Raw genomic sequence first — 112,660 nt, 5'->3', positions numbered from 1 at the left:
GCATTTTAGGGCCACTCTTGTCCCTCCTCTTCTATCAGCTTAGCCACGCAGATTTAATCAGACATCCCTGTTTGTGTCGTCCTGTGAATGTGTTTGTCTCAGAGTGCTGGAGTCCCCCCGCCCCCCAAACCTCCTCTTTGTCTCGACATGGCAGTGTCACCCAGAGATGTTTATTATTAGGAAGGGGGAGGGAGAGGTGGCCACAGCTGAGTAGATTAGCGTCTGTAGTGTGTGTGTGTATTGGTGTCGTTGAAAAGGGAGGGGGTCATGGTATGTGAGGGTATCATTTGTAAAGGTTTTTCAGCTGTTGCTCCAGTGTTTTCCCCCTTTCTTTTTTTTGCCCATTATTGAGTTGTCTCATGGGAAATGTGCATCACATGTTAGACAAATGGAACAATGTGTTGGGAAAGAAATATGGCTCCTTCCATAGCAGAGAAGCAAGGCCTCATTAACTTCTCCTAAAAGAAGGAAAAGAAATCACAAACTTACAGGGTCTTGCTTGATTTTTTTATACAACAATCTCCAACATCTTGGCCTATTCACAAAATGCTGTGACGCATGGTGGTGGCAGTATCATACTGTTGCCTTTTTAGTCCTTAAGGCAAACCTCCAATAAAATACTGAAGTAAATGTAATGTGACAGAATGTGAAAAAGTTCACTAAGTTTGAATACTTTTGCGTGCAGTGAGTAATTTGTGATCCAATTCTCAAAGCTGTTGAACTGTGTTACGTAAATATACATTTCTTTTCTTTTGGTTTTGAATTGAAAGAATGTAATTTACATAACTTCAGGCCAGACGTTATTACCTCAGACACACCACACAGTTCAGTGGTGGAATTCAAAAGACCAGACAGACACGAAGCGTTCAGTATAGATATTTAAAATACTTTATACAGCATAGAAATCTCTTGACACTCAAACCAATCCATTAAAAAAATCTTACAAAAGACCCCCCCGCATGTCTGTATCAATCTCAATTTCAAAAAGAAAAAGCAGTTACAAAGACATAAATTCAAATGGTGACATTACAGTTCAATTCATGCAACTTTTCAGTATTTAATAGCGAGGCAAAAAATTCCCTTGTGCCTGTGGAAGCCTTATCTTTTTTTTTTTTTTGTAAAAAGGTTATTTCCATAAACATTTTTTTTAAATTCTTCCTATACTGAACTATTAACGTGAAGGGGACAGGGGCACTTAAGACAGCTATTTACAAAGAACAACGTTCACATCATGCTCAAAGAGCTCTTGGCAAAAACTCATCATTGCAGTTAAACACTTAAGACTATTGCACAAACTACAGCATTAAGACAAAGGGAGGTGAGTTACTTCTTCTATGGTTGTTAGGTGTCATGAGTAGCACTTGTTCCCACTTTAAATCCCTCAGTGTTTCAGTGAGGTGGTTAAGTTTAATAAGGCTTCTGATGCTCTATTTTATTTTACTGACTGCAAACTGGCATGTTCAGCTGTGAAATGATCCATAAAGTATGAGTTTCTCTGTTGATGAGTTAATACTTGTGTATAAAAAGTTATGAAGTGTAATTTATCACTGATGGGTAACGGGTTTATAAAAAAGTGAGCTTATGATTCTACCGTTGGTCCCTATGTAGTTTTATTGTGTTAAATCTAAAGCCAGCACTTAGACACATCCTACACAGACAGGTGTGTCAGACCTGACTGTCACTACAGTATGCAAAAATGCACGATTAATGCAGTGAGGTAAAAGATAGTCAGCACATTTATTTCCTATAGGTTTTGGTATTCAGTAATAGTGCAGTGAGCTTTTTTTCCCTCCCAGCAGTCAGGCTACAGTGTGAGCTGGCTGGAAGTCGGTAGCTATATTACAGAGTTTCTACAAAGACAACAACATTTACACATGGAAAGTCAGGGTTAGGGTTAAGAGTCGGGTCCTGTTAGCTGGTGTGAATCAGTCTGCTTGCTCTCAAACCAGATGAAGCAATATTACAAAACAAAGTACTTCAAACTTTGTCTATATTACAGGGCTTTGTTTCTGTGTGTGTGTGTGTATGCGTGAGTGTGTGCATTAGTCATCAAGGCCAGTATTACAAGACGTCCCAAGTTCACTGTGTGTCTTGGACACAGAGAGGATCCATTTCAAATCTCATCTTGACATTCTCAAGATGAGGTTTGTGTAATAACACAAGAATATCGTGCTGTGTAATAACACAATACTCAAGAGGTAAAATGGTAAGTTTTCACCCTTTTCTTCCATGTTTTTTTTTTCAGATTTTAATTAGGCATGGGCCGGTCACTAGATTCAATAACTAACAAGGTTTGAATTTTTTCCATCATATTTTTTCCTATTGCTCGAAGTCCTTTTAATTAGATGTTGGAGAAAGTGCCAGAGTGACTGAAATTTTCTGGTCTTTCCCTCCTCCTCAACCTGTTGCTGAACAATGATGGTCAGCTGAGTACAAGAAGGCCTCTACAGATGTCATTACTTACAAGAAGATACAAATTCTGTAGTTTGGAAGAATTTGCTGTTACAATAAAAACCCTCACAGAGTTACATAAAAAATAAAAAGGGTGTGCTACCTGTTATTAGCTCCACAACTGCTGTTTGACAACTGCAGTTGACAAGCACCTGTCAGCCTGTATAATTAACACCTTGACTAGAATGCTGTGTCTCTACTGAAGGTTATTGTACAATGAGAATCTCATACCGGCCCATGTCTAGTTTTCATATTGAAGTGAAAAGTGGCTCAGTTGGAATAAAAGGGCAGTTCACAGTTCAAAAGGCCGCTCTGGAAGACCTCTCCAACTTTTACAAACTGTTGAGAGGGGCCCAAATGTTCCTTTCATTTTTTTTCGAATCCCTCAGCAAAGGGTCTTCAGTGCACCTGAAGCACACATCAAAGTTTTCATCGGATAAGGAGGTGGAGAAACAACTTCCTCAATGAATTGTTCCGGTCGGAATGTAAAAGGTTGCAGTGGGACTTTCTTTTTGGGTCCTTTGGCCACAGAGGGATGCTTGCTGCGATGTGTTGGGCTCTCAGGATCGCTACTTGCACTGTTGGACGGAGGACTGAATGCCGAGTTGGGGTTAATTAGACTAAAGGCAGACTTTAGTGGCATAAATGCTGAGCCTCCTGGCGGACTTCCAACACTGCTAGAGGGGCTTCCACTTGTGTCAGAGGAACCACACCCATCCGATGACAAATTCTTCTTGGGCTGTGGGTTGGAAATCAGGACTGGGGGACTGGGGATGGTGGCCTTTTTCAAGTAAGAGGAGTCGGGCTGGAAGGCAGAGACGTGGCGTGGAGGTGACAGAGTCCCATTGGTCAGCTTGTACCAGGGTGTGGAAGGTGTGTCCTCAATTTGTTCGGCCTTCGAAAGGGAACCAAAAGAGTGCATGCCGATTGGTGATGGCGCTGGTGGAGCAGGGATGTTATGCTCTGGACTTGTGTTGACCGGTGGGAGGGTGGCCAAGCGCCTCCTCTGCTGTGGAGTGTTGGGGAAGAGGGGATGAATCTCGAGGTACTCCATGGATGATGATGCAACTGTGCCCGGAGGTGCCAGAGGTGACTTACGATGTCCTACTGCTAACGCTCTTAGAATACCTGAAGAAAGAAAAGGTGTACCTTTAGTTTCCATTGCTGGAACTTCCTAATCTTTTTTTTTCTGTAGGTACTGTAGAGACAGGTGAACAATAAAAATAATACACCTGGAGCAACACATAATGTTAGATTTATGACATGCGTGTCTAGGTAGTATGTCATCTCATTTATGTCACAGCATGCACTGAGCCAACGTAAAGAACAACCTGACTCAGTTTTAACCTCGTCAGTACTAGCCTAACCTGATTTCCGGGATCAAGAACACTGCTTGCAAACTGTCGCGCTTCCCAAAGTTAAACAAGTTGTAAAAAGGAGCTCAAATTTTAGTTTCCCCAGATGCTCACATGCCTCTTCACTTGTCACACTTTTGTTCCAAATATAATTCCAATGCAGTTTTATACAAATTTACGTACCTCAGTGCTAAGCTGTTTCTCTTTCATATTATGTCAGACATCAGAACAGTGTTAAGAGTAAAATAAAGTGCTTGTGCATTTGCAACACAAATGGCTGTAAGTTTGTCCAAGATGTTACTTTCAGGTGGATAGATGGATGGATGGATGGACGGGTGAGTGGATGGAGGAAGGGATGAAGGGTGGGTTGCATGGAGAGGTAAATGTGGTTGTGTGAAACAGGCTGTTGTACATGAAGATGCATGCTCAGTCAACCTACCCTATGTAAAAAATAGAAATAAAATCATGCAATAAATATCTTTTTCCTTTTTATGTGAATACAGTTTATTCATATACATGTTTTGCATTAAATAGTGCAAATCCTTACCTGTTTTGTGTTTCTTTTCTTTGTTCTGTCCTTTGCTAACAGCCAGATAGACGGGCGTCTGTTTAGGAGGGATGGTTAGTTTATCGACGTGCTTTCTCCACTGTGTTTGATAGTATTCCGTTTGTTGCTTCTCTAGCTTCTTTTTCTCCTGCATCTGCTTCTCCTATACACAGAAATGATGCAAAAGATTCTCAGAACTGGTCATGCAGGTTTTTCAACTGTCTCAAAATTTTTAAAAACACTGCAACGAGCAGAAGAGTTTAGATTGCTTCTCTGTGTTTCAGGCGTTAGCTACGACACACTCACCCGATACTCTTTGGAGAGCCTCTTCATTTTCTTGTTGAGAAGAAAGTAGACAGCCAGAGTGTGACAGGCACGGTTGGTGAGGACAGCGCTCAGCACTTCGCTGTGCTTGTACCCCATCTTCTCCGTCATATGAAGCAAAACTGCTTGATTTATTTCTTCAATGTGGATTCTTGAAACAAAGAGAAGCCAGATTAGTGTTATCCTGTAACACTATATTTACTAAGTGTCTGCACAGTTACTATCTGAATGTGTAAACATTTTAAATGTGTAAGGAATTGCAAGTTCATGAAAACCCCACTCAGTTTTTGCATTTAGTTTTATGGACTACATTTTGCTTTATTGGGATTTTTTGTGATTGGCCAAAAAAAAGTAGATTATCTGAAAACTTGTTGAAAAAAGATTCTCAAATAAGCACTGTTCAAGTAGCGCATTCATCAGAGAAACAGCCAAAATGCCCATGCTAACTCTGGTAGAACTGCACAGATCCACAGCTCATGTGGGAGAATGTGTAAACAGAAAATCTATTAATTGTGCATTCCATAAATCTAGCCTTTAGGAAAGTGAAAGAACTTCCTGCTTTAGTTTACCATCAGGCAGGTGACATAGCAAACATGTGGAGCAGCATGTTTTGCTCATAGAGTAAGCAAAAGGTAATGTTTGGGATTACATGCAAATCACTTCATAGCAGAAAACACAGTGAACACAATGTGCTCACTGAAAATTTATAGTGACAGGCTCCTGCTGCAGGGAGGCTTTTCTTTATGAGGACAGGAAAGTTTGTCAGGGTTTGAAGAGGTGTGGTGCTAAATTCAGAGCACTTCTACTGAAGAAGAATAACGCAGGACACACAATTACAGTGTATATAAAAAGAGGAAAATAAAAATGAGTGCCCAGTTCTAAAGAACTGTAAAAAATGTGAATTGCCAGCACTCCCAAAGTATATAAAGGTTTTAATGGTTTTAAAGGTTGCAGTTCTACAAAAGAACCTGTGAGAGATTGCAGAAGACTGGGGAAGGAAGTAAACGTTTCAGTAAGGCCATCACATACAGCCAGAGCTGAAAATAATTTCTAACATTCTTCATGTGTAAGAATGACCTCTACTTAAATCTACTGTAAATGAGAATTCTTGGAAAGACTTGAAATTTTGTGAGATACTTTTCTTTCTGTCCGACTGAGCTTGAACTATGTCGCACAAAGGAAAGGGCAAAAATGTCAGTCTCAACTTGCAGTTCTAGTTGCATGGAAAGTTAGTCTTACAAACTATTTAATCTACAAACCATTAAATACATAAGTGTTTATTCACAATATGGACTGATTTGTGTCGGCTTATCACAACACATTTCTCCCCCTAAGAAGCACACTACAGTGGTTATGTGAATATGTGCATGTGTGTACCTGCTGCGATAAGGTGCCCCTGTGTTCCTATTGGCCAGCTGCAACCAGGAATCAGTCATCACTTGATGTATATTTGGACGCCTGTGAGGGTCTGGCTCAAGAAGCTTCTTCAGTAGACAGATGGCAGCTGAGAGGAGAAAAAAAAAAATCATACTGTGCTGTCAAGAGCTGCCTGTCCTAATCTGTGAAGATTCCTGAAAGTTAAACATGTCATTACATGTATAACTGTAATGACAACAGCAGTTTGTCTTTACATGGAAGTCAAAACCAAAACCTTTCCTATTTATTTTACACTCTCCTTATATGCAAATACAATGTCAGCCCTAAATCTCCTCCTTCTTTTCACCTTGTTGTATTTCTCAAATTGAATCATCACAATAGGTAGTTGGTTGAGCCAATCCTTCATTTGAATATTACCAGGCATCACTGCGTGACACGAAGAGGATGAGAAGCGTCATTGCTTCCAGTGGTTTTGTTTTGATACTCGTTCCTCCAGTATTATCTGTACCCCCACCCACTTCTACCTTTGAGAAATTGTTTTGAAATGCAACCTGTTGCTGCACCAGGAAATTCTTCGGAAATATTATATAAAATAATATATTCTTTCTGCTGGCAACAGTGGGAGTGTGCAACTCCACCTAGCCAATAATAATTATGAGAGTTGTTTTTTTGTTTTTTTTCTTTTTCCAAAGAAAGCACAGAGGGCCAATAAAAACAAGTTCAAGAAACCTAATTAACAAAAACAAAGGTTTGTTTGACTAGCAGGTGCCTACAATTGGCATTTATGATGCATTCAGTCTTTAGAAAATGTCAGTTACCAGTAGATAGGGTAGGAGGTAGAGGGTTCATTTCTTTGTCCACCATCTTCTGGTGCAGAGCTCGAAGGCTAAAGGGCTCCACGGTGAAAGGGAGTGATCCGGTCAGCATTGCATACATATTGACTCCACTGTAAAGCAAAACGTGCATATTTAAAACTTCAGGTTGCAGTAAACAACAATAGGTGAAATCATATTCTAAGGAATGAATGTGAACTTACATGGACCAAACATCCACCTTTGGGCCGTATTTCTTTCTGGACAGCAGCTCGGGAGCAGCGTAGGCTGGACTGCCGCACTGGGTACTGAAAGGGTCAGAGTATCCCAATATGCCAGCGCAGTTACTGAGGCCAAAATCTAAGAAGGAGAGGGTGGGAGAGTGTGGTAAGTGTCATTCTTAGGCTTTTTTGTTGTTTATATATCTTTGCTATGCAAACAGACAGAACCAGATTAACGCCTCAGCGAAAGCTTATAAGCCTTTTAACAGGAGATTTAGCTGTTCTTAACCCTTTACCTCGGTAAGGCTCTGATTACACTCAGGGTGAGAACATTTACAGTGACCATCCAGGCATCAATAATAAATAGTTACATGATTACTATTAATTATTCAGTTGTTACTTTTATCCATTATAGAGTACAGACTGTGTTTTTGGAAGAAAGGAAAATTTGATAGTGCCTTACCTATGAGTTTTATGTTGTCCTGCTCATCCAACAGGAGATTTTCTATCTTCAAATCTCTGCAAGACAAAAAGGGAGAGAAGAGATGTCACTGACTGCAGTTTTTTTTCTTTTTCCTCTTTTAAGGATTTGTTGCCCTTTTTCTCAGGTAAGGTATATTGACAGGTAAGAAGGGTATGACAGAGGGGAGAAAACATGCGGCAAAGGCCACCATGCTGGGACTCAAACCTCTAACAGTCACGTCGAGGACAAAGGCCTCTGTACTTGGGTTGTGAACTCTACCCACTGCGTCACTGCCGCACCCCATACAGTCAGTTTTTATGAAAGATGACAGAAGTTATTATCTTACAAGCCACTGGAAATATCAACATAATGCAATCTCTTGCGCAACTGGGAATTTATGACTTTGTACATCTTTTAAACGTAATATACTGCTCAAAAAAATAAAGGGAACACTCAAATAACACATCCTAGATCTGAATGAAAGAAATATTCTCATTGAATACTTTGTTCTGTACAAAGTTCCATTTGCACAACAGCAGGTGAAATTGATTGTCAATCAGTGTTGCTTCCTAAGTGGACAGTTTGATTTCACAGAAGTTTGATGTACTTGGAGTTATATTGTGTTGTTTAAGTGTTCCCTTTATTTTTTTGAGCAGTGTATATTAATAACGATAAACACTGTTTGGATTATTGCATGATGTCTGAATATCCTGTGCTTTTAGTTTATTTAAAGAAGTTCTTAGATACCCTTGAATGACAACTCAACAAGTACAATAGATCTGGATGTTCTTGTGTATTCATGTGCACCGGATAGACCTAAGCCACATGTTGAAAGCAATCTTTAGTACAAAAAAAAACAACACAACAAACTTTCAGACTTGGGAGAGCAGGCAGTTTCAGTGTCCTTTGTCATACCTGTGCACCACGCCAGCCCTGTGAAGGTGCTCGACGGCCAGCACCAGCTGCCGGATGTATTTCTGAGTTTCCCTCTCATCAAGGTGCTTCTTCTCATAAATGTGGTTCATGAGGTTCCCTCCAGGACACAGTTCCATCACCAGGTAGTAGCTGTTCTCCGTCTCCAGAATGTCCAACAGCTGTGCAATGTTTGGATGCCGAATCATTTCCTGGATGAGGCCTTCCCTCCGCAGGTTCTTTGTGACGTATGAGTCCTTCTTGGCCTTTCGCTTGTCAATTACCTTAACCGCCACCTGGAAAAAAACAAGAGAAGAGGAAAGGGTAAGAGGATGAGGAGAGATTCTTCTTGAAGCCTTGGCAGCTGCGGGTTGACTCTTAAACCCTGTGCCATATGTTGTAGTTAGCAAAAGCACACTCCTATATTAGTGTGTCTCTTAGGGTTAGATTTCAAGGAGGGTAACAGGTGATGATGCAACTTGATCTTTACTGCTGGGTACATAACTTGCCGCTGACCTCTCCCAACCAGCTGCTCTTAGGGTGTAGAGTAATGCAAGGCCCTAAAGAGGGGAGGCATGTGAGTGTGAGAGGCAACAGAATTGTAATAAAGTAAAGGGAAAGCAAACGTTATCCTATGTGCTGAGAAAGTGCCAAAACCATATGGGCAGTTAAAGTTACCCCTATTTGCTTTCCTGCTACGTTAAAGTTAATCTCATTTGATAGGTTATGATGTAAGCGACACCAGTACTAAAAGGTGTTACTCTTTGCCTTTTATTTGTCCTCTTAGAATGTTTTAAGGGACGATTGCTTGAGTTACTGTTAAGAAATCCTTGAAGATGTCCTCATAAATGGCAAACGGTGCGTCCTCTGTTCAATGGCAGATCCTTGTGGATAATTCAATAAAAATATTTCATTCTCTGCCCTTGCTTCTCCTTGTGTCCTGTCTAGACTGAGTTCAAGAACATGGTTACCATACATTACAAATCATCTCAAGGAGAGTCCACAGATGTGGACCAGCATGGCAAGTGGAACAAATCACCATATCCATTAGTGACACTGTGCAACAGTGTCCCCTCTTTTCTCCTGCCCTTTGGCTTATTTTTACAACCATCCTTCAGCTCATTTTTACGCTCTGATAATTGATTCCCCTCTGAAGAACCTTTTTACAGTTGCTAATTAAACCTGGCTTGCAGAAGAAACTTTTTGCGCATACCATGTGCCATCACTTGACAGTTAAAGATGGCCCATGTTTACACTTGCGGAAAATGTATGTGGCGGGTTAGGATCGGGGCTGTGTATTTACAGTAGTGCATATGAGAAGGGCGGGGTGGGATATCAAGGGGGAAGGGAGCATGCTGCCGGGGGGCTTTTCGGGGATTCAGTTGTTTATCAGGCACCCCTCAGACAGAAAGGAGGGGTCTTGCAGGGGTAATGTAGAGGGGAAAGTGGGTTACATATATCAAAAACACACCCATGTGACCTCTCCTACCTCCCTGACCATGATGACCCCATCGTTTTCCTCTCTTCACTTTTACATTCTCATGCCTACATCTATATCATCTTTCAAGCGATGCTAAAAAAGGGAATCTGGAGGACCTGATGCATTTGTTTTGCCCCGGCATACCCTCTTGGTTGAACAAACTTGCTGCCCTGCCCTTCCACCCTCCCTAACAGCTCCTGTTGGATGCCTTTATTCAAATGAAGAGCTGTGCTTGGTTGTGAGATTACCACTGTTTGCATCATCCTAAACAAAGAGAGAGGGGGAAAAAGGGGAGAGGAGAGGCGCCTTTTCTCTTCTGAGCAACAGAGCGAGCACCAACGGCCAAACGGGCTCAAGATAATTACATACATTTTCAACAATTTAATATCATGTTAGGGTACAGTCGCACAAACAGGTTTTACAGGTTGAAACATGCAGGAAAGAGAGGAGGAGCTTGTTTATCTTAGATGCATTTTTTTTCTGGCAGTTTTCCCCCCCAAAAATAAAAACATTTGAAGAGATCGAGACAAAGGCAACAACTGGCCAATGGATGCCCATCTCAAACCCCTGCGTTTGCAGAATCCCAATGAGCCCTGCAGCCCATTTATCAACGAGGTCATTTCATATGCAAGTAGCAGCTTTGCTTCCTCATAGGCCAGACAGTTTTGTTCTCCATCCCTATCACAGCCATGCGCGCCTGCAGAAGGTGAGATCACCAGCAGCAGCAGACAAAGCAGCGCACAAGTTGCCATCCAACGCCCCAGGAAAGCAGATGCTTTCCATTCCCCTGTTTGAGCCTTTCTCTCACACACAAACACGTAAGGTAAATATTGTCGGTGGAGCTTCGGTACTGTGCATGCACTGCACCTCGACAGCTGGCGATGCAACATGAGCTCATTAACAAAGGGCGCTCATTGCAAGCAGAGCTGGCCACTTTCTCTGAGGTACAACTGGTTAACTGAGCTGAGCAGTGGTACCACTGGGTTAACCCCTCTGACTACATAGTCTTCTGTAATTATTTATCTGCTAAATTTATTTCTTATTATTTGACCCTTTTAAATGCCCATATACCACCAACATACAACAGCACAAGAAAGCACTTAAGACTTCCAATTTGCCCAAAATGATATGAGACAGTGGTATCACTGTCCCATATGCTCCTGGTCACCCCTTATATATATATATATATATATATATATATATATATATATATATATATATATGCATTGACAAGCCAAGAGGAACTGAAAACAAGCAAATGCTTTGAAATGCATTATATCTGACACCCAGATGCATGCATGCCATGTTACCCTTGAGGTACACAGTTTAGAAACTGCACATCTAATGTAGGAGATGTCATTTTTATCCACTACCATGCCTTACCTTTTCTCCAGTAAGAGTGTGGAGACCTTCTCTAACTTTTGCGAAAGACCCTTCTCCCAGCTTCCTCCCGATCAGGTAGGTCCCGACGCGCTTGGTGTGGTAAAAGTTCTTGAGGACGTCCGGGGCAGGACTGCCGAGGGAGCCCGAAAAGGTACTCTCATCGTCGGCGCTGTCTGAGGTCTCGCCGTCGTGCGTCCTGTTGTCTGTTCCCATGTCGTGGTCCAAAACGGGCATCTTTGTTGCCTTGTCTGAGAAGGGAGAAAAAACTTCGCACTCGACTCTCACGCACCTAAAAGCAGGTATCCTATTAAACGCTTAACGTCCGGCAAATTAGGAGTGCTGGATCTTGCGCCACCTGTTCACCCAAACGCATCCAGCAAGTGCGCTCAGCAGTTTCCGAGATAACTGAATCCGCTTAGATTATTATGACACAAGGAGCATTTTAAAAAGCCAATATCTGTCATGGAAAACTGACGCCACGTGTCTTATTAGCTACGTGAGAGTGTCTTCAGGTCGAGGATCAGAACCAGGCTTAGGCTGTGTGCGCATCTCCTCTCACACGAGCGTCTCCTGTATGGTCTGTGTGCAGTGCAGCGTGTTTTTCAGTTTGAAGTGACTTTCCCGGTCCTGTAGATGGGCGTTCCCCTACCAAGTGTGCGGGTGAAAAAAGAAACACAGTGATGGAAGCGGGGGTACTTTTCTATCCAATCAGCGCAGGGTGGGGGGAGCGAGTGTACGGACAACGGGGAACAACAAGTCTACCGGTACCACCGCCCCGCCTCTCCGCTGTGTGGGCTCACATTGTACATGTGCAGGAACAAAGAATGGATTTGTAACCCTGATGAGTAACTTGTTAGAGAATCAACATTTGAGCTCATAGGGTTTGTAAAAAAAATATGCTAACATGTATTTGGCATTTTAGTTATTGTATGCATCTCTCTGTGCGTTAAGAATCTGCCTTTTTCATAATAATAAAAATCTAAGATTTTTGTTTTTCAAGGTAGTTATAATCAATATTAAGCTTGAATTAAATTTAGCCTATCTATTTTGGATGTTTTCTTGAGTTCAGCAGACCATGAAGCGACAAAAGAGAGAAAAATTTCACCTTGTTTACTTATGAGGTTCACTGGCCTAATTAACATTTTTAATCACCCAAAGGAGAACAGGGAGGGGCCACTCATCATAAAATATATTTTTTTATAGTAAATCTTATCAGGCTCAAATACTTGAACAGTTGCTTTTATGACATTTTTATTGCATAAATAAATCTATTCACTTTATTTTCAAATGTTGTGTTCAATTAGATTTTTTGTGTAGCTATGCTTCAATTTCGATCTTTAAATAGAATGGCTTTAGCTATGCTAAACCACATGCCGCTTTTTCAAGACTGCTGGACCATGCTTTCTTGATAATTCACTCTAGACATAATAAAGATATGAAGCGTACAAGTACGACATCTTTTGGAGACTTTTTGCACTACAATTGAAGGCAGCGCAGACGTCTTGCTGAAATTGAATCAATATCCGTTTTGTAATTGTCTTGACACAAGGGCCTCAAGCATCTCATCGATTAGACCTGCATTAGCCCTTAAAACAAAGCATTTGATCTTTCCACGGGGTAAAATGTGTTACAATTTCCTGCACGTCTTTTGTGTCTTATGTAGCTTTTTAAACACCTTACTCTAAGATCACTATTAAATAGGTAGATCTACTTTCAAAAGCAGATGAAGGCAACTTTTATAGAAGAAACAGTAAAAAATAGATGGTTCCTGAGTTGAGAGTTAGATACTGATATTTACTGATTAAATCAAAGCTCTTGCTGTAAAAGTCATACATGTTTTTCTTTTAGAAAAACCTTTGCATATTTCTTGAAACAGATTGTATGTTTTGCAAACTCTATGTACATTTGGCAAAATTACCTGGATAATGCAGCACAACATCACGGATCAGCTGCAAAAGGTCACATCTCTCAAAAAACACTTCATGTATGCTTCAAAACTAAACTGAAGAGCATTACCTACAGGAGAGTCTACTGTAGAGCTGCCTCCATCATAGATCGCACCCACCCCCAACATGGACTATTCACACTCCTACCTTCTGGCCTGACGGTCAATGGCCACATTTACAATTGAAGAAGGGATGCTAATTTGAGCCATCAGAGTTTGGACTCAGGGTCTTTTGACCCTCTTTCCGGACTTCAGGGGGCAGGTCAAAAACCCTGGTAATGCTAGTGTAAAGAGTGTTTATCTGACTATTACTGGCTGTTTCTCAGATTATTACTCTTCTTTCTTAGCCTGCCAAGTTTAGATGGACAACCGTGTGATAATAGCTAAACAGTTTATTCTAGTACACTATAAGTATAATTATTTTATGCTAAAAATGAGGCAGTGTACTTGAAGTTTACTTTTTCTAAACTAAACCTTACATATGCCAGAGCAGTATAGTGAAGTATTCTTGCCTTATCTTGAAAAGTATATAGATAAGTCTTAGACTAAGTACAAGGTTTACACTTATAATTTAATACTAAAACCTTTACTTGTATCATTCTTGGTATACTACCTTTCTTCTGTTCTTTCTTTTTTCTTGCTATTTTTTTCTTTCTTTCTTTTTCTTTCTTTCAATACACACCTTTGCTTTGAAGTATACCTGCCTTTCTTCTATTCTTTCTTTTTTTCTTGTTTTTTTTTCTTTCAATACACACCTTAGCTTTGAAGTACTACCCATGTAATAAGTTTACATTTTCAAGGTCACATAGTATATAGTAGCATTTTTATTCCTATCAATAAAAGGAATTTTCTGGTTTTTTTCTGGTTCCTAAAATGTTCAGTTTTCTTGTACCTATTTTCACAAAGAAGGACTTCAGTTCTCAGCTGGAGACACTATATTGTTTAAATTTTTAAGCAAATGCATACTTTTACCCCTACCATTTCGGACAAATAAAGACTTGCTACGTGAACTTACAATTAAAATATTAAAATGATTCATATTCTTTTTTCAGGCAGCACATTAAGTAGAAGCACCCTGCCACCTAGTGGACAAACCCAAGAACAACAGCACCGAATCCCATCATGCTTTGCTGTGCCCGCCGACCCAACGCGAGGCTAACTGGCGTTAGCTACCGGGGAGCGGACATGTTGTTCCGTCCTTTCCTGGAATAAACATCGTTTTGACCAGGATTTCGGGAGTTAAGGGAGAAGCCAGGTACATCTGGCAATCATGGAGGCCGTGAACGCCTTTAATCAGGAGGTAAGCTGCACGTTGGGCTTGCTCAGAATCTGAAGTCACCGTGGCTGGTGGATGTGGTCACAGCAGTGCTGTGATGCTGTATAGTTAACCGAGCAGGTCGGATCAGGGGGCCTGCTAGCCGTTGGACTTTCTTGGTGTTATTGTAAATGGGTTAATATTAATGTTGCACTTTGTCAACTGGGGCGGTGTTGCACTGAATATCAGGATGTCTTACTCTAGTGTAATAAGAAGCTACTCGGTAATGTCAGTAAACAGAGTAAACACAAGTACTAGGATCCTCCGTGATGCTAATGGGAGTGAATTTGTCCCAAACACTGCTGCTGGTAACAGTACGATTAGCAAGCATACTCTCCAGTTAACACAGTGATTCAAACGGACTGCAAGCCTACAGGGGTTTATTGTTGCTAATTTGGAATAATAAGCATGCAAGGTGTTTCTTAAAGAGCAGACACGGTAAGTTTCTATGAGGCCTGTTCATGCTGTTGGAAGCCCAGTTAGAACCTGCAGTGTGTCACTCAGTAAACCTTACATTTACACGGTTATCAAAGCTGGAACTCATATACTTAATCGGTTATTGAGGCTCAAATTGACATCCTGCAAGAGATTTAGCTTCGAAATTACCGCCATTCCTGCGATCTTTACAATCTTTGCAGTATTTGTTGTCTCAGTGGGAGCAAAATTACAGCTTCAAGAATCTAGGGCATGGTTAAAGGGGCAAATCATAGACTTTATTTTGTCATGTGATGCTGAAAGTGTGGGTTTTTGTGTCAGATTTTATGCATCTCCTACATTAGATAAGTGGCTATTTTGCTTTCAGATGATGTCTGAGAATATCTCTTCTTTTAGAGGCATTCATTATGAAAAATAAATCTATCGTGATATTTTTACTCTAAAATCAGGATTTTATTACAGTTTTGCTTTGCTACAGTTAGTTTGAGATTCACACTGCATCACAGAAATGAGTAGAAGTACCACTGTGTTGTGATACCATAGTAATTAAACAAAAATGTATTACACTATTTAATTCTGATTATTTAAACCAGAAAAATCAACATAAAATAATGTTGATAGCCAAAATCACAGTTGGAGTAATTTTCTATACAGAGTAACATTTATTTACTCTTCTATTTTGATAGACACTTGGACTGGTTGACTCTCCTTAAATTTTAACACTAGTATTGTTTTTTTAAAAAAAAATCTCTGACTATATTTCCAAAAAGACAAGTTAATCTTTCTTGAACACAAGGAAAACGTATTGGTGCCTTCTTTCAGCCAGCTGACTGGCAGTACTCAGCAACAAGTGGGTTGCTTTATAGCTGAGTTAAAACTCTAATCAGTAACCAAAACCTTTTAAAAACAGAATTAAGCGTAGACGCACAACCCTGGTTAGCCAGTTCAGTTTACAGTGGCCAGTTTTAGAGTTCCTCTCCTGCTTTGGATTTTATCTCTTTAAAGGTGAATCAAGATAGTAGAAAAAGATGAAGATGGTGAGACAAGACATTATATACTGGGTGTTTATTTTGCAGCCTGCGATTAGGGCCAATTTCATATGTTGAGATTTTAAAATGTTACAGTTTCTAAATCCCCGAACTATTCAGTGGTGACATTCTAGAGGTTCAAAGTCCTGTTAATGAGTTGCTGCAGAAAAGGTTTGTGTTATCTCGGTTTTCTCAGGCTGCATGGAGTGCAGAATAATGCAGCACTGCCCCTCCCCCACATATTGCACATGGCAAGGCCTAAGGGAAACTACTACATCTTTCCCTTACTTACAAAACAGAGAAATGTAAGTGTTTGAAAACTCTGGTTGTGAGAAACATGGACGGTTTTGGTGTGAAATCTAAAGTAGCACCACTGATGGCTCCCATTAAGCTGTTGCTGTTTTTTATTCTTATTATTTTTGAGGATATCTGATAGGGGGAATCCCTGACATTTTATCTCATTGATATTATATAGTGAGAAACTTGTTCAGGCTCTTGGCTAACTGTGTTTTTACTGTATCAGTACAAATCAAACTAACTGATCAGATGGTTTCTGGCTCAGGTAGCTCAGGATTGTTTTTTTTTAATTAATTTGAGAGCCATGTTTAACAATACATTAAATTCAGAATATTTTTTCTGTCTCATTTTAAAAATTTCAAGCAGCACATAATAAAAAGAAAACATATTAGTCTCTGTTTACCAACAAAAACTGACAAAACCACCAGACGAGATATAAAAAAAATGTGCGTAGTAATCAATAATGGCAAGAGATAAGAGATTTTTGAGGAAACAAATTTCTATTTTAGAAAATTTAATTACATTTAGGTCCTCCACATTTGGCTGTAAAGTAAAACATCCTTATTTTAGTGTGTCATGTGAAAAACGGATGTACTTAAATAAAATAAATATTTGACCTGAAATTCATTTATTTTTGCTCCATTCTACTGTTTCATGATTTTCCATCTCATCCTTTCATTACCTTTTCCACTCTGCAGTTATTCTCCTTAATGGACTCCAAGCCTCCTATATCTCGAGCAAAGATGATCTCCATCACCAAATCAGCCATAAAAGCTATGAAAGTAAGTAACAGTTTCTCATGTGCTGCATTCTTTTGTGTTCATGTTTCTGATTTTAAAAATAGGTTTCTATTTAGGTTAGCCTGCGTTAAGCTGAAAACACTCATTTAACCCCCTTTTTTCCCCAGCTCTACAAACACGTGGTCCAGATTGTGGAAAAGTTTATCAAAAAGGTGAGCCTGGTTTTGTTTTAAATTGATTTGAAAAGCATTGTTTTTTCTCAACAATCATAAGTAATTTAAAGGTATTTGTCTCCTTGGTCTTGATTCCTCCAGTGTAAGCCCGAGTATAAAGTTGCTGGCTTGTATGTGGTTGATTCCATTGTGAGGCAGTCCAGGCATCAGTTTGGACCAGACAAAGACGTGTTTGGTCCAAGGTTCACCAAAAATATCACAGGAACCTTCGAGAACCTTTGTCTCTGTCCCATAGAGGACCGGGTAAGAATGGAAAAAATCTTCTGAAAGATTGGAAAATTTCTGAAATGATGCTTGATTTTTTTTCTTTTCTTTGTTTGTAGAGTAAGATTGTGCGGGTTTTGAACCTGTGGCAGAAGAACGGAGTGTTTAAGATTGAGGTTATTCAGCCGCTCTTGGATATGGCTGCAGGTTCTGGCAGTGGTGCTGCTTCCATCACACACACAGAAGAGCCAGGTGAGTTATAATTTGAGTCCTTTTTAAATCCGATATAGAAACAATTTTATCTATAAAGTATTTTCTCAATCAGCATTCTCACCTTTAAAAACATGTTTGTGTCACCTACAAACACTCCCATTGTCTCATCATTTAGGTTCACCACCGTCTCCAGCCAAAGAGCCTGTTACCGTAGTAACAGCCAACTCCATCCCAACAGCCGCTCCTCCACTACACAACTCTGACGCCTTTGCTGCCGTAGCACAGCTCTTCCAGTCTTCGCAGGGTCAGCAGGTGTGTTTACACCTATGTGAACCTGACATAGCTTCATTCATTTGCTTTCTGTTGTCATCATGGAAACTTCTGAATCTACTTTATATTTCTTAGCTACAGCAGATGCTCCAGAACTTTCAGCAGCAGGCAGTTAAGCCTGAAACCAACACTCAACCTCTTCTGCTGACTGCTCAAATGCCGGTTCAAAGCGCGCCTACTGGGCTGGCTGCGGTTGCTGCTCAGCCTCACCTCTCCTCACCTCAGCGTCCTCCACCCGTCCACTCCACCCAGCCGGTCCAGCAAAAGACGACTTTTGACATGGTGACAGATATTTGCATTCCTTACTTCAAGTTTTCTAACCTGTACTGCCTTGCAAAGTATTTATATTATATTTGAACTTTTTCAGTGTTCCGCTAACTTAAATGTAATTTGCTGGGGTTTTATGTTATTGATAGTCACAAAGTAGTGGATGATGCATGGCTTTTAATTTTTTCACAAATGAACAAACCAACAACACTCAGAATGCACACTTTTAAGATTTAAAAAAATATATTTTGTAAGCCATGTTTACAAAAAAGTCCAGTGTTTGGAAATTTTTTATTTTTTTTTGTAGAACCTAACAAAAAAGAATGTAATTTAGAATTTACAGCTTCATCTTCTGTCTTCCCTTCAGAAGTTGCTGGACCGTTTTGACTACGATGATGAACCAGATGTTGGAGAGGAAACTAAGAAGGATGAAGCCTCCTCACAGCCCCCTTTGTGAGTCCCCACTCTCATTCTGAGTAGCATAGCCTCCACAAATAACATCAAGGGGGAGTAATCATGATGCATTTTTCTTATCACAGTATGCAACAACCTCCAGCCTTTCCTCAGCACATGGAGCACTTTAATACACAGATGATGAATATCTCACAAGATATCACACAGCAGGTAGTAACTTTCATTGTTCATTTTAATTTTATTTTTACACCAGATATTTTAAGGTGTGAACATAAGTTAATGGAGATGGAAAAGAATTGCATTCTTTATCAAACAAGTGGCTTAAATGTTTTGATGTACTAAAAGAAATTACTATACAGTAGGTCTGACTGATTTTAACTTTTGTTAAAGTTAAACACTCAAAAAGTATATTGAGAATTTATTTAAATAGTCAGGATCTGTCACTCAGGAATATTTTATCTATTTGTTTAATATGACGTGGTGTTACTACTCATCAATTTAACAGAAACCTTTAAGAAGACAAAACTGAATACAATTTGAACAAATCTAATTCTGATATAAGATGCAAGGATTGGTATTGGATATTAATTACAGATTTCTTCTATAGGTTTCAGTGCCTCCTAACGGCCAGCTGCAGGCTGGTGTTGTTCTGCCAGGACAAGGCTACCCTGTTACCATGCCAACGATGGGGCACTCTCTTCCAGGGCACCACATTCCAGGTTCAACTGGGCTTCCAGGCTTCCCAGGGATATACCCTCCTCAAAACGCTGCCCAGCAACAACAGGTAGGTTTCCAGCCATTAGAGGTCATTAATTATAGCAGGAGCAGAGGTAGAGTCATCCAGTTTCAGTGAAACGCTTTTTCCTTTGATATAAATAAGAGACAAAAATCATTACGGAGATTAGAAACAGTCTTCAGAATCTTATTTTAGCGATTAACATATAAGATGCTATTTGCCATCTCTGTGTGTACTCTCTGGGTAGATGCTAGATGCTTAACTAGATTCAAAGGTTTAGAAATGGCTGCCAAAATTTCCCATTTTTAAGTATGAGCTTTAAAAGCCTGAAAATGAAACTTACAGCCTTCTTGGTACCTACCTTGGTATCTTTTATCTTTCTTGTAGCCTGAAGTGATGTTCTTCAAAATCAGTGTTTCCTTTTTAAATAGATTTGAACAACTTTTAGTTTTAGTTTAGTTTTAGATTTATGTGTTTCTTCAAACTGAAAAACATAAATCTAATTCCTTGACTTTTAAGATAAGTTAATAAACGTTAAATATTGGTCAAGACTATAACTGGTTTGGTTACATTTGCATTATGCAATTCATCAATTTTTTTCATCTTCTCATCAGGACTCCTCAGTGGATATGGACCATTCATTAATGAGAGATGGCCGGCATGGTCGACGGTCCCACTCAGGCTCAAGGTAAAGTCTAAAATGGATGCTAAGTATTTTTATGACAACCTGCCAAAAAGAAGTTTCTTGGTAACAAATCTTCCTTTGTCTACACAGATCTCCAAAGAGGAGAAGGTCTCGGTCCAGTTCCCGCTCCCGACGGTCCAGGCACAGGCGATCTCGCTCCCGCTCCAGAGATCGTCGCCACCACTCACCTCGCTCTCGCTCACAGGAGCGCCGGGAGAGAGAGAGAGAAAGAGAGCGGCGGCAGAAAGGCCTTCCGCCGCCCAAGAGCGAGACTCTGAGCAGTGAGTCATCACCTAGGTTACAGAGGAGATTATTTATCACAGGAATGATTGAAATCTGTACTTATTTGTCCTTTTTCCCTCCTACGATGAAAATAATTTGTTTAAATCTTTTAGCTTTTGAAATATTGCCAAATTTCTTCCTTGTTGATGTATTTTTTCTCTTTAGTTTGTAGTACTACACTGTGGGTGGGTCAGCTGGACAAGAGAACTCAACAGCAAGACGTTGCCTCGTTGCTTGAAGAGTTTGGACAGATTGAATCTATAAATGTAAGTCGATTTGTTTGGATCAGATATATTTCATCTTAAAACAGTAATTTGTGCGTTTTATAATTTCAATGTTTTTAACTTAATTACTTAATGGACACTCATAGGTCCTGCTTTGCATTTATTTTAAGTTTATAGAAGATTTATTATTCAACCAGCAGCCGTAATCAGAAGGTTCTCCGCTTAATCTTGATTATTTGCCCAGAAAGGGCAAATAATCGGCTCATCACATTTTGTACATAGAAAGACTTGCAAAGATCTACAACGAGGTTTCTGTTAGGCCCAAAGAGATAAAAGCTACTATCAGAGAAGAAGCTTTATAATTTTAGGTTCATTTTGATTGGTCAGTGCATACAAACCAATGACAGCCAGCAGAATAAAGCTGCATTTATTTTAACGACATTTTCTAACAACAACTTTGTTCTATGAGTCTCTTGGCATTCAGATTTGTAATTGTTTTTTGAATTTTTTATTTAAAAGTGTTTTTTGTAACTTTATTTAAAGAGGAAGGATGCCTGAAATTCACAATCTCACTTGGATGGACTGCAGCTGAGAAATCATTAAAATACAACTCTTCTTTTAAAAATATATATATCACAAAATTGCCTACAAGGTCATAATCCCCTAGTCAGAAATTTTGCTTATTTAGTATCTTCTAGTGCATTTAATTGTTTGTTTTTTTAACTGTAAAACACTTCATGTCCAATACATCTTATATATATATATATATATATATATATATATATATATATATATTCCTTTATTTAATCAGGTAAACCCCGTTGAGATCTAGATCTCATTTTCAAGAGGGACCTGAGCAAAAAATTTGCAATACATAGCAACCTGGTTACAAGATAAAAACAATTAATATATATGCACAAGTATAAAACAATAAAAACAATTTAAAAACAATGACACTGTTTCATAGAATCTTGTTGCCTATCTTTAAGAACTGCTCGAAATAAGTCCAGTGAAATCATTTCCGACATCTTAAGTTCAGACTGCAACTGATTCCACGCTGTGGGGGCCAACACACTGAATGCCTGCTTCCCTTTTTCAGTTTGAAAGCGTGGGACATGCAGAAGAATAATAATCTTGTAACTATCGTCAGTGCAATTTCAGTGTGTGCAATATCACAGTGGTAAAAGTCTACTTGGATGCGTTATTTGCTAGGCTATAATTAAGCTGTTATGTATTCAAACCCCATTTGTCAATATTGGCCTATTAGAACAGTACAAAATTGAATTAATCTTGAAGAAGTTTCCCCATAAACTACATCTCTGTTAGATGTTGATTATGACATGGTTGTGACTGTAGCGCTTAGAGATGATGTTTGCATTGTTAGGTGCTTTACCTTTATGTTGTTATCTTTAAGAAATATTGTTCCTTAGTTCTTGTTAAACAGTCCTTGCTCAGTTAATTGGTTTGTCAGACAGGAAAACCTGTTTCTCATATGGTTATTAACCATTCTTTATTTTTCGCTGTCATTTTTCAGATGATTCCTCCAAGAGGCTGTGCTTACATTGTCATGATACACAGGCAAGATGCTTACAGAGCACTGCAGAAACTCAGTAGAGGATCGTCAAAAGTTAACCAGAAAGCAATTAAGGTGGGTCTTATTTATTTTGTCTCTGGATATGCCACTGAGAAAGAATTAAGGAAACAAATGCGAATTTAAATCAAATTATTTCCTACCAGATTGCTTGGGCTTTGAATAAGGGTATAAAGCCTGATTTTAAACAGTACTGGGATGTGGAGCTGGGTGTCACCTACGTACCCTGGTCTAAAGTCAGAGAGGACCAGTTAGAGGAGCTGAAGGAGGGAGGAATGCTGGATATGGATACCTTATCACCAGGTAAAAAAAACAACTAATGTAGGAGAAATGTTTATGTTCGAAATGACTGAACCAGAACAACACATTTTCTCCCCAATATATATTTTGAAACTTTACAGGGTTAATTTTGTTTTAGCTAATGTGACTGGACAGTCAAAAAAACACACATATCTTTATGCCTAATTAAACAGACCAAATTTACACCATTAGCTACATTTAGTTAGCTTTATTACTGAGTAATTACTATCCTGACTGACTTTGCAGACTGGAGCAGCATGAGAAAGACCTTCGACCACCTTGAGGAACCCACACACAATGGCCGTTCTGAGCAACAGCAGCCAGAGGAGACACAAGTGTTACCGATGGCTGTTGCAGCTTCTCATCCTGTACAAGTAAAGAACACATAGAATATTTAGGGTTTCAAGCCTGCAGGAGCAAGCAGGCCGTTTGCAAGCAAGGCATGGCCGTTTGCCTGTTCACAGCAGAGCAGGAAACCCTGTTGTTTTTACTGTTTTTCCATTCCTCTTATTATGTTTTTCCACTGAAAGTCATACTGGATCCTACGCCCTGAAACTTACTAAACATTTATTTGGCATCCGGGTTCAGTATCCACAACAGTACTCGGATACAAATATTTAGCCACATTTATCTGTAGGTGGCACTATGGTAGAAAATCCATGTTTCAGCTTATAACTCCAAAACCAGAAGTCTTGTTAACAAAATTGATGTGGGCAAAGTTTCTTAGAAAGATTCTCCAACAGATGCACCACTGTGCAAAAATTGTGGATCTGGAATATTTTTCACCAGGGAAGCAAGAAAATTGCATTAGCCAAACCCAATCACCCCCCCTACCATCAACTCTGAGCCAAATAAAACCAGTCACAATATGTGCTAAGGACGAAAGAAAAAGAAAGTTATCGTGGCAACTTATTATTTTTTGCCCAATTACGTTGTTATAGCTAATTAAACATCACTACAGGCGTCGCTACAAAATTAAATTGTTCATAATTTTGAAACGGTAAAAATATCCACAATTTCCTTCCTTCAATTACAAACACAATATTGACAATGGCTAGTTAGTTTTCTTTCCAACGTCCACCTCTGGGTGGCGCTGGAAAATAGCAAAATTTGTTATGCAAAAACTGCTTATGGATTTTCACCAAGCTTTCCACATGCCTCCACCGCATAGGTCTTACATATATGATCATGGTTGGTTGGTGTGTGTGTGTGTGTGTATGTATATATATATATATATATATATATATATATATATATATATATATATATATATATATATATATATGGGGGGGGGGGGGGGGAAAGGAGGCTCATTTTAAAAAATCTGAGAAATGCTTCATTTGGACAATGTTTTTATTTGAGTTCTCCCACGATGCATCGCAACAGCGTTTTTCATTTGACAATGTCCACGATGTGTCACGTGAACCCTATTATTTTTACTTCGCTTTTCCATTCTTCTTATTATTATGTTTTTCTGCTGAAACTTGTACTGCGACCTACCCTCCAAAACTTTTTACAACTTTTATTTGGTATCCGTGTTCATAATCCAGACTGCTACTTGGATATAAATATTCAGCCACATTCACCTGTAGGTGGTGCTATGGTAAGAAATATGTGTTTCAGATTACATATAAATATGTGTTTCAGAAATAATGTGCCTTCTCCAAAACGAGAAGGCACATTATTTTCAGGACTGTCCTGCATTTGAAACATTTTGGGACAGAAAACCGTCCTGAAAAATTGCCGTCTTGGTCGACATGCGCAAATCAGTAGCAATGCCGAGACAGATGGGAAACGCGTTGGGGGTTGGAACCTGCTGGGTTATATTATAACTGGTTACAGTTGTAGTTGAAATTATTAGTTTTTTATATTTGAAATGTTTTTTTATAAATTATGGTTCAATTAAAGTAAGAGACCCATATTTCAGTCAATTACTATAGTCTTTCACAAAATGGGTTTTATTTTGGTTATTTTGCTTAGTGTTACGTAACGTTTACATGGCACTGGTCGAATTATCTGCTTATTCATTTTCTCAGGTCCCTTCATTGCAACAGCCAATGGTTGCTATGGGTTCCCTCCAACCTCCGGTCTTTCCTGGTCCCATTGGGATGCCTCCACCTGGCTTTGCTCCAGGCATTCCCCTTCCTCCTTTCATCAGACCTGGCTTTAACCCGTTGCAAATGCCCCCAGGTAGCTGCCAATAATCTTTTACTATTTGCAGTTGTTTTAAAAACTATAATGCATATTAAGTGAATCTTAATGGGTTTCACTACTATATCCTCAGGTTTTCCTGCCTCAGGACCTATGTCCCTCGGTCCACTACCTCCTTCCAAAGGTGGAGTTGATGACCCGCCTCAAGACCCACCAGGTCAGGGCGCCAAGAAAAAGGATGAGGTCCTGGAGGGTCCAAATTTATTTAACCACCAAATGGGGCACATGGGTTAGTAATTTATTTCCCTTCGGTTAGCTAAAGAAACAAAATAATGGAGTTTGAGCTATTTAATAACTTAAACTTAGCAATCTTAACTACTTGTGATTTTCCCAACAGGACCTCCAGGAGGTTTTCCAGGTGGACCTCTAACTAATTCTACTGGTGGTCACCCCGTTGGTCTTCTTGTAGGACATCCCGGCGGTCCTCCGGTTGGACATCCCGGTGGTCCTCCGGTTGGACATCCCGGCGGCCCTCCAGTCGGACATCCCGGCGGCCCTCCAGTCGGACATCCCGGGGGCCCCCCGGTCGGACATCCCGCCGGCCCCCCGGTCGGACATCCCGCCGGCCCCCCGGTCGGACATCCTGGCGGCCCTCCAGTCGGACATCCCGGCGGCCCTCCAGTCGGACATCCCAGCGGGCCCCGAGTCGGACATCCCGGCGGGCTCCAAGTCGGACCTCCAGGTCCAGGTGGACACCCTGGAAACATCCAGTCGCCTCTTGGGGGTCTACTAGGTGCCCGACCTGGAATGATGCCACTCCAGCGCCCCCAGGGTCCACCGCCATCACACATGCAACGTTTCCCTCCACCCCAAGGGCAAAGACCACCTCACCCTAACGTGCCCCCTGGCCCGCCACAGTTGATACCCAGGGGGCCACATCCTCAAATGATGCGCCACGAGCTGCCACAACCTAAAGGAGGATTTGGGATGCCCCCTCTACATAACATGAGAGGTCCCTTCCCTCGAGGACATGGCCCGCCCCATCAAGGTCCTGCCCCGTTTACAAGACCAGGTGGTCCTAGGAGCTTTGAAGGGCAGGAGGAAATGGATGACAGACCGCTCAGGGGTGACAGGCCAGGATTCAGGGATCGAGAACAGGAGAGGGACAGAGACTGGGATCGAGACAGAGACAGAGAGAGGGACAGAGGGTTTGGAGGGGGAAGGCGTTTTGGTGATGGAGGCAGAGGAGGGGGTAGTGACAAAATGGATGGGCGGGACAGGCTTGGAGGTTGGCAGGAAGATGTAGGGAATTCCCGTGGAGGAGGATGGGAGAGAGACAGAGACCGAGATCGGGACAGAGATAGACGGGACTGGCGAGAGAGGCGAGGCAGCCTTGATAAAGACAGAGATCGAGGCCGCAGTGACGATGGGGAGAGGGATCGAGGCAGAGCGGAGGGAGGAGAAAGAAGCAGAGGAGAAGGAGGCAGCCGGGACAAAACCAGAGCGCCTGAAGTCAAAGCAGACAAACCGAGACGGTCGGAGCGACGAGAGAGGACGTCGCGGTGGGATAAAGACGATCGACTGGCCGAACTGGAAAACATGGACAAATTCCGGAGCTCTAACAGCACGGAACAACCTGGTGGGACTCCTCTGGTTACGGTGGAAACCAGGAAAGAGCCAAATGGGGAAGCCACTAAAAAGAAGGAAGAGTCAGAACATTTACTTGCCGGGCCGATTCCAGCTGCTGAAAATGCCCAATCCTCCGAGTCTAAAGAGCTGGCTCAAAATGAGTCCACAGCAACAAAAGAAGAAAAAGATGCAGCAGCATCATAGACCTTCAACCTGTGACTGCTGTGAATGAGAGAAACTCCGAAAAAAGTTTTGTTCACTGTAATAGTCTCAGTTCTAACTAGTGACTGTTCGTCAGATGATCGTTGACAGTTCCTGGGCGGTAGCACATCTCCCACCATGTTGTCAAGCAAATGAAACCAGATCTGTTGAAACATCACGTTACGAGTATAATCTGGCCTGGCATTTTGGTTTCATTTTGATCAATAGTTAGACTCTTAGTTGTTTTTTATTACCATAGTTTGTATACAGATGGGGGAAATTATTGTTGTCCCATTTTTATTCATACTTTCATGTCATCACCTAGAGGAAAGAGCTTCTCAACAACAAATTAGTTCTGTTATGGAGTTACTTTTAAAATCTGCAACACTGAAAACGATCTAAATTTAATGTACTGTAATGGTGGCTTCAATCTTTTCTTGTCATCACTGCTTATGACATTACCACCACCAAAAGACAGAATCTAATGATTTTAAGAATTAACTAGCTCAAAGGATTTTATGTCTAAGGACACAAATGTGCATTTGACAACATTACCACAAGAGTGTTTCATTTATTTTGTTTACTTTTAAGGCAAAAACAAGGAAAATATATGACTAATCAGAGAAATACACATGTGGTGTATTAAAATTTTCATTTTTTACATATTCAAGAATATAATTTAATGCTATATAAATGAACAATGGTCGTGATTCAGCTAGGATATTTCCATTAAAAATAGCTTCCAGAACTGGAACTATGAACAACAGCTATTAAAAAACGTCAGGAAAAAAAGAAAAGTTTGATTTGTCAAAAAGACAAAATTTTGTCAAACTTTTGATACATTTCTGATACTTTGTTTAATATTAAATGTTTGCAAGTTAAATTTCACAGAAAACATAAGGATGCCTAATTCTACCCATTCTCTAAGTTCACAAATTTTCAGCTGCTATTTTTATAATTGCTAAAACAATTGGCTAAAAACAGGTTTGGTTTCAATTTGTAAAAAAGAGACAATTTTAATTTGTGAGAAATTTAAAACAAAGATGTTTTCTATCAATGTTAAAAGAAGACTAAAGAAAATTGTTGAATTACCTCACATCTCTGTTGCCTGCTTTACTTTTTTTCTTTCTTATAAGCTCTATTATTTTTACTGTTGAGCAAGTGGTGATTGTCAGATTTGTCCCCTTTCAGCAAAGTTGTCTGTCAAATTCAAAACTGTATCATTAAAAAAACTCAACCTAGTTTCCCAATTGAAAACACATCATATAACATTACAGATTTCTTTCATTTTGAAGCCCAGAATCAGCAATCTGATAATTTTACACTGAGTTGTGTAAAGCAGAAATGCTGAAAAATGAAGGCCGCTGCCTAGGACACTGCTGTAAATATGCTTTTGTCACTGATGACTTTAAGGCTTAATGGTAATAGTTGTTAATATTCTGTGATTTGCGTATCTGAAACACATTGACACAAAAAGAACCACAGATACAGGTTGCTTTAACGTTTTTAACTCCTAGTGGTTTGGAAAATGACACATGTTTCCATGGTTTCTTTTCAGTATGAAAGACATGGACATGAAATCGTCAACATTTCAGCCATAGGAACTTGTTTTTAATAAACTATTTTTGTACCAAATGTTTTTTGCTTCTTTTAACCTGTGCCTAACTCTTGATTATATATTTGTTTTTGTTCAGCTTTGTCAGATAAATGCTCAAGTGTGAAATATGTAACCTGCCTGTGCAAGTTTTTGGACTAAGCTTCGTGGTTAAAAAGAATATGATCCTTTATTAAAAGTGAGGTCTTATCATAAAAGGTTAATTGGCTGTTCAGCTCCTCTGATTTTTTTTTCAGATTCTTGTAATAATTTGATCAAATTTATATATTTCATTATTTGAGAATGTTTAAAACTTTTCCCTTCCAGAGTTATTTAAATAGCTCTATCTAGGATGACATAATGAACTATTAGAGGTTTCTTTTAAGTTTCTTTATGACAACTTATACATGCACTATACCTTGTGAAAGTATTCATAACTTCCATGTATTTTATCTTTTGACTGATTCATTGTAATACATAAACATGCTTCATTCTAAACCATTACAATCCATTTAGGTCAATTTTGTTCAAAAGTGAACCTCTGCCTCTGTCTTAGGATATTTGCACCCTCCACGTTTTTTCCCTTTCAGGATTGACCAGTATTTAGCCCCATCCATCTCTATCAACTCTTACAGGTTTTCTTGTCTCCTGCTAAACAAAAACCCCCACAAAATTATTCTGCCATGTTTCACAGTGGGGTTGGTTTGTCCAGGGCGGTGATGTTTATTTTTCTGTCACACATCATTTTGTGTGTAGCAAAAAAAATGTTGATTTGCCATCAACTTGAGCAGAGCACATTCTTTTACATTTTGGCTGTATCTGCTGTGGTTCAGCGGTTCCTAGCCCTGTCCTATGGGCACACTCATCTGCATGTTTTAAATGTCTCCCTGTAGCACACCTGACTTCAAATGAATGGCTCATTGTCATTAACTTATGCAGGCATCTGCAGAAGTTGATGGCATGAGAACTAGACACAAATGATTTGAATAGTTTGTGCAGGGGCCTTTACAACTATGCAGGGAAGTGGGTTTTTAGGACCAGACTTGTGGAGAAAGCCTCTTACACCAATTTAATGCCTTGAAACAATTGGGGTTCTGTCTCTTTAAAACGCTCCTGTTCTTTCCTACACTTTGTCGTCAGCTCTTCATCACAATGTTTCTCCATTAAACCTTTACCAGTGTTTCACTGAGAAGCAGCTCATATGATATGGTTAGATGTGCAGTTCCACCATGTTTTTGGTAATTTGGCATCGTTTGGTGAGACTGAGCCGTTTGCACACTTGAATGGCTGCCACAGGAGATTAAATAATTTCTCAAACATGCATGAAAGAATCAAACCAACACTCCAAGAATGTTGTGAGGAAATAACATCATAACATGAGGTAAAGCTAAAAAAAAAAAAAAAAAAGTAGGTAGATTTTGCAATACTTCTAAGTTTGTAATTGTCAACAAGTATGAAAAATTTATATGTTTGTGACATATGTCCATATCTGTACCAACATAGGCAAAAAATATATTTATTCTTTCTAGAAATAATTTTACATACTTAAACCACATTCGTCAAACCTGGCTACTGTAGACGTTTTTTCATACAAGTTTGCGACCAATCAAAATATCCCTTCTTAGTCTATTGGCTATCTGCAATATAAACCCGCCCACTACGTTCATTGACGCAGCTTTTATTCAGCTGGTTTTCTGCTCCTTGTGATAGTGAATCTGGTGAGGCCTGATTGCTGCAAAGATGGTGCTCAAAGCCGTGTGTGTCCTAAAAGGAGCTGGAGAAACCACTGGGACGGTTCACTTTGAGCAGGAGGTAAATGTGCGACTAGGTGTAATAATTAGAAAGGTGTCAGCTTCAAAGGAAAAAAGGAAATTAATATAGTTTTTCGGGTGCTTTAGCTTTGTAATGCTAAGGAGGCTAACTTTCATTCACGAGTTAGCTAACGCTTAAGTTTTCAAGGAGACACGTCCTGTTTGTTGTCACCCACCAAGTCCCAAGCTTGATTTAAGTTTTTAATCAAAGATTTAGGCATGTTTGTCGCAGATTCGCACAGTTTCCCAACACTTGCTCGATGCAAATTAGCTTTCGAGTGTGTTCTGCAAAAACGTAAAGTGCACATGTATTCAGTATGTTATATTGCACATAACCTTTGGACATTTTCGGGCTGGGAGTGGTAATTATTAACCGCGTAGACGCCTGTTGTGTAAGTTGGACATTAGCAGACTTGCTAGTGGTGGTTTCTTAATCACGCCCAAGTCATTCATAACGGTGTTTAACTACTGTGCGTTGATTTTTACGTAACCTCACTGAAAAGCTGCTGCGTGGGCCTCACAGCTGGGTGATATGAAAGTGTCCATTTGATTTTTCTGCCGAGTCATTCCCTCACTCCGTCTTGGATCGAGTCTCCACTTCGTACCCGCTTTTTGTCCCCCTAGCGTTGCTCTCTAGTTATGTACTAGTTTCTCGCATAAATATAACTAAGTTTTGGATGTCATAGTGTATTTTGCACACGTGCAGCGATGTTGCGCATGACTTGGCTCCACATTTTTACTTGTAGTTTTCTTAATATTCTCTGGGTATAGTAGTTATGCTCCTTGGCCCCCTGTTCCTCTATTTGGTTATAAACATGACTGTCGTGTAATATTGTGATTATTTGAATGGAGGCTTTGCAGACAGGATCTTGTTAACTTCAATGTGACTTAAATGCAAGTCTTTTTATTGTGGTTCTGATCCAGATTTGAACTTTGCTCCATTTACCTTCTTTTTAAGCACTTAGGACCCATTGGATCAGCTCAGGGTCATGAAAACACCTGATCAAATCAAAATATCTTTGAGGAATTTCTTATTAATATTTGAGTTGTTAAATGCATACAATTTCCATAGAGTAGATTGCAGAACATTTGTAATCTTTTAAGATTTGTCTTCACTATATTTCTGTGTATTAAATTGTCTTGGTGCATTGAGACATTGTGCTATATAAATAAACTGAAGTTTAATCTGTGGATGTAGATGCTGGAAAACCGTGTATTTCAACCTCTTGAAAACACACGTCTTGAAAACGTGTGTTTTCAAGACATTCAGTTAAATTTGCTTTGTGGGTAATTAATCATTGCTGCCTGCCTCTGACAGCTCTTTTGTGCACATTGTTGCTGTTTAATCCCCAGAATGAGTCAGCTCCTGTGAAAGTTACTGGAGAAATCAGTGGCCTCACACCTGGTGAACATGGTTTCCATGTCCATGCGTTTGGAGATAACACAAATGGTGAGTGGGTGTTTTTAAAGTTCTGCTTAAATGTTTAGAGGTGCTTTCCACTGGGGATCTAAAGGATTGAATATTGTATTTTCTCATTTCCAGGGTGCATCAGTGCAGGACCACACTACAATCCCTTTACAAAGAACCATGGTGGTCCTACTGATGTGGAGCGGTAAGTTGATCAAGGGGAAATGAACAGAGACATGTTTAGTGAAATTTGCCTGCCTGGAAATGGAATAGATATTGACCATTTCTATACATGCTAAACAGGAGAAAAAAAACTAGACCACCTGATTTTGTTAATTGGATATCAATCTAATTAAAGTTGGCCAGGTCATTGATCTATTGAACAGTGAGAAAAAAGTTGCTGCTGCTGCTTTTCCAGCCTAAATGAAATTGAGGCTTTAAGTACTGATGCTGTTATGTCATTAACAATTGTAGAAAAATACACACATACACAAAGAATTAATGCTTTGTGCCACATTTTTTTCACAATGGCTATAAGGTGGTACTAAAACACTTGTACTTATTTTTATGTTTATAAAAATACATTTTACCTTAAATGAATTTGAGAGCCATTACTCAGGGCTAAGAACTGGGATTTTACTTTTCTCCAATTAGACACGTTGGAGATTTGGGGAATGTGACTGCTGGTGCCGACAATATAGCCAAGATTGACATTAAAGACACTTTTATCAAGCTCTCAGGGCCCAACTCCATTATTGGCAGAACTATGGTGGTAAGTCATTTTCATCTATTTTTTACATTGATGCCTAGATTTTTTTCCTTAAGTCACAGACTCTGTAAATCTGCTTATTCTGTTAGATCCATGAGAAGGCTGATGATCTTGGAAAAGGAGGAAATGAAGAAAGCCTCAAGACGGGTAACGCTGGCGGGCGCCTGGCCTGTGGAGTTATTGGCATTGCCCAGTAAATCGAGTTCTCAAAATGAAGCACTGAAAAGTTCCCCAAGGCATTTAATGAGAACAACATAGCTACTAGATGTTACCTTGTTTTTTTCAGAACTGTGTGAGCTTTTGATTTCTTTGATAGTTTAGCCACTCTGCCCTATCTGTTCCTATTTGAAGTTGTCCGAATGGGGTCTGTCTGCCAAATAACTTTGGCCCAGAAGAATTGGTAACGCACAAGTCATTTATAAATGTATACGATTGCAAAATGAATAAATATTTCTTCAGATTCATGTTTGCAATTGTCATGTTTTTTTAGTATTCAGACTTCATAATTGAAGAAGTGATGTACTTGAGTTTTTTCTGTCACATACAACGTGTTTTGCAGACCCTTCAAACGACTGCCCAACATGTATTTTGTTGCTGCTGTTATATTGCAGAATATTTCAGTAGTAGTCAGTTGGTTTGGGTTCTGGCACAAGTGGATTTTATGTTGTCATGTGGTCTTGGGTTCAAAATCAGTGACCACCTTAACAGTTACTGTTGCAGGGTATTTCTTTATGGGTAGGTTAACAGTGCAACAGCGATTCAGGTGCTTCACTTCATATTGGTCAGTGCTAAACTTTAAGATCAAACATGTTTCTTAAATCCCTTTCAGTATGGCCTCAAAGTATTCAGAATTCTGTAAAGGATTCTGAATAGCACTCATTTGGGTGAGTTCACTTAATGTCAAAATTTAGTAAATGTCATTGCCTAATGTGTATGTTTTCCAAGGGAAAAATGGAATTTTTACAGCACAGTCATTTAACTGTTACCTGCAGTCGTTATAAAAATTCTGTATACATCAAATATAAGTTAAAAGAAAGCTCTGAGGGATGTTGGCATGTGAGGTAACTTAACGTTTCAGAAATTAAACAAGCCTTATTTTGCTGTTTTAGTGCTTATAATATAATTGTCACTTTATAGATATGAGGAAGTTGCATTCATTGTCCTCTATACCCTAAGGTCTTTGGTGAGTGTCGGAGGGATTCTGACAATTTAGCAACTACCATGTGTTAAACTAGATTGTCCTCTAGAGGGCGTTGCTAAACCGAATTGAAACTACAGCTCTCACTAATCTGATATTCAATAGCCGTTGAGTATATAAAAAGTATTTTGATTTCCTTAATTATTGTTTAAAAATACATTCCAGTACAGCATTTACTAGCAAATTTTATTTTGTAGCATTTTATTGTGACACACCAACATGTGTTATACTAAAAAAATATCACTGTCACACATTTAATTTCATGCCAATCTTGGACCTTGGTGCCTTTTTGTGATGCACTGTATAGTTTGAAAGTTCAGATTTATTTTTAAAATTAATTTTGTAAACTGAGCAGCTGAGCCCCATTGGGACCAAAACATGCAAGGTGGCATGTATCTGTGTATACAAACTTTATACCCATCACCTCTTTCAGATAGCTGGTGGATGATATCTGAAATCACCTTCTCTGAACACTTCTTACTTTACACATGAATGGAGGCTGCCTGTAAATTGATATGGCATGGTGATCTTCAAGGAAATTTAAAGATAAGGGAACCCTTTTGTTTAGGTTTTTTAGAAGAAAAACTGGGCACCAAAAGCATCTTATATGGATATACACTATATAGTATTTTTACATTTAAGAAGTACCTAGATCAAATTATAGAGATGCTAGAGATCCTTTGTTTATAACCTAGATCAGGTTATAAACAAAATATCCACAGCACTTCTAATCTTAAAGAATGGAAATCAACTTTTGTCTACTTATGGTTCAATAATGGTTCCAAAATATTGCTTTTAGAGGAACATAATACTGAATAAAGGATTATATTTGTGTGGAGTACCTGCAGTGATGGAACCCTTAGTCAGGGACTTGAAACCAGGTCAAAACTAAGGGGAAATGGGTATATTTGTGTTTACAGATGCAACCAGTGAAGGAAAAAGATAAGCCGACTGCAAAAGCAGGTAAAAATAACCTGGAAGTGAAGGTGATGAATAATAGAGACTATAAGTGCGGCTGACAGTGAGGTAAAGGGAGCACGACAGCAGTCAAACAAACCTAGTATAAAGGTGAGTTATAACAGAAATGTGTAAAGAAGAATATAACGAGTAATGGATGGGAACTCCAGCTTTCCATTGGTGGAAGAGTTTTGTCAAGTCTTAAATCTTCCAGATTTTGTTGAATCTTGTATTTTAAAATGCACATTTTAACTTTGGTATTTTATATATGCATTTTGTGAGAAAAAAAAATATTTAGCTGTCTTCCTCATAGCTTAAATGAAAGGCGGTCCTTAGAAAGCTGAATATCCTGAGGTTGCCAATGTCTTAGAGCAAAATGTGGCAAGGAAATAGATGTAGGAATGTTTGGTTCATTGTTACTGAGTTTTTAACTTGCCACTTGGCAAACATCGGCCATCTCATTTAAATCCAGCTGAAACCGTTTTTCTACAACTACACAGAAATAAAAACTATGTTCCATACAAAAGTCCACATTTCATTGGCCATTATCAGTTCCAAGTGAAGGTGTTGATCTGTTGTTACATAAACATAACTCAGAGGTCAGCGTCATTCCTACATGTTACATCAGCAGATGACGGTTTCTCTTACCAGCATGTGTGTATTGTTTTTTGTGCACTTTGGCGGGGAAGTGTCACAGGTTTATTTTTATATTCATAAGCATGCAACTTTGGGCTTCCAGGGCTGGGAAGAACCAGTGTGGTCACATTTCTGGAGACGACTTCTAATTCCTCACACTTAGCTCTTTAAGCATTCTCGGGCATTCTTTTCTTGAAAGACAAGCAGTGTTCTGAAATGTAAAAAGGCATCCTCCATGCTTCTTTAAAATATCCAGGTTAACCTCTTGACATTTTACGATAACAAAGTTCAATGTGCTCTTCAGACATATATTTTTCCTTGCTTACTCTTCTTTGCATTTCACAGAACATCACAATAAAGTACATTAAAATTTGCATTTAAAATGTGCGTGGAAACGTCTTGTTTTGTTTTTTTGCCAAGGTGAAAGTTCACCTTCCTGTACACTGTCTACCTGTATCTCTGTGGGAACACTGCAGAGAAAAGGATCCGTAGGTCAGGGGTGAGATGCCATAAATGGTACACATGCTATGGGACATGGTTGGTTGGTAGACTGACTAATTAGAAGACTCCCTTTGACCTCACCTTTGACCTCACCTTTGACCTCCTCAGCTATGTCACATGAGATCTTTAAAGGAGTCTGTGAACACAAAGTGCTTTTAATTTTGACAGATAGTGTCTTTAATGTATCTTTAACTTTTTAGTTATGAGCAAACTAAACAGCTTTACCACAGTATATAACGGTGAAAGGAAAGGAAATTGATACAAGGTTTTCTTTCTTTTTTTTTGCAGATAATTAATATAAGGTGATGAGGAGTAGAGATACATCCATTCATTTTAGAGAATGAGGAACTGTGGAAATTGAGTTGTACAGACTAGGGAGGAAGTAGAACTTGATTTGTTCTACTTCCTTGTTTTAGTTCCTTCCAGGGAGTGTAAGATATGAAGTACTCTTGTTTCTGAACTCTTTGAAAAGGTAGATTTCTGAATTTATAATGACTGTGTCTTAAGCTAATTTAAATGAACCAAAACAAAATGTACAGAGGAAAAATGCCAATATTTATTCTGAGTGGTTGTTGTTTATTGAGAGAACAAGAAAGGTTTTTTTAGTTATCTATGTAAGGAATGGATCTGGGCTTGTTGACTTTGGGAAGTATGTGAGTTATTTTCTGATCTTTTGTAGTACTTAAGTCAAATAATGATTCCAAATGAGTGCTGATAAGATGTTATGTTACTATTTGATGATCAGGTCAAAAATGTGTGAGACAATAATGGGTGGAACTTAATAACTTTCATTTTGCAATCCTTTTTTTAGGAATATGGAAAGAAAAGCACATCAACAACAACAAAAAAATACTCGAATTTAACAAACATCTAAACAACAGCAATGAAAGTTGGAAATTATATTTGGAATTCAGAAAAAAGGAAAATCATGTATAAACCGGAGGTATTCACAGTGAAGTGTTAAATCAGCTGGGAGGGATAGGAAGCAGGTCCTTTGAGTCTGAGTCCATGGTCCTTGACTGGAAAAAAGTGGACTTATTCCTCTGAGCAGAGAGTCCATCTCTTTTTTAAGCAGAAGAGTTTGTCAAGGTGTCTGTCTTGTTTATGAGTAATAATAGGATGAAATGAGAGAGAGACAGATGGATTAGGGCTTCACAATGACCTTTTAGAGCTTATGATTGTTACGCAATTCATTTATTTATACTTTTAATACATACTGTTTCTAGATTCATTGGACTGATTATAGTTGAAATGCTTATTGAAGTTCCTTCAGATACAGACACACTAAACAGTAGCTGTTGCTTTAACAATTTTTCTTCTAAAAACGTTGGACTATGTACGTTACCGTGTTTCCATTTAAAAACTTTCATATGTGTGTGTAAAATGTCCTGCACAGGTGTTAAGTGTTCTGAGGTTTACAGACAAATAAAAGCATCCAACGCTGTTTGTTAAACCAAGTTGAACGATTTAACAAATAAAAGAAAAGAAGAAACCGTCAGAGAAGAGGAAAGACTCTCTCCTCAAACAATCTTTTAAATAGAAGAGAAACGTTAGAGTCCAGATTCACTCAAAATATATATTTTTTTACCAAATGGCATTGACAATAACATAAAGACATGGATGAATAACCCACTTTTCATTGAGGGTTCTGGCTTGACCATGCAAGAGCAAGTCCACTTTACTTCCTCTTTTACAGAAATTCATTTTTATCAATGGTAAAGTCATGTGAGGAAGCTCTGAGCAAGATCTTACTGAAAAAAATATCTATTTAACATGAAGATCCTTTGCTAGAGTTTAATTTTTTCATTTGTAATGTTCTTCCATATCCACAAAGGAAACATGTAGATTTGTATCTTTGTTACTGTTTGTGTTTCTTGATTTGTTTGGGTGCCTTTGTCTAAGTAGTTATTTTTGATAACTTCCGATCTCCCACTTTGAAATCACAGAGACTCAAATTTCTTATCCTTTGTTGCTAATTTGAAAACAAGCATGAAGGCTTCTTTAACTGGCTACAAGTCTGTTTATAAGTTAAATTAGTTTGCCTTCAACCTTATTACATAAATTACAATTATGAGAACGAGTTAAATTAATAAAGAGTTCACTTTTAAGTTTATAGGTAACCAGTTGCATTTGTAGGTGATTTTATATACTGCCAAACACAGTAATTCAGCTGAAGTGATTCCAAAATACTTAAAATAATTTTTATGTATTTGTTACAATTAAATTAAAATCTTCACATACTATATACAAATTTTAATAATTTCTTATTTGTTTTATTTATTTTTGCTTTGGCCCATTTGCCCCTCCACACGCATCGTTGTTGGCTGTCTCTATTTGTGGGATTTTCAATTAATGCAGCTATTTGAAAATGTTGAGATTTCATCCCTGCCTCTAACCTAACACTCAATCTAAAGAAAGCCAGATGTGGTTTATTATACTGAGTCTGTTTTATCGTCGCATGCATAATTGCTACCACATTTTTGGTAAGATTGTTTTGCATGGATGAAAACTTCCCTCGATGTGGTTCTATGTTTGTAAAGAACTTTTAAGAAAAGATTACTACAAAGATTATTTCAAAATGTTACATTTTAATGTGGAGAAACATTAAAATACTTTTATATTTTTGTGCAGCTATCAATTGTAATTTCATAAAACAAACCTGTGTAGCTAGGACACCAAAATGGAATCTCAAAAAGAGCCTGACATGCTTCTAAATCTGCTTCTAAAGACTAATAGCATTTAACACTTCATGTATAAAAATACAAAAGAGAGAAAACGAAATACCTGTTTGGTAAAAACGTTAGGAAAACCAGAAGAGGTTAAAAATATTCATCTACATTTTTAAATTTTTTGCATCAGACTGTTAATAAATCTCTGTTACCCATAATGAATTAAACATGACATCTGATTTAAAAAAAATCTGTTTGGGTACTTTGGTTATTCTGTCTAATCAAGACAGTTTTTTTCAACATAAAATCATCAATATTGAATAGCAGGTCTTGTCTTCTTTTCCTCGATGTCAAATAGCCGGATGATTTATGGGCTGCATTCATTAGCTTGGCAGCAAATTTTATTCTGACTAAATCTCATCCTTCTCTGCCTCCTGTTGTCTGGCTCCTTCTGGCTGCTTGTAGTGTCTTTAATTGTTAGACCTTTGCCAGCCAGCACAGCAGAAAGCCACTAAGGTACTGATGTGTTAGCAGAGTCACACCAGTCCAGCTCAAAAAAGCAAAATAGTAATTTTTTTTTCTGTGTAAGTCATAGTGGTGATTGGCTTTGCTGGTGCACTCAGAAAGCTTCATCGCAAAACATTATGCAGATTTGTAGTGTTTTTAAAAATATTTTAGAGTACATTTCTTTTTGAGCCAATTTTTTGTGAAAATCTGTAGGATGTCACCGACTTCAAACAAAAACCTAATTTCAGTCTTTTGTGTGTGTGTGTGTGTTTGTGGAGATTTTGTTTCTATGTATCTCTCTCACTGGGTGGTAATAGTTAAACTCTTCCATTTGGTGGGATTACTTCTCCACTCATTCCTGTGGGAGCTGCCGTCAGCCCGTCATCTTTAAGCAGAATGCCATGCCTTCTGATGCTTTAATCCCTTCTCTCCTCTCTTCCCCTCCTTTTCCCACACTCAACCTCTTAACCTCGTCTCCCTTTTCTCTCCTCCTTCCCTCCCTTCTCGCTGCGGCTGTCAACTTTCAGCTGAAGTGGCTGAAATCAGCACATGCAGTGGAGGATGTGTGAAAAGCTTAAATGTTGCAGTTCGATGTCAATACTCTGCTGCTCGTGGGCTTTTTGGGAGAAACTAACAGCTCCTTATGCAGTGCCTTGAGGACATATTCCTATCCCTTGAACTTTTTTACATCTTGTCACATAACAACCACAAATATCTGTGTATTTTTAGGGGATTTGGTATGTGATATATCAACATAAAGGAGTGTATTATTTGTGAAACAGATGTAAAAGGATCCATGCCTTAAAATTCTAAAAAGTGTGAATTTGGGTTAGTGCAGAGTTCTGGTACGTCTAAATAAGATCCAGTGCAACCAATTTCCTTAATCTGAGACTGTGTTTGAGCTATTTGGCCTAAGTGAAAAATGCAGTCTCACAGAAAAAGACATAACATCACCTTGAACATATCACTCCCATAGGGAAACATGGTGGTGGCAGTATTATGCTTTTGGGATGCTTTTCTTCAGCAGTAACAGGGTCACTCAGAGTTTAAAAGAAAAGGGATGGAGATAAATACAAGACAATAATGGAAGAAGTTCACCTTCCAGAAGAAGTTAACTACTCTGAAACAAACTTCCAAAGTTAGAATAAAAATGATATATTAAAGCATACAGTTGCGCAGATTGACCCATTCAGGGTCCAGCCCTAAATCCAAATATTAGTACAAAGACCTGAAAAACAGGGGGCAGAAAATACATGATGAAATTAAAACTTTTGGAAGGCACAAACAGCTCAACGAAGACAACCCCACACAATATGACACAAATAATAGAATTTTGAATATTTCTTTGTTAGATTTTGACCAATACTAACTTTAGCGCTTAGTTTTACTGTCTCTAACGCCAACCGCCTGAAGCTCTGTCCTAATGGGACTAGATGATGTAGATTTGAGATGGCTGTGGGTCACAGATGAAACGGGAAAATCAAGCAGACAAATAAAGGATCCAGTTCTGTCACTGCTGCTTGACCCAGAAACATTCACATACATGAAGACTTTCTAAATTAGGAGTGGAATTTCTCTGTCTATGTTTTGTGTTAAAAGACTAGGGAAGAAAGTGAAATCAATGAACCTCAAATTTCTACTGTTCAGAACCCATAGACATGCCGGCGGCTCCAGTAGCCACACTTATTCACCGACTGTGTGCTTTGATTCTAATGATGTTAAACATACCCACAACTGTAGAGTTCTCTGCCAGAAGTAAGCTCTTTTGATTTAAGAGAAACACAGTATATATAAGAAATCCTAATCTTTTCTAAGCTGTGCTGATGCCCAAACTTGTCAATTTACAGAATAGCTGCAAAAAGCTGAACTTTGAAAAAGAATCTGGTATCTTTCACTGGCCAGTTGAATAAAATCCTTGCATCTAAGACCACAACAACCTTCTATTATCCTCTCGTGGACTGCTGTTTATTTTTGCCATGTCCTTGTGGAGAGTGTGGCTGTAATTTTCTGCAAGGAAATTTTGAGTCTGCATGTTTTCTGAAGATGAAAAACTTGTGCAGTTTAAAGGAAAAGAGATGGAGAACATAAAATCCTGACTGGATTTCATGTTCCTCCTCTTGGTTTGATATATTTACCGAAATACAAAAGTAAAAAACAAATTAAACAATCAATTCTGTTTTTGCTAATATCACATGTGGGATCAGACCTTAAGGGTAACAGTTTTTTTGCAGCATGTGTGTCAAAATCCATTTACATTTGTGATAAACGGTAAAATCTTATTATGTTGATGACTGCGCCCTTAAAGAAATGAGGCTTTATAAGTAGAATTGCGTGTGTGTGTGCGTGTAGGCGTGGGTGTACGTGTGTGTGTTTGCAGCTCTGCGAACAGTGAAATAGGTCATCTAGTCGGTGCTCATGAGTTTGTGACAGGGTCAGGAGGTTACATGGCGTGTGCAGCTGTCTGCTTGCCGCTACATCCTTGTCCGTCTCCCTCTCTTCCTCTTCCTACGCTGTTCCCCTCTCACACAATCGAACACGTTTTATTTCTTCGGCTGCCTTCCATTGTTCTCTGTCTTTAAAAATGGGATTTGGAGAATAAGAGAGCTGAGGTAGGCTCTCATGAAAACAAAAGAGACACATGTGTGTGTTCCCACCCCTCCCTTAATGTTCAGGCAGCCCAGATTATCATCACTGAACACTACACCCTAATTATTGCTGCTCCCTCTTTACACTCAGAGGGATTATGACTGAAGAGCGTTACAACATGCATTTACCCCAGTAAGCTGGATGGCACCAGCATGCATGTTGCTTATATACAGCACATCTTTGTAGGAATAGTTGTATAATACTCATTATTTTAATGGGTCTTCAGGGAACAATTTCTAAATTTTACGCTGTGCTATATGAATGATGGATTGTAATGTCACTGGGTTGTCTAACTGGCTAATCATGTTGTCAATACGTGACTGATTAATCAATAATGATTAGTGTAACTGTGTAAACTGTCTACTCTTTAGTCAGTTAATTACATTACCAAGGAAATGAGGTATTTACAACCAGCTGCGTTAGCTGGGAAATTTCAAACTTTGAAAAATAGGTAAATCCTTTTTGTGTCTACTTGAGAGTGCACAGAGATGCAAAAGCTACACTTTATCAATTACCTTAATTACACATCACACCAGACCTTGTGATGTATTTGTTATACCGGATAAATGGCCTAGTTTCTTGTTTTTCATAATGGAGGGCTGAGGTCTAACACCTGATGTCTGGTTAGTCCCACTTGGTAGATCACACACATGCTTTGTAGCTGCGAATAAGAGTAGTTGTATTATTCACTATATCTATTCAATGTATTTTTCTATCTATGTTTTTCTGTACTCACAATAGGATTGTGTGCACATGCTAATGTAACGTGTGCATGCATAAAGACATTGTATGCTAATGGAAAATGTAATTGTGTAAGACAGGTATTAGCTGTGAGGACTGGATAGTGCAGCCACTTGCTAATGTGACTAAGAGAAAGGTAGCAGCCCAGAGGAAATGTATTATTGTACCTTGGCAGCCCATACATTATTCATCAGCTTGACTCGCATGGCTGCTGGTAATGATTTTATCAAATGGAGCATGATGTGTGTTGTTTCCGTACAGGAAAATAGCATCCTGACTGTCTGTATCTTTTCTGTCAAACATAGTATGCTCATGACTTTCGAAATAATATGTTCTGCATCCAACATGACAGAAAGCATAAAATGCTAAATTTATTTTATCTACCCAATGCCATTCCCACCCATACGCAGACCTTCTATGATAAAGAATGATCAGGTTTGAAAGGTGGAGCCTATTGTAACCAAAGGTCAGCTCAGGTATGACGGAACTGCAAGAGAAAGAGAGAAAGAAAAAAACATCACAGACCTGAGCAACAAAATCCAAGTAGTGGGCAGGCTTTGATTTTTGTTTGCTACATGCAGTTCTAAATGCTGACTACATCTGAGAAAAAAACGCTGAGTTTGGTTGGTTCATTTTGCAGAAGCAGCATTTCATATTATAAAAAGCAGAGTGAAATTAGCAAACAAAAAATTACATAACCTCCTCCTACTGAAGCTGTTTTTATTACCTTCTGTGTTTCTGTTTGTTCAATCATGGTGTTACATCTGCCATAAACTACTTTCTCCCCACTCCTGTCTGCGATTACATTACAGGCCTACGATGCCTTGTTTAAATAGAAAAGTAGGAACAAGGTGATGTTGTTGTCTTGCTGACTTTGTTTCTTGTTACAGCTCTGATTATAACACAGGCTCTGTTGTTAGATACTGTGTACTCCTAGATCTGCGCTTCTTAAACTGTGATATTTGCACCTAAGTGGTATTCTGAAGAAATTTTGCTATTTGTTATTTTAAGGGAAAGGTGATACACTAATGACCTTTCCAGGGTGTAGCCCACCTCTCACTCAACAACCTCCTGAGAAAAGCACTCTCCAAAGGCAACATATTAACTAAAAATAAAATATATTTATTATTTTTATTCTGACACAAAGAATCACATAAAAATGCTCAGTATGTTTACAATCTCTGTTGACAGCCAGATTTGACTGTTCCATATATTAATAATAATAATTTACCAGCTTATGTGTTTATTTCAGCTAAACAGGCCTAGTGTTAAATAAGTGAGTCAGTGTTAGCTAAACAGAGCATTATTTTACATTTTACATAACCGTCACAGGAAATTATTCCATCACACATTTGTTGACGCTACAAGATTCTGTAAATTTATCAAAGTTAACCTTGCTAACAACCTTTGCCAAATACAGCAAAGAGTTTTAAAGGAAGTGTGACTCATCTTACATGTTGGTGGTAATAAACAAAAAACATACAAAGAAAGCATAAAGAAATCTTGAATTGTACTGTACGTCTTTCTTCTAATAAAGCAAACAGGTGTTTGTTGTTTTATGAAGATACTGTATATGTTTCATTTATTATTATCAATAGTTAAAGTTAAATTTCACAATGGAAGGACATTTCTCCTAACATGATTTAGGATGAGTGATTTGCAGAGAATGGGATTTGATGAGCTGACAAGGGCAAGATGGCATGCAACATGTGTGCAAGCAGATATACAGTTCTGAGATAGGAAAGGGTTACCTGCTGCCTTTTTTTTGCCTGAACAAGGTGCTGAAATGCCATCAAGTGCCAGAAGGTGGAAAGCTGTAAATATGTTTGTGTCTGTGCACCAGAATACATGTGCTGTATAATAGCAACATTGTGTTCATGACTGCCTCCCGCTTTCGTCCCCTGTGGAGGCAGTGTCAGGTTGCTTTTGTTGGGTGGATCTGTTACACTCTCTGCCCTTTTTCCTGACATGTTTGCCTCCATAAATGTTGAACACCAAAACATTTTTCAGCTCCGGTAGAGTAAAGCAGACATTTAAATCAGAGACTGTCAGCCTCTTATGTATGATGACAGTTCTAAAAGCCAAACATTTTAGGGAAGTAAATAACTAGAACAGAAACATATTTTGCTATTTTATATTTTTGCTGTTATTCATTCATTATTTTAAAACTTGAAATTTTATATGCTTTTCTCACTTCTACCTTAGTTTGTACAATTCAAGATTGTTGAGCTACAATGTTGCCCAAAGTTTTAAGTTTGGTTTCATCATAAAAAATTAAATCTTGCAGCTTTACTGCTTAGTCCTGACTTGGAGAATCCAGTAGATGGCTGACAAATGTAGAACATAACCAGCACTTGTCAGAAATTCCTGGATATCTTCCAGTTCTGCTGTCAGCCTCTTGTCTGCCTCCCTTGTCATTTCATCAGCTTTTGAGAAATATCCAGTTTTTGCAATGTCCCTGTTGTCCCACATTTCCTCCATTTATTGGTGAGCCCCACTGTGTCATAGTTTGTACATTGGGCTGCAGGTTATTTTTTTTTCCATTTCAGTTTTGCAATGAGATCCTGTACCTCTGCAATAAAAATGGCCTTTGATAAATGAGCAAGATGTCAGAAAAACCCTCTAGGCAAATCAGTTTAACTCAGGTTTTTCAGGTTCACTATAATTGGTGGTGGGTGTTAACCCAAAAAGACTGTATGTTGGATCACCAGGTGCTCAAACAAAGCGTCAGTTAAAGGATATTCATATTTGTGTAACCATGTACTTTAGTAAATATATTTGCATTCACAGGATGAGTGCCAAAAAGTATGTGGAAAAAGTTTCTAAATTGGTTATCAAATCTATTTTTTTACACAAAAACTTGAGATATTTGTGGTGTGTATAAAGTTACTTTGTAGAAACACTGTTTTGTTTTTTTAAGGTATTCTACCATCTTGTCTAACTTCAACTGAATATTTTTCTTAATTATCCCTGCATAATACCTCAAGCTCATTCAATTTAGGTGAACAGCAATTTTCAAGTTTTGCTAAAGATTTTTAGTGATATTTAGGTGTGTACTTTGACTAGACCAATAGAACAGACAAACTTGCTTTGATCATGTGACTAATAGCAGATCCAGAGTGTTAATAATAAATAAACAAACAGAAAGTAAAGAGTAAAAGCAGCTGCATCATACACATAACGGCACATTAATAAACATTTTTCAAAATGAAACATCTTTATACTTATTCATTAATATTTTTTATCATCTTTTAACCAAAACCAGCTCTTTATTTCTAGTAATTTTTCAAAGTTACATAAGTAAAAACAGTTTCCACCCACTTAGTATTCACACTGTGTTGATTAGATCATCTGTGTCCTGAAAAGAAGAAATGATCAGACTTACAATATTAGACAGTGTTGCTTGCTGGCAGGTTGTTTCCTTGCATTCTATGGCTTGTCCGTTGTATAATTTTTGTCTTTGTTTGTGTGCAGAGCTTGAGGCCAGAGAGGCAGTAATTAAACAGAGGACTGGGACATCTAAAGGCTTAGAGGCACAAACCCAGCACCCATGCTGACAGTCAAATTGCCAAGCCAGAGGAGGTGACCGAGCGAGAGAGAGGGAGAGCAAGAACAAGAACAGCCAGGAAAGGAGGAAGAAGATGAGAACTGTGTGAGAGCATGAGTGAGAGAAGAGGGGAAACCAGAGAAAAGAGGGCGGGCCTAGACTCAGGCAAAGCACACACACCCTCCTACTCAGCCCACAGTCTGGTCTAGGCATGCAAGTGGCAGCATGTGGGAGAATGTGCTCCACTGTGTGTAGAGTGAAACACTACGCCGGAACCTGGGAGATGTCTGTCTGATGCAGGGATTTCCCTCTTTTTCTCCTGAACAGGACGCATGCTGGCTGTGCTTTAGTACCCACCGGGAATTAAGCGGGACGCTCACAGGAAACACGGGTAGCTTAAGTGAAGGTAAGGAGATACTTTGCTTATTTGAAGATGTGCTGAGAGCTTTGAGAACTGAAATGCATACAGAGAGAGTTGTGATGGGATTTAAGGTAACTTGCTTCAGGCTGCTTCTGTATAGAAATATATATTAGATGTTGATATTTGAGGGGAAAAACAAGAAAAGCTATTTAAAAGAATCCACATGTGGATACAGGATTTTTTAAGAGCAGGAGTATGCAGGAGTCCTGACGTGCAATACATTATCACATATAGGCGAGAGTTTGTTAGTTTTAATCATCTACATGCTGTTCATGTAAAAATCTGCCCTGCATATGGATTCAGATTACCATCTTGTATGGGGCATTGTGTGTTTTTGTGTGTGTTAACGAAAGGACTTTATCAATCATTAATGCTCTCACTGGAGACCTTGCCAAGTTTCTTATACAAGCTTAGTGAGTGATAACAAAATACCTTAACAGCGTCTCTGGACTGGCAGCACCTGGCAATCCCAATGCAAAGCTCAAAGGGCAAACACTGCTGAATTCCTTAACGGCGTCTCTGGCTGATTGTTTGCCTCTTTTTGTGGGAGCTACTGATGTGAAATTACATCTGATAAAGAGCAATTTCTCCCAACTCCAGATCAGAAAGAACTATTTGTTGCTTAAAGCGATTGTGGTCCATTAAATAGTTCTTAAAGAGTTTGCTTTACTTAATTTAAAATAGAACATGTTTTTAAAACTTCGGTTCACATATTCATAGGTTCAGAATTCAAGTTGATAAAAGGGATGCATTAAAGGCAGATTTAGATATAAGGAATACTTCAGCCTACTTTGGGTTTGTATGGAAATGAAATTTTAACACTGGGAAGAGAAAAGATCAGAAAAGTGGACTGCTCTGAATGAGACTTATGGACTGTTCAATCTCTTGACGGGAAAGTTGTAACTCCTGAAAACTTTGCTCTCAGCAACAGCAAACATAGAGGGCAAAATATAGCAAAATTAAGATAAAACACACAGAGATACAGAGTCACAGCTTTGCTGAATTTATTCCTTCACAAGAGAAAAAACTTATTGATGTGTCATATTTTCTTTGCTCTTTTAAGAAAAACTCAACATTGCTGAACTGTAACACTTTCGGGAATATGACTGAGATTAAAGGAGAAACCTTTCAGCTTTCCTTTCATTTAGAGACCTTGTGATCAGAGCTGGAATGTAAACTATTTACTCCCTGTCGTATTTTTTGTGGTGCCTGGTTTAAAATAGTGTCGGCATTCTTATCCAGCAAATATTTAGGATTCAAGCATACCTTAATGTCATTTTAGGCACATATTTACATCAAATTCCCTACAACAATAGAGGGCATCCAGGTGGAATTGTATATATATATATATATATATGAAGTCTGGTTTGGGGCCATGACTGAAGAAAGAAGAGCACTCAAAGTTAAGGTCATATAAATATACATATTTATATGACCTTAACTTTGAGTGCTCTTCTTTCTTCAGTTTTATCTTTCCTTCCTGGTATTCACTGCTTCAGTTGCTTCAACAAGAAACTTGAATATTGGCAGGGTGTTTGGAGCAAGTGATCCGTGAAGGGATTTATAGTGGCAGATAAAAACCAGTTGGTGTGTGCATGTCTCTGAGTGTGGGGGGGGAGTGCGTGTGTGTGTGTGTGTGTGTGTGTGTGTGTGTATGGGTATATTTTTACACCACTGACAAAGACTTTGCGAAAGCCAGAGGCAGCGAAAAGAGAGGGAAGCCTGTCTTATCTCTCCCACTGATACGTATCCAGGTTTTTGTTTGTAGGCGTGTGAGTGTTTGTATACTTGGTGTCTGTTGGGGGCAAATACCTATGTGTGTGGGTGTGTGCGAGAAAACAAAGTAACCATGTGCTGTGTGTACAGTAAGGTAATATAGTGTGTGTTTGAGCATGAATGGGACATTGTCAAGTCAGCCTTGTGGGTCTTTTTATGTTGCTGACTGATCTCGTTTTGTATCATATCTTCCATCGAACATTAGTCTTATGCTCGGCTAAACTTGTTATAGTTCCCAAAGTAAAAATATAAATTTTCTTAAATGGGTTTATGTTAAAAGATTATAGTAAATATCTTACCTGCTATATATAACTCTGTTTTCATGTAGTCTAAGTCACATCAGCTAGAGCCAAATGCTGTAGCTAACGGCTCCAAGATGTACTGAGACCTGAGGGGACTTTTATTCTCTTAAAATAACTCCAAACTGTAAAATGTTACATTCTCAATACGACTTCCACACAGGAAGATCACTGGTGATATATCCTTTGCTATTCACATTTCTGGTTTCTACATTTCGAGTAGAAAAATAAGGGCTAGTCCTAGGTTATATTGTTTATGTGTCAATGGGTACTGATAACGGACTGATATCAGTCCGTTATCAGTGCAGACTGATATCAGTCCACACGTTATCATTAAAGTAAACAGAAGTAAACAGATGCACACCGGCACTAACTGAATACAGTTTGCTTCTTCATCCTTTGTAGTGTGTCCTTTGCTACAAATCCCTAAAGTAAAGAAGCTTGTTTATGCAGTGATCACCATGATTTAAATAATCTTCATCACAGCTGACAACAACTTGAAATCTTGTCCCTCATTATTCACGTTAATGCCTAAACTACTTCTCACACCTTGTGGAAACTGCATAACATAACTACAAGCATAACACATAAGACATGTTTTTATGCAGATGTGGCAGGCCTGATGAAAAGAGGTTGATGCAATTATCACAAAAGCGATGATCTCTTCTTCCTCCATCTCTTAAGTCTTCCTCTGCCCCTTTTATTTTCTGAAAGGTGCCTCACTAATGCCTCATCCCTCTTCCTCAGTGGTGCACAATTTCTGCTGTTGAGCAAATATGGGGCTTATGGAGTCCCCAATGCAATAGGGCACTTTAAATGTTTGTGTTTGCCAATGTGCCTGCCTGACGTGTGTGTGTGTGTGTGTTCCTTTCTTTCATTCCCCCTGTTCTCTGCTGTTGTCACTGGCAGTCCAGTAGACAAATATTGCTGAAGTCTGGTTTGGGAAGACCATGACAGGCCTGACAGCTGAGGGTGGAGGGAAACAGAAAATGTTTCTCTTTCTCTTTTCTGGTTTTATGAAGTGTGTCTGGGGGTGCTGGTTCTGTCATAGCAAAAACTGAAGGAATCTGTCTGCACTGTAGACGCAGTAGTTCTCTGAAGGGCTATAAAAGGTGGAAGACGAACATTTATTTTTGTGTCTGTCATGGTGCGTCTTCTCTCACGAGGTTTAAGTAGTTCACAATCTAACTGTATGCAGGGGTCCTAGAAAATTTCAGATTTTTGCTTTTTTTCATCCAGTTTTTGTCACATCATGGACATTTGAGTACAAAACATTAACACTAAACCTACCTGATTATTGTGTTTTACTATTTCCAGCTTTCACAATGGCTTACAATTTTTTGTTGTGCAGTACAGAACCATTTTGTCTCTTTTTTGGAATCTAGACTATTGACTCTAATTGAAAATCTGTAACTCCTGAAGTTGTCAAGTATCCTACATTGAAAGCAGATCCCTTAAATCACAGTTTCTGGAGTTTGATGTACAGTATTTGTTTGTTAGCAAAAAATTCTTAAAGATAGCCATTGTAGTGGTTTGTTTAAAACTTTCGAACCAGTTTGAGAACCACATAGGAACCCTGTGTCTTGTAACGTGTCACAAGGAAAAATTGTTTTACTTAGTAGGACACCTATGCAATTCGAGTTTATATGTGTTTAGGTGTGGGCTTTCATTGGAAAACCGTGCAGGATAAGACTTGCTAAATTAGTCGGTGAGAACATTATATCGTGCTGACGTCCTAGTTTACATTTACTCTGTTTGTAATGTCACTCATCTGGTTGGACAAGAATGCTCTGGGTTGGGAACTGGAAACTTTGACTTATCTGCCTGATGAGGAAGAAAAAAGGGGCTTAGGTTGGGGCACAAGTTAGAGGAGCAAGACTGGAGGCCTGTAATTTAGGAAAGGGTCCATTTGAGGGGGATGGGTGTCTCGATACTGACATGAGCTGGCATCTGTCTTCGTTCATTTCCTTCCTTTTGTCTGTTCTTTCGCCTCTGCTGTGATGAATTGGGAGTTTTCTACTTCCTTCCTTCCATTGCTCCCACCCTCAGTCTCTCTCCTATGCTCTCTTTTTCTTTTTATCTGCCTGTGTCTGTCAGTCCTTCATATTTGCTCTCTTTCCCCTTTGGCGTGACAGCTTTACCATCCTTGTCATGTTTGCATATTATCTCTAATCAGTGTTGCGTTTAAGCCCACACATCAGCTCTGGTGGTTGCCAGCTCATGTTTTTGAAATGTTGTATACAAAAAGATAGATATTTACATTTAAAGCAGAAAAGAATAAACTAGTATTAAAGATGTGCAACACTAATGTTTTTTTTTACTGACTGAGCAACCTGCAGTGTTTACTAGAGATAAGGAATGTGCATTGTATCATTTCTCTTTAGCAGGAAAAATATGTACATTGTGATCAGAATTGTCATTTATAAATTCATTCATTTTAAAAGATTGTTACTTTTGCAGCTAAAAAATATTTTTTTCAGTAATGGTTTCATGAGGGCATCAAGAAATAATAATATATTCCAAAATATTCTCTGTTATGTAGTGGTATAACAACAGTATTCTAGTGGATAGTAGGTGAGGTTTACATTTACAATAGTTTTTGTGTTTTAGTTTTTTGTTAAATATTTTTGTACTCCTTTTTGATCAACTCAAACTGCATGAAAGACATAGGATATTATAAAACTGACAAATGACTGGAATAAATGATTTCTAAGTCTGTAACTTGCTTGTCACACAAGTGCAAAGTTAATGACTCAAACCTTAGCAGTGATCATATTGGATTCTGAAATCAAATGAATCCTCAGCACATCCAGCAGTATATATGCAACATATCATCTAAAAGATGTACCATTTGATGACATGAACTGGGTGAAAGTTGGATCTGATAGGAAAAGGAAACATGCCTTGAGAAGAAATGTGTGAACAGAAGGGAAAGAAGGACCTCAGAGCAAGAGACTGGAAATATATCTGTGTGTGAGGTGTTGAGAAGGCTTTTAAGAGAGGAATTAGAGCAGAGGTGTAAAGAGTGTCTTCTGAAGATTGTGTTTATGATTTGTTTGCACTGGGGAGAAATTGCACTCTTTGGAACTCTCTTTGATTTACTCTGACTTCAAACCCTTACAATACTGACTTTTGGAGTCTTTTGGATCAACCGCTGTGTAATTAAGACAGGGGAACTAGGCAATTTAGACCTTGTCTGTCCTTTTCACCTTCACTCTTACAGAAAGTATGCAGACTTGGCTGAAAATTTAGTGCTCATCACATTGTGTCACTTCACACTCCTTCTTATTGACCTGGAAGTAATGCAGAGAGAAAAGGCTGTATGTGTATAAGTAACTGTGTGCAAACATGCATGTGAATAGGAATGTGTGGTTGAAGGCTTATGGGCAAAACCGAATGCATTCTTTTGTTGTCTGGATTTTGTCTCTTTGGAGGTAAAATAACCCCCAGTTGAGTGCTGACAGTTGAGTGCTGTTTATAATTTCTATTAGACTGTGTGGCTTTGTTATTGTCCTGCAGTGCAGAAGCAATCAATGTGAATGTGTTTACGTGTACACAACTACGGTCATGCAATCTTTGTCGTCCCAGCCTTCTCTTACATGTCAAAGAGTCATGTGGATCTTACATGCAGGTCACTAATGTACTGAGAGGGTAGGCTCTATTCACTGCAACAACTTGGGGTCTAAATAATAACCCCCAGCTTGAGTCCACTCGAGAGATCAACTCCCAGGAAATGGACCCATTGACCTAAATCCAACCACTTCTACTAAAGAGACTCAACATAAATTGCATATATTGACATCCTTGTCTGGAGTCTCCATAGGCAGCAATGGGAGGACCCTTTTATGTTTACCCAGTGATGGTTTAAATGGGTGTGTATGTCCCTTACAAAATCACCGGATTTCTTAAAATATATTTCATGTATTATTGTTTCAAATGCACACAGATTGTACAGTCATGTTCTTCTTTTTGTTTGATTTATTTCAATAAAGATGTTACACTTTTGATTAAAAAAAACAAAACAACAAAAACATGGCTGTCTTTATCATTTGATGAGTTAGAAAGATTTTTTAAATAAAAATCTGGTTATATAACCAAATGGGAAATACAAGTTTTCTTGACCACTTTGAAATAAAGTGCCACTTATAACTGACCAGCAAATATTTAAACAACCAGTTAATACCTAAGCTTTCCACATCTTATCTACAAATATGAGGCAGTTTTAGGGCTTTACATAAAGCTGCAGTATATATCTTTTATAAACAATGCTTTTTTCATATTTGTTAAAACTGTGACTGTATTGCTACAGAATAACATGACACTTTGAGAATTTTTTTTACGGATCATCTGCCCCATCTTAAACTGCACCACACAGTGGAAGTTATAACAAAAAAAACATATTTTTCATAAAGTTACATAAAGCATCTTCAAAGTTGAGGATCTTGCTGAATAATAGATTTTCAGACGGTGTTTGATTCTGCAATATCTGCTTTATTGCTACTTTTTATTTATAAAGTTTTAACAGCTCAACTAATAACAGGGTTCTTAACCATTAATGAGTCCTTCACAGTGACGTGCGGTCAGGGGAGGCAGGTGAGGCAGTGCCTCACCTGCCATCATGGAAAGAAAGAAAATATATAATCATAAAGTAATTTAAATTGTTATATTCATCCGGTGGTTTGTACTAAAAAATATTTATTTTTCATGTAGCTTCACCAATTTCGATTTTTATTTGTTCAAAATCGCTGAATTTTCTTATTTTCCCATTCAAATGCTTGGAAGCGATGCCGGTGAGGCAGCAGCGAGCTCTGCCTCACCTTGGATTGCGCAACCCCTGGCTCTGCGCTGGCTGCTAAGCGGAGAGAGCATGTTGCTGTACGGCGTCAATAAAATGGTTTAAACAAATTTAATATGTGAACTTATTTCCAATAATTTAGCTTATGTATATAATGTACAGTGCTTTTTGTCACCAACTGTGTTTGTGTAACGTGTTTCGTGTAATGAGCGATTATAAACGGCAGAGAACAGGTTCGTGGTGAGGCAGGCAGTTCTCTTGCCTCATGGCAGGGGGCGCTCAAGATCCCAGACGTTCGTCTTGTTCACTCCTCAACTGCCGAGTAAGTGACAGCGAGCTAGGCTAAACGATTCGGGAAGCAAGTCAAGTGCAGCGATAGATTATAATAGAGATAGTGATTTTTTTCCTCTCGCTTATCCCGACTTTCGACATGGATGACTACATTACAACACTAAAAAAGTTTTCTCAAGTGGACTTTCAATCGAAGCAGGTAAGACAGTAATGTTATTAATGTTAATGTTATTACTGTCTTACCTTAGGTAAGACAGTAATAACATTTATTTTGTTTTGTTTTTTAAGGAAATGTGTGTTTTGTGAGCTACAGTTTGTATGTGTAAGGATGCAGAAGTGAAACATAACCTGTAAACTGCTGTCAATCTATGCATCTATTTGCAAATCTGATTCTGATGACGTCAGTGCCTCACCAGCTATGAACCTCACCGCACGTCACTGTTCATGAATCTTATTGTAAACCAGTTTTGTTTTCTTCCCAAAAAGGCAAGGTACTTTCAAGACATTAAACTTCATGTATCAGCATACATTAGTGTTGATAATCTAAAGTGTATTTATTTTACAGTCACAAACAACAGTGGTTGTCATATACTTCCCTTTGGTGTTTCTTTGCTGCTCAAAAAGCAAATAAAAGTAAACGGAGCATTTTGTGCTACATGCAGCAAATAAATGTTGCCTGACAGAGTGAGTAATTTACTGATTGATAAGTTGAAATTCTTAAAAACTTCAGCTAGGATTTTTTTTTTCCCACATGTTATTTAATTATGCAGTGAAGCTCTGGATGTGCACTGTGTGACATAATCATTGAGGTGGATTAATGTTTTTAAAACCTTTGAAGAACACCAGTTTCACAGTCTGGGCGTAGGTCTTTGTCTGAATTTGTCACACCTTCATGCGTGAGGACATTTTTTGTTTTTCTGTGTGATGTAAAAATGAAATGAGATAATAAGGGTGGGTCTCTTCTGTGAAACAATCGTGTGAAACGTGATGCAAATTGTCCCTGAGTGAAACCTGTTTTATTTCACACTTTAAACATTGGGGCAGTTGTTTCTTCTCTCTGTAGCTATGGTGTTTTTTGTTAGAAAGCCCAGAACATCTTGTATTGTCTAGTCATGCATTTGTGAGCGTAAAGCACAGAGAAACAGCTGATGTTTATTTGTCACATTCTCGCTGAGCGCTTCTTTCTCCCCTCGCTCCCTGGGGGATATAGTCTTGTCTCTCTTTATAGGGGGGCACTCTGTTTGCACTTGCTGTTGTTGACTCAGCTGCATGGATGCACTGAGAAAACTTCCCCTTTCCTTATCCTGCTCTTCCCCTCCCCCACTTCCCCTCCAGACCTGCTCTGTGTCCATTTCTCTGCTGTTAACATGTTTCACAACCTCACCAGCACCTTTTGTCAGGTTTAGTCACTAATTACTTATTTTATCTCTGTAACTTTTAATCTTTCATTTTCTCTTCCTTCCACAAAGCCTCTCACTTGCCCCTTGATGATTGGGGATTTTCATGCCTCAGTGGTAAGCTTAATTAAGAAAGTGCTGGTTTATGTATTATTTACTTCCCATTGCTTGACTTCAACAGTGCATTCAAAATAATACACTAATCATGTATCGCAGTATTGCAGTGTTCATAATAATAATTAATCAAACTATCTGTGGCCCACTGTGACTGCAAAAACCAGACAAAGTTGATATTCTTTTAATAGGACATTTTCAAAACCATGATTTATAAAAATTATTTTTGCTAATTTTGTCAGTGTTTTGTTTTGAGTTACTTTTCATAGGTTATTTGAATCTGGATTAATGGAGAAGACTGATTTATATTGAAAGAGGTGTGAATTATTTCAGTTTCGGCTACAGCTCTAATTGTTTTTCCACAAAAATAAGATAAATCACAATTATTTCAGTAGAAAAGTGTAGCATTTCGTAAGAGTGGCTGTACCAGTAGCAGTGCAGTAGCTCTTTTACTTGTGGAACTCCTTCCAATAACTTCATAAACAAGTCCAGACGTGATTCTTTAATTATAGGTTCCCTATCACATATAACAGGCACACAGCATGAACCTTTTCTCACAATTCTCAAAAATGGAAGTCCTGTTTCATTTAACAGGATTTCCATTTTGTAAATAGGTGCCTTGTAAATCTTTATTTACAAGGCACCTCTTGGACTCCTTCCGGGATATATTTGTACTGTAATTGCACTGAGAAATGTTGAGTCTTGCTTTTTGCTCACATGATTTGCTGCTTCTTTCTGTTTCTTTGTCCATTTAGCATAACTTAAACAACAGCCTCTGTGTGTATATTCCTCCAGAAATGTAGATATTTAACCCAACTATGAAATTTTCAGAAGGTTGTAAACATTTTCAAATCCACCTTATTCCACTTAAGGTTCAGATAAGAGAAAGCTATAGGTCTACTTCACTTAGCCTTCCTCTTATCTGCTAAAAGTCAATGTGGTTCTCTTGCCCTTGTGCCAGGTATTAACAGCATTCATATCTTCACAGTTTCTTTTCACATATCTGCTTTGTTTAAAGTCATTGTAAACACTTCATTGATGCTGGCCATAGCTAAAAACAAGTTTTCGTCTTGCAGTAGCTTCCATGTTGACTACATTGACTCAGTAGAGTTAATGTAGGACATCTTCACCGATTGGACGGTGATCCGATTTGTTTTTGCTTGTTTTTGAACAAGCATTTGCTGATTAGAGCTGATAATGTAATGTGCATTTTTCCTGATGTATTTTTGTTTATGAATTTGACAACTATTTGTGTATCATACATGTGTAAAACGTACAAAATCAAGAACAGCCCTCCCTCAGGTTTGTCTTAGAAGTTTCTTCAGAGTTATCATCCTTATTATGTTTTTACTCTCCAGTCATATAAAGGTCACTATATGAACCTACAACAGTTGGCTTATATCTTCACCCATGTTTCACTACTATATTTTTGTGACTCTACTGTTGTCAGTGGTTAACAAGATCGATATTTTTGTCATCATATACTGCTCCTTAGGGTAAACTTACCACCATCAGTACATGAGTGAAAATTTCAAACACAAACATACAACACAGGCATTACAAACCTGAGCAGTTCTCCCCTGATAGTCTTACAGCCGCTCTGTCTCTGACAACAAATCAAGCCTGTTCATATCTGCCCTACTTTGAACTGACACAGCATCTATCTCTATCAGCCCCTGAGGACCTATCAGCCTCACTCCACATCTTTACCTTTCATGTTTCCTTCCACCTCAGCACTCATCAGTCATCTATCTACCTGTGGCCCATCACTCGACTCCACCATCAACCCACTGAATTAGCAGCCTCTCGTTCCCCTTTTAGCACCGTCCTCTGTTGATTTGACTCTCTTGTCTCTGTCATCCCATCCCCCAGTTTCAACCTCCTACCTCTGTCTACCTTTGGCTCAAACATGCTCATCCCTCGTACTCACCCACTCAGCTGCCCTGTTATTTCACTCCCCCATCAGTTCACACAGACCCAATCTGAAGTATTACCTGCCATTTTAGCTGCATCTATTCCCATCTGTGTCTGTCAGCATTGGACTTCAAGGTGAAGTAAAATTGATCTATCTTATGCCTAAATCACGTGGATATGCCAAAACAACATAACTGCCTTGTTATTATGAAGTTAGTTACTTTTTTACCACCACAGCACATTTGAACGGTTAGTACTTGGATCATTAACTTGAGGTGTTGGACATTAAAATTAGCCTTCAGATTCCTTTGATGCCTGTTAAGCAGGACCAGGTTACTATTGCAATGTTTTAAAACCTAAAAGTGAACTGCAGAAACAATTTAGTCATACATATAGAAGACTTTTGATCTTAATGTATATAAAGAGCTGATAATGTAATGTGCATTTTTCCTGATGTATTTTTGTTTATGAATTTGACAACTATTTGTGTATCATACATGTGTAAAACGTACATATAGAAGACTTTTGACCTTAATGTATATAAAGTGTGACTTCTCTATGTGGTTAGATTAAATCATAAATTTCACATAAGCTTTCAAAAGTTAACAAGTACAAAAACGACTTTAAAGTATCTGGAAATAAATAAATAAAAATAATAGAAATAATTACTAGGAATACACAATATATCTCCCACTTCTATGTTTGCAATGGAAAATTACAACATGCATATTCAGTTGATTTTAATGATTGTCTGTGCAATCAGTGCTTCATCAGGAATTGTTCGTTGATTGAGGACTGGTAGAAGCAGGAGAAGATTTATTAATATTTAACAACAACAAATGGTATTTTAGCATCTACAATTCTGCTTGCTGATGGATTTCCAGTGGTGTAGTACAATAATTCAGATCTGCAAAGATTTAGTTGAGACTGACATTCCCAGATCTTGCCCTTGACCTTGTTGTGCGTAAGATCCTGGTGTTAAAATATGCATCTTCAGCAACTTCAGGGGTTTTCGGATCTTGGAATGCTCACAGGGACTTCTGGTAGTTCGTGCTCTGCTCTGCTGCAGCTGTGACTGAGTTAAACATTAAAAGCTGCATACATTCATTGACTCTCTCTGGCATTTCACTCAATAAAAGGCTTGTGGAAGGAGCCGTCTTCCTTAAAATATGGTAATCCCAGACTGCAGCAAGCTGCAGAGAAACTCAGCTAGATTCTGAGGTAAGAAGCGTACAACGTAAGCTGCTAGAGAGGCGAACGAGAGACTTTAATGAGGTTACTGACACTTGAGGAGCCAACTAGAATAAAATGACTGGCAGTTTAATTCAAATGCATCTCTTTTTCACTTACTTTGTCCCGAGTTGGCACACTGACCCAAAATCTAAAATGATTTTTGCACTTTTTGGGTTCCAGATTATGTGCAGCATTACCAGCTATTTAATTCTGTTTAATCTTAAATTGTCACTTTTTTGGCAATACTTGTGTGTTGTGTAACACTAAGAACACGAGTTTCTTGGTGTTCAAGAAACTCGTCATCAGCATATCTCTGATTGTTGATGGCAAATAAAAGGGCCCAGAAAAATATGACAATCTTCTCATCTCAATCCACTTAATTTTGTTGTTTTAATGTTTTGGTTCAGAGAGAAAGCACTCTTTAGGGAAGTAAATAATCATTTATCTTTCACCAGTTTAAACAAATGGTTTGATTTAAGAAGACTTGTGCTGGAAGGCACATTGTATGTGTCTCCTTCTGTGTGTATTGAAGCTAAGAGTGGGGGGTAGTGGCGCGTGCCTTGTCAGATCCCAAAAGGATGAATAAGAAGCTAATCTCTGTCTTCCAGGGAATTCTGTGTCTCAGACAGTTTTCTCTCAGAGGATCTGTGGGAGTGCAGTGGAGCGTTGTCTCCCATGTCTACAATGGGATGTTTTCAGAGCCCTGCCTGTGCACAAGATAAATGCATTTCCTCCACAAACATGAACAATGCACCCACACATTCTACATAGGTATACACATAAAGGCAGGTGCTCATGCTTAGGTCTCTGATTCTTTTTATTTATTCTTTATTTATTTATTTGGAGCACCGCTCTATATTTACACACCATTCACAGTGCGCTCATTATATTCAAAAGAAAACTTACATTATTCCAGGCTTGTGTGTGTGTACAGGTGACTTCAGGAAAATAAAGAAAGATTTTTTAGAACATTTTGCCACATAGCTGATTCCGCACTATATTAACTTAGCCTAGTTGTCTCCATCTAGAAAGATTCTGTAGAAAGAAGTCTGAAGACATTGTGAGAGATATAAAATGTTAGGGCAAAACTTTCAAGAAAATTATTTTTTTTTTCTTAATTAATTACATAGATTTTAACATGTTAAGAATGTTAATGCTTAACATAAAAATTTCTAGCTGGCACATTTGTATTTGTATATTTCTGGTATGCCCGTAAATCTGACACATAAGCGACATCCGCAAACCCACTAGGTGTTAATGTGTTCTTCAAAAAGCTACCTGATAGGACACTGGGAATAATGTTGTGTGCAAGTTGTGCAAAAAGGAGTTGGCCTGTCACAGAAGCTCTTCAAACCTAAAATACTATCTCAATCCAAAACATGTTACAGCAAGCAAAGACATACCCAGCGCTAATGTCAGGGTCCACTGTTCATATTTCTAAAGAAGTTATTTTTCAAAGAAGTTACATGAATAATCTGGTATTCCTGAAACACTTGAAAGCTGAATGAGTATTATAGCACTTTGCACTAATATGATATTTGAATAACTTGAATAACAGATTAAAAATAACAAATATCTTTATTTTTGAGCTCATATGTCTATTTGTCTTATAATTTAGCAGCAAAAAAGGTTTTTCAATTAAGAATATCGCTTCTTTTGTCGATGTATAGTTTTTGATTAAAATGCAACTAATTATGGACCTCAGAACATAAGTTAAACTATTGAGTGGTTTCCAAGCAAATGTTCTCTTTGCATGGAATGTTATATTTTTCTTCTTCTTTGCATTTCATAAAATAACACTGGGAGTCAAACATACTAATGTTGAATAGTTAATTAGTCAGGCAGGTAGCCAGACAACAGTTGGCTGCTTAGCTTGCCAAATATAATTTGAATACTCTACCTCAGTAAAAATTGGATGTGGTTGTTCTTTAATTTCCACTGCATGATTATTTAAATGTTTGCTGCAACCAAAAATATTTCCAAACAACCAGCTTTATCTTTCTCTTAATTTTGGTTAAACATTAGTCAGATTCTAACAAGTAAGAGCAGTAGGAAGGAACATTTGAGTGATTTGGATACTTTGGCTTTAAACCTTTGTAATGTCTTGAAAGTGCAAGCAAGCCAGTAAGCAGTTGGGAATTAATATATTAATTAATTAGCTTTAGCTAGCATCCAAAAAAAACACAAAAACAAATTTAGATAGCCTGTGATAGCTAAAACTTTCCTCACAATGCTAAAAGTCACAGTGAACATAACTGTTTTTGTTGTTGTGTCTTTGGTAAAGACTATAAAAATGACTTGGCTACTTATTATGAAAGTTGATGGAGTTATTAAAAGTGGATTAATTTTCCATTTCAACTGCAAAACTGAGCTTTTTCCTCAGTGTTTGAAGAATTCTCTGAAGATTCCACAAATATTCCTTGAATGCAAAAAAACCTTTCACCTTCATTTTATTTCTCTGATAAAACATTATATTTTACTTGCCAATCTGAGTTGATTAAGAACAGGCAATTGTTGTTACTGAGGTCAAAAGTCACATGACAGCAAAAGCAAGGAAGCCACAGCAGCCAGTACTGTCTCACCCAGGTTAGATTTGCCATAATTTTATGCCAAGCCTATATTAACACAATATTTTGTTAACAGGTACACACAAGATTTTGTTGCAGTGTTGTGTAATAGAAAAAACAACAGATTTGATTACATTAGATGCGTCATAGTGCAGTCTGTGCCATGACAGTCTCATAATAAAAGCAACAACACAAGTTTTGTTTATCCTCATTGATGCACAGTTGTACAGAGGAACATCCAAGCATACACTGTTTGAGTCTGCAGAGCTGAGATGTGTGTCATGTCAGGGTGGAGCTGGGAGAGACAGGTGGAGAGATGAAAAGACCGTCGGGGGGGAAGTTTAGGGTGTGCCTACTCTGTGACTGTTCTGACAAGCTTTTGGCGTTTTTCCAAAGAGTGAGTGTGTGCGTGTGAGGTGGAAAACCTGCTCAGATTTCTCCTTGGATTGTGTGCAGGTGCTTACGTGCATGTTGCATTGCATTGTATCGCCGTACGTGTCACAGTCTGCTTGCCCGGGTGTCTGTGCTCAGGTGTGTGGTAGATGTGAAAGCTTATAGGTGTTGATGATTTTTTAATGAAACCATCATGTTGTGGCAATAAGAGCCTGACAGCTCCGGCACAGCGGTGCTTTCTGACACCTCCTGCATGCTCTGTGCGATGCTTTGCTTCTTCTTTATTATTCTGTCTCTTTTTAACACTTGGTTACTGACAAAATCTGCGAGGAAAAGTCAAATATAAACTTTAAAATTAAACGAAACATGTAGTTGTGTGTTTTAAAAAGTGTTCTCCCAACTTTTCTTTGTCTTCTCTTGATGTGTCAGTTAGCATACTCGTCCCTAAGTGAGCACGTCTGCTTGATAATGATGCTGTGGCTGCTGTTGCACAAGCTATTGTGCTGATGCACTCCCTCCATGTGTTAATATACTGCGAGAAATGAGAGGCTGAGAGAAAGAGAGCGAATAATTATCTTTCCCCTTTTGTCTCGGCTCCTTCAATTAAGCCTGAGGATAGGCAGACAGAGCACATGTCTACTTATCCACTTAAACCACAAAAACAATAGGACCCCCCCAGTTTTTCTCCTGTTATCTCTCCATCTTGTCTTGCACCACTTTCTCTTCTCACCTCGCCATGATAAAATTCTATCTTCAGTTCTGAATCCCAATATTTCCTCCCTCTCTCATCGTCCTCCCTAGTGCGATTCGCCTAGAGCCTTGTTTCACCTACCCTTGTTACCCCCCCTCTCCACTTCCCGTTACCTTGCTTCGGGGCATAAGGAGAGGAGCAACCGAGAGACGAAACATTTTAGTTTGCACATAGCCAGAGAAAAGAAAACACTTTGATTTCCCCTGTGTGAGGCTCCACTTGATTTATTTTTGTGTTTCTTTGGCCTGTGTATGTTTTTTTTCAGCCTTCCCTTTACTAGACTGAAAACCAGATTTATCTACACGAACTTGCAACAATGATAAAAAAACCATTTCACCATCACTAGCTCTAAAACTTAAATACACCCTTGCTACAATTTTATTTGTTCAATGGTCTACTTCCAGCTGTAAGCTGTTCAGCTGCTAAGCATGATCTGTCTTTGCATAAATCATTATCATCATTTAATTCGGCTATTTTCAGAGGGTGGGTGGACAGCATGTGGGCTGACTTCATCAGAGCAGATGAAACAGAAGAGAGATGAGAAACAAAGGGCAAAGTGAGAGGAAGAGGAGGAGAAATCTCAGGGTCGAAGTTGAGCTTGTATAAGTACTTCTCAAAGGCGGGGTTGAAATGTGCTACAGTGGTTAAGCTGAATCAGATAAATACACATTCAGTGCCTTGCAAGCTCATCATACACTATTTTGTCACCTTACAACCTCAAAGTGTTTCCCTGAAATTCCATGAGATCAACACAAACTCATCTAATTGTCAAGTGGAAAGAAAATAAATTAATAGGTTTTGAATTTTATTTGACCAAAAAAATCATCTGAAAAGTGAGTCAACATGTTGTAGAGCCTGATTGTAACTGCAAGTGTTTTGAGGATATGTCTCTACCAGTTTTGTGTATGTACGGACTGGACTGTGAACAATAATTTGAAGTCTAGCCACATATTCTCAGTTTGATTCAAACTTCCACAAGTCCATTCTAACATACTATATTATTTAGTCGAATCAGTCTAAGTTTCTTCTCTTCTCTTGTATGTTTAGGGTTGCTGTTCTACCTGAAGCTGAACCTCAAGTAGTTTCCAGTTTTAAGACTGGTTTTCTCACAAACTGCACTAAATTTAACTCCATCTAAGTTTCTATCAACTCTCACTAGCTTCCACGTCCCTGCTGGAGAAAAGTATTCCCAAACATCCATTCTGATGCCGCCATTATGTTTCACAATAAGGGTGGAGTATTTGGAATAATGTGGATTATCTCATTTTCTCAAAAATCTAACAAAGGAGATTTAATATACTTCTGTCTCAAATAAATAAACCATGTTTGATTACAAACTATAATCCCCACTTATAACATTAATAACTGGAGTCAATTATTTGGAAAGGGCAATATATATTTATATCAGCACTGTAGACCTAATAGAAAAAAAACCAATTGTTGTTTTTTCTTTAAAAAAGGAAGATGAAATATCTGCCTGAAGTGCCTAAGCACCATGTGAAGCTGTCATGCAGACCATCAGCTGAGGGCTCAGGGCATACCATCTGCCTTGAAACTCATAAAGATTTTTAATATCTCATATAGAATATGTTTTTCTCTATTATCATATCTATCTTATTTCCCTTTAGAATTGTAGCCAGATCAAATAATTGTCTTGGCACCCTGGAGAACAGCATAGTCCACAGCAGGTCCTGAACATCTACACTATCCAAATGAGTGATGCCATTATGAAGATTTGCCAATTCTTTTTTAGAAGAGCAAAATATTTAATCTACCAACTGGCTATATGTCCACATCAACCCTCAAACAACTGTGCTTGCACTTTCGTGACCTCCAATCATTAATGCATAGAGCAGCAGTATGGAAATTGGAGCCCAGCAGCTAAGGGCTGGTACCAGAGAAAATTAGGTAGATTTGGCAAGGATTAGTATTATTTAGTAAACAGCGTGAACATTTTTCTTTGTCAGCTGGGATACAAAGGGGTCTTTTCCCAAAATGTTTTATGTCTGTGCATGCCTGCTTGGTTTGTGGTCGCAAGAGTGTGAGGGTAGATCTCAAAGAAATTTTAGGTGTGTAAATGAACGCGTCAGCTTTGAAGTTTGCTTTTCATTTTCAGCTTTGGTCTTTGTTGGTTCTCTTCTAATAATCTGTCTTATTGAGACAATTAGTTGGATTTCATAATTTAATTTCCTTTGACGTGAAAATGTATCTGCCCTTTTATATATTACTTTTACATATTTTCTATTTTCTAATGACATCTTTTAGATCATTAAACACATTAACGCCAAACAAAAGCATGGGAAAGAACAAACTGCATTTCTCAAATGACAATTTGGTTTAAATAAAATTGTATGTGTATTGATATATGTCTGGACTTGCCTAGATCAATCCAAATCCTTTATTTAGATTTTTTTTCCTTTGAGCCATTTAGAGGTGGACTTGCTGGTGTGCTTTCAATCACTGCCCACTTAATAACCCTTTTGCGGTTGAATTTAAAGTAATGAATTGATGTCCACATACATGAAATCCTCCAGGTCCTGAATCATAACAGCAACCCAAGACTGTCACATTAGGTCTCTTGTTTGAACTTCTGGTATTATGCTGTTATTTTTAGTTCTGTGTTAGTTTTTAAGCAGATGTAAAAGGATACACAGCATCCAAAAAGTTTCCAATTTTCTGTCATCAGTCCACGGAAACTTTTCCAAGTGGTGAACAACTTTTTCACAAGAGGGTTTCTTGAAGATTCTTTGTTTCTTAGTATTGGAAGTCCTTTTTGCTTACTATCTTTTGTCTGAAGCCTAAATGCCTCTATCTGCTCTTGTTTTTTTTTAGGGCAAAGTGTTTCCAGCATTTGAGCCTGTTTAGACCATGTTATCGGCGGAAGATCAAATCCCAGTAATGATGGGAAGATGGTGATCCGGTTCCTGAAACACAGGTGAATACAAGTATCTTTTGTTGCTTCATAGATTTCACATTTTTACGAAGAAACTTGCATAGAAGGTTTTCCAGCTCAAAAACAAAAAAAAATATTGTTTAAAATTTTTAGTCTCCCTCTCTCTCTCGTCACAGCTAAGAGACTAATGGCGTGGGTTTGACAATGTGTGATTCACAGAGTACAAACTGATCTGACAGCAGCTGATACAGCAACTACTTGAGCCTCAATAGCATTAAATAGCATTAAGCCTTAAGCCTATGGAAGCACAAAGATTCTCCTACTATCAACAAAATATGCCCTAAAACCTGCTTTGTTCACTTGTTTTAAAATTTGGGATTTTAGAGTTAGACTTTTTTATTTTATTTTACATAAATTAAAATAAAATAAAATAAAGATTTTCCATACAAAACCAGTATAAATAAATTCTTGCCACAAAAAATGTGAAAGCAACACATTTTTGGTTAACATTCTCTTTAGATCTCTATCAGTGTTGGATTCTTCTGTGCAGTTTTCCATGCGTGCCATAGTAACCAAATCAGCTGGTAGTATCTGATAACATATGGCTTAAAAAGCTGTAGGGGACTTTCCAGCTCATCTATGGATGTACTTGATCCCCCGTCTTATTTGAATGACAGTTAAAGTATGCAAAGCATGGAAACAGCTCATGATGTTTAAAGTTAAATTATTAAGCAGGTCATGAAATTGTACTTGCCCTTGGTGAATGCTGTTTTTGTGTATAGTCACCATAAACTCTTGACCTTTTTGTAGTTAACAACTATTATTGGTTTGTAATATATACACCTTACAAGAAATTAGTTAAGTACTTGACATACTATATTACTGTTTGTAAAATTAAAAAAGAAATCAACAACATTGTCCTTTCAAAATCCGTATCATCAGGATTTTTTTGCTTAGTTTTTGAGCATCGGAAGGGTCTGGCACACTAGTGTACCCAGATCTTTATGGATGTGTTTTCCTGGAAATGTCTTTCTTTTTTATTCATAACGGGGTTGTCTTTATTTTCCTTTTTTTTGTCTAAAGATTTTTATTTATGGAGGGCAATTTAAGAATAAAATTATGAAATGTATGATTTAAAAGGATCAAACAAATTTTTGGATTTGTTTAAAGCACAAAAAAAGTTAAATAGAGCAAGCACAGGCACATCTCATGTTTGACTTTTTTTTCCCAGTAAAGGAGTTTAGATTGTCACAATAGCACGTTATACACATGATAGAGATAGAGCAATTCAGAGCTTCAAGAGCTCTTGAAGATTATGTTTAAATTCTTGAATGTGTCTAATTGTATTTTTAGAGTCCATAAATAAAATATTTATGGGCTTAAAATTATCATTTTAAGCCCATTAAACTCACAGAGGTTAAAACGTTAAAAAAACAGAGACTTTAAAGCAAAGAAGAGATTTAAAAAATAGAAAAACACCCATGAGATGATTTATATAAAAACATTGCTACTGGCAGTATAAACTTCAGGCAAATGTCAGACTAAATAGATAGATCTGTGATTGTTTTTTTTTTTAAAATAATACAGGGAATCAAACTCATGCAGTTGTGGCAATAGGTTATTCACCAGCTTTGTTGTCACAGCCTGTAAGGCTTGATTCAAAGTTGTCAGCCTTTGGCAGAAAACAATGTTTTTATTATGAGAATGGAGAGAGTGAGAAACAAAATGTTTAGTTTAAAGATTAGATAGATATACTGGTTCCTAACATTTAACTGCTTGCCATGTGCACACAGATATTTTTAAAATTTTGTTTGAATTCAAGAGCACTTTGCTTTGCTAATCCCAAAAGAAATATTGTAGGAACTCATACAAATTTCTTCAAAACGTTGTTGAGGCTAGTGATTGCTACGGACAGGAAGGAAGGAGCTCTTGTAACAATCAGAATATAAAACAGAAATTTTACCATTTTGCTTGTTGTTGACAAGAGCATTCTGAAATATTTGTGAGTGTTTAAATGAGGCTTTGCATGTTGTTCCAGTCTATTTCAAGTAATTGTTTCTGTTTTACTGAAAAATGAAAAAGGTACTCACACAACTAGTCTTTTATCTCATTTAAGTAGCCATCCAAGCAAATGTTTTAAAACTTGCATAAATCTGAGAATCATATACAGAAGAGCTATTACAGAGAGACTCATGTCAGAAAAGAACCAATCCAACTGCTATAAGTGCCTTCCAGATGTAAAGCAGCATGAGCACAGAACAACATCGGTGGCTAATGGCCATCAAAAGATCACTACATACATTTCAGAAGGTTTTTCCAGTGTGTACCCTCACTGGACACAAGTCTCAAATCAAGTCAAGTCAATCTAACTATAAGATCTGAGCTGGCCTCCCACCTCTGTTTTCATAACAAAACTGGAAGAGGTGTACTTAAATGTGTTTTTTTCCTAGGCTTTATTCAGGCTAAATCAGAAGAGAGTTAAGGCTTTGTCTTTCTGTGGTTTTCTCCTTTCTGTCCAGTTAAATCATGGGAAACGTGGAGAGTCAGAACGGAGACAGCAGTGTGTACGGCAATGAAACGGTACACCTTTCTCGTAAACAAACATCCCGCTCACTCCGCCTCACCAACAAGAAGTCAGTCACTCGCCGGCAAAAGCTCTCTTCGACTGTGAAACAGGAGTACAGAAACTCAGAGACCTCCACTCGCTCCTCCAGCACACCAAGTATCCCACAGTCCTTAGCTGAGAGTGGACTGGAACTTTTCAATGGCACAGATGAGCTGGGAGAGTTTGGCATCAACCCTCACTGGACACAACGCATCTCAATGACAATGAGGCCAGACTCCTATCAACATGAGGACGAGCCCTTGGCCACGCCAACTCCTGAGACCTCAGAGGCAGACACTATTGCTCAGGATGGAGCAGAGGATTCTTTGGGGGAGGGAGATGTACCTGGGGAAGAAAGATACCTCCAAAGAATGACTGAAGGTACCAGAGATGGAGGAACTTTTAAAAAGAAGCGATCAAAGTCAGCAGACATGTGGAGAGAAGACAGCCTGGAGTTCTCTATGTCCGACCTGAGCCAGGAAAATCTTACCAGCACAGAAGACATAATCGACGGAGGAGAGGAAGAGGAGGAGGAGCAGTTCACGCGTCTCAGAGGGAGTTCAGGTAAGAACAAAGAAAACATGGACATAAAACACTGCTTTTTGCATGTATTCTATCACTGTCCAGTCCTGTTTCCTTGCACACTAACACCAAATGTTATGCTTTCATTTTCAACCTCCATTTTCTCATGTGTAGGTAATATTTTGTTAGATATGCATATATTTTACCAGAATTAATCATAAAAGTATTTCTTAAACGATGTAAGCAGAAGAGATTGATTGACTTCAGAATGCAGGCAATGAGAGGGGAAGGGGGTGAGAAAATCATAGGCACTGGCTGAGAGGGAAAAATGATTTGAGACACTGTGCTGATTAAAGGTCCGTTGCTATCCATCACTTGCAACAGTTCAGTTAATCACAGGTTTGTTAGTTTAACTGGAGCTCTGCAGGAGCTCAAGGTGTCCAACGTGACATCAGGCAGTGGCTGTTAACTTAACTGTTGAAGGCTTAAAGGGCTCCCATAAGTGCTCAGCATAATGTATAGGCTTTGTGCATTCACACTAGCACACACACTCACACACACTTTGGCAATCATGATTCACAAGACACAAGCTTGCAATGCTGAAGTCAAATACAGGAATGAACCCTGAACCCTGCTTTTGGGACTTCATGTGATAACCTAACACAAAGTAGTGTTTAATTATGATGTGGAAAGAAAATTATACAGAATGTTCAGATAAGAACATACAATTTCATCAAGTGAGCTATGTGTTTGGGTGTAACTTTTTCAATATGTTTCTCCTAAATAAAACCCAGTGCAACTGCCAAGTCTAATTAATAAGTAGTGTCTTAATCTGTGTATGTTAAAGATGAGCTAAATACATCTGTGGTCGGAGGTTTAATGAAAAACATTAATGAACAAATTACATTATGAAGGTCAAAAGGCACACCAGACAGGCCAACTGTGCAATACAGGTCAAAAGCTTTTCTTACACAAGGTCACAGTAAAAGTCAAATGACTTGTTTAAGACTTAATTCCTTTTAAGATATTAAAACTCTTTAAATATCTCAACTTACCTATTAATTTCTCCTGAAAAATTAATAGGTTGACTTGATATGAGACTTATATGTCTTGACTTTAAACATGACTTGGAACTTTAATGCCTTTTGTGGGACTTGGGTGGAAAGACTCTGTTATCCTTTTCCTTCTACCTCAAAAACATGCAATAATTTGGATTGGTCTGAAATAGTAACCCCTGCCAAAATTTGTGGCTTTTTCAAAATATATATAAATAAGAAAAAAGTACAAGAGGTATGAACATTTTTGCAGCTGCCAGAAATTTTAATGCCCTTAAATCTCAACTTGTCCACTCACATATACGTAGTATACAAACCTGGAATAAACACCTGCTTATTTCATAGGCTCCACTGAAAGAGCTTCTTCCCTGGACCATCTGTGCAGCCAGCAGAGTCCAGGCCTCCGGGGTCAGAGGAATCGTTACATTAAAAACCACAGAGAAGCCAAATGCAATGGAGACACCGAAGCAGAGGATGGGTTGATGTCTCCAATGGAAGAGGACGGCAGCGGCTATGGAGCATTCACCCTCCCCTGTCGGCGATCTCACTGTCTGTCTGAGGGGTTGTCAGGGCTGGGGATCCCCTCCGCACCTTGCCCCGCCTTCCAGGGACGTCGTGCACATACTACTCAGGTTTGATCCTGTTTCTTAAGTCTCCTTTCCTTTTTTTGTCTTTCTTTCAGTCCATTTTATTTTTTCTCTTCAGAAATGAACTCAGATTGACTTTGTGTATCAGTGTTTCTCAGGAAGTTCAGAGGGTCAGGACCACAGTCAGTTTAATACTTGTCTTTGTGAAGACAACCAGACATTTCTTGCTGTTTTATGTAAACATTCTGCATGTGTGTTTTTTGTTTCTGGAAGAGTATTCTAATGCTTTTGCGCATCTATTCGACAGATAACCATCTGTCTGAGACATTTTTACAGACTTTTATTATCTACAGCTGAAGAAATCATAGATTTAGAAATGTCATGATATGTGCCTTTGATGTAAAAATAAGCCACCAGGAGGGCAGCACTGAAATAGTTAACCATGCAATGTGTTCAGCTGATTTTCATAAACTAAAGTGGTTATTTTAAATTGTCTAACAGGGCAGAGGGTTGTTGGATGTAAATAGAGCAAAACATTGCAAAAAAACAGAAACAGACCCCAGATTATTTGTAGTAAGATATGAGAATCTCATTTTTAAATGTGAAAATCAGATGTAATTTAAAAATGAAATCTATGGAATGTGACTGTTGATGCAGGATTTCTATGCATTGAAAACCTCCAGAAATGTGATGTAATCAAGTGTCTTGCAGTGTGCACTGTATATACTCAGAAAAGTAACATCTAAGCATTTATGCATGGTTTCAGCTGTCAGATTGAGTTATGAAAACTTGAATTATATATTCACCATCAAATTAGTTATTCAGGTCACTGAAAGTGCGGTTTTATTCAGTGGTTTGTATTCGGATGGTTCAAGCGGACATGCATCTATAATCCCAAAGCAAATAAGTTTTGGGTTCGCCTTGTGTTTTTGTTGGACAGGACATCTCAGGCACTATGGGAGATGGAAGTGAGTATGGCGACAGCGGCATTGATGGCGTTGCCACAGAGACGGACGCAGACGGCGAGCTGATCTCCCGGCGGTGTAAAGCCATGTCGGCCTCGTTCTCTCTCTACTCAGCTACAGAGAGCAGCGTCTTTAATGGGAGTGACAGTGGGAGCAGCAGCGCGGGCGGAGGAGACGGAAGAGTTGCTGAGGGATGCAGAGGAGGAGTATATGAGAATTTCCGGAAGGAGTTAGAAAGTCAGGTCTGGGTTAGCTGGTTGTGTTTTTTTGTATTTACACGCCTTTTAATTTGTTTAATAATCTTGTTTTATTTCTAATCTCTTTGTCTTTCAATCATTCATCAGACGAATCAGGGCAGAGATTTCCCTGAGGAGGCCAGTTCGGCTGTAAGTGATGAGCAGAGCAGCGGTACTCTCAGCAGTGCCTACCCGTCTGACATGTTGACTGGCTGCGCACAAGGCACAGTCAGAAAAGCCGGAGCTTTAGCTGTGAAGAACTTCCTGGTTCACAAGAAAAACATGAAGGTGGAACTTGCAACAAAGCGCAAGTGGAAACAGTACTGGGTGTCTCTAAAAGGTACAATGTTATAGCATTTTTTTTGTTAAAATAGAAGAAAGATTTGAACAAAAATGTCACAAAATGCTCCACTTCAGCCTCAATTCTATATATTATACAGTACAATACAAAACTTAACCATATTGCATTGTATATCATCTCATATAAAAGTGTGACTCTGCATAAGCACTATATCAACATCATTAGAGATTTTTTTTTACTTTATCATGGACTTTGTTTTAAAGAGTATCAATGGGTTGGGGTTTGATTTTCTTAAAGCCTCCTATTTGAGCATCATCAGTTATTTTCAGACCTTTTCTGGCATTCTCACAAGTGCTAAAGAAGTTAACCTTATCCCAAAGCAGCTCATAAGAAATTCCCACTGGGCCTGTTTCTTTGGTTGTAACATTCACTTAAGTGCATTCTGCTTTTTAAAGCCATGTTTCTTTCTGCTTATGGTGAAAAACATTGTTATATGAAGAAAACCTTGCAGCCATAACGTCAGACTTGAAAAAGCATCTTAACATGACCCTGATTCGTTTAATCTTCCACACTCTCTCTCCTGTTAGAATGTAATCACATCAGACTAAACTCAGCCAATGCCCTTGTTTGTCACCCTTACTGTTTTCTCACTCACAGAGCTCTCTGTGGCTGCGCATTAGCTCTGCTCAGCCTCATCACAATTTAATTTTACGGCAGGATCTGTGTCTAATCCAATCTGGTCCTTTTAAAATTCATAAGATACAGAATCTGCAGCTGCATTCCTGCCTGCATCCTCTGTTTATATCAATTTTAAAAAATAAGCAAATGTGGCTTATCTTCCTGACCTTGGCTTAAAAGTTCATATCAATGAGTAAACAGTACTTTGGTTAAAAGAAATTAAGTTTGTTTGTGGGCTTATCACAATGTTTTCCTTTCCTCCCTCTTTTTTTTTCTTGTTCTTCAAGGCTGCAGCCTCTTCCTGTATGAATCAGATGGTCGCTCGGTAATTGACCATAACAACGTTGCTAAACATGCCTTGTGGGTGGAGAACAGCATTGTGCAGGCCGTACCCGAACATCCCAAGAAAGACTATGTCTTCTGCCTTAGCAACTCAATGGGGGATGCATTTTTATTCCAGGTGAGAAAATCCACTAGAAAGAACAACTTCCAAGTGACATTTTGCTGTCTAAGGGATTATCAATATAATTGTCCAGAGAAAACATGACAAATTTAAAAACCAGAAGGAGCGCAGACGGATAGCCATGAAATATTAGATTTTCTCTGGGGATGTGTAGGCTATGTGTCTGACACTTAAATACGTGACCTTTAGCTATGTATGGAGAAATGACAGTTCCGTGTCCATGCGCTTGTTTTATGTCTGACATGTTTAAAGGCCACATTGTCACACTGTGACAGTGATCCACAGCAGTGACTATTGCAAATATTGAAATGTGTCTATTTATATTCATGACATTTCCTCATAGAGACAATAAGCAATTGGGGAAAGATTATTTAAATGGCGATAAGATTAAATTGATAACGTTGTCTGTTAAACCAATTTTGTAACTTGAACATTCATTCATATTGCTATCTGTTGTGTGCTTTAATATATTCTATAAATCATTTGTGAAAATTTTAACAACAAGCCGAGAGGAAATGTAAACACAAAAGAGCTGAGTGTCAATTCAAAAGTTAATGAAAAGTAATTTGTTACGTTTGCCTTAACCTTACAAGAGTTTGATAATTCAAAGGCCACTGAGAAGGTAAACGGTCATTATAAAATTCTCCAGCTCACATTTTGCCTCATAAAGTGGGCATTTTTGTGGTGATGTGAAATTTCTGGAGGCATCCATCCATCCATCCATCCATTTTCTGTTCACCCTTGTCCCTAATGGGGTCGGGAGGGTTGCTGGTGCCCATCTCCAGCTACGTTCCGGGCGAGAGGCGGGGTACACCCTGGACAGGTCGCCAGTCTGTCGCAGACTGGCGACTGGAGGCATTTCTGGAGGCATTGGCTTGGAAATTTAACAAAGTGGCACAGGAAAATAAGTCTGCATATAATTTGTCAAATAATCACGTGTAGCAAAAGCTGTTAGAAAAAAAAGTTCTGACTTTTGTCTCTAAAAAGACTTTTTTTTCCAGAAAAGGCCATTTTAAACGTATTTATTCACTTGGACAAACAATGCAAACCCAACTTTGATTTTGTTTTATTTCATACCTTCATTAGTTTGATTTATTAATTTTTTTGCTCTAAAATATGCCAGCTGGTCTTTAAGCTATAAACCTATCAATACTACCATTTCTTAACAGACATCAGGCCAAACGGAACTGGAGAACTGGATCACAGCGATTCACTCTGCGTGTGCTACAGCTCTTGCCCGACAGCACCACAGGGAGGACACCGTTAGGCTGCTCCGAACTGAGATCCGCAAACTGGAGCAGAAGATTGACATGGACGAGAAAATGAAAAAGATGGGAGATATGCAGCTTTCCGCTGTAACTGATGCAAAGAAGAGGAAGACCATACTGGAGCAGGTACAGAACAGAGAACTGCGATTATCTATAACGGAAATCTAGCAGATCAACCGGATGCAAAGACTTATCTTATTTTCAAAAGGGCATTTCCACCTTCTCTCTCAATACAGCAAAACTGATACAACTCGTCCTGGTTCTACTGACTTTGCATACGTGTTACATGAATGCTTGGGATATCATGTGTTTTAAAGGAATCTTATTTTAATCTGTGAAAGCACATCCTTCAACTTTTAGTATCTCACTGAGTGTGACACTAAATCACCTTCTCTGTAGCGTGTCAATCAGAAAAAAATCTTCTTTAGAAGCATGTGGAACCACAGATGTTTTGATATATATATGAATGTGCCTGTGGCATCATTCAAAATCTCAAGCACATGCTGAAACACGTGGTAAACATACCTTAATGCTTCTGTGTTTAATGATTTTTTTTTCATTTTCACTCAAAAAAATCCTTCTTTTCATTCCATCAGGTGTGGAGGCACAGTTAAATTATACACAGAATGCTGTAATGTAGAACTGATTAAAACAACTTTCTGAGATTTTAGCCGGCTGAAAGGATGACGTTTTACATAAAACGCAAGCAAAAAAGGTTATTTTTAATGGAAGTGTTTGACTATCCTCCATAAAACAATGCTAATAGTTACCCAGGGTAGTCAATTACACCAAATTTGGTTTGAGTGTAACATTTGGAAAAGCTTGTATTTTATAACCAGTTTTATGAAAGTAGTAATGTGGTTAGGAATCTGTGTAAAATTAAAAGGCATCATAGATAGTATTTGTATATCAAGCCAAACAAACAGATGACGGAAAAAACTAATGCAAATGAAGCCCTGCTAGTGTTGTGTTCATGTTCCACCTCCCACGGCCCACCCTATGATGCTCTGCACATATCACTGCAGGTCGGCAACTGGTGGGGGCTGTGCTGGTGAGTAATACCTCGCTGCAGGGGCTTCAGCACGCCCACATAACTCCCCTCCCACAATGACCAAGTGACTATGTAACACCAGGCAAGCCTACAAGCTTGTTCAAGGTTTTTTTTTTAATTAGTTAGTGGTAAAATTTGAAATAAATTAGTGTAATTATAAGGAAGTTTGCTTACGATCCATAATTACCTTTCTCAGACACATTCAGTTGTTTAAACTCCAAACTTTTCTGTTTGTTAGATTTTTTTGTGGGAGCAGAACTTGGAGCGGTTCCACATAGATCTCTTCCGCTGTCGCTGCTACCTGGCTAGCCTACAAGGCGGTGAACCTCCAAATCCCAAACGCCTCCTGGGTTTTGCTTCACGTCCCACCAAAATGGCCATGGGTCGCCTTGGCATCTTCTCTGTGTCTTCCTTCCATGCACTGGTAGGGCAAAAAATGTCCATACACACAAACACACACACACTCACATATAATATCCATGTCTGGTGAATCATTTCCAGGTTTTTCCTCTCCTAGCTGTTCAGAAATGTTCTTCCTTGAGCAAATTAGAGCTCCTGAACATATTGCACGTGTCCTTACATGTTTAAGTAGGTATTTTGTTTGAGGCTTCAAACAGTCAACCCTCAATGGGAGCTCATCTTGGAGAGAGCGGGTGTGTTTGTGTTGCTGTAAATGTCTTGTCACATATGCCTACCTGAAACAAGAAATTTCTGCTTCATTTATAAAGCAAATACGTTGGAACAACAGGTGTCTTCAGCTTTTTGTCTTGACATTTTAGCAAAAGTTCATAATTATTTTTGCAATTATTATAATGATACAAAAATTATTTTGATTGTGTATGTCAGGGGTCTACAACTCCAGTCATCTTTGGTCAGCTCCTTGCAACTTTTAGATGTGTCTCTGCTTCAACAAAGCTGAGTCAAATAATGAGATCATTAGCAAGACTCTGGAAAACTTGACTGTATACTGAAGAGGTAATTCAGCTATTTCATTCAGGTCTGTTGGACAAGGGATACATCTAAAAGCTGCAGGACATTGGCCTTTGAAGACTGGAGTTGAAAACCTCTGGTGTAAATTTATTTTATTGCACATTGGGACCTTAACTTCATCTATTGGCCAAATTAAAACCAGTACACAGCCTTCAATGTTGGAACATTGAAGGGTTCAATGTATCTTCAATGTATTTTGTTGGGATTTGGTGGAAGAGACAAACGTGGTGCATAGTTGGTAGTGGAAGACAAAATGTATTTGGTTTTAATACAAATACCAATCTGAAAAGATTGGTATCTGCGATTGGTTTATATTTGTTGAGATGTGAAATGTCTATCTTCTTTTTAACACTTAAAATATTCTACTTTTGTAGAAAGCTGAACAGTTTTCCTTCATCCACTTGTTTGCTGTTTTCTCTGGAGTGTAGCTTAATGGTAGTTGAAAACAAATTTACTTTTCAGATTTTTATTTGCAAACATTTTTTGAAACCCATGTAAATGTCATGATGTTGATGTTGATTTGACCCACAATTTCGGAGCAGGCACAGGCGGTGCATGAAGTTGAATAATTCAATGACAAAAATAATAGAAACAAAAACTTACTTGAAACAAACAGGGACCAGGAAGCACAAAGAATGGAAGAGAATAATGAGAGGAACCAAGAGAAGTGTTTGGATATTGGGAGAATGAGTGCTGAAACGGGCTGATTAACAGATTGCAGATGTGAGGAGAGAAAAAGAGAAAATGGCACAAGGGAGTTAGGAGTAAACACAAACAGGGGAACTGGGAAATAAAATCTAACCCAGACAAAAACCAAGCACAAATAAATAATAAACATAATCTGGCTAAAATAACTAAGGACAAACTGAACTAAAGCGGAACAGAAATAAGGCCAATCTGATCAAGACAAAGAATAACTAAGGCAAACACAGACCACAAATAATGAAAAATACAAAAAAGCCTAAGAACCTGAAAGTAACCTTTTCCTCCCATTGTGGAATTTTTAAAATCGGCCTGTCCAATAAAAATCACAATAAAATGAAATGACGTCTCTGGTTGTTGACAGTGTTAAGTTATGACACAACCCAGCCCAGGTCATTACCTCTGTGCTATGTTTGGTATTTGAACTTCTTCAAGAATTCCCAGAATGAAACGCCATCTTAGAAGAGATGACCTACTCCAGTGTCAGTAAAACTGAAAGGGAAAGGAGATTACATTTATCATCCTGTCTTATTACAACATATTAAAGGTTTTAGTTTACTCAACAAAATCTTTACTAGACAGAATCTTAGATTATGACTTTCTATTAAAATAATCTTAAAACGCCAACCAGACCAAGACTTTGTGTTTTAAGCTCACCTGTGCTGTCTTTTTAATCAGCACCAACGCTGTTATGGAATTGGCTTAAAACATATTCAGACAATACCAATCAATAAAATTGTATGTCCTTTGGACAATTGAGAGAGTCCACAATGTTTAATTGACATGAGGTGGCAACAATATTTGATATTCTGCTGCAATTATAACAATTCAGGCTTGATATGTTGATGAGTTTTTCAAAAGTTTCTATGCAGTGTGGGAGTTAGTGATGTTTTATCTGCGGTTCTTTCACTTCCCACTAGCTATATACAAAATATTAAAGGTATATGGGTCAAAGATGGAATTAGGAAGGGGCAATTTGGAGGTACAGGGAGTATGAATTGAGGTGGATTGGCTGATAACCCTTACCCCTGGCTGTACCACTGTTTGGTGCTTGCTATATAAAGATCAGATAAAGATTACCTTACCTAAAGACAAAAATAAATGTTGATATAACCAACAGAGTAGAATGAATTTCAAGGGTAGCATTACGGTGGTAAATCCTTTTTATGTTTGTTTCGTTGTATTTCATCAGAGTTAGGTGGCATACTTTGAAGCATTTCCTCAGTAGGATGATGTTATCTGTTAGAGTTCAAACTAATCTTCTTAAAATCAGTTCGGGAAAATGAAAAAGATAAAAAGATGGTGACACAACTTTCAAATTCCTCAGAACCTAATCTCAATAGAACACCCCTACATTGCATTAACAAGTAAGGAGCTGCATAATGTAGCCATTATCAAAAGATTTTTTGAAACAGAAATGCAATATCAGAAATAACCCCCTAGTCCTGTTCAGTGATCCACTACAAGAACAGAGACAAAAAGCTCTTGGCATTTCTGGGTTAATTCACACTCAAGTTCTGACCACTGAGCAGCTCATACTCACTATGTTTCACCAGAGCATGAGTGTGTGTGTACACACTGTGCCTACTGTAAGTTGTGTCAGTGTGCTGTCTAATCACCGCTCGTGACACACACAGCTTAAAGCTAATAGATCAAACCTTCCTAGTTAAGCTGTATGGAAGAGGTTGTTTCAGCATAAAAAAGGATGGAAATAAAAGATGAAATAAAGGAAAAGCTACAGATTTTATGTTTTTGCATATATGCTTTGTTTTAAAGAATTATCTGTTTGGCAGGTTTTTTTATGGTGAGCAACTATTTATCTAATGTGTAATATGGGAGACAAATAGATATTATGAGGTAGGAGAAATATGCAGAATTGTATGAAAGAAGAAAAAAGAGATAAGATAGGATACCAAAAGAGATGGGGGCAGAAAGTGTTAAGCTTGTTTGTGGGAAAGTACCTGAGGGATAGATCCTCATTTACAGAGTTTATATTGATCCACCAATCCCAAAAAATAGATAAGAAAAATATAGTAGCTGTGCATGTTTGTGTGTGTAGAAAGATATATTTTTGCATATCTCTTCCCATCAAGACATTTTAGCAGTGTGATGCCACACTATCAGAATCATTCTTCCACATCTATGTAGTTCCTGCACATGCCAGCTAAGCATCTGGGTCCTCCTGCATAAAGCGTGCGTGCGCACAAAATATGTGCGGCGCCATATTTTATGCACAAGTCGGCATGTATAAAAATTAACTTTGCGTCAAAGTTTGCGTAAATATACGCACACTTTTTTGCTGGCCTGAAAATGTGCGTGCGCACGGCTTTATACATCCAAATTTTTTTGTGCGCTGCACTTTTCAAAATTTTTCTGTGCGCCAAGTTTTAGTGTGAAAACTGCACACTCTTTTATGCATGAGGCCCCTGGTGTTGTATGACGCATCATGTGAAGCATCAGAATGTTAGTTTCTAGCTTGGCCTTTTTAGATTGAATTTTTTTCCCACCACATTTTACAGATGTCTAATCAGTATTATTTGTCTCAAATGTGAGTTCTATGATGACTAGATATTATAGATATTATTGATATTACCCATATTATGACTTGATGTGGGTGTGGCTGTATTTTAACGATAATCTTCTAACTTACAACATTTTAAGTCTCAAATATCCATTCTTGCGTCTATACTTTGACAGGTGTCAGCCCGAACTGAAGGCAGCATCAGGAAGCGAAACCAGGCTGTGCAGCGAACCTTCAGTAAACGGCGTAGCCGCTTCTCTTCCCTCTGGGGTCTGGACACTGCCTCCAGAAGAAAGACCAAAGGACATCCTTCAGCTCAACAGGTCTTGATAGATTTCACCTTCTGACTGAAGAATACTTTAAAATTAATTTCTATCTCATTATCTGTACCAATAATAGTAAGAATGAATAGTTTTCTGAAAGTGAATGAGGTAGCTCTGTAAATATTTAAAGTACATAAAATCTCTATGGCTTTGTGTGCATTTGGACTCTAATCAATTTTTTTTCTTATAGGTGTTTGAAAATGGGACGGATCCTGTAAGAAAACCATTGGAGCTCATGTTTGAAGACTCAGCCAGCGAGATATCTGTAAGAATAAATTTAGACATCTAAATTGTTACCTAAACTAATCTAATCCAAAAAAGTTGAATTGGAAAACATTTTATTAAAAACATTGGGAATTGTTTTGTGATGCAAACTAGTAAAATTCAGTGAATCTAGATGTTCTCTGAAGTCTCTGATTGAAAAAACAGAACCTTTTGAAAAATTATGAACACCTTTGAAAGAAGTAGAGATGGTAAAACAGTCTTATTTCTAGAACAGCTTAGGTTTAGTTTATTTTGAGTTTAAAACATTGAGGACTTTCAGATACACCAAATTTGGGAAATGTTGGCATTTTGTACTATGCAGTAGCTGATTATACGAGTAAAGAGCATCTGAACGACTCCTAATACACTGGGTGCATTTAAAGCTAGCTAACTCTAAATTAAAGAATTTAATAATTTTACAGTGTTGTATAAAGTAGGTCACGACTTGTCTCAGATTCTTTGTAGTTCTCTGCCATGCTGTAACTAAAGTGATATGAAAAAAAGCCACATAAGAGAATGTTTACATCTATACAGTAATAATCTTCACAAGGCCATGCACAAAGAAGCAGGTCTTGTTTTGCTGTGGGCTAATTACTCATCATTGTTTGCCTTTCTTATATACTATGAGAAAGATCACTGGGGCATCTGATGGATCTTTGTGCTTGTATAATAGGATAGGGGCTTCTAAAGACCCCGAGGCCAGCAGCATAGTTGGATTTTCCACCTCCTTTGGTTTTGTTAGATGCTCTAGCTCTTTATGTGATGCTTTATCTGGGGGAGGCACAAAATCCCTGCACCCTTTTGCACCAGTGAGCATTCATTTGAGGTCATTCTCAAGCTATTGCTTTAACATTTATAGACATCCACTTCTCCCCCTCGACGTGGAGTAAGTGGACAAATTTGCAGGCTTATGAAAGTTTAAAATTAGCAGTCTCTCTTCCCACACACTCAGATAATTCTGGAGCTTACAGAGCCTTGGAAAATTATCAGTGCATCTTGAACTTTTCAAAATTTATAGTATGCTTAATGGATTTATTTGTGACAAAATAAATCCATTAAAAACATGACTAAAAATGAAAAACGTTCAAGTGGAGTGAATACTTTTGCATGGCACTGTACTTGTGGTGTATAAGATTCTTCTGCAGATTATTCTCCAGCTTCAGAAGAATAATTGGCAACTGTTTTTTCTATTGTCATCAACAATCTTCCATTCCTTTTGTAGTTTTATTAGATACCAAAACAAAAACCCACATCAGTCTTGATGGATATCCATCTCTTTATTCAGTTGCTTCAGGCAATTTCAGCCAAATCAGAATCCCATTAACCATCCACTAGAGACATCTCTCTCTGCTGATCCCAGTGAGAGAAACCCGATCTGATATTTGCGGATCATTACCTCAAATTATGCAGACATTAGCTACAAAAGTGCCAGGCAGTTTCACACCATCTGTTCTCACCTGTGTTCTGTACTGACCACAATTTACAGATGATTGAACATCCTAGCAAATATTTTAACAAAGAAATCATCTTAGATCTCATTTGGATGTTTCTGATTATTCATCACAGATAAGTAAATGTGTGTTTTTTTACATGAACTAGAAAGGAAAGGGTCCAATTAGGCAGAGGTCGTGCAAGGACAAGCATGCCAGCTCCATATTTCATGAGAAGCGATAAAAAACAGCCGAAAGTGTGGGAGAGGAAAAGACAGGCCTCTGTCTGAACCTCTCAGACAGAAGAAAAACTGGGGCAATAAACCACTCTTGCTGTGAGGGCCCCCTGCGGCAGGAGGAGAGATCAATTTCCTTCCACCCACGCTCCACCTCAGCTGGCAGGGGGTGGGGGGAATGGGATGACCGTAAAGAAATGCACAAGAGGCAGCATGTCCCGACTTTTACTGATACACAGCAAGAGACCTCACATTACCAGTGAAGATTTTTCACCTCTGACAGGCTGGCCCCTATTATAAGACTATATTTATTCTGGGGAGACCGATTGTTAACGTAAGAGGAAAGTAGATAGAGGAAGATTTTTAATATGCCTGCTGGAAATCCTTCATCCCCCCAGCAGAGGAATCTTAGATAGACCAGGAGGGAAGCCAGATGGTGCTGAGCAGCCTGGGAGTTCAGGGAAGTTGGGGGAGGTACTGGTCACGGGCCCCCCAGCCTGTTTTCTGTCTGGGAAAAAGAAGTGTCTCTTTTTTTTTTGTCTACATGTATTTTTTTTTGCACACATCTTTGTGTAGTTTTGTCTTTCAAAACAAACCAAGCATGCACATGCAGATACATACTAATTGTAGACTAAAGGATCCGATTTTGTTAACTGTGGGGAGATTATTTGGCAAGAACGACGGCAGCACAGAAGTGAGCTGGTGGAGAGTTTCACAGATCGGGGAAAGGGCACCAGAAGGAGAGGCACTGATCGATGGCAGGGTGGGCGGAATTGAAGAATTGAAGGAAAAATGTGGATGCGGTTACTTGATAGGGAGAGCTAGGTTACAAGCAATGTGAGGGCAAACAGGAGAGATAAAAGGAGAGAGGCCGACATGATGGCCAGATTGTTCACTTGGATCAAACTGATGGACCTACAGATTACAGAATGCAATCTTTGTACAGACTCATATTGTGAAAATGTAAATTAACTCCCACATACAGAAAACAGCATACATCTCAAGGAAAATGAAAAAGTTTTTCAAACGACATTAATTAAATAAAATCTTCAAATTATTACATGTTCACCTGGTCCTTTAGAATTTTTTTCATTTTAGTTTATCTAATAATTAAAATCAACATGGGTTTTTCCTACATGCATATGATGTTTTGTCTTATTACTGCCTTTACTCTTATATTTTGTCAGATTTTGTTCTATGCAGTAGCTGATTATACAACTAAAGTACATGTCTATGTTCCATTTTCAGAAAAAAACTGAAGACTCCATGAAAACTGTTCCTCAGCAAAGCGTCGACAGTGATATTTGGGTTCCCGATTATCTGAAGCCCTCCTGGGTTTGTCTGCCAAACAATCAGCCAGTACTGGCCATCGTTCAGCCTGGGGAGACAACAGTGGATGTCCTGAGCAGTGTCTGTAAGGTAGGCCACTGTTCAGACCATTCTTATGGCTTAACAACTTTTACATGAGATCCAACAGGATGTGTTAGAGTGAACAGAGCCCTTTCTAAGTGTATGTAACAGTGATGGCCCTCCCCTTCCTGTTGCTGCTGTCAGCTGGCCGAAATGCTAGACATTCTCCTGACTGGCTAGAAAAAAAAATGGTTATTGGAGATTTTTTTTTTTTGTATTTGAGAAGAATTTATCTTTGTTTGTTTTAAGAAACTACATTGTGTGTTAGCATACTGTTTAGTGTTATTGTGCATATTTCTAGCTACTGCAGATGCACAAAAGCTGCAAAAAGACTTTCTAAAATCTAAAGTATCAAGATAATTTTCTTAATTCCGCGATGCTGTTATAAATGTGTCAAATACAATTGATAGGAAGATTAATGCTAACAGGTTGATATACTTTTTTGTGCAGAAACAAAAGACAGAAATTGTAATATCATTCTTATCAACAGTGTCTTTTTGCATTCATAAAAAATATAATTACTAAATAAATTTGCTATGTGTTTTTACTGACAAATTATCAAAATACCTCTGTCTTCCATTGGAAGGTCAACTTGACATGACATGACAAAACAAATAAACATCAAATATTTGGAGCAACCTTGGAGCAATTGCACAAATTTCTTTCCTGTCTCGTTACTTCCAGTCCCATCAGCTTGAGCCCTCTGGTCACTACCTGCGTGTCAAGGTGTGGGTCGACAACCAGTTGCTTTATTATGTTCCAAAATCTGAAGAGGAGATATCTGATTTGGTAAGAGACTGCACTTTAAGGCACTGTGATTTGTGGAATCTGAATTAGGATGATGTAAGCAATTGATTAGCCAAATTGTAATTTTATTGCAGATTTCATGTAATATTGTGCTTCATAGTATTGGGGCCCTACATAATTGTTCTGAAAACAACTTAACTAACTGATAAAGCGTGTTAAAAAAAAACATGTCGAAATGGTAAATATGCACCAAAAGATAATATTACAGATATACAGCAAGCAGGAGTATTTTGGAGGACCTACTATTCATTTTTGACATTTTTTTAAACATAATATAGCATAAATGAAAATAGGTGATTTATACCAATGATGAATCAAAATTATGTTAAAAATAGTTGAATTGTAGAAGTTAAATAAGAAAGCTCAAATAAAACGGTGAATAAAACAACACAAGATCAGATTTTTGTTTACAAGAGTTATTGTGAAACTCCAAATGAACACTCAAAGCTTCAGAGCAAGCATTGAGCTCAATTTCTCTGGTTGAATTTTAACAGGACCCTCAATTTTCCATAAGCTTCATTTCAGTCTTGTTAAACCCTTAAAAGTGAAGAGCATAATTGTAAATATTATTCGGTGTTAGTTTTAGTTCTGACCTTGGAATATTTTAACAAAACAGTTCAGAAATCAGAGTTAGTGAAAACAACTAGCCAACTGTAAGAGTCAGTTTGAGTTATCAGTGGTTTTAGTTATTTTTTTATTACACTCTGACATGAATCAGCCACCCATCTGAACTTTAGATCCATTTCATTATAAATTCATTTGTGCTATTTTTGCCGCCAATATGGAGGCAAATCTGTGCATTTTTTATGACCCCCATTGCTGACTCGATGTGCAATGCATGCAAAATTCCCAAGACAGTATGGAGACATTTTGCAATACCGTATAAATTATGCAACAATATTCAAAGTGTATTGTGAGGACTGCGAATAAAAACCCATTTGTATTTATGTGTGTCTCTGTTTGGAGTTATTCATATACACAATCCCTATTGCTAGAATTAGGCCTCACCTTATTATTCAGCCAGAGTAAACCCCCAAAGTAAATTCTCTTTGTGATGATGTTTTGCAGGTGACATGTTGAACCCTCTTTCAAAGCACACTCTCTACATAACTGGGTTTTTTCCTCAAGAGCCTTTTTATCTTCCTGCTTTGATCAGTGACTCGTTTCGCCCTCTTTCATCCTCCGTCTGTGATATTACATTGTTATTTCTCTTCGGTGAAGGCTATTACACACAACACAGACGTCTCTCCCTGCTGTTGCTTCATACACACAGCTGTGTTTCTGCTCTGAGGTCAAAACCCCATCCTACACTCACTCATTTTACAGTCTTAACCCATATTCTGACCCCACAACCTTCACATGCACTTGCTCTGCAGAATAATTCATGGAGCAGTTCATTCTTTATTAAGAGTAATAGTCTGACCTTATCCATCTTACAGTGACTGTGTTTTTCCATTTTCTCCAATGAAATATGCATTTATTTGTATGTGTTGGCAGATCTACAAAGAAATTGAGATTTGCCCCAGAGCTACCAAGGTGATCTGTTTTGACAAAGCAGAGTCCAGCACCATTGGATACGGTACGGAGTTTGACACACTGAGAAGCTGCATCAAATTGATTCCTTAATGGGCTTTATTGAGTCTTGCTCTGATAATTACTGAAAGAGGGTGACTTAGAGAAAGCACGTTTAGTCATAAGTGGACCTAATTGGTTCATATTTAAATCGCTGCGGTAATAATTTTTAAAGATATATTTATGAATGACAATCACACTCTTAAAAACACCTTTCCCCAGGTTTCACTGTGGCAGTTACAGAAGAGGATGATATACAGCGGCTTCATGTCATTGAAGTGAAACCAGGAGGCCTGGCTTCAGCTAAAGGTAAATATATATATTTAAAGCAAACCTGCAGTATGGTCTACCTTACTTTTATTTGACCTCTCTTATTGGCAGAATTAGTTAACGTTTTTAAAAAATATGTTGGCTGTTTGGCACAGACCTATACCTTGAACGACAGTACTTTAATTTTCAACATGGATGGTGTAGTAGTTGTGATGATAAAAGTGAAAAACAATACAGATTATTTCAAACATGATATTGATCACAATGTAATCACTTTCCTAAAATCATGTGGCCCTAAGCAAAATACAGTATTAATTCATAGAGCTCCAAAACATATTGAATCAAAATTTCACTGCGTAATCCTGATACTGTAATAGTTTCCTTGGTGGTAATACCTGATACTAAAGGGACCAAGATGCTAACCCTCACAGAGAAACATGGACATACTGTATTATGATGTTGAAAAAAACAAGAATAGCAAAAAATTTATAGGTTAAATATAACACACGTCATTATTATGATAAAAGACAATAATTGCATGTGTTATTAATATAATGAAGCATTTATACTTTTCTAGATTTTTTAGAAAACAGATATGAACTATCTGAGTGAAAATGATAAACCAAATTTAAAAATAAAAAGAGAAATGATAAAAAATCTTGAACAGCTTCAGTGAGTCTGTAGACATATTTCAGCAGTGATGAAACAGAAGATGAATAAAAGAAGAGCTTCTGTGCGCTCATCAGAAAGTCTAAAAAGACATGACTCATGTGCACTACAATCCGTGTTTGTCTGATGATTTATATTTTTTTCCTTAAGGCGGGATGTGCCTAAACCTTTATCCATAAGATAATAAGATTCAATGCTCTATTTTGTTTGTCTGCTTTATGAAGGTGGCTCCCAAGATCAATCCCTCTGTCCCCCACTCACAGGTCCCTATCTTTTAAGCGAGGCAGAGAGACCTAATGGGTTTGAGAAACATGCAGCTGTTTCGTGGACACAGCACTAATGTATAGAAAATAACATGCTCCACTACCATGCCCCGAGGTCGAACCAAGGTTACTCAAGTGTGAGATTGTGGCCTCCAGTGTATTAGCAATCAAAAAGCTGCTATCTTAGCAGGCTGCATGCAGCCAGAGGACACAGCTGTACTGACTCTCCACCTCTACTGGGAGGGAAAAAGGTTGTGTCAATCAGTGAGCTTAGTGGATCTTAGTGCAATGTTACACTGTTTACATTACAAGGAAACCAAAGGTATTTTTTCTGTCAATGTAGCTATTGCTGCCACTATTGTCATATAAGCATACATGTAAACAATGTGGTGCAAAAGTATTCATACCTCTTGATTTTCTTTTTTTTTTTTTAGATTTGGATACATTATAGCCACAAACCTCAATACATTTTAATTGGGATTTTAATAGACAAAATAGTCCATAGCTTTTCATCTGGCACTATATTAAAATTTATTGAAAATCTGTGTCAAGAAAACACTGAAGTTTGCTGTTACTTTTGCAAGACCCTAAAACTACAATACACAGGCAAAACACACACACACCCCTACACCCACAGCAGTACAGAGCTAGAAGCGTTATCGCTCCCTCTCCAATAATAACTGCTTTAACTGACAGTTCAGATCCCAGACAACTAACTCATGACTTATGGCTAACTGTGCATCTCTTGTCTCCATCTATAGCTCTGTGTGTTTGCTTTCCTCTGCCATTTAATTGTGGGTTTGACAGAATTTCTACCATTGTCCTATGGAAGTGTAAAAATGCTGCCCAGTCAAAAGAAAAACAGGGCTGCATCATGTTATTACCCAAAAATGTCATTGTTCTAACAACATGCTTTTGTACTATATGTTGTTAATAAAAACAACATATAGTTGTTTGTACTATATACAGTCATATATAGCTTTGCCTGGGTGGCAGCTCTGCAATTTCATATTTTCTACAGGAATTAAAGTGTCAGAAAATTTTGCACTAGTTATCATGAGTGCATCTGTTTCTGTTAACAGAATAAAAATCCATTTGTGTAGCTGAATTCAGCATTAAGGGGCAAGTTAGATTGCTATTAGATCCCAGAGCAGCTGTCACAACTAATCAGGTTGATTGGTGAAACTGGCTGTTTAAGTGCTAATTCTCAATTAACAGTGCCGAGCACAGGTGGTCAGAGGGGGGGAAAGCGTCAAACTGGAGATGTGTTCCAGTGAAGTCAATGGGTTCCCTTTCATGTGTACAGTCTCATAGACAATGTATATGATAACATAAGACGACAGGAGTAGACAGGCTTTGCACACTCCCTTCTAAATCCATCCAGTCTTGTTACATCAGGACTTGCCGCAAGCATAAAAAGAAGGAAGCAAGCATGGGAGGATGCATTTTTAATGTATTGGAGAACATTAGAGTCCCAACATGTCTGATTAGTCTCAGAGCTGCTGTTAGGAAGTATGGTACACACATTTTGTTTGTGGGGATTATTTGTACATATTAACACACAAAGTCACTCCCTTATTGGTTATAGTCTCACAGATGAGACTACTTTTTTTTTCACCACAAACACCAACATTAAAACTTTTTTGATATATTTACTACTTTCTAGAATAACTTGAATGGTCTTTGTCTTTTCTTTTTATTCATCCATTAGGTTTGAAAGCAGGCGATGAGATTCAGTTTCTCAATGGTAAACCTGCCTCCGCCCTCCAACTGGATGATTTGAGGGCAGCTTTTGGGAACCACATGCTTACCCTGATTGTCAGCACTCTGCCCCAGCTGGACTCTAAGGTGCTGTGCTTCTGTCCTCCTCATCGCACCGACGGAGAACAAGACTCAACCACAGACATCTTTTCTCAGAGTCAAGGTTAGACTTCATCTTCTTGTTCAAAAAGAATACAACTGTGCACTCCATCAAAGCACCCTAACTTTGTATACACAGAAAAGGAAAGTGCATCACTATCTGCAGGGTCTCCTAATTATGCACGGATGCTGTCTGATACCTAACCTGTAGGCAGCCGGCAGCCTTCCCCTGACCTGCTCTTTTTATTTGTGCAAGGGCATCATTTGTATTCACTGGAAATAGGGGGCTTGTAATGCACAAGCTGACAAGCTGGCATTGTTTATACAGGGGCTCAGAGCTGTATGAATATTAATATAATTCCTACAGCAGTGTGGAGCTGTCATCACGGAGAATGTGCCATATGTTGAGGGTCAGATGGAGAGTAGAACACTTTTGAAGCCAGACGGAGGTCACTGATGATGTTGTGCTTGAAGAGGAGGTTGAACATGAAGTCCTCAACATGAAGGAGACTTTAAATGAGAGATTTGTCCTGAACATGGACTGAATATCTAATCTGACTATAAAGCTGCATCAGTAGACCCTCTTAGGGAGCGTTTTATTAGAAGTTCAATATAAAACCCACACAAAGGGATTTATAACTTAATATTAAATCACAATGCCTTGGAAAAGTATTTGTCCACCTTGAACTTTTTTATATTTTGTTACATTCTAATTCTAATTACAAATATTTTAGCATATTGTTTTGGAAATTTTACCAAGAGAAAGTAGTGTACAGTTATGAAATGGAAAGCAAGTGACATATAAAATCAGAAAACATTGATGTGCATTGTACATTCATCTTTTTTCTATACTACACCCAAATAAAGCCTTGTTCAACCAAATACATTCAGAAATAAGCTAATTAGTAACCATTTATTTTCAAGAACATTAGTGAGCAAACAACATTTGAAGATAATGGTTCAAAGCAGACAGGTCTGAGATATAATTGTGGTGAGGCTTAAAGCAAACTTATGGAATAAAACATTATCCCAAGCTTTGAACATCCAAAAAAAAAAGATTTACTAACTCTTTAAAAATGGAAAGAGGATTACAATGGGAAGCACATCAAATTGTTTTGCTTTTTATGCTTGCATTCTCTTCACATAGCAAAAATTAAATGCGCTGATCTCAAACTATGAGCAGTGGCAAGAAAAAAATAAAGCTATTGTTGAAAGAAAACCATAAGAAGTGCAGTTTAGGAGAAACTTGTTTATTAAAATAAAAGTTGAGCTAAACAAAGACACAAAAACAATTGGAATTTGGAACACTTCTCAAATTAGCATTTGTGAGAACAATATATACCACGTGTATTTATTTTTCCTCCGACTTAAATATTCACTTTTTTGTGTTGGTTGTACAAAGGAAGTTGTTGTGGTGCTTGATAATATTTTGTTTTCTAAAAAAAGAGACAAAGAATTTTATTTATTGGGTCAGAATTGTTCACGTTATGCATTTTGATACAAAATACACAAAAGCCAAACAAATATGCATCTTGCATTTGAAACTGTCTTTATTGTCTTTGCAGAGAACATCCTGGACGAGGTGTCAGGTTTGACTGTGGAGAGCCCCGATGAGAGCATGGAAGAGGGACCTTTATTAACCCTGCAGAGCCCCAGAGATCATCACAATGATAGAACATTAATGGCAGCTGGACAGAAGGTAGGAAAAGGCATTTAAAGACATTAAGTGCAGTCAAATGCATGAATAAGATCATGGACATTAAATAATACAAAAAATGGCATTTTAACCCCTTCTAGCTTTGTTATTAAAGTCTCAGATTAACTTCATTTATTTATTTATCCCTTTTAAAGTATTGTATTCTCATATTTGTGCAAAATGAACAAAATCAATAAGCTTTTAAATGGACTGTAGTTTGAGAAGATTTGCTGGTTTTATTGAGTGGTAAAATGATTCAAAAAGCTAAATCCAGCAATAAAACGACTTGATATAATTTAATGAAAGTCTTAAATAGGCCATTTATTTGTCACGAGAAAGGCAATGTTACACTGTGTGTATGTGGGAGATTGAGAAAAGTAGCACAGCACTTAGCATCAAAATAGACAACAGGATGCCAATATTTCCAAATCCTTGATCCTTTCTTTAAAAAGATAGTATTTTTCTCAGTTTTTATGACTCCAATATTCTGACATAACTTCCACTGTTCAAATTGTTTGCTCAAAGCACAAAGTGTCTGCACTTCCTTTTCTCATTTTCAACACAAACCTTTCTCTAAATGTGCCAATAGGGCATATTTAGAAACCTTTACATGTATATTTAAAGTTTAAACTTTAAGCAACCTGCAAAAACTTAAAAAAACACAACCTTGCATCTTGTGGCAAATAAAACAAAACAACAATCCAAAAGGTCAAATAAAAACTGGTTCTGGCATTTGTGATAAAAATGATGCACCAAGAAAAACTCTGACCCTGAATGAATGAAACAAATGTCACTGCTGACCCATCATAATATTTCTTAATCTGATCCTAGTTAATGACTTCACTGCATTTCATGTTTGGTTTTATTTGCAAAAGTTCTGCAAAAAATATTTCATGAGTTTTTTTGTGTGTGAACCTGTCAGTCAATAAATGAGCAGATGTTCATGCAGTATAATGTTTGTGTGTGTGTTACATGGACAGAGACAGGTGAGGGAAAGAGTGAGACAGCAGCATCACTTTCTAATTAATAGTGTGTCTGGTCCGATTAACGTCGGTGATGTGATGTCTGGAAGAGACTGTGTGCCAGCCAGTCTCCCTTGGATACGGTTGTCACTTCCTTTACCACAGCCAAGCCTGATATTCTGAAACCACCGGAAACATTTTTTCTTTGTATCTGCACTTGATGTTGAATCTTCATATTCGAGGAAAGGGGCAGCAGAAATGGTGCTGAAGTCCCTCCTGGATGTGTGTCAGTGAGATTCAGTCAAGTGAGGACAGCGCCAGCCTCATTCCAGGCCTGGCTATGTTGGACAGAAATGGTTCTGTGACTCTGATTTGCCATTTTAGATTGAAAGCAAAGCACTGAATGATAAAAGACGCTTGGTAGAGTGGGTTGGGTTATATTTCATTTGGTGCACTTGATGTGAGAAAAAGCTGTGAAACTCCACAGCTGAGAACAGTTCCTGATTAAAAATGTACACTTTTGCAGCCTTTAGTTTTTACACTTCCCATTTTTGCTGCAGCGTTTTGCATGGTGCTTTTGCCAAATTCGTGATCCAAAATTTAAAGTTTCGCACCACTTAGTCCTACCCTAAAAACAAATTACTTTCTTCATACATAGTCATGTGCCTTTTTTCTGTGTTAAAAAAGTGATTATTTACCTTTTAGGGTTTGGAATATTAAATGATTTTTCATTTAATAACCAGTTTCTGTTTTAAAGTTTTAAATTCTTGTCTCAGGTTCAATTTAATCTGACTGAACTTTTGCTATTTTGCAAAGACAAACAGGAAAAAGTCATTCTCTAGATATGTGGAAACTGACATACCCTGCTGGATTTGCAACTTTGTTTACAGGAAAAGGTAAATCTACCAAACTCTGACTCATCAGTCCTGACCACAGGTGATTGCCTCACTTTTTAGACATTTGCTGGTAAAGAAAACTATCCCCACTGCATGATACTGCCACCACTGCGTTTCACTAGGCAGATGGTATATTCAGGGTGAAATGAATTTCTGCCATTCAAGGATTTTTACAATGTAGTTTTTTTATTTGACCAGAACATCATTCTTTCACATGCTTGGTTTACATTTATGTACTCTAAGTTGCTGTTAGTTTGTCAGATAAAATCCAGAGAAAATATACCATTATGGTTGTAATGTGAGAAAATGTAAAATAGAAGCTTTGCTAGAAATTGTGCTCTACATGGAGCTGAAGATAATAACAAGGAGGAAAATACACTGTCGATCAAAGCAAAAGATTGTTTAATGTTGAAATATAAGGTGCTTCTAAAATTTTAACAGTGTTTTCTGTCTTCCCACAAAGAAAAAAAAGATTTTGATATTTAAAGAAGAATACCAGTTCCTCTCCAATCAGTGTGCCAGAAGAAGTATTAAAGTCCTATTACAAAATCCTGGCAGTCTGTGATCTCCATCTCACCTTCCCGTCTCTCACCTCCTGCTTCAGTCTCACATATGCTGTCTGATTCATGTCCTCATTTCCATCTGTTGCCTTTTTTAGACCCTCGTTTTTGTCTTTCATTTCCTCTGCATGTAGCCATTTGATTTACTGTCATATTTTGTTCCCATAATTGCAAACAATGTGACCGTGTCCCATTTCAGACATGACAGCAGCATTTTTTTTCTTCCTTCCTCTGATCAGCCAGTCTCAGTGTTTGTTTTCCTTTGTTTTGAATGCCCTTTGTTTCTTGTATGTCCTTCCAGTTTTCTCCTCTTCTTGGTTTCTGCTCCCCACTAACCCCCTGCTGTTCATTATCATAAACAATGTGAGACTGCTGCTGGCATTCAGACAGAACTTGTTCTCTTTAAGCCGTCCAGCTGGCTGTAAACCTTGACCTTACCCTCAGCACTTGGATGCTTTTGTTAACAAGGATGATCCAAATTTGCAACACAGATATCCAGCAGTCAACTAAAACAATAGATTTTTATCATTTTATTTGTATTTTCCTTTATTTCCCCCTCATGGTGCTTACTCTTTTGTTTCACTGTCTCTTTGGAAAAGCTTGGAAGTGCTGAGGATTGTGTCTTACCTCATTTCACCCGGTGCCTACGGTCACACAGTGGCAGACGACTGAAGGAAAGAAAAAAACGGTGAAAGTGGGACAATTTTAATTATCCCCACACTCTAATTACTTCACTCTGCGGTGTTTCACATCATTTAGTAGAGATAAATGAGTGTATGCTTAGCCGGAGGAAATGGAAATTTTCATTATTTTAGACAAAGCACACAGCTACCTTCCCTGTATGATAAACCAACTGCAGAAAAAAAGCTGATTGCTTAAGAATCACAATGATAATAAAGATGTTTGTGATTGTTCGGGGGTCCCCACGCTGCAGTCAGCATCACTGCTGTCTCCCAGTTATAATTTACAATTATAACCAGGGACACATGAAATGGAAAATGTAATATTCAGTGTTTAGGGCAGTGGTTCCCAAAGTGTGGGGCGCGCCCCCTAGGGGGGTCTAGAAAATCTTTTGGAACCACTGGGGGGCCCCAGAAGAAAAATTTCATCAGGGTTTGTTTTGTTTCATGTTCTTAATCAAAACATATTAAGTTAAGCTGACTGTTTATATTATTTTAACTATTATATAACATCCAAATACATTTCAATAACTTTAATGATACAGGTAAAATATGAATTTCTTATGTACAGATTTGTTGTATATATTGAGGTTTTTAATTGCCTTTAGAAATTTTTTTTTCTAGATGAGAAAAAGAAAATTATTAGAAGTAAGAGCTTCAAATAAATACAGAACTGTGTGTTTAATGAATCTATTAATTTTAACTTCAACATAAACAGCTTCATGCTGTTTATGTTATTTTTTAACCAGCTTCATTGAATCAGGCTGAAATGTTGCTGTACTCCCATTTTTTCCCAGTGGAGGGCGCAATGAGATCATTAATCAAGCCTGCAAGTGAACGTTTACAATATAAACATTGATCACATGATTATACTTTTTCAGTAATTTCTAAAAACTGACATATTTCATTTGCATGATACCCAAGAAAATTTCTTGGAAAATTGGGACAAAAATATAAGTCACTATTTCTTTATAGTTTTACTAAGTAATACAGAGAGTAGTTTGGTTTCACTACTCCCATATGAATTAAATATCAGGAGGAAGTGTGCAGCTTGCAAAACCACAACCTTAAAATCCACATGTATAGGTTTGTCAGTATGTGTGTCATTATGTTACTATACTTTAAGATTAACTGATTACATTCTTTCTTTCCTTGCTTTTTTTTCCTTGTAGGGATTTATGGATTTGCTTGCTTTTTTCTCGTGATTGCACATGAAACATAACCCAGGACTCATCCCTCTTTGCTTTCCCCTCATTCCTCCTGTTTTTTCTCTGACAACGACAAGTACATGCTTGTTACCACAGTGGCAGGAAAAGACAAGTAGTCAAAAATCTGCTCTCAAACGTACATTGAGTTCTTCATGTCAAAAGGGGAAAAATAAGTGTGGGTAATTAAGAGTGAGACCTCTAATTCGGTCACTGAAGTTTGAGTGTGATTCCTGCCAGGATTATAAACTTGTGTTTGCAGTTTCAGCTGACTGGTGTAGAAACTGGTTTTTGCTGACTTGCTCCACCCCTTTGTGTTGCACATCCCTTCCTCTCTGTTCTGAATGTGGGGAAAGTCAAGGATGCGGTACATTGAGTAATGGCACTACTTTTGTTGGATTTACCGTAAGAAGGTAACTTTTGTTGTACTTCATTGACTTCTTGCTAGGCTTTCTTTTTTTCAAATAGATTTTAGTTTCAAAGGTTTTGGAGCATGTGGATAGCTCTATGATTCTTTAATGGACATAAGCTGTTTAAAACTAACTTCTTTGAGAAGAAGTGCTTTAAGTTTTGATGCTCTTGAGTAACCCTTACAGCTGATAATGCCATTCTTTAGACTTCCAAAGGACAATTTGATTTAGATACCTACCCTTCAAATGTACAAATGTCAACATGTTTTTATGGCAGGGTTAGGATGAAATATGTCTGTCTTACACAGCACAGGTTCTTTTTTCCTGTTACCTAATCTGAAAAGCTGTTTGACTTAAGCCAGGTCATTTTTCTTGGAAGTTATCAGTAAGGAAAAGGAAATGTTATCTTTGGATTTTTTAAGTGAGACTGTGGAAGCTGTTATCATTAATAACTGTCTTACCTCTAGTAGAAGACAGAATTTTCTCAGTGAGTTTGCAAAAAAGTGAAGAAATCCTTAGAGTGGTGGAAGACGAATAGCTACTCTTGTTGAGTATGAACTCTTGTTTTGGTTTTATCAAACGTTGAAACAACTCAAACTAAAAATTATTCTAAAGTTATGCACATTAAAGTAATCAACTTCAACAGTGGTGCCTTCCCTATGTCATGTAATTCAGATTTTCTGAATTGACAATAGAAACAACAAGAACTCCCTATGAAGGAGTTATTGCCCTGGGAAAAGCTGAAGTTCACAGAGTAACTCTTAGTTTAGAACCCAATATGACTGCATGTAAAAGTAAAAATAATAAGCACTTAATTAATTAGCACTTTGATAGCTTGTATCTCACTAAACCAGTGATCAACAGACAGTGCTGTAAACTTATATTTATGAATTCCTTTACCATTTACAGTCATGTATTATATGGCTATTAGATTTACATGAAATGCATTATTGGCTTGTATTAATAATAGCTAGTATCAAAACTTCACTTGTTTTCTGTCATACAACAAGACTCCGCTTAAGTTGGACGTAAGTTGATGCAAGTTCCTGCTTGAATATGTTTGTAGTTTTCACTTGATGGTACAAGCTGGATTCTTACTTCACTGGTTTGGTGTTTGTATGCTAAATAATGTCATTTTTCTCACAGTGACAAGCTGAAGCTTTACCACAAAGAGTTGAAGTTTAAGGGTGCACTGATATTTCTCTCTCTCTATCAGTGATGCAGAAAACCAATGTCTGTCTTTCACTCTTGGTGTGTTTGAATCTAACCACATCTCACCTCCTAACTCTCCGCCCACAATCCTCCCCCTCGGCTATTCTTCAAGAGGATGTGATGTTTGCTCCTTTTTTTTTAACATTGCAGTCTGCACCGCTGGTTCTGCTGTTCTGAGTCACCTGGACAGAAGCGGCGCGGACAGATGGGAATGGAGAGGAAGAGTAGAAACAGAGAGATGACAGTTGAGCCTGCGGAGTCAGTCGGGATTTAGACAATGATTAGATGGACGCTGTAGGATAAGATGACATGAGAGCTCTGTTGTTTATTGCAGTCTGTGTAATGACCTATTTGTTCAGCTGCAGCAGCATTTGCACAGCAGACTGTTGAAAAGCCGACCTTTAAACCTCTGCCATCAGCTGGCTTTGTATTAGTAGTTTTAAAATAAAAAAGTGAACTCACTGCAGGGGGATGTTTTTCGGATGAGTTTTCTGGAACTGACCAGTGCAGGGGATTGAATGTTTTTTCGACTCGGAAATTACAGAGCAGGAATGAAGGGAACACCTGAAACCTTTTTGACCTGCCAGGATGTCGGCTTTCAGGAGGAGCAGAAAAACTAAACCCTCGACTGACTCCGTCTATGACGCGTTCCAGGTGGTGAGCATTGCAGTGCATGAAAGGTTGCATGTTTGATGGCTTGTGATGTGAAGTTGAGCTCGCATAGGTCAGTGATTATGTAATGGTGCTGTACCCATACTGATGAGATTATTCTCAGAGTATGTTCCCTTTGGAACCTGCTATCCAAATCCATACATTGTGTATGCTCACCTATCCCAGCAGCTTTAGGGGTTGGGAGCAACAATTATTTGGATAATACTCGTAGTGTGGGATTATTGTTCTGTTGATGCTTTAGCAAAATCGAAACCAACATTTCACATTTCACACTATTATGAACAAATATTAATATTTATTGTGTTATATATTTTAATTCAGGTTGCAGAATGCAAAATAACAGTGGTACTTCTGTAAAACATCATGCTGATTTTTTCATTCATTTATCTGTCTCTCGATAGGTTATTTGTCACCAATTTGCTTGGCTGAAGTTTATGAGATCTTGTTTATAAGTCACAGGAGTGTTTGGTTTGTCAGTAGAATTATACATGGGAAAAATACAGCATAGATCAGTGTTTATTATTATTTTGCTCATTCTACAGAGCCAAATATTACATTTCTAACACTTAAAAATATAACGTTATAAGGGTATGACATAATAAATTATCAATTATATTGATGTTGATTGTCCACACATAACATTTCTAGCCTTAATGTTTATTGACATTTCTATTTGAGATCATCTCAATTGAAATGGCCTTCAATGCATTTGCTCCCTTAAAGATGGTCATTGTGACATCGTGACATGAAAAAAGGATTCACAGCATTATGTTGCAAAGCTGCTTTGAATACTGATAAGTGGAAAAAACTGAAGACCAGGATACAAATAAAAGAACAAACAGCTTTATTGAAACATAAAACACCTTAGCTGAGGTGGAGAGATTGCATTCAGTTAGTCTGACAGACAAGCTCTGAACTAGACATCGTGATCCCATATCTTTATACACCCTTTCACATATCAAAAGGGACATATCAGAGGGTGTTAACACATACCTAAGGGGCCTTCAAGATTAGCACATGTACAAAGATGGAATGGAACAAACTCAGACAGAACCAGCTCACAGGATGGATCTATAATTAAGAACAGCTACATCCTCTTTTCTGTTTGCCTGCTCATGATTTTCTAGTAAACAGGTACAGGGTAGATGGGGGCTGTTTTCCTGTCAAAGTGTGACAATTATTTATTTTTTGTCCGTTGTCAGGCCTCTGATGCGCAGCAAGAAACTTTGAAGACCCTAAAAAGGAGCAATAGTCTAGGTTGAGTTTATTGAGGGCCTGTGGTTTGGCCTTTTCCTGTTCAGGAAAGACCCTTCATAAAAGAGTGCAGCACTTGTGAACAATAACTTCAGCTGGTGGACCTTCGTACAATAAAACAGATCAAACTTTGTAAGATTAATAGTAAATAAACTTCTAATAAAAGTAAACACAGTGTGAATATTTATTTTTCCTTACAATATCATGATGGAAAATTGTGCTGTCACTGCTGCAGCCTTACAGGAGACAAGCCGTGTTATCTGTCAAGACGGAACCTGTCTCATCTGTCTCCAATTAAGTCAGTCAAAAAAAACAGGAAGGGTGCTCATCAAAAAACAACAAAAGTGCATGATGTCACACAAAATAGAGGCATTTTTATGGTATATATTTACAGATTAGAAGCGTTAATTATAACAAACTCAGTGGGGGCATCAAATGGATAGCCTCTGCATCTATGCAACTTCACATGGTCTCTTTTACATGTCTTTATTTTATTTTATTTTTATTTTGGAAAGACAGCAGCTGTCATAATGTGAAAAACTTCTCATTATTATGTACTTAAAATATACCAATATTTATACCATATATGTGGGATAAAAAATTAATTAACTTGACTTTTTTAATGGTTTTGCCTCAATAATAAAGTCAATCAAAATCAAGTTTTAACCCGTATAATGTGATGAGAAGAAGGTTACTTTTGTTTTTCTCCAACACACCTGAATCAAATGAATGGCTTGTTACCAGATCTTTGCCAAACTTAGTCCTGTAGGGGTAATTCAATCATTTGATTCAACTGGGTTGGAGCGGTGCGAAATGTTGCAGGGGTGCAGCTCTGGAGGATTGAAGTAGGAGATTCCTGATTTAAAGTGAATCCGGTCAGTAAAGTTTAATTGAAAGTTTACTCACAGAGGTTTACTGTAGGGGTCTAGTAATTAAAATATGGAAATATGTCCTTAATTTGTCTCTGTAGGATAAAGTCCTTCCAATAGCTATTGAGCAATGTAGTGAGGTTAATAAATGCTTGTAGTAATCAAATTCTTATATTGAGGGATTCTAAACTGTGAATAGATAGGAGAAGCAAACTTAGCATGCAGCCATTAAGTAGCTCTTGCTTTAATGTTTACTTGATTCAAGAATGCGAAAGGAACATCTGTGGTCAGAACATCTTTCAGATACACCTCAGACATTCCTTAGGTTGCATCTCTGCTTATTAAAGAAATGCATGGCTTTGTGCCGGTATGACTGTCAACTAATATTTGCATAAATGCATTTTTTTTTTTATATAGTGGAGATGACACTGCTCAAATCTGACATGTCTGCTCATGTATGGAATGTTTCTAGGATTGGAAGTGTGGCTCTTGAGTTTTCACAACCACATTGTATGTACTGTATCTCTTGAGTTTCTTGCTAAAGTGTTCGTACAGCTTGAACTTTTGCACATTAGTCTAATCTAATCAGAAACTTTAATGTAGTTTGAGGTTTTTTGTGATTCATCAGTTCATAGTTGTACATAGTTCAGAAATCAACAAGGATTAGTGACTTTTAAACCTTTTTAAACAATTGCCTTTTATTTTATTCTGTACTTTATTCTCCAGCTGTTGTGCATGAAAACAAATGTCATCATAAAGACCAAGAAACAAAACAAATATAATGGATAAGGTTGTGAAAAGGTTTAATGCAGGGTTTTGTTCTAAAATCATCTCAAGCTTTGTACATGCATGGCACAACTTTGGACCTACCTGAGACATAGGTTTCCTTAAAAATGACAGGCAGGATAAGGAGAGCATTAATCAAATAATCAAGAAAACAGAAAAGAATCCAATGCTAACTCTGGAGAAGCTGCAGTGAATGTGTTCACAAAACTTGTTTGCCTTGCTCTCCACAAATCAGATTTTTTTTAAAGAGTTTTGGGGAAGAAAGCCAATCTTAAACTCATTTTACATTTTGGCTCAAATCATGTAGAGGCTAACATGCAACTGCAAGCAGACACTGCACATCACCATGAGCACTAAATGCTGAGACTGAAATATGGTGGTGGCAGAATCATGCTGGGTATGCCTTTCCTTAGCCTGGACAAGAAAGCTGTTTAGTTGTTTAAGTTGGAAAGGTTTATCAAAACAGAATGACCCAACCAAAGTCCAGAGCAAAAGCCAATTAGGAATCTATGGTAGGACTTTAAATTTCATCTTCACAGAACCTCTCCATCTAATCTGACTGAGCTTAAGTGATTTTGCAAACACAAAATTGTTTCCATATATGCAAAGTTGATCGAGACATAACCCACAAGGGATGCCACTGCAATCGCACATAAGTGGCTCTACAAAGTATTGAATCAGAGGAGCTGAACACAAAAGTACTCCGAAGCAAGGAGGTGTCATACCACACAATTATACCCCATCTATCACATGAAATCCTAATAAATTTATACTGAAGTGTATTGTTGTAAAAATAATGTGAATGTTCTCAAAAACCTTCCAAAGACATTTTAGTTGTTCATAATCCAGTTTTACAAATAAGGTGAGTGAATTAGACTAATGGAATGTCTTGTTTCCCCATTTCCCACCACAGAGCACAGAGCAAGTCACTGCTTTCTGCCGCAGCCTCCATGACATGAATCCCCTGGAGTGCCCAATGTCATCCTCCTCATCATCGTCTTCATCGTCCCTGTCACCGAGCCCTGTCTCAGCTTTGGCGCCTGCTGCCGGCACTGCTGCCCAGAGGCAGCTTTCCCATGCAGACAAACTGCGCAAGGTCATCAGTGAATTGGTGGAGACAGAGAAGACGTATGTCAAGGTGAGTTCTGTTTTAATTTAATTTTAAGTAGACTTTCTAAACCTGTCAGGCATTTCAAACGTGTCGGATATACCGTATGTCATAATTACCAACACACCATTAGTGTGTTGCGTTAAGAACCGTTGGAGCTGACTCATTGTCGTTGTCCACAATACTTGACATTGAATCACAAAAACACTTTCTGCACAATTTGTGCTCAAAGACTGATCTTGTTTTTTTATCTTCTTCAGGACCTGCGCTGTCTCATAGAGTGCTACTTGAAACCTTTACAGAAAGAGAGTTTCCTAACACAGGATGAGGTACTGTCATGCTGCTTATTATTAATACCAAAAATAACGATACTCCACGCTTACATTTGGAAACTATATGTGAATTCTCAGATCTATTACAGAATATTGCATTGAAGTGATTTAAGCAAATAGGAAGAATTTTATTATTTGCTTTCTAGTTGGTAGCTTGTCCGTACATAGAGGAAGTGAGTATGTATGTAGACTCTGTAGTTAATGTGGAAGTGTAGAGCCTGGACATATTTATGGGTACACAAATCAGAATAAGAAGTATTGCATTAGCAATGAACAAAAGTCATTTTAAAATGTTAATGGTTTGTTGGATGTTAGGTATTGACCTGCCTGTGTGAAAGTATTGAAGTTAAATTTGTGAAAGGTTGTGAAGCAAGTCCTGTGACAAATTCAAAACCAGTCTACAAAACTGTCGGTTTATTTATTTATTTTTTCTGTTATAGAGGGAACTGTAAACATTAGTTGACAGCCATTAAGCTTCACTATGTACGATAGTACTAACAGAATTCTCATTGTTTCTTTGTAGCTGGATGTTTTATTTGGTAATCTTGAAGAGATGGTGGAATTCCAGTTGGAGTTTCTGCGAACGCTTGAAGATGGAATCAGACTGGTGCCTGATCTGGAAAGATTGGAGAGAGTGGACCAGTTTAAGGTAAACAGTTTTTCTCTAAACCTCAGAATCATTTGGATATTTTTTATGACTGGAAGATCAATGTCTAGTTATTTCTGCTGTTTCACTGTTTTCCTTTAAAAAAAAAAAACTTCTAGCGAATTATTTGTGGTGTTATTGCACAAATTCTGCACTCAGAAGAAAATTCACTTTGGTTCATGGGTACTATCACGATGGGTTGAGCTAATGTGTTGGTAAAAAGATACTCAGGGCTTAAACACACATAGAAGACTTGAAAAAGCATAAGTTGAGTCTTAGAGCTTCACATTTACTTGCAGTGCAAAAAAAAATGTAACAAATTTAACAGTCTGAACAGGTTTGTCAAGGTTGTTTTGAATAAAGATCCACTGTTTGGAATCTTAGGAAACATTTCTCATTTTAAGAAACAAGCTTTATTTGAAAAAGCCTCTCTAATTGATATAATAAGGATTTATTTTGGCTAGATCATAGAATCTATCTGTCAAGCAGAAGTAGGCACGAGAAGAAAGAGTCTGGACATTAAAGGTTAAAATAAAGAGCTGTATGTGGATACTGGGACAGACAATATCTTATATCTTCTTAAATCAATACAAATATGAATCATTTTTATTAATGCATTATGTTTTTTTCCCTCTCTACAGAAGGTGCTTTTCTCTTTGGGTGGGTCATTCCTTTATTATGCTGATCGGTTCAAGATCTACAGTGCGTTTTGTGCGAGCCACACAAAGGTCCCGAAGGTCCTGGCCAAAGGTAAAAATGCAGATATTCATTTTTAGTGGCAAGAACACAATTAACCTAAAGACTGCAGTTCTTTAGATCTGCAGTCTTCACAAATCTGCTTACAAATCATATAGAATAGAATAGAAGTACTTTATTCATCCCAGCAGGGAAATTACTTCGCAGTTACAGCATAGAGACAAGACACAATAACAACTACCACTGAGTAGTAGTTGTCTATAATTGTAAAAATATGAAATGCTGTTAATATAAAAAGCAACTTAAGAGCAGTCCTTGCAAAGATTCAAAAAAAAAAAGCCAGAAACTTATAAATTTGTAGTGGCTTGTAACTTATAAACAGCATCTTCTTTTCTCAGCCAAAACTGACCCAGAGTTCAAAGCCTTCCTGGCTGAGAGAAATCCCAGACAGCAACATTCATCCACTCTGGAGTCTTACCTGATCAAACCCATCCAGAGAGTCCTGAAGTACCCACTCCTACTCAGGGAGCTCTACTCTCTCACTGACCCAGACAGTGAAGAACACTACCATCTGGATGGTAAAGCAGTGCTTTTATTTATTTTTTTCCTCTCCATCTATTAGCACTGTGAAATGGTTTCAACATTAGCTATGCCCCTCACTGTTTGGAGCAGTAATTGATTAAGACATAGCTAATGGACTGTTGTCTTATCCAGTTGCAATGAAGGCCATGAACAAAGTTGCGAGTCACATCAATGAGATGCAAAAGCTTCATGAGGAGTACGGAGCAGTTTTTGATCAGCTCATCAATGAGCAGACAGCGGATAACAAACAGGTAACTCACCTTCTAGATCACTGAACTGAAATTTTATCAAATGTCAAAAGAGAAATAATTTTTTTTTACTTTTAATAATTTTTACTTTTTAATAAAGGTGCTTGATCTCTCCATGGGCGACCTTCTGCTGCATTCAACAGTGGCGTGGATGAACGCTCCAGCCACTTTTGGCAAAAGCAAAAAGGACCCAGAATTATCTGCTTTTGGTAAGAATTAAATAGATGTTTTGGTAGTACTGTCATTCTAAATTTACATTATATAACATTCTTTCCATAAGATATTACAGAGAAAAACAATCTACCTACTGCACAAGACAAAGTAAAAAATGTACACACAGAGTCACTGCTTTATTTATTTAACCTTTTTCCATGCACTAAATTGCTGACATGTCATGTTCACCCAGCCCCAAAGTGTACAGATGTAATAGAAATATAAAAAGTTCACTCAGCTGACATATTTTCCATGCAATAAATATTAGATATAAAAACTCTAATGGCTTTCTTTGCCAAGTGTTGGTGAGCAGAGGTGGCAGCTTTTAGCATTCAATGTCGACATTATGGATTTTTCTGATCACATAATCACTAAATATTGTAATTTTAATCTTTAGCTGCCACCAGAGGTATTCTTTAGCATCCTATAAGTTGAATTTTGACTAAAATAAAGTGGGTAATAAAATGTGCTTTGATTTATGTCATACCCTTTATCTCTCTGTTCCTGTTTTACAGTGTTCAAAACTGCTGTTGTTTTTGTCTACAAAAACTCATCCAAGCACCGGAAAAAAATTGTAAGTACACTTAACATTTTTCTGTGCATTGGTTTTAATTTGAAGAAATGGCTTGAAAAGACAAACTCATTAGATGGAAATTGATGATACTATTATGATCAATTTCATCCCATTGTTTTAAGTAAATTATTCCACTTGTTCTTAGAGGGCTGCCAAGCTGTACAGAGAGAAGATGTTAAATGAATACATTTTTAAGAAGCCCCAACTTGCAGTCTTACAATTACCTGAAAGTATTTTTAATAAGAAAAAATGAAAACTTTGTTTATACAGTAATACATATAATGTAAAATATGCCTCAAAACTGCAAATGCAGAAAGTGGCCTACTAGTCACCAGTAACTAAAATATTACCAACCAATTCATTTTTTATGATTTACAAGTAGGAAAAAAATGACTTTATTCAAAGGTATAAAGCTGTGCAAAATGTTGTGTATTTACCAATTTAAAGATGAGTGTAAAACTAGAATTCCTCAAATCCTATAAAGCTCTAACACCATAGTGAAATACTCACTCTTTCAACTTCGTTTATACCTTTTTGGGGGGAAAACTAACCACTTCAGCAATTTTTGTGCTTATTTAATAGGGTGACCAAACGTCCGTATTTACCGGGACATGTCCGTATTTCACGTCCTGTCCCGGGTTTTTTTTAGAAAGTGAGGAAATGTCCTGTTTTTTAAATTACCTTCATTGGACCATTAAATTTACAGGCACTAGGGCACTGCGCACGGCGCTGCGTGTGACGTAATCCCTGAGCCGCGTCAGTGCGGGCAGCCCTGTTCTTAATCAGAAGATAGATAGCGTGGCTGTCAGTACGCCAACAACATACGAAAGCGCAAATGTATGTTTACCGACGATTTACAAAAGAGTTTCCCCGCTTTCAGACCGGGTCGAGACAAATGGGAGGCCTTGTGTACAGTGTGCAAAGCAGGCACATATGTCTCGGTGTCCAATGGAGGTGCAAGGGATCTGAAAAGCCACCTGGACACCGAGAAACACAAAACTGATGTGTTAGTCATGTGTTATTGGGAGTTGAGAGTTATTGTTAACTTTTATTGTTAAGTGAGGGATGTTTAGATGAGACATTATTTCTTTCATTGTGCTATTCATTCATTACAGGAATTGTTGAGCATTTTTTAATAAATACATTTTGAATAAAATTATCATTTGTTATTGGAGCTATTGCTGTTGACTTTTACTGAAAAGCATTTTTAATAAACCAACTGTAAATATCATGTTATTGTAGGATTACGTAGGCCTATGTTAAGTGAGTGCATGCCCCCCACCCCCCCTTGCTCCAAGGTGTCCTGGTTTTCACAAATGAAAATATGGTCACCCTATATTTAACCATTTGAATATGAAAACATTCATAACTTCTAAGATTTTTTATGACTTCTGCTACTTATAACCTTTATGAATATTAAAAACCACTTAAGTCCAACAGAGTGAATAGGGTAACCTTTCAAATCAAATAACAACCTTGTTCAGTGAATCGTTTGAAGGTTCACTGTGTCTCATTACTCTCGGCCAGAAATATCATCCATATTTTAATGGGTCACAAGACATTGGGCCATTACCAAATCCTTCTTGCTTTTCATTTTCAGGTTTTATGCATCACTGTTAAAGTTTTAAGTTGTTGACCAAATTGTCAGTTTTCCCCCAAAGCTGATGGCATCACCTGCCATACTTATCCGTTGTCTATTCACTGTTCAAAATACAAACAAGTTCCTCCTGTTGCTCTAGCAATTCATCAACAAGTTAAAACGGGAAGATTTGTCCCATTTTTCATTTGTGGCTTTCAGATACCAATATCTCTTGGAATCTGAACTATATGTGTATTTGTACAGTGCTTTGTCAAGTCCACAGGACCCCAAAGTGCTCATTCAGTCATTAACCCATTCACATGCTGATGGTGGCAAGTTACTGGATAATAATCACAGCTGCCTTGATACACACATCTCAGGAAAAGCCCTTGTACTTCGTCATTGCAAAATTTGCTGACTCAGCTTCTGTATTGGAAGGTATTTTGACCTAAATGAGCAGGGAGCACATGGATGATAGAGGGACTTTATTCCTCTTTATCAACAAAGATAAGGAGGTACTGAAGAGAAATTTAATTCACACAAGAAAGGTTGACAATGTCACTGACCGTGTAGACATTATGGAAAAGCCTTCAAAGTTTGAAGGTTATACTATAATTTGATGTATTTTTATATTTTCAATATTCCTTCACTTTTATAGGACCAAGAACAGATTGTCAAATTTTAATTGTGTTTTAACACAGAAATTATTTTCTAACGTATAAAGAGTTTAATAATGGGCTTCAATATCTAGAAACTAACTGATGTTACATTTCTTTATGCACTTTTCTTTTCAAGTCCACTTTAAAAGTTATTGCAAACTATTCAGAACTCAAAACTGTGTCAGCAGGAAAAACACCTTTTAAAAAGTAAGTATAAAACCCCAGCACATATATTGCTTGGATATGCTATTTCCTTAAAGAACAAAGAGGAAATGAACTTGTCTGACCAGTTTCACCCTCAGCTCTCATTTTCATAAAAACCTTTACAGTTACTGTATTGACAAAAAGGGGGAAATGTTTGCTTAATATATGCACATTATTCCAAGTTCTATTTTATTTAAAGATAAAATACAGTATGGCAATAGAGGTTGTCAAGCAAAACCTATTTTATCTTTTAGTTTTAATGTGTTGGTTCACTGGGAAAATGCAAACCAGCCTATTATTGCATTTTGCAATAATAAAACTGGAGGCCATAAAAGCCAGATCAGTGGTGCTGAAGTTTGCTGGTGGGCCTGTTTGCTGGTGCATTCTGAAATAAAATTGCTATTAATGTCTTCCAATAACCATGAGTTGGCTGTGTATATTTAATGTCGTCATCTGATTATGATGCCTGACAGTAGCTGTTAAATGTCATGTGTTGTGTGGACCTTTACGCCGCCTGCTGTTATGTTGATGTACTGCAGTCATGTTTCACGTGTGTTTTGTTTTTCAGGGGGGCTCTCATCGTGCGACTGTGAGCGAGGACAGGGATCATTTCCGCTTCCGATACATGATTGCAACAGACTCCCTGCAAGTCCGGGCTGCTGCAAGTAGGTCTAACTTGTTTTCCACAAGTATTCCTAAAATGCAACTTTTAACTTTTCTCATGGCATACGAATAACAAATGATGAATGTTTTCAAAAAAGTTTGTCTTTCCGTTATGAACTGCAGCCCATCTTGATCCAAAAATGGAGTTGTCAGAATTGCAAGCTGGCTATTTTGTTGCCTCCATTCACAAATTGATTGGCTAGTTTATAAACTGCTCTGCAAAGCTGAGTTATCATCTTATATCAGAGTTCAGTCTTAAAATTTTTGGAAATTTGAGATTACCATGGCCTACTAAATCTCCTCTTGATAATTCTCTGCAATGGGAGTGCATCATACATGGCTTGTTTTTTCAGTGATGGAGCTGTTGCCCCACAGTCACTTTGCCTTAACTAAAACCCGATGAGCATTTACAAAGCATTTGACAAGTTTCATTGGTGAAACCTATGTAGTCATCTTCACTGCTCAACCCAGAAATGGATTTTCCTTAGCGATGTGCCGTTATTTAAGGGGAAACAAAAAGGCTTTCAAAGCGTAGATTTCTTGCCAGAAAACATGGTTACAACATACATTAAGCATACACTTTCTTACGTTTTGTGCGAAGTTTGTGTTGGATAAATACACAAGCCTTTCTGATTTACAGGTTTACAGTTAAGTCATTTTGTTGATCATCCTAGTTTTTTTGGATGACCAAAGAAACATGAGCAAATTTCCAAACATAAGCAAATTGCTTATGTTTGGCCTCATGACTGTACAGCGAGTTGTTTTAAGTGAATTGCCAGACTTCTGCTTTTTGATTAATGCAATTTTTAGCATGCCTATTCCAGAACAAAGTTGCAATCCCACCAAAAGTAATGTTTTAATTCAAAATCATACAGCTAACAAGTTTTTACAGTCCTATTCTGCATTTAACAGCATCTGTGGCAAATATCAAACCTCAATGAGCGATTCTTGAAATTAGAAACCAGTATTTTTTCATTTCAGGCTCTGATGCCACAGCAGTATGTGAACTAGTCCACACAAGGTCTGAATCTGAAGGAAGACCAGAAAGAATCTTTCAGCTGTGCTGCAGGTATTTAAAAAAAAAAAAAAATGCATTAAACACATGTATTGGAGGTGAGTGAAATAATTTCAAGTTCTTGTGTTTCTTGTATGATTCTAGTTCTCCAGAGAGCAAAAAGGACTTCTTGAAAGCAGTCCAGTCTATTCTTAGGGAGAAGCAACGGCGACATATACTCAAGACAAAATCTATGCCGCTCAACCAGAAGTATGTCCCATTTGGTGGCAAACGCCTGACCGCCCTCAAAGGTGCACGGCCTGCCATGAACAGAGCAGGTAAGTTTACATAAAATTCTTAATACAACCTTAAATACTTTACAGACGACATTATGTTTTTTTTTTTCCTCCCCCTTTTCTCTTTTTGTGTCTGCGTTTAGCATCTGCCCCATCACGAACTCTGAGTCGCCGAAGCCTCTTGAAGAACCACATTACTATTGATGCTGACCAGGTTTTCCACGGCACCAACAACAACAGCACTGATGTTACCAGCATCTCCCATCGGCCAACCTGTTCCCCTTCAAGCTCCTCTCCCTCCAAGCACGAACCTCATCTGTCTCACAAACATCAGGCAGAGGACACGGACCGTTGGGTGGAGGAGCAGTTCAACCTGAGGCGCTACGAAGACCAGTGCGAAGACATCGACGACAGACAGGTGAAGGAGACGGACATCTTGAGTGACGATGACGAATACTGTAAATCTCTGCGAGGCCCGTCGGCCGAACCAGACTCCCTGGAGGCAGGAGTGGGAGAACTGAGGTTGCACAGCAAAGAGGTCAACTTGAATAGAAAGATGGAGTCTAGAAGCGAGATGGAGCAGGGTGTGAAAGTGGATCGAACAAAACAGAGGGATGATTCAGACTCCTTCACATCCTGCAGTCTGTCTGTCTCTAGTTCCTCAAAGCTCACTCCTTTGAAGCAGCAGTGTTCTGTGGAGGGAGCCACTAGCAAGAACCACGACATGATCTGGGTACGACGGGACGACTTTAATAAAGGGTGCAACAGTGATGTCTTTTGATGGGAGACTACAGAATGAAGACAAGAGCAAACAGAGGTGTCTTCCACTCAATACATTACTGTTCAAAAGTGTTCATTCCCCTTGAATTTTTTTTATTTCATGGTATTTTATTGGGATTTTGTGATGGATGACCCAAAGAATGTGCATAATTAAGTGGAAAAGGATTCATTGTTTTCCTAATTACAATTCAAATTCCGAAAAGTAAAAAAGGCCATTTATATTCAGCCAATTAAGTCAGTACTCTATAGATGTTAATGTAGCTGATTCCATGTTTAGAAAATCTGAGAAGTTTGGCATTTTTATTTAGGCCCTTTTACTCTGACAACCCTAGTTAAATCTCCAGTTTCAGCATCTCCCTTTATTTAGCTCCATACCCGTCGCTGCTAAAGGAAAGAAAAAAAAATCACCACAGCATAATCCTGCCATTACTATGTTTTTCTGTGGAGATGTGTATTCAGGGTGATGTTTAGTGTTGTTTTTTTATTTTTACCATTTTTTATGAAGGCAAAATCTGGCCAGAGTCTTCAACAAGTTTGTTTCATATAACAGGAATATTCTGTAGGCTAATGGCAAATCTTGAAAGAGTCTCTAAATTATTTATTAACCAAGTAACTGAAGACACATTGTTGCATTGGATTTAATTAGGGTTATCGGAGTAAAAGGGCCTAAATAAAAATGCCAAACTCCTCAGATTTTCTTTTTCATTGAATATATCATTTTTCTTTCACTTCATAATTAAACTCTGCATTTTTCCTGTCACTGAAAATCCCAATGAAATACATGGAAGTGTGTGATCATAGCTTATGATTATAAAACTGTGAAAATGTTAAGGGGTCTAAAAAGCTTTGCAAGGAGTTGTAAATCAGGATTCCAAGAAAATGTAGGGTAAATCAGGTACAAGCTTTAAGAGAAAGTGTATAGCACTGTGATGCTAACCACTCTTTTTAACTTTTGACAATCCTACCATCTTATAACGTGCTCTGGTTCCTCTTTTGCCCCTCAGATTCTAATTCATAACTTCTGTCTATAAAATTGCAACAGAGATCCCTCACTGTACCCAGGCATTTCACAAACAGCAGGCATTTATCTGAAGATGAAAGCATTGCATGTGCATACATGTCAGATGAGGAGGTGTATGTCTTCATACACTGGAAAGCACATCGTATGTAGACACAGGCAGCTACTGTCTCATGACACACTGCACAGAAGATACATCCTCACTAAATTATGACTCATGGACCAAAACGTCTATTTTTCACCACAGTAATGTGGGTGTTATATATTTTTCTGACTCGAAAAGCTGTTTGTATTTACTACCAAACCAACCCCACCCCCTCAAGGGCTGTGTGTTCTTTCTCTTCAGGGGATTTTGACTAAATGGCTGCTGTATTTAGTCAAATACAGATGGTGAGATCCGACTAGCTTTATTGTGCTTTTTTTAAAAAACAGTTTTAACTTAATATCAGCTGCACATCACTGTATAGTTGGAAGTAATAATAGTGCTTTTCACCTGTTGTACAAAAAAGTTTTGATGCTCACTTTTTCTCCTATATACTTTTTAAAAATGGTTATGAATAGCAAAATGTTCATGTTTATTTAACATTGCCTTTTTTGGAAAACTTTACTGTAACTTAATGTTTACAACACATTTATCTGCTCAGTGTTACAAACTTTGTGCAAACTTTGGTGATAGAAATGGACTTGACAAAACTCTCATCTGTGCCCTTCTCATCTTTTTAGTTTTATTGTTAAAAAAATCCCTCTATTTTGGTAGTTTTTTAGCTCATTAGACCCTACACTGGATCTTGGAGTCCCTTCAAGTTTGATGTCTTTAAAATACAGCCCAACCACTCTAGTCCTGTTTACTTGAATATTATTAGTCCTGAGCTGCAACTTAATTATCCTCCTTTATCAGATCCAAGCAACCTTTTACATTTAACTTATGAACATCCTGTCACAGCCTGCAGCCACTTCACAATCTTGTGATGCTTCTCCATTCCACCAGGTGGTGCCATTTCACTGTCACCACTGCAACGTGCTTATTGTGAGACTTCTGTACAGAACACAAGTACAAGCACTTAACACCGAACTGTGAACACTGAGGCTTAGCTACTCTGGTTCATAGGAATAAGGAAGTGGATTATTTTAAACTTTATGATCTTAATCTATTTACAAAGCCGATATCTCAGCTAACAGCTCACTGGTTCATCACATCTGGGAAAGACTTGTGACTGTGAGGTACAATCGCCAGGCCCTGGAGGCAAACTCTGTGAAAAGCCCTTTGACTCCCACCTTTGTACTTTTGAAACTGTTTGTACTTAAAACTGTGGATTTTTATGTGAAAATAAATTTTCTCATTAAACGTATTGGCTGTTTTGACTTTTTTCTCCATAGCGAGAAAAAAAAGCAGAAAAAGCTTTAAAGACTTTGTGTTCTTGATTTTCTGCAAACAGCTAATGAAAACTCATTAAAGATTAAAATATTACATGAGCATAAGAAAAATACAAAAGTGCATTCTGAATGAAAAGTATGCACCTCTAAAGGTTTTTACAACATAACTGCATTACATCACATTCTAAATTATTAAATAAGACAAATTGATCCCTTACAGAAAAATGTCATTGCAGGTTCTGCAGAAAAGTTTCTATTTTATTATACTTGTTTTTTTTTTTATTTTACCCATCTATTTCAGGAACTTTATCGCTAAATGAAACAGATTAATTTCACAGGGATGGAGGTTTGAAAGCTTTTATTTTTACAGATAATGAAAATATTTAAAATTAAAATGTTACATCAGATCTACTAAAAACATTTTTTAGTAACAGAAATATGTGCTCAAAGGTATTTTTAATCTTACAAATGAGCCTCATTTGAATGCATATTCTAATTTATTGAATATAACCATAAATCCTATACATAAACAATGGATAGCTACAAGTGAATTAGCTCTAAATAAATGCATTCATATATCAATTGTCTCCACACACTTGTTCTGGCCGGGTTGCCAGGGGATATCTAAAGCAGTTATTAGGTGAGAGAGGGTAAATGCCACTGACAGGTCACCAGTTCATCAGAGAACAACATGGAGACGCATGAGACAGACAGGCATTTACACTCAAACTCCCTCCTAAGGGCAATTCAGAGAGTCCACTTAGCCCAACATGAATGTTGTGGGTCTGTGGGGGTAAATACACATAAATATTAAAGAAATTAATATTCCAATAAAAGGATACACACTAAAATAAATATCAGGTAAACGGGTACATTGTTGTTGCTGTTCCTCATAGGGACATTGAATGTTTGTCACACACTGCTTGTCCTGTCCTCAAATTAATCTAAGATCCTAAATTTGAATTTAGGATCTTAAAATCCTAAGATTTTAAGATCTTAGGATTCTTGGCAAAGAAAAATGGCAAAAAAAAAAATGATTTTTGCCATACAGATTTCAAAACATAAACTTATATATTATTGAGCTGGTTTTAAGAGATCCTAAAGAAAATCAAGGTTGTATCAAAATCATTAGATTTCAACCTCTTTAGCAGCATTATACATACATACATGGTCTCTGTTCTCTCCCTTCTTTATGGCCACCCTTCACAAAACAATCTACCAATGTCCCTGTACTAATCAAGTAGTATATATAAGCATAAATACACACAAATAAAAATATAGAGATTACACAAAAACCTCTGTCAGATAGCAACTGAAGCAAAGAGCAAAGGGAGTGAAGAATCATTATAAAACTGGTTAACTTTCATGCACATAGATCAATCATGTAATTTCTAGAATAAATAGTTCAAACCGACATTGGACTGCTTGATTACCTGATTACGGTAGATTTGTTTCAATATCTAAACTAATGACTTGTTTTCAAATGAAAACATTCTGAAGGAATTCCAATTAGTATTCATATGGTCACTTTTTCTAAGTAAATTAAATTTGCCTAAAGGCTGTTTTTCCAAAGGTTTTTGTCAAAGATTTCGCAGACATGCTAAAATGTCAAGTCTGACTTGATGAGAGTTTTATTTGAGTGCTGAGTGTTTGACTTTTTCAAATGTCACAATATTGAAAAATACTAAACAAAAGGTTTTCAGTTTAAAGGTAGTTAAAGGTCATACCAACACAAATCAATAAAACGGAGAAAATGGATTTTCCATTCACTTTTTAATCAGTGATTTTATTGTTTCTGAACAATCTGACGCCATGTAGTAGAATAGAAATAAAATGGGCATCTTGTTCTCCTAGATGATAAACAAAGAAGGGTGAAAAACTTCATAGTCTGCAGAGAGAGAGAGAGGGAGAGGGAGATTATCTGACATTTGCCCTGCAACTTTAAGATTATTCGTCTCTCATTAGCACCGGTACAAACAGAACCGCAGCCAATCCTTCTGCTATTTAATCCGAAGGACTGCAGCCAAACTCCTCCACACAGGGATGGGTAAACACTATCAGTCACCGCGAA

General features: G+C 37.9%; 4 protein-coding genes and 1 long non-coding RNA gene across 9 annotated transcripts; 3 read left to right on the top strand and 2 right to left on the bottom strand.

Annotated features, from left to right (window-relative positions):
• Window positions 1-865: 865 nt before the first annotated feature.
• On the bottom strand, window positions 866-11,559 carry hunk (hormonally up-regulated Neu-associated kinase). The gene is made up of 9 exons (XM_028031995.1): window positions 11,326-11,559; window positions 8,466-8,758; window positions 7,551-7,606; window positions 7,091-7,226; window positions 6,873-7,000; window positions 6,055-6,181; window positions 4,660-4,828; window positions 4,354-4,516; window positions 866-3,579 (listed from the first exon to the last, which is right to left on the bottom strand). The coding sequence occupies exons 1-9, from the start codon at window positions 11,557-11,559 to the stop codon at window positions 2,837-2,839; spliced, it is 2,049 nt and encodes a 682-aa protein (XP_027887796.1). The 3' UTR covers window positions 866-2,836.
• Window positions 11,560-14,390: 2,831 nt separating this feature from the next.
• scaf4a (SR-related CTD-associated factor 4a) lies at window positions 14,391-28,357 on the top strand. 3 transcript variants are annotated; one of them, XM_028031858.1, is made up of 19 exons: window positions 14,391-14,570; window positions 17,044-17,127; window positions 17,253-17,297; window positions 17,400-17,561; window positions 17,642-17,774; window positions 17,911-18,047; window positions 18,147-18,347; window positions 18,700-18,785; window positions 18,872-18,956; window positions 19,354-19,530; window positions 20,097-20,170; window positions 20,258-20,448; window positions 20,615-20,715; window positions 22,208-22,321; window positions 22,411-22,567; window positions 22,811-22,938; window positions 24,601-24,754; window positions 24,849-25,004; window positions 25,113-28,357. In XM_028031858.1, the coding sequence occupies exons 1-19, from the start codon at window positions 14,541-14,543 to the stop codon at window positions 26,546-26,548; spliced, it is 3,651 nt and encodes a 1,216-aa protein (XP_027887659.1). In that variant the 5' UTR covers window positions 14,391-14,540; the 3' UTR covers window positions 26,549-28,357. The 3 variants fall into 3 exon arrangements, with proteins under 3 accessions (XP_027887659.1, XP_027887658.1, XP_027887657.1); XM_028031857.1 differs by having other exon boundaries at window positions 18,141-18,347; window positions 18,703-18,785; XM_028031856.1 differs by having other exon boundaries at window positions 14,541-14,570; window positions 18,141-18,347.
• A 1,437-nt stretch (window positions 28,358-29,794) lies between these two features.
• sod1 (superoxide dismutase 1, soluble) lies at window positions 29,795-32,591 on the top strand. Its single transcript, XM_028031859.1, has 5 exons — window positions 29,795-29,951; window positions 31,304-31,400; window positions 31,494-31,563; window positions 32,013-32,130; window positions 32,217-32,591. Exons 1-5 carry the CDS (start codon window positions 29,880-29,882, stop codon window positions 32,322-32,324), a joined length of 465 nt encoding a protein of 154 aa, XP_027887660.1. The 5' UTR covers window positions 29,795-29,879; the 3' UTR covers window positions 32,325-32,591.
• A 5,396-nt stretch (window positions 32,592-37,987) lies between these two features.
• LOC114153361 (uncharacterized) lies at window positions 37,988-45,464 on the bottom strand. Its single transcript, XR_003597312.1, has 2 exons — window positions 45,368-45,464; window positions 37,988-42,469 (listed from the first exon to the last, which is right to left on the bottom strand). It is a non-coding gene; the product is annotated as an uncharacterized LOC114153361 (long non-coding RNA).
• Window positions 45,465-45,737: 273 nt separating this feature from the next.
• On the top strand, window positions 45,738-110,564 carry LOC114153357 (T-lymphoma invasion and metastasis-inducing protein 1-like). 3 transcript variants are annotated; one of them, XM_028031853.1, is made up of 29 exons: window positions 45,738-45,935; window positions 64,313-64,415; window positions 66,893-67,542; window positions 68,901-69,187; window positions 70,083-70,349; window positions 70,452-70,683; window positions 71,610-71,782; window positions 72,955-73,179; window positions 74,343-74,528; window positions 78,494-78,640; window positions 78,831-78,905; window positions 81,819-81,989; window positions 82,665-82,769; window positions 84,285-84,366; window positions 84,582-84,668; window positions 87,273-87,485; window positions 88,987-89,120; window positions 99,537-99,761; window positions 99,992-100,060; window positions 100,587-100,712; window positions 101,351-101,459; window positions 101,804-101,983; window positions 102,120-102,238; window positions 102,336-102,444; window positions 102,964-103,022; window positions 106,033-106,129; window positions 107,109-107,196; window positions 107,287-107,459; window positions 107,561-110,564. In XM_028031853.1, the coding sequence occupies exons 3-29, from the start codon at window positions 66,900-66,902 to the stop codon at window positions 108,196-108,198; spliced, it is 5,019 nt and encodes a 1,672-aa protein (XP_027887654.1). In that variant the 5' UTR covers window positions 45,738-45,935; window positions 64,313-64,415; window positions 66,893-66,899; the 3' UTR covers window positions 108,199-110,564. The 3 variants fall into 3 exon arrangements, with proteins under 3 accessions (XP_027887654.1, XP_027887656.1, XP_027887655.1); XM_028031855.1 differs by lacking the exons at window positions 45,738-45,935; window positions 64,313-64,415; window positions 66,893-67,542; ... (12 more) ...; window positions 87,273-87,485; window positions 88,987-89,120 and adding an exon at window positions 95,197-95,696; XM_028031854.1 differs by lacking the exons at window positions 45,738-45,935; window positions 64,313-64,415; window positions 66,893-67,542; ... (12 more) ...; window positions 87,273-87,485; window positions 88,987-89,120 and adding an exon at window positions 95,197-95,699.
• Window positions 110,565-112,660: the final 2,096 nt, after the last annotated feature.

The sequence above is a fragment of the Xiphophorus couchianus genome, chromosome 11 (genome assembly GCF_001444195.1).
Source record: "Xiphophorus couchianus chromosome 11, X_couchianus-1.0, whole genome shotgun sequence".
Classification (NCBI taxonomy): Eukaryota; Metazoa; Chordata; class Actinopteri; order Cyprinodontiformes; family Poeciliidae; genus Xiphophorus; species Xiphophorus couchianus.
Note: the sequence above shows the minus strand (reverse complement) of the source record. Positions and strands in the feature narration are given on the sequence as shown.

Coding starts and splice junctions, on each gene's coding strand:
- hunk (XM_028031995.1), bottom strand. CDS start 11,559: ATGCCCGTTTTGGACCACGACATGGGAACAGACAACAGGACGCACGAC. Junction 7,607..8,465: donor AGGGCTGGCGTGGTGCACAG/GTATGACAAAGG, acceptor TTTGTCTTGCAG/AGATTTGAAGATAGAAAATC. Junction 3,580..4,353: donor AGAAAAGAAACACAAAACAG/GTAAGGATTTGC, acceptor TTCTTTCTTCAG/GTATTCTAAGAGCGTTAGCA.
- scaf4a (XM_028031856.1), top strand. CDS start 14,541: ATGGAGGCCGTGAACGCCTTTAATCAGGAG. Junction 18,048..18,140: donor AGTCTTCGCAGGGTCAGCAG/GTGTGTTTACAC, acceptor TATATTTCTTAG/CTACAGCAGATGCTCCAGAA. Junction 22,322..22,410: donor TTAACCAGAAAGCAATTAAG/GTGGGTCTTATT, acceptor ATTTCCTACCAG/ATTGCTTGGGCTTTGAATAA.
- sod1 (XM_028031859.1), top strand. CDS start 29,880: ATGGTGCTCAAAGCCGTGTGTGTCCTAAAAGGAGCTGGAGAAACCACT. Junction 29,952..31,303: donor CGGTTCACTTTGAGCAGGAG/GTAAATGTGCGA, acceptor TTTAATCCCCAG/AATGAGTCAGCTCCTGTGAA. Junction 32,131..32,216: donor TTATTGGCAGAACTATGGTG/GTAAGTCATTTT, acceptor TTATTCTGTTAG/ATCCATGAGAAGGCTGATGA.
- LOC114153357 (XM_028031853.1), top strand. CDS start 66,900: ATGGGAAACGTGGAGAGTCAGAACGGAGACAGCAGTGTGTACGGCAAT. Junction 70,684..71,609: donor GTACTGGGTGTCTCTAAAAG/GTACAATGTTAT, acceptor TTGTTCTTCAAG/GCTGCAGCCTCTTCCTGTAT. Junction 73,180..74,342: donor GGAAGACCATACTGGAGCAG/GTACAGAACAGA, acceptor TCTGTTTGTTAG/ATTTTTTTGTGGGAGCAGAA.